Raw genomic sequence first — 144,179 nt, forward strand, 5'->3', positions numbered from 1 at the left:
AATGTGGTCCCTGGCATAGAAGATCCACAAGGAATGTCTGTTGAATGGAAGTTTGAAACTTGGAGAAATTGGTTCATGTGATTTGAAAAGACCGGGTGAGTGACGGAGAGAAGTCAAGCCCTAGAGCTGTGTGGGGAAGCCAGTGGAAACGGCTGTCAAGGCAGTTGCAGGACTTGTCATCTCAATGGCGTGTCTGCGCGCCCAGGGAAGGGGAGTTCAGCGCAAGACGTTCTGTGTGCAGAATCCGAGTGAGTGCTCAGAGACTGCTGTTGACCCTGGAGGGGTTATCTTCATCTAAATTAGAATAAAAGTCACTCCTGTGACCATAAAGGTGCAAGAGGTCTGAGGTTCGAACACAAAACTGAATCTGGTATTAAATCAAGGACACAAAACTTGCCTAATCCACATGTAATTTTTTTGTCATAAGATGTCCTCATACTTTAAAAGTGTTGGTCTGCTTTTTGGAAAGATTTTATTTATTTATTTTTAGAGGGAAGAGAAAGAGAGAGAGAAATATCGATGTGTGATTGCCTCTCACACATCCCCTACTGGCAACGTGGCCTGCAACCCAGGCATGTGCCCTAACTGGGCATCAAACCTGAGGCCCTTGGGTTCCCACGCAGGCTGGCACTCAATCCACTGAGCAACACTAGTTTACTTTTACATGGCTACACAGGGGACCCCAGTGGTTCTATCTTTATGGGGAAATAAACTCTTATTTTTAGAAAGCAACAGCAGACAGTTACCCTGACTGCAGCGACATTGGCCAGAACCCTTCTAATGAAGAATTACCCAGAAATTTCACCCAGTTATGACGTACCGTTTCTCTTGAGAAAAATACAACAATCTTCCTATTTGGATGGCTTTACTTTTTCCACACTGGTATGTTGGTATGACAGAAATTTAAATATTTCAAATTAAAACACCAGGATACATTAATTTGTCCTGCTTTGCAGTGAAAATGTTCTATAATTTTAGGTGCACCAAAATGCTTATTGGCAAATAGAAAGCAGAAGAATTCGTTCAAATAATTTTAGAACCTTCCATATTGAAGCACTTGGGAAATTATTTTGCCTTTCCTCATGTACCCATTTGTTTGTTATTAACAAATGTTGAAGCACTCAGCTGCCCACATATTTTTTGCAGCTGTCTGCTAAAAAAACCCTGAGAATGTTTCAGGGTTCAACTTAGTGTCAAGCTGTTGGAAGTTTTGGCATAAAATGCCACAATCTCTCAAGCCTTGTGTAGGGGATTTTTTTTTTTTGGTGATATTTCAATGCAAACAAGTCACTTTTTATTTTGTTTCATTTTGTTTTGCATCACAAGTACATTATATTTTACTATCCATTAAAATACGACTCTCTAAGAAGAATTGAATGGCCATGAAAATATGAATTCTTCAATTTGAATTACAACAAAAACTTTTCCTTATGAAAATATGTTTCAGTGAACTTACAAAATTTTAGATTGTAGTAAATATTCAAAATTTGTTCCAAATTAAATTAATCTGAAACCCTAAATAATCTGTCTAACAAGCTAGGCCTTGGACATAGAGCAGGAAACATGAAATAATGAAACAAGTTATTATTTTGACAGCTGCCTTTCCAAATGCCACTGATAAAGTTAATGGTTTTCCACAGAAGATTGAAAATTTGCATGTTGAAAATAAAAAATCAGCACATGAAAATTTATAACCATCTGAGATCGCTCCAGCTGGCAAAACTGACTTTAGTTTACATGACACTTTTTAAAATTTTTTTCAATTATAGTTTACATTCAACATTATTTTGTATTAGTTTCAGCATAGTGGTTAGACAATCATATACTTTCAAAGTGTTCCCCTGATATTTCCAGTACCCACCTGACATCATAAATAGTTATTATAATATTATTGATTGTATTTCCTATCCCCAGGACTGTTTTATAACTACCAATCTATACTTCTCAATCCCTGTACCTTTTTCACCCAGTCTCCCAACCCCCTCAGCAACCATCAGTCCATTCTCTGCACTGTCTGTTTCAGTTTCGTTTGTTCATTTATGTTGTTCTTTAGATTTCACATGTAAGTGAAATCACATGGTATTTGTCTTTCTCTGTCTGACTTATTTTACTTAGCATACTACCTTCTAGGTCTATCCATGTTGTTGCAAATGGTATTTCATTATTTTTTATGGCTGAGTAATAGTCCATTGCATATATGTACTACAGCTTTTTCATCTACTTGTCTATTGGTGGGTACTTGGGTTGCTGCCATAGCTTGCTATTGTAAATAATGCTGTAGTGAGCATAGAGGTACATATGGGGTATTCTTTTGAATTAGTGTTTCAGTTTCTTTAGATATATACTCAGAAGTGGAATCACTGGGTCATAAGGCAGTTTCATTTTTAATATTTTGAGAAACCTCCACACTGTGGCTGCACCAATCTACATTCCCACCAATAGTACGTGACACTTTTTTTAAGTAATAAAAAGAAATATGAAGATATGATAGAAAATCTTAAGTGTTCAGTATAATATTTAGAGCTTATTAGCTACCAAAATATATGTTTCAAATAACACTCCTTTAAGTTTTGTGGGAGCAACTTTGCCCACAAAGTCCCCCAGTCCACCACAGATGAAAGTAACACTACCAAGACATGATCTTCTTGGGGAGGAAAGGTGGCTGATCCCTCAAAGGGGAAGGGCCAAGAGCCCCCTGCTCAAGGGGCTTTTATTGGGTTCATTTGCACAAAAATACAGGTAAGGATCAAACAATAGATAGCATTCAAAGAACTACGAGGGCTTATTATCAGGGTCAGATAGCTAAGGAGCCATGAAACTTTAAGGATCAAACTTCTTCCTTGGACCCTTATCATTTAAATGAGAGAATTCTAAACAAAGCAGGTTTCACAGGACTTTTATATATTCTTTCTTATGCCTGATTTACCCCAGATACCTGGCTCTTTCCAGCACAAGGCTGTACCACCTTCCCCATCATAGGTTTTTAGGCTTAAGTGGATTAGAGCCAGGCAGCACTTCTCCCAGACAGAAATGGGGACTCAGGCAATGTCACAATAGCTGGGGGGACAAGGGTCCATTGCTTCCTCTTTGTCGCAGCCCCCCCCCCCCCCCCGAGTCCTTTCATGATGGCCTCCCAAGTGATCGTGTCTGGCCTAGGTTGTTGCCCCTCTCTGAGGGGTCATACCCACCATGGACATCGACCATGCTTTGGGGGCAGGGGAAGAAGCAGAAGCAGCGCTTGCTGCCAAAGACAAGCTTTGTCTCCTGTGGCCTGCATTCCGGAGGTCACTCACTTAGCCATGGGGGGCAGTTACAATTCCTGAAAGCAGGCAGGGCAGTTCCCAACAGAGTTTCAGTTGGTCCCAAACAGCATCTGTGACCTGTATCCCTAAATTCCACAGAAATATAAAATCCACATATTATTTGGTTTTACAATGAATATTTTGCTATTAGGCTATAGTAATGAGCCCAGCTTATTAAAACCATCCTAAACTGTCTGCTTGGAGAAAGAAATGCAATGTGTCAGCCAGTTCTTCCCTTTTCTGCCAACAACCTGGAACACTAGACCGTTAGGAATTACTGCAGTCCCTGTCTGCAGCACGGAGTAATCTGCAGGCCTCCCTAAAACAGCTACTTTAAAGTAACTGTCCAGTATGCTCATTCATAAAACACACACGTTTTGAGGGAACTGTTGCCAATTTCAACAATTAAAGATGGAAGCTATGGAAGCTATGAACCTGCTGAAGGCAAACAAGGTAGTTTTTTTCCTCTTGTTCTTGCCCTTAGCAACTAACTACAAGGGGATATTGTAAGATACCAAAAGTTAGATGCCTAAACTTGTTTGAAGTATTAATTTTTCTGTAAAGTATAATGAAGTACATTAGAATAGTGTGTATGTATATGTACAATGTAAGAATTTCAATATTAACAAGGGCTGGGAGAAATGATCGCTTGGGAGCCTTATAATTCTAACATTGTCTGGTAACTCAAATATCTTGCCATTATTTTTTCTAAAATTGTCAACTGGAAACATGGCGCAATTAGGTAAGCAAATCATTTCTCAGTAAGATGCTGGCTCCTAAACCACTTGTTTAGGAAAAAAATCCCAAATTGCCAGTTTCCTAATTTGATGACCACTGGGTTTCCATTTCACAAAGAGACAAATTGGCCCTTACGTTAGGTCAAATGGCCACATGAATGTATCCTCTCTCCCCCAGCACACACTCCCACACACACGTAACCACAGGCTATGTGTACTTCCTTTACACTGCAGGCTAGGGTTTTATTGGATGACGTTATGATAGCTTTTAACCTGCTGCTGCTGCTTAAATGAAATGGTTTCAGTTTGGTTCTCATTAGTGGCTGGTTTAAAAAATAATTAACACAGAACAAGAAGGAGAGATAGCTTTCAGTAACAATGACAAAAAAAACTATTAATGCACTCAATTCTCTCAATTAAGAGCACAGGCCTCACATATGTGGATTATACTTGTTCATCTTTGTCATTCAGTTTGACACAGGAATCTGTTCCTAAGTTTAATGTGTGCCTGAAATGGGTGAAGGAAAGAAAACAAACCATTTACTGGGTACCCACTGTGAGCCAGGCCTTGCTGGTACTTTTGTATATAGTCTCAGTTCATGAACCACCCAATAACCCTGTGCAATTGGAATTGTAACACGCCTCCACCCCCAATTTTGCCAACAGGGAAACTGAGACTCTGAAACTAAGTGCTTACTTGATAGTGGTAGTAAGTAGCCTGTCTCTGAGGGGTTTGGTTTGGTTTTGTTGTTAAGACAAACTAAACCTGATTCCTGGGCCAGTATTTGTTGGGAAAATACCAAATGGTGCCCAAATTGGTAGGTAGGCAGTGGCATTATGTAGTGTCTAGCAATTGGTCATTACTGCAATTGATAGCTATTGGCATAATTATTTACTTACTGTTTGCTTTCCTGTTTCCTTATCAATTTCATGGGGAAGATATTTGTTCATCACTATATTTCCCTAGCACTTAATAGATGTTCAGGGAATATTTGTTTACTATTGAATGTGCTCTCTTCTGCTAGCTTTCTCTGAGACACCTGCTAAGGAGGTTGACACCACAGTCGTCAGACAGAATGATCATTGATATTCCTGTATACCTCCTAGCAATTTTAATCCTGGGCCTAACCAATGGTCATTATCTTTTAATAGCTAGCTTTTAGCTAATTGCTTTCAAATCAATTTAGGAGGGTTTTCCAAGTAGAACAGTACAATAATATATTTAAGTATTATTGAAACTATATGCCAGGTATTGTAAGAGCTTTACATGTATCATCTTTTTTTCAATTTTTAAAATATATTTTATTGATTATGCTATTTCAGTTGTCCCATTCCTCCCCCCTTTCATTCCTCTCTACCATGTATTGTCTTAATTAATTCTTACAGTGGATATTTTCATTTTTCCCATTTTAAAGGTAAAGAATTCATGGTTCAGAGAGGTTAGGTTACCCTTCCTAGAAGGAAGAACTAGGAAAAATGAGAAGGCCAAAAGCAACAGAAAAACAAGCAGCTGCTCTGGGGGTGTTGGAGAGCCCAGCCCTTCCTGTCTCCCATAGCTGCTTCCAGGAGCCCATGCCCAGAGGGAAGCCCGCTCGGGTTCCTGCACTCTGTCCTGCTTGCTGTTTTGGCCACCAGAGCAACATTCCAGAACACCTCAGGCCATAGAAACTTCCCTTTGTTTCCCCTGCTCCACAACCCGGCACTGGGCCCCACACAAACATATATAAAATAGCCTGTGGAGGACTCAGCCCTATGCTACAAGGCCTATCAGGGGAGGAAGTTCCAGGTTTCCTTCCCTTCACCCCTTGGTCAACCCATATCCACGCACCTACACAAAGAAAGTTCTCTCCCCAATGCTCTTTCTCACCATGGAATAAACAGATGTCTGGAAGGCATGGACCTTGACACCCTGAGGTTCCTGTAGCTCAGCAGGGCTCCTACAACATGTAGGTCTGCTGTCAACACATCTGGTTTTTACTTGTAAAGTACAAACCATCATGTTTATTGCTGCATAGTCAATGCCCCCAAATTTAGTGGCTCATGTTTGAGCCACTAAATTATTATTGTTATTGCTCACGATTCTCTGGATTGACTGGGACTTGCTGCTGTGGCTTTTATGTTGCTCTTTGATTCCCTCATGCAGCTGTAGTCAGATGAGAGCTGGGCTAGAACATCCCAGATGGTTTCATTCATTCCTTTCCATCTTCCCTTTGCCCTTCCTACAAACTTCCTACGTATCCTTCAGGTCCCAGCAGAAGCGTCACTTCCTTCAAGAAGATAGCCATCCCTTCCTTACTCAGGAATGGGTCCTTTGCCTGATACCCTGAGGCTTCTCCTTCAGCATCCTTCCCCCACTGGTAGCACCTGGTTTGTTGTCTATATTCTCTATAGACTCCAGGGGACACCTTCATGACCACTTCATTCATCACTGTGTCCTCACTATCATACACAGCTATCTATAGTCCCATCTATAACCCATGTCCAGTAATTATTTCAAGGAGTAAGCAAATGAGTGAACACTTGGAAGCTGTCTTCTAATGTTGAGAGGTTGTCATGTCTTTTGATTCCCAAATATATTCTCTATTTTCTAGGTTTTATAAAGTAGCTCTACACATAGCAAATGGAAGAAAGAGAGAAGTACTGACTGAATTATCCCAACAGCAACACAAACAAAACATTCCATTTTCAATTATTTACAAATTTCAAATGAAATTGGCTTGTGACTATTATAAGAATTTCTGGTCATTTCCTTCAAGTAATGATTAATTCATTTGATTATAAGAATATGCAGAAAGATAAGAATCCTTACACTTGATAAAGTTGGGGTTTTTTTAAACCTCTTTTGATCCCCGTTAGCAGAGTATTGGGGAAATAAGAAAAATTGTAGTCAAGTCTATGTCTTTGTAGGCTGGGGAAATATTTCTCAATTCTTAAGAAAATAAAGTTTTCCAGCTCCTTGGCTTTGGCAGTTTCAGACTTTGCCTCCAGAAATAGAAAGGAAGTGTTTAATTTTAATTAGCGATACAAATGCTATAATCTGCTTTGGGAGATATGGCTGATAGGGAAACTTGACCTCTGAAACTATTTTGCTTTGATGATCTCAGCCAACCTATTGATTCTTTTCAAGGCTTTTATTCAGAAAAAGCTTGATACAAGAGAAGTCAGGCAGATCAACAGTTGTTCAAACCGCGTGGGAACCCAGGCTTGTGAGTGTCTCTGCTGGAGATGTGAGACCAGCAGACACAGTCTTTAAGTGTTGTTTGTATTGCTGCAGTCTTCTTTTCGGTCCTTATTGCCTCTTAAAACTAAGCTGCTTTTGATTTATTACTTTTTACTTGGACATTTTTACTGCTTATTTACTCCAGTGGGGATTTTCTTTAAACCCTGGCTAGAAAATGCAGTTTAATGCAGTTACAGTGAACTACATACTCAACTTCTCAAAAGCAGTCATTCTGCCTCTCAGTTGAGAATTCATGAAATGCAGAGCTGAGAACCAGAGGCATATGAAGAACCAGAGACATGAAGCCCCAGAACGTCTTACTACCTGACAACTGATATAGAGTTGCCTGTGTTCATCTGCATCTGTATGTGTTTTAGTTTCACAATCTTTACTATTAAGAACACTTTTCCCATGTTCTTTCTTTTCTTCTCTGGGCTTCTTTTCCCTGCCTCTCTAGGATGGATACATTTTTTTCCCTTCTATCCTTTGAGGATAGAGTATAGTCTGTGATTTCATATTTAGTTTTGTGTAATATCTATTGTTATACTTCTACATATATATACACACATATATATATGTATGTATGTATGTATGTATGTAAAGCCTGTTCAGAAGTTTTCTAGCCATGTAATATGAAAAACAAAGACATTTATTGAAGTAGGTACAAGTACAAGAAACGGTGCACAGAGAACAGTGATACCTCAGTCCCCTTCAAAGTAGGCACTCTGGGACCTCATACAGTTCTCCCAATCATAATTAGCCACCCCATTGTATTTTCCTGAATCTCATCAATAGTCTGAAATCTCTTCTCTTTCAAAGGTTATTTTAGTTTGGGGAAAAGCCAGTAGTTTCGGGGCACCAAATCTGGGCTGCAGGGGGACTGAGTCACCTGGGTCATTTGATGTTTCACCAGAAAAACTCTGCAGAAGATGTGATGGGTGAGTGGGTGCATTGTTGTGATGAAGCTGCCAGTCACCAGTTGCCCATAGCTGTGGCCTTCTGAATCATCCCAATACCTTCCACAGAGAAATGTTCAAGCTTAACACAAAATTTGATGCAGGTTTGTTGCTCTACTTGCTCAGTCATTTTGAATGCAATGGTCACCAGTACACATGTTCACTCGACAATGTCAACTTCCACCACTGACTAGTACAGGGAAGTCATCATTGTTCACACATGTGCATTCCAGTCCACTTACCTTGGCTGCCCAGTGACATCAATGTTGTGCAAAGCATTCTTGTTATATTAACAATGGTGGAACTTTTTCCAGATAGGCTTCTAACACACACACACACACACACACACACACACACACGGCATCAGATGATTATATAAATTATTGTATATTCAATTTATACTTATAGGAATTTAGGCCTTGTCTTAGTCTCTGCTATATCCCCAATAGTAGAAATAGCACTTAGTATACTGTAGGCTCTTAATGCATATTGCTGCATAAAGAAATGAGAAGAATACAAGTGAGCCCTGGCTGATGTGGCTCAGTGGATTGAGTGCTACTCTGTGAACCAAAGGGTTGCCAGTTTGATTCCCAGTCAGGGCACATGCCTGAGTTGTGAGCCAGGTCCCCAGGAGGAGGCATGGGAGAGGCAATGACACACTGATGTTTCTCTCCCTCTCTTTCTCCTTCCCTTCCCTGTTTCTAAAAATACATTAAATCTTTAAAAAACAGAATACAAGTGAAGGTTGAAATGTGGAAGCTGTCTTAACAATTTCACAGTCGTGTTGCCAAAAATGTTTGCTCTCACTGAAGTAAATGAAAACATTTTATCATTAAGTTTTGGAGATTTGTATAATGAAACAGATTGAGCTCATGGGTCCTGTTGGCCCAATGACACATTTAGTGTTGGACATTTAGCACTTTGTATAAACTCTGAGGAGTCTATATAAAAGGAATGGAAAGAGGATGAATTTCAGTTTAGAATTCACTTTGAAAGAATTTATAAGGCCCTAGGATTGGCCCTTGAGTATCCCTTTCAATTTACTCCAGTCTCATTTTTAATGCAATTAGCCAAAAACAGGAATGAGGACAGGAAGAGATTTCAGGTTTCCAGAAGCAAACCTTTGGACCATGGCCAAAGCTATCACCTCAGATGAAATGTAGGATTTACCACAAAAGAAGAGTTCCATCTCCTTTCCTCTCAAGGTGGGAACAGGGGCCATGTGTGACAAGTTTGTCCAGGATGCCAATAGCTGCCTTCAGGTCTAACTCAGGATGCAAACTGATGGTCTGAAGACCAAATCTGGCCCACAGATGTGTTTCACATGATCCAACCTATTTTTTTTCTTTTGAATTAGTTGCCAATTTAGAAAGTCTGGAGAATTCACATAAAAGCCTAGTCTTCTCCCCCAACCTCCACTTAAAAAATAAAAACGAAGATACAGCAACACTGCCCTGCAGCCGCACATTGTAGCAACACTTAGCTGGTGTTGCAGTGTGCATTCCCATGGCTGCCTCTCTGCCCTCGGATATTGAAAATAGTTTCTACTTGCCATTCCTCATGCCCCTGCATTGTTTCCTTTCTTACAGCCAGCCTGCTTCCTACATTTTTTCTTGTTGGGTGATGCATGTGAATTATGTCCTAAACTGTCCCACAAATGTCATTGTTCAGGTTCTAGCCTTCTGGCTGAGACTGACTATGCAAGTGCTCTATGACTCAACCCTCATCATTCCAAATCAATTGGTTGATTCCATCAGCTCCTCCGAAATCTCTGGATGCATGTGGTTGCTGAAGAGGTGGGGGTGGGATCAGCCAAACTGAGTGGAAGAATCAGCCATTTCTGTGACTGTAGGTATAAATAGATATTCCTAGTTGAGCATCTCATAATAATGCATGTAACTTAGGTAAACATAATAAGCCTTTGGTAAAAGAAAAAAACAAGTAGGGTTGTTGAGAGAAGAAGACAACTAATCTGAATCTGGACAGTGCCCATCTTTATTATAGCATGCATTGCATATTTATGTATACATCTAGTAATACATACACATGTAAATGTTTATAATGAGACACAAAATTATTTCTACTGTTCTATATCCACAGGAGAGGTTTTTTTAGTTAATTTTAGCTATGCAATTTTTTCACTGATTTCCTCCATTTTTTATTTTACTTAGATTGCTTTTATTATAGTAGTACCTAAATAGTATAAACATAAAATTAGTAATTAATAGCAATTGCATATAGCTTCAACACATTTTCACCCAAAATACATTAACTGTTAAATGCAAACAAAATAACACAAACAATAAAGTTCAAATGACTAACACCAGTTGGACATGAAGTTGATTTTGCCTTGCTGAACTGAGCATTAACAGAATAAGCACACCTACCACGTGATACAAGTTCTCTTAAGGAAATAATACTATACACATTCACAGTACCTTCTCTGAAATTCTTGGGGCAAGATGTACTATAGAATTTTCAATATTTCATACTTTAGAAAAAGGCAAGCACCCAACAATCAAGTGTATTAATGTTTCTATGGCATACAATATGAATTTTAGAGCAAGTGGGCTAACTGAAAGCTATAAATGAATGTGTCAGCACAGACCAGGTTCTATTACCAAGTGAGTTTTTCACAAACTTACCAAAAATTGATGAGCCATTTAACAATTTCCACAGCCTCGGGAGAATTATTTAAATTCAGTGATCTCCTCTATGAAATAATTTAACCTGATTAGAATAACTAGCCCATGACCTGAAGCCAGAAAGAAAACCAGTATGTTTAGTCATGGCCACCAAAAGTTCCAGAGAAAATACTGTACTTATACTCAGTGTGTTCCTTTATTAAGTACATAAATACCAAATAATTAAGGTTTCCCAAGCTCTAGGTTAAAACAGAAGCCGAGAGGTAAATGAAGACAATGTCTGGACTCAAGGGGCTCGCTGTTCGGTGGGGGAGACAGACCTGCAAATGAACACAGGACAATTCAATGTGATAAGTGACAACACCTGCACGTCGAAAATGTGGACTAATTCTATAAGCAGGGGGTGATTTGGGAACATTTTCTTGATCAGTGATACAGGTATCTAAGTGAGTTTCGGAGGATGAGTAGGATCATTAGGAGTGGGGTAGTATTAAAATTGCACTTTTCTTTTGGAGATTAAATAATATCATAAAAGGCACTTGAGGAGAACTCGATTCTCCTTTGATATTTATCAGCTTAATCATTTATAGTCACTTCGAAAATACTGCTCAACCCATTCTTAACCCTTCCCTGCATAAGCACAAAGTCTGAGCACAGATTGCTCTGTAGAATCTTTGTTCTCTTAGGAGGGAAGAAGGTACAGTTCTCAGGCCCCTCTTCAGTCCTACTGGCTCTCTAATACTGAAAATGCTAAGTGAGTAAGATTCCTATCTATTTATTAAGACCGTCACAGGGTTCTCTAAAACACATGGCTTCTCCTCCCTCTGCCCTCCTTCCCTCCTCAAACCAGTTCTTGTCGGTGGGGACTTGAATATCATCAGACCTGATTTTTAAGTCTCTTCTAATGCTTGAAGTTTCGCTGATTGGCCTCTCTCCAGAAGGATAAATTAATGGGAGTAATCCCTTCAGTGCATGAGCTACCATTGCTCATAACTGGCTGGCACCCACGGAGGCTCCATATCATGGTCCTGATTCCTGATGGCACCGAGACGCACTCTGTGTGGGCTCCACAGAGGGACTGATGCCAAACATTTAAATGGAGATTCAGCATTTATCAGGGAGATAGGAAACTGCACGGAGACCAGGCAGGGTAAAAAGGCCTTGGTAGCAGCACTCAACTTGTTCACTGACATTCCAAGCCATTAGCTCTCACCACCAAACTTGCGCTGCCCCTAGGGCGAAAGTGAAGCCCTGCAGGGAAATGGGACCAAGCTATGGAGTCCATTTGGTGATCATCTGATGTGACTGCACATGTCCCTTGGAACTCTACCCCTCCTCCAGTCCCAAGGGGCTCGTTAGAATAACCATGCAAATATGCAGACTGGATTCCTGACTCCCTAACGGGAGTCCAGTATACTATACCCATCTTCATACTGTTGCAAGTGCAGTGCCATGTGGGAAAGCCTTTTAGTGGACACCACACCAACATCCAGTCTGTACGACTCACCTGGAATTTCTCCTAAAATCCCATTAAGAGGGCTTCCAAAGAAAGCAAGAACTCCCCTGACATTTCTGTTCTGAATCAAAGCAGGCTCATTCCCAAATTCTGGTAAATTCATTCTGGTAGCTGATTTGCTGATTGGATGGATACTTTGCTTGGTGCTAGTGACAGAAACATGTGTGCTGATCAGCGTCCCTGACTCACAGTTTGGATTTATCACTGGGCATTGCAGTTTGACTGTTAAAATGACAGTGGCATTGTGGGTTTTCCCACGTTCACTTTAATAAGTCCAGCAATGTGATGTGTCAAGTGTCAATTCTGCTCCAACAGTATGATGCTTTAAGAGCTCAGGTGGTTATGAAAGGCAGGGGAGGGTTCTCCTTGACAATGCATTCCTGTTGGAGCTAACGGAGGGGCTGGAAGGCTGTTGTGGAATCTGGAACTTAATGTAAGTCTGCAACTTAGTACCTTAATCAGTAATCATCATTCTGCTCTCTCTACTGTTTGTGGTGTGGCTCCCCTTACCACTTTCTCACCTGTCTGTGCAAAGCACTTGCACAAAGCAGAATATGGTTTAAAATGACTGCAAACTTCATCCAGATCCTTGGAGCTTGCCCATTTGTCTTTGATCTCAAAACCAGTCAAAGAGAAAACCCATGTCTCTTTCTAATTCTAGATAGATGTAAGCTGCAGAGAGACACATCATCGCAAACAAAGCTCAAGAAAAGAAGATAACTTTTAAAAATTACTCAATCTCAAAATTTCTCCAGTTTAGGGGTGTTTTAACTCCAGAGTGGTATAAATGAGGGAAGTGAGGGTAGGGTGGGGCAAAGCCTGAAGACATTATATATGTGATGGGGAAAAATGCAAATATAGCTCAGCCTCAGTGTTGCATTGTTTCATGTTTGTCCTTAAGTAATGGTAATAGGGAACAGAATTGTTTCTCAAGGCTCTAGAGAAGTCTGGAGCAGGATGACATGGGGTAGAGGAAAGTGGGAGGAGATGTTTTTGGAGATGTAGGTGGCAGGACTAGATAACAAAGAGTTTTATGAACTTCAACTTGAAGAAGTTCAGTTGTATCCTGAAGGCAATGGGAAAATATTGAAGGGTTTTAATTAGAAGAGTGATACTATTTTTTCACACAGCTGTTATATATACATGCAATGATTATTCTTTGTTTGATATAACATTGTACCATAAGCATTTTCAACTCAAAACAAATATAGTTTTAATGATAATCCACTAAGAAAATTTACCTTAATTCCTCAACTGCTGGAAATTCATATTATTTCATCATATTCTTCTAATTATCCAGTGACTTCTGTCTACCTTTCCAGACAATGGTGCCCTTTGAGACAAGGACTGAGTCTTCTTTCCGGTTGACCTTTGTCATCTAGTGCAGAACTTGACTTAAACAGAGACTGAATGGAGCAGCTTCCCAACCACATCTTCCAAAGGTCTTGAGGATTCTTTCAAACATTTCAACATTGGGAGGCAACCTTTCCTCATTTTCTTTACAGTCTGCAGCTGCTGCAGTATCCTTAGCCCTACACACATTCAAGCAACCAGTTCTCCAGTTCAAACCAGCTCCAGAATAGTTCTGACTTCAAACCATGTTATACGTATTCAGCTCAGTACCTGATATACAGAAATGAAAAGCAACTGTCCCTCCTACTCACACACACAGTGCACAAATTGTGGAAATGAAGGTCCTGTGTGTGATTAAATTACAGGCCACAGTCTGGCCACTCGATTCAGTGTTAGCCATCTGAATGTCTAATGCACCTTCACCAGGGAAAGGCTCATCTTTCTTTCACCTCCTTGTGCCACCGTGGGCCTGAGGCAGAGAGAGTGTCACTGTGCAAAGCAAGGTCCCTCCTCCTGAAAAGCAGGAAAGCTGCCAGTGGCTTCTGTCGCTTTCTTCTTCCTTTTTGTGTTTAATTCACAGCACTTCTTCAAGCTGGGTCACCCCCAATACAACACAGAGTAACGCAGTTTTTAAGGTTCAGTCATAATCTCTCTCAAAATTCTATGAAGAGGTTTCCAGAAAAGTGGGGAAGAAGCCCACATTTGTTTCTCTTCTGAATTGAAGGAGACTCAAGCCCAGGTTCCAATAATATCTCTCCGAAAGGGAAAGGCCACACTAGGAAGGCTACAATTTATAGGAACTGAGGAGATAACTTCTAAAAAAAATAAAAACTGTTGAAGAGACAAATGATGTCCAGAGAAAGAAGGCATATCAATTAGTTTTTGCTCTGGCTGAGGAAGGTGAAGTTAATAGGGGAAGAGACTCGGAGGAGGGGAAATGAAAGACAACATGCTCCTGGCTTCGTGAGGTGCCCCCGGAGTCAACTAATTACCAGAGAGGGGATTAGGAAGTGAGTTGTGAACTTCTCTTACTTCATGGGGAAAGGGAAAAGGGGGCAGAACCACAGCATGACTCTATTGTGAGGGCTAAAATTAGCTTGGGAAAAATCACTGAGGTATTAGGCATGAAAGAAAAGCAAAGGACAAAACCTGTGCTACAGTAATAAGCAGGATGACAGGCACCTACAGACCAGCCGCTAAGCCGACTAATGGAATCGTGGTCTGGGTCCAGGACAAGCTCCGGGATTTCTTTCCTCCTTCCTCCCTTCCCCCCCTCTCCCTTCTCTCTCTCTCTCTTTCTCTCTCCTCCCCTTCCCCCCTGGCCCAGTAGATCAACATGTTACATGGCAGGTACTGTCCTAAGGCACTGGGAACATAAATTTAGACATAAAATATGACATTAATTCATCTGAAATTAGAGGGAGAAATTTTTCCCACCAAATTTATCTTAGGAAAGGAGCTGTATTTGTCTGATAAAACCATTCTTGATGAGTGGGTGGGATAGAAAGTGGTACCCTCACAGCCCTATATACGGCTGAGGACCATACATAAATGAAGCAAAGGGAGATATTGTCTCGAAGTGCCAGAGAGGAGGAAGGGAAGGATGAAGTGATGAGGATGGTGAAAAGTTGTGTTCCACAATGTGACACTTCACCAAAATCACAACATACTCAATGTAGATTTCTTGTGAGAACCAGTAAGGGGACCAAGTTCTAGCTATATATGGGGTAACACAGAACATAACAGAAAGAGCATACAAGGGGCCAGAAGAGACCAGAGATGAGCCAGAGAGAAAGATGAGGAGATGCCACAGGAACATGTCGGGAAGGCTTTGTACCATTCCAGGCTGTGTAACTGGAGCTTGGTCTGAATTTGACTGGATTTGTAAGACTCAGGATTGTCACATTCAGAACAAGGATGTCACATTTGGTTGGTCATAGGAGTACATTTGAAAGTCTGTAAACCTATTACCTGAGCACAGAGGGGAAATAATACTGCAAAGCCCAACACATCAGATAGTGGATCAATAACATAATACATGGAAAATACTTTATATTATAGATAATTGGGGCCTATGGGCCCCAAGTGTCTATGCATAAATAGGCTTCAAAGAAATCCATGAAATACCTGAATTTACTTGCAAAATACTGTGAATATATATATCCACACATATGTGTGGATATACACATCTATCCCCAAAATAGTTATCAGTAAAATAACTAGCACTTCCTGAGTGTTTACTATGAATTACTGTACTAAAAGCTTAATACACAATTATTTCATGCTCGTAACAACTGTATAAGAAACAAACCTGAAAGTCAGGGACCGTAAGCCCACCAAAGTTATACCACGAGTGAGTGGTAGAGCCAAGGCATGAACTCATGTCCAAGTCATTAGCCCGAATGCTCGACTGCCTCTCACTGATGTGCCCTCTGAATTTTGCTGAATCCTGAATTGATTTTATTACCATGGCAAATGTTGTTTTTCTCAGAGAGAAAGATTTGAGAAATGGACTTAGGTACCTAGTGGACACAGATTCTATTAATATTTTCCAAGGGCCTACACATTCCAGACACTTTTATGTATAATGAGCTGTTTCATCTTCTCCTTTCATTCCATCCAGTTCAACAGGCACAAATATTTCTGCCTGACGGTCGGCTAGCCTGATTTCATGGTGGCACAAGGCGCTTGACATGCAGGGCTCCCGGTTCATCCACACACACCCTGTCACGGGCCAGGCTGGTGGGCTGAGTTGAAGAGTCATGAAGAATGTCGGCTGAACTATTATCAAGTCAAATTGTACTTTGAATTCTGCGTAAGAAGGGGCCTTGGTGACACGGCTTTATTGCTGAAGATAGAGGTCTGTAGACTGTGCACGAAGCATCAGGAGAGGACGAAGTCAGTGGAGACTTTTGACTCTGAGTTTCCAGTTTAATTTTTCCTGGAGTATCCGTCAGACCCTTCAGGAACTCCACAGGGTCACCCTTGTGTTTCTTCAGCTTGTTGTGGAAATAGCTTAGCAGGCCACACATGCGATTCCTTGAGAAAAACAAAAGGAACAGCAGCTGAAACACTCCGTCCTCTCACAGCAGTTTGTGTCATGACTAAGGTAGATGTGGCTGTCCCCAGTATGGGGACACCCCAGAAGTCCCAGGAGACAAGGCAGGGTCGTTAACATAAAGGGAAGGCCTACCCAGACCGAAATTGGAATTCCATCATCAGACTAAGGGAGGGAGGAGACATGAGGCCTGGATTATCTCCTTAGCACCTGGATAGACAGAACTAATTACAAGGACATTTTGCTAACCGAGGCTTAGTTGGAGTAAAAACACAGTACGACAGCTCATCATTTCTAAAGCAAAGAAATAAAAGGCAAAGCAGAATTCTTATGACAGAGCCATCACAAAGGGGAATTGTTCTTTCTGCTTGAGGGGAGGGGATGATGTATTACAACTTTAAAAGTAACACCCGAAGACATTTAACAACTGGCTTAACAGCAACTTTCATGGCCATTTGTCATGTACTTACTGGCTAAGCAACAGTTGAAGGAAAAAAGGAAGCTTTTCTAAATTGTCCTGGATGAATACATAGGACTGCTCAAGAGAGATGCAGCATCAGACTTCTCGAAAAAAACCCAGCAGCTAACTCTAGGGCTGTCGTTCTCCAAGCCCAACAGCAGGAAGAGCAGCTGGGAACTTGTCAGGAGGGCAAACGCTCGGGTCTGGCCCAGACCTATGGCCACAGAAACCCTGAACATGGGCCCTGCAGTCTGTGTTCACAGGACCTCCAGGGAACCAGACATGTGCTCAAGCTTGAGAAGCTCGGCTTTAGAGAGTACTAGAAAAAGCTCTGACTCAGGCTCAGACGAGTCCAGGCTAGAGTTCCACTGTGGACACTAACTCAGGGTGAAACTTTGGGCAAGTTTCTTAAGCCCTCTGAACCAAGACTCCATTCTACTCTGTGAGGATGAGAGTGGTAACAAGTCTGTAAAAAGGAAACGAAGTATGAAGTGATTAGCACTTGGTCACTGCTCACCCAACCAATGGTAACTGGTCTGAGGTCATTCAAAGGAACAGAATTAACCTGTGTGGCCACTCAACCAGGTTTAGACAGCTGCTCCTGTGAAACTGGCACATGTTTAAGCCTTATTCTTCACTCTTTAAAAAGCTTTATTTCTCAGAGAATGAACCGCCTGCTACAGAATCACCCGGTATGTCCATTAAAACATATAGATACCTAGTACTCATTTCAGACCTACTGAATCTGCACCTTGTGGAGTGTGGTCTGCGAGTTTAAAATTTTTCCTAGCAGATGCTCCAGCAGACTAAGGTTTGAGAATCAGTGATTAAAACGAAGAGGTGAGACTCAGTTCAGCTGGGGGTCAGCCCACACAGCCGCTCCCCTGCAGCTCAGGCTGAAGGAAGTGGACGCATCTCAATGTTATTATACCAGTAAGTTTTGTGAAACCAAGAAGTGAGACATCCTGGACTTTGCCCACTTATCACCACCCTTACCTGCAGTGGCTGATGAGCTGCTGGCTGGACTTTTCTTAGCTGGCCAACCTGGAATTGAGGCAATTTTTCTGATTTACGAGGGAAAATCTTTCTGGTGGTGGCAGAAGGGAACTGTGTTAGTGGGGGGCTATGATTGTAGATGTTTGTGGTAGAAAATGCTCGAGTTTTGTTTTTCCAGGGAGAAGTGGTACCTCTTTAAGAAGTTCCAAATCTGTTAATGTGGGCACAGCTCAAAGACTTGGTACCCTCTCTCCTGTTCCTATTGAGATTGCCAGTCAGTTTGCTATCCTCCTGGAACCTCTGGTTTCAGCGGAGTGAAGGGCCATTTGACATCTTCGGGATGAGCTTTTTGTGGGGAAGGGAGAAGAGGTGGGTGGGGGGAGGGGCATGGAATTCAGGTCACTCAAGCAAGCCCAGTATGCCAAGCCACCAGTCTGGGGTTCTTTAAGTCTTGTATATTTAACACAAAAGTCAAAGCATAATACCTAGAAATGACAATAATAGCTAACATTTGTTAAGCCTCCCTATGTGCTAGGAACTTTACATTTATTATCTTATTGAAACCTCACAAAAATCATAGGATTAAGTGTATCCTATTCAGGGATGAGAGAATTAAGGCCCAGAGAGGTTAAGTGACTTCTTCAGACTCACAGGCAGCAGAGAGCAGCGCTGAGTTTTGAACCCAGGCAATATGCCCAGCTGCCACACCAGAGCTCTGAACCCTTGCTGACCTGAAGAGCATCTCCTGGACCAGCATCTTCCAGCAGCGTGAGAGAAATACAGAACCTCACAATGCCCTCTGGACTTGCTTAATCAGACTCCGCATGTTACCAGAGATTTGTGGGCACACTAAAATTTGAGAAGTGCTGCTCTAAAGCACAAGTACATTCTCCAAGTGTGCTTCGTGCCACCAGCATCAAAAACACCTGCAAGTTTCTGCTTCTGCTGATTCATTGTTCGTATACAAAAATGCCTTTTTATTTCTGGATATTGACTTTGTATCCTGCTGTTTTGCCAAATTCATTAATTAGTGGGATTGCGGACTGGTACAACCATTATGGAAAACAGTATGGAACTTTCTCAGAAAAATAAAAATCGACCTGTCTTTTGACCCAGCAATTCCACTGCTAGGATTATACCCCAAGAATCCTAAAACATCAATTTCAAAGAACCTATGCACCACAGTGTTCATAGCAGCACAATTTACAATAGCCAAGAGTTGGAAGCAACCTAGGTGTCCATCCGTAAATGAATGGATCAAAAAATTGTGGTACATATACACAATGGAATTCTATGCAGCAGAGAGAAAGAAGGAGCTACTACCCTTTGCAACAACATGGATGGAACTGGAAAGCATTATGCTGAGTGAAATAGGCCAGGCATTGAAGGACAAATACCATATGATCTCACCTTTGACAGGAAGCTAAACAATAAAACAAACAAGCAAACAGAATAAAAACAAAGACGCTGAAATAGAGAACAAGGGGGCAGCGACCAGAGGGGAGAGAGAAGGGAATTTAAGGGGAAAAATGGGGAGGGATTTTGAGGAACAAGTATGAAAGACACAGGGATGAGGACTGGGGGGGGGGGAACTGGGAGGGAGGCAGGGAGATGGGGCAGGGGGGAGGGCTGGGATGGGAGAAATAGACAAAATGTACTTGAAAAATAACTAAATAAAAATTTTTTAAAAATAAATAAAATAAAATTAATTAAAAAAAAAACACCTGCAAGTGATGGTGAATTATGTAGATTTTGGGCCTACCGGAAATACCTCTCCGAGGGGTCACATTGCTACAGGGTAAAGAATCCCCCAGGTGATACGTGTATGTAATTTTGAGAATCACTACTTTCCGTCCTCCCACCTCTGTCCCTTGCTTGAAGGTCAAAATCAAACAGGCGAATGCTCTCCCTGCAGTGATGACAAAAGAAACCCAGAGAACAGATCAGGCAGGCAAATTAAGAGCCAAGGAGACACTGTATCTCCCCTGACTATAATATGTTTTCAAATAAAGACTGTGTCATGGGCTTTTTTAAGTCTGATTTTGTTTTTTGTTTGTTAAAAAATACCTTTGTGAAAGTCCACCCCATTTCCATCGCCAACCCCAAAGCCAGTGCTCTAGTGATTTCTTTTACCCTGGACTTCTTTGCCTATTTTCCTCCTCCACAAACCTAAAAATGGGAAGTGGAGGCTTAACACATTTCAAAACAGTCTGGAGAAAAGGTACCATGTTGAGAAAGTTATCAAGTTGAAGAAGGCACCCTGTAGGTCAGGCAGCCATGGCATGTCTGACAGACCCATGTGGATGACTGTGGTATGTGTGCTGTTCAGGGTGACCCAGAAAGCAAGATTGGTGACCATGGTGGCCAAGCTAATGTTTATGTTGGCACTGTGGAGATCCCAAATGTGGGGAGGCAGCAAATCCTGAGGGGGCCTGGAGCCATGAGTTGTAATTCTTTTCCAGCACTGGCTACCCTTGTGCCTCCAGGGAAGATGCTTAATTTCTTCAAGCCATGGTTTTCCATTTGTTCAATGAGAGGGTTTTTCAGGTCCTGCAATTTCAGCAACCTAGTGGGAGCAGGCAGGTGACATAAATGAGTGGAATCAGCTGCTATTCAGGGGGAGGTACAGGCTTCAGAGGACTCGCCCCTCCCCAGTGCACACAGATGCAGGTCCTCCTCAGGCGCTGTACCAGCCAAACAAAAATGTCTACAGCTGAATTTAACCCAAGATAGATGATCTCTGTGGGGCCCACCAGCACGTGAACATAACTTTGAGAGTTTATTGGTCATTGGGGGTCAACATGTCCATTGCATGCTGGGACAGACCTAGAAGCAGGAAGAGCTAAAGAGGTTACCATGCCAAAGAGGAACTGATTTTTTTTTCCTTAAAGGTAATGACTGAAAAAGATTCTTAAAAATATGCAGGGTTATTCTGGTAAAGATCCAAAGAATCTTGTTGTTTGTTTTGTTGATGAGAAAGAGGGAGGTTAAAATTTTTATTTTTAAAAATTAAAAAAAATTTACCCTCATTCAGCAACATGCTCATTGACCTTTTTATAGAGAGGGGAAAGGAGTAAGAGAGAAAGAGAAACAGGAACAACCACGTGAAAGAAACATTGATTGATTGCTTCTTGCACGTGCCCTGACTGAGGACCAAACTAGGGAGGTTAAAATTTTAAATAAATGTATCCCTAATTTTATTTTACTTTGCAGCAAAAAGGGAAAGAGGATTTATGTTTAATGTTTATAGTTGTATAATTTATTTTACTTGATTTTGCTATGCTTATATTTGTATTTGAAAGCTATTAAATGTTCAGTTTCACTTGTTTTTAAATTTTACATTGCAAACACTCTTACCAATTACTGTTAATATCAGAATTTTTTACATTAAAATAAAACTTTCATATATACAAAAAAGATTTCAAGTATAGATATGGTAGATACTAATATAAAAGTGTGGTGGTTTGGGTAACATTTCTGGCCCTTTAAAGGCAAAAATCTATTATTCTGTATTCCCAGGCATATGGAGGATCTGCAATGAGATGTTTAATTTTTTAATTTAATACATTGGAGCTCAAAGTTCAGCTCCTGGACCAATAGCATCAGCCTCACCTGGGAGCTAGAATTCCAATTCTCAGACTCCACCCCAGGTCTACTGGATCAGAAACTCAGACTGGAGTCAGTCCTGGGTTTGAATAAACACACAGGTGATTCTGGTGCCCCTAAAGTGTGAGAGCTGCTGATTTAAGATTCATTGTTAATGGGAGCCGCTGGCTGGGCAATGGATCTGAGCAGAGTTTCAATTCGGATGTTTTTACATTATCTCCCCATGTTTATAGGTATTAAACTAGTGCACTTTTAAGTACAATGGGACCCACAACAAACAACTGGGAGTATGGTGATCTAGATGCCAACATCCAGGTGCAGCTACAGTGAATTGAAATGGCTGCTGAACAGAATCCAGGTACATTCTGCAGGTAAGTGGAGGACCATTCTGGTTATCTATTTATTCATTCTTTATTTTTAATGCCCGTTGATCATCTATATTTTGTTGGATAGTATCAGGTTGAGTGGTTCAGAAACATCCTATTTAAGCAGTGATTTGACACAGCATGGCTTACCTATATAACCCTTCATGTAATGTTATCAGTCCATCATCAGGAGAGAAAAATAGCACACTATTAAATGAGAAAGACCTGATGACTTTTTTATATAATGTGTGTGTTTCTTCTCTTTACCTTTGAGCATAGAAGGGGAGATGATTTCATCAGTGTCTTTGGTGTGTAGGAGCAATCCATCTCTGCAGTACTCTGGTTTGCTAATGCCTATTATTTGGAGATAATTGCATTTTTTTGCATGTTAATCTGCTGTTATTCTCTTGTGATCTTAAGAGTGTAGCCCATTAGTAATCATTGTTCTCATATTGTTCCTGAAAGAATTAACTACATCTCCTGTGCTTCTACATCAGTGTCCCTTTCTGGCACAAGTAGAAATGCTTAGAATTAGAGTGCAATGTGGGTGGGCCACTGCCTAGCACTGATTGATTTGTAAGGACTTAAAACCTGGTTGCTAGGCTTTCCAGGTGACATGCAGTAGTAAGGTCCTTCAAAGGAAACTGCAAACACAGAGGAAATTTTCTACCATTAATGCCAAAGTCTCTTGTATTAACATGTGGAATAAGGCTGCATTTGTTCATTACAAATGTTTATATGTCCTCTCTTTGGTCTAAAAACCATGTGAAACCAATTTTTATTCTGTATGTTTACACATGCAAATAGCTGTGATCAAATATATGTGTGTGCATAAACTGATTATTTAGAAAATTAACAAAACTGAACAATTTTTAAGTGAATTTCTGTAAATTGTTCTTGATGTTAATATTCTCAACCAAATGGTAAAAGTGTATCAGCATTCATGGGATCTTTTGAGTCACCTCTTGGATTTAGCAGACGAACCATTCTGCTAGAGGTAAGAGTTAAAATCTTTGAATTTTACTCTAAATTCATTCCTTTCCTTATTGTTCATCCAATACTTTCGATGCATCCAGATGGCAAAGGTTTACTAAGCTGGTCCCATGTGGGAGGTACTGTATTGCACATGGGACTTTTGGCAGTGACATAACTAAGCATACCTTGTTTTTGAGGCTCTTACCATCAGCTGGTGGAGCAGAGACACTTATTGGTCACTGACCTCTGTTTCATTTTCTTCCTGGCCACGCATCCTCTGATGCTGCTGGATGTGGCATGTGGCTGGGTTCTACCAGTGAGTGGTATAGAATATGTCTTTCCAGGCCTGGTCCCAAACCCACCCTGTGTACTTGCCTTCACACACACACTCTCATGCTCTTCACACTCCCTAATGAGTATATGGGGGAAGAAAGACACTAAAAAAGTTATTGAAATTGTTTTCAGTGATAAGAAGGCAAACTATTGGACATAACTTGTATGTGGGGAACCTGGGCCTCAGGGAGGTTCCCAGAAAAAGACAGAAAAATATTTCCATTTGGCTTGATCTTAACGAGTTCTTAGTTTTACTTAAAAAATGGGGAGACCCCCAAAGAGATTCAGCTGGGTACAGTGAGCACAAAGCAACTAAATTAAGGGGTAATGTGAGTATTTATAGACTCTACTTTAGAAGATCGGTTAGTGTCTGCGTTTCATTGGTGTTAACACAGAGGAAAAGGCTAGGACATGGCAGTCGGTACAAGTGTATTTTACACTGTTTGGTGCCTGCAATTGCCCTTGTGCACAGGGTGCTTGGCTCCTTTTCCTACAGGCATTGACATTTCTCGACAATAGGGTAAAATGTGTGCTTTAGTAATGAGGATCTTGGAGGACTGCTGTGTGTTTCTTAATAGAACTTGGTCATTTTGGAGATGCTTTGAGCAGAGCCATATACAGGATGGCGTGGGAGCTGTCTGATAAGGGTGGCATTTAATAAGGGAGTCCGTGGTCTGTTTAGCATTTAGAAACAATAATGATACCACCTGAAAATTGGGCTGCTTTTTACTATTACCCATGCACTAGTAATTCTAAACAATGCCAGTAATAAAATATTCTTTCTGCTAGAGCAAAGTGCACACACAGTTCACTACCTTCAGCCTCTAATCCAGTTTGATAAACTGCTAGGCTCCTTAAGTGTCTAAGGACAGTTTTCAAGAGCTTTCAGTGAAACAGGAGATGTGCCATACCAGGAAATGAAGCACAGAGTTTGTGAGCATGCATTCCCCAAGAAAGTGAACCAGAGGCTATTATTTCTGGCCTCAAAAATGGAACCAATGATTCCAGGAAGGCTTCATGCAAAGAGCTTGTTTTTAAGATTTTAAAGAGACCTGAGCAACAGGATAAAATTGAGAAGAAAATCATTCCTTGCATTGGATAAAGAGGATAGCAAACCCCAAAGACAGGTGGGCCAAGAGTGGGAGATGGCCTTAGGTAGAGTCTAGTAAATATCAGGTCAGCCATATTGGTATAGCTAGCAGGAGACTCAGATCATGAGTATCAAAATGTTGCTGTGTTTGGAAGGAAGTTATCAGGTCCTTTGACCTTTAATAACACATAGTCGAAACAGTGGTTGTAGAAATACAGGCACACCTTGAAGATATGGCAGGTTCAGTACCAGACCACCACAATAAAGTGAGTTGTAATCTTTTTGCTGGTGGAGGGTCTTGCCTTCCATTTGTAAAAACAAAACAAAAAACACACAATACCTGTGAAGCATAATAAATCAAAGCGAAATAAAACTAGGTGCACCTGTACCACCAACCAGCTATGAATACTTAGTGCCATGATTTTGGATGGGGGAAAATTGGAAATTGCTCATCATCACTCATAGGGAACACATGATGGGTGTGATGGGCATGGGTTCTGTGGTCAGTGACTGCTGCCCCCTTTACTCTGTGGTGTTTGGTTCTCCACTTTGCAGCTCTGGGAAGTAATCTGGACTGTACTGACCTGCCAATAACAGGTCCGAGCCTAGGAATGATTGTGGGGTGGGGGTGGAGTTTTAAATGCTAGACACCAAGTCTCAGACAATCAATTTGACCTCTGTCTTTACCATTTTAATATTCCACAAGTTCTTGGTTTTGACCCTCCCATTTTTCATCATTAGGCCTCATGCAAATGAAATATCATTTAAGATCAACAACTTCTCTATGCCAACCCAGGTCAGACATTTACAGAGAAACATGGGGCACTTGAAAGGGAGTATGACTGCTTGGTTCAGACACACATAAGAAAGTTTAGGGGATGAGATGGGATTGAGAAAAATGATCATACACTACCGCTTTAAATAACGAGAACTACTTTGACATCTAATGAAAGCTCACTTGCCATGGGATAAACCGTAGCCACCAAACTTCAGTAAGAACATAGGAGAAAGTAACTCTGCTTCTCATCCCTGAACACGGTTCACAAGTCCTCAGTGGGCTACGATTTTTTGCAGGCCTCAGTCATGAATAAGCCACTACATCGTTATACTGGCCAATTTCAAAATGGAAGACTTCAGTGAGGGATGGGAGCTTACTTCTTCTGTGGCCCTCCCCTGCTGCAAATACAGACTGAAGAGCTTTACAGAGTATGTACTCGCGGGAGAGAGTGAAGAGTCTACAGCTAATCTGTTGTTAGCTTCTGCACTCGACGCTCAGCACCAGAACTTCCTTGGCCAGAAGCTGAGAGAAATTTGTCCAATAAGAGTTCTGTGCAAATTCCCATCCCTCTGTGCCAACCAAACATTCCAAGGTTTGTCAACACCTTTTCTCTTGATTTTTTCCAAGTGCAGCTTCCAAAAGCAGAGGCAGAGAGAAATAGCCACCCAGGAAGGGCACTTGGAGAAGTGATGACAGACAACATTCATCAAGCGGAAGTCAGGGTGGTAAAAGTGTCCTATGTTCGAGCCGGAATTACAGTTCTATCGAGACCCCCACTGGTGGGACCAAGGATTCCAGAATCCAAGGTTGAAGCTTTTTTATACTAAGAAATGACAAAGTTCTCACCACTCAAAGTCTCTAGGCAGCCAAACTTGTAAGTGGAATTTTAAACACTTTTGACAAGTTTCCAAAACCCTTAATTTAAAAAAAAAATCCATTAAATAAAATTCTTTCAGAAGATCAGCATTTCTTTTAGTGTTGCTGAAATTTCTTTAATGTGCCTCTCGGAGCCACAATCAATGCAACTGTTAAGTCGAGGCCTTTCTCCCTGGCAGTGACCCAGGCTGGAAAGTCATCATTTAAAAAACATTCCAACTAATCAGGTCAGAGCAGGGGAATGAATAGTGTTCCTTCCAGTCCAGCCAGAGGTTTTGTTTGGCTGTGAGTTTTAATTTAAGGGGGAAAAATGGAGAGAGAAAGAAAAAAATGTCAGTACTGCTTTTCCCAATGACGCTTTAATAAACCTTGCCAATAATATGATATTTTTATTGGATTTAAATACCTGGGGTGCCTTGCAATTTACTGTAGCTCCTGTTCCTTTTATTTTCATTTCATTACTATGTACACACATATTACATTTACAATATATGTATTACAGCTACAATTTTTAAAGATAGGAAGTTGTATAAGTCTTCAGTGCTTGAGTTTTGTTTACATAAGTAGTTTTTTTTAATTTCTGAAACTCTTACTGCATTATAGAGCTGAACTCCCAGTGAATGCAGTATGGTCAAGGGTTCCGCTTTGAAAGGGGGTAGTTTGAAAAACATTGTACACTTTCTCTCAGTCAAACTAAGATCTACCTTCATCCCAGCTCTGGGTTTCTCTAGGTGGTGGCCACAGAAAGAGAAAAGAGAGCCTTTTATAATATTATAAGAGGCTAAATGAATGAAATATCATATAAACTCCACAAGCTAGAGTTTGGAGGTATATAAAGCATTTTCTCGATTACTCAGAACAGTGTGTAACTGATTAGAAACCTTCAGGTTAGAAACTGTCCAACCTTTTGGCATCTCTGCACCAGACTGGAAGAAGAAGCGTTGTCTTGGGCCACATGTTAAATACATTGCAACACATAATTTCAAAAAATATCATAATGTTGTAAATAAATTTATGATTTTGTGTTAGGCTGTATTCATACCATCCTGGGCTGCATGAGGCCCACTGGCCACAGGTTGGACACTTCTGCAAGTTAGACTTCTCTCATGCACATCAGTCAAATCACAGTATTACGTACTCTTTTGTATTTAGGAAATGCCCAGTGGAGTCACAACTAGAATTTCTTTTTCAACAGAAACACAAGGGAGGAGGAAATGTATAAGAACTGCTTATGGACCAATGACCCACTGAAAGCTGAGGCCAAAAATGAAGAAACATGAGAATTTCATGTTGATTTCTAAGACATTATTGAACCATAAAACCTTAAAATTAGTCACTTATAAAACCACTTGACTTCTAATTTTGAAATTTCTTCAAAGCCTGGAATTTGTATGTCTGAAAGATGTTTGGGCCTTGGATCTCCCTTGCTGCCCAGGATCATCAGCTCCTGTCTCAGGCCCCCTTTAGCATTCCATGGTTGCTAGGCTAGCTTGGAGCTCCTGGAAACAGCATAGGCTCTAGTTTTAGTCTCGTTGGTCTTCCATTCTCCATCACAGGTTGAGGAGCCTCACGACTGGTGATGATTTTCCTAGTGCAGCTTCCTACGGATGACAGGCAAGTCCTTGCAAACCACCACCCACTGGACATTTGTGCCTTAGGGTGGCAATTTTGCCACTTAAGCCCATTAGTGATGAGGAAGAGATTAGCTCCCATGACTCGCAGGAATGGAATTAGCTAGGTTCAAGGAGGGCAGTTGCTTAACTTTATTCTCACAGTGAGTCCAGCTCTGGAGCATGCACTGCATGTGAAATGTTGCTGACTCTCTCTCTCTGTTCACCTAGTGTTTATTGTGTTTCTAGAAGCTGTATTTTGTTGGCTTAGTCACCATTCAACACACTGGGTACTCCTGTTACACACAGTACATACCAGATAATTTTCGGGGCAATTAACTTCCTTACATGCCTAGTGTGACCATATAAGTTATTATCCAAACCAGGACACTTTTGAGAGGGAAAGGAGGTAGTATAAGTAATTATGCAAGGACAGTAGTCTAGGACTGCCCTGGGAAAAGCAAAATGTCTTGTCCACCTACTTAGGGCTTATGTCCCTGTACCTACCAGCTGTGGTCAGTGGCAGGCTGGTTTTATGGAAAACTTGTTACTAATCATATAAACTTATGGAGGAAGAAAAGAATTTGGGAAATTCACAATGAAAGGGGAAACCTGGATACCACTCCTAACATCTCCCATATCCAACCAATTATCAAGTCTTGCTGATTCTGTCTCCTGAAGATCTCTCCCTTCTGTCCCTGTTTCTCTGCCCCAACTCCCTCACCAAGGTCATAGCAACTATCATTCTTCCTGTCAACTCTTGTAATCGCCTCCTGAATGTTCTCACTACTCCAGTCTTGGCCATCCTCCAATCAATTCTCTATCAGAGGCATCAATTTCACCAGGGCTCACCTCAGCCTCCCAGTTGCCTTCAAAGGGCCAAATGTAACTTTAGGACTGTATAAAAGTAACTACTCCTTAACTAGGGACAAGGAGCTCGGTGCTGCTTCCTGGTGGAATAAAACAAGGTGGAGGGCTGGATTGTGTTTGCCACCTGTGCTCTAGCTAGTAGGCAAAGCAAAACCGGGCATTGTTCTGGGTACAGGGAATCCAAAGTGAGTGAGCAAGTCAAGGTCGTGCTTCCAAAGTCCTTACCTTCTAGCAGCCAAGAAAGACTACAAACAAGTAAACTAATAAATAATAATCTTGGTCTCTATAAGAGCCATGGAGGTGAGCAACAGAGTGAGGTGGCAGAGGGAGTGAGGGGGATGGGGAGGAGGCTCCATAAACCAAGGTGGTCATGGAAGCCTCTGTGGGATGGTGATGTGGATTCAATTTGAAGGGTGAGACAAGGGTGTTGAGAGCCGGGGAAAGAGCATGCTAGGCAATGGGAAGAAGGATGTCAGACACCAAGAAACAAGATGGCTTCAGTTTCCAACAAGCAGCATAAGACACCTGTGTGACTGGCACACGGCGATCCAGGGGTGGAGGGTAGGCAAGGGCCAGGTCACCTGATGCCTGACAGCCCAGGGAAGGAGTCTGCACTGTGTTTAGAATAAAATTCCCAAGCCATTAAGAACTGTTAAGCAGAGAGCTAATGGAATGAATTATCTTTCATATTCAAGCAGACTCTCGTTCCATCTGAGGAATAGGTTGTGGGTAAAAAGGACACAGCGGAAGCCTGGAATCCTCATGCAGATGGGAGAGGACGGGGCTACGGGAGAAAGGGGAGCACTTTGATGTTATTCTAGAACTTGGTGGCATTTGTGGCCACTGAGATATACTTTTACAATTAAGCATACATCTTTCAAATGTACTCCACTATCCTGTCGTTATTCTTTTCAATGCATAATTATTGCCATAATTTTATTTCATTTACTGTTTCTTAAAGCTTTATCCTTTTTTTAAAACGGTGTTTTCATTTGTATTTTTGTTCATGTGGTTTTGTATACATTTTTATACTAGCCAGCTCTGAGGTTAATTTTAGAAAATGAATATTGAAATTCTGGAAATGCCTAGCATATCAAGAATATGACTAGGAAATCTATTCCAGTGAGCCTAAAACCCAGCTCCTGAGACTGATTTTAAATAAGAAAATCGTGAGTATTTAAACTCACTGCTCTCTAATGTTTAACTCTGTCCACAATTGCAGGTGTAGTGGCTTTCTGGTGGCCAACATAATGAAGACTTTGTTAAATTTGGGGGTAAATAATCTAGTATTCCAAAATGAAGGAACCATACTTTTCTGCTTCTGATGAAGTGAGGTATAATTATGTCAGATGAATGGATGGATGCAATCGCTGAAGCAATATAGATGCATAAAACAGGGATAAAGATGCAGATATCTATATATCTATCCATCCATCCATGTATAGCCTCAAATATACAAATCCATGCCATGGGGAGGGTGGTCTGTTGCTTTTAGAAGCTGTTAAAAATGTAAATTGTGGCTTACCTTCTGTTCTTTATAAAGTTAACACCTCTATGTATGTTTGCTTCTTCTCTCTGAGGAGCAGTGGCAATTAATACCTGGCTGATTGAGTCCTACTTTGATTGTGTTTGAGAATCAGGCATTTGCTTCTTTGCAGGGCATCTGAGATGCTTTTCTCTAGTGTCTCAATATGTTCCTGTGTGCAAGGAAGTCACACACAACACAGATGCGTCTGTGCCCATTCTCAGCATGCTGTTGGAAGTCTGCAGGAGAAAATACCTTCTTAATTAAATTCTCCAATGCTGACATTTTTGTTGTTCAGTCTGCTGAGTGTTTTCACGTGTGTTTTTTGCAGAGTCAGAATTCTGTAGCGAAGCGCAGGATAGTAATTTTTTTTTTTGGTAGCATGAAGTTCTTTTGGTCCCTTGGGTGAGGAAGTTATTTTAATTATGTAAATAATAGGCAATTCCATTAGGAAGAGAGATTTGCTACCTCTTAGTCACTTAAAATACATTTTTAGATCAAATAATTATGACATGGGTTAAAGACTACACCATTTTTCAATGAATTTCAAATTTTTACAAGTGTTCTGACTCCTCTCCCATGTTTCTTCCTAAAGAACAGCTCTAAATTAGAGTTTTAAGGATTAAACTCTCACATACAGTAGCCCCATGATTCCGCCTGTTGGTGGGGACAATGCATGGGGCTTACCTGAAGGTGGTATCCTCAGAAAAAAATAGTCCTATGCTGGACCCACCCAGAGTGACATAATATTAAGTGTTTTCCATATTTAACAGTGATAATGTTGTGAGAACTCACAGCCGGTTTTAGTTAAGTCCAATGTTTTCTTTCTCTTTTTGGTTTGTAATTTCCCAGAGGCTTGCTACCTTTGTGCTTAGCTTAAAATGTAGCATCTTTAAGGAGAGAATGCTCTCTGCTATAGTTAAAGAAACTTGGGGTCCCTGAATCAGAAGCTCAGTGACAGACATAGCTAACAGATCACATTTTTATTAGCTATAGAAATTTTTATTTTATTAGAGAAAAAGTTATTATAAAATAAGTTATTGCGAAGTTATTTTATAAAATGAAAACAAAAAATATCTTTCATTGTCTGGGGCCTCTATTTTGCCTCATCATTTCACTTAACTCAGAAACATGGGGCAGCCCATTCTTGTCTGTGTGAGGCGTCTGTGGCTGTGCTACACACGTATGACCAACTAGGACTCCAGTGCTTCTTAGGACGTAAGATTTTCAGTGGGCAAGTGCACGAGAACTGGTAAAAACTGATCATCCTAAAAACCATCCACGTACTTAGTGACCCAGAACGCAAAGATCCTTTCCCATTCGGGGTCTCCGTATGGCTGCTTGGCTGAGGTTGGAGTGGGTAAGATGTCTGGGCTCTCAGCAGAGAGGGCTGGGCCTCTCCTTCCAAGAGATGGTTCATCACAGCATGGGGACCTCTCACTTCCGCAAGGGCAGGAGTGGAAGCTATGCAGCCTCTCAAAACCACCCTCAGAAGTCACACACTTCTGCCTCCACCACATTAATGATTGAGACACTGTGCCAGCCCAGTTTGGGCTTTACCTTTTCATGAGAGGAATTCCAGAGAATGTGGCCATTTTTAATTCACCACAATCCCCACTGTATACATTAGGATTCTGAAAATCAGTAAATTTAAGTGACTTTTCCAAGGCCACATAGTTCTGAGGTGGCAAATTCAGGCCTCCTCAGGCCTATGTTCATAGGCCTGAAAAATTCAGGAGGTTTTCATGGGTTTGAGTCACCATGCCTTAATGGGCTGTCACTACCTTGTCTGATAGTCCAGGGAGCTGTTCTGGGTGGGGCAGAGCGGGTGGGGGTGCAGAAGGAAGAAGGAAGAAACAGAGAAGCAATGATCTGCAGTGGCCCGATGCGAACATCACAGAAACTGGTCCCATTTGTTTTGAGACTATAATTCATACTCGCCTGCTTCTGTGCATTGGTTTGGGCTCCTGCTATCCCTCCTACTTGAGGACAACCTTATTCCTACAAGTAGATTCTTCAGCGGGCCTCAGACTTACTGTATTCCTGGTCTAGATGTTTCTCTCATTCTGTTACGCACTGGGCCCTCTCTCTGTTACGTGAGCACGTGGGAAACTGCCTACAGCTGAGACTGGGAGCAGGAAAGTACCTGTGCTGCGCTGGCTGTTTTCAGAGTGGGAGTCCTGTCCATGAGGTTGAACCTGCTCTTATAAAACCAAGTGCTGTTTACTTTTATTATCTTCTTGTTTGCTATTATTATTTTTATAATACTAAGTATTATTTCCCTCTTTCAATTCCCTCTTGGGTATAAAGTGGGGTTTTCTAGAAGCTACAAGTGTGATATTGCAACAGGTTGTCATGGAAGCAGATATAAGAATTTCACTCTTTTCTCTTAAGGCAGACATTAAAGACATATTTTTTTAAATATAAAGCAATGACATTTTTCCATGTCCCTTGTTTTTAGAAAATAGTTACTTTTTTTATTAAAAAGTGTTTTAGGTTGGTGTGTTAGGAAGGGTTTGTAGTAATTTATAAATTAATACACAAATATTTTAATAAAATTTTCATGAAATATCTCATGCTAAATACCATTAATAAGATGTACATAAACTAAAGTTATTTTGGGTCTTCAATAATTTGAGAGTTCTGAAAGCCATAAGTTTAGAATGAGTTTTATCATCATTTTACCAGCTGATATTCTCTGAGCCTCTACTGTTCCAAGGCCATTTCGTACACATTCTCTCGTACTCCTCCCAGCAACCCTATCAAGAAGGTGCCCCACTAATCCCCACCCCTCAGAGGCATAGCTGGTGTTCAAAATCATTGGTCACACAGCTTATACACTGTAAGACTAGAATTTGAAGCTAGTCCTACCTGGGTCCGGAGTCAAACTTAGAGAAATAACCTCCTTGCATGCAATGTAACTGTTGCTTTGCTGGACAGAGAGAAGCAGAGGTTAAAGGGACTACTATAGATGGATTATTTGGGATGGCTCAGGCAGCTAGAATAGTTCACAAGTCATAGTAACTTGTTTTTCCAAACTGCAACTTTTAGATAAAGAAGTTTTTTAACATTAAAGTGATATTATGAACCTAGTGAGGTTTTTTTTTGTTCCCCCTTATAAGAGGCACTTCTAAGATGTTACCCAAACCCTACTGAGCACCCAACAAAGATGAAACATTTGCCCAATTATCACATTCTAAACTGCAGAGATAAGTGTTCACTGCCTCGACCAAATTTTCCAATTACTCCACAGAGCAGCTTGTGGGTTTTGTTTGTTCGTCTCGTTTGTGAAATGATCACTGCTGTTTATTGAGCACTTACTCTGGGTCAGGCAACGAGGGAGAGGCTTTATGTCACTATCTCCCAGAACCCTCAAAAGAATGTCTCGTGGCTGGCAGTGGGCCTTGCAGATAAGGGGGTGAAGCTTACTAGGGTGCAGCTACTTGCCCAAGGTAATGGGCCTGGATTCAGCCAGTGAGTCCAGGGTCAAACCCAGGAGTAGGGGGCTCCCAGCCTGAGAGTCTTTCTTTTCTTTTGCAATTACAGTTCATGGTCAGTATTATTTTGCATTCGTTTCAGGTGTACAGCTCAGTGGTCAGTCACGTATTTTACAAAGTGCTCCCCCGGCACCCACCTGGCACCCACCTGGCACTGCACGTAGTTATTACAGTACTGCTGACTCTGTTCCCTGTCCAGCCTGAGACCCTTACCTGAAACACTCATCATGCCACTACAATGCAGTGTCAACTTGTCTGTGCAATGGAGTGCTCCAACAGACTTGAAGTAGCCCAGGTAAATTAATTAGGAAAGCGACACAATGTCACTTTCAGAGATTTGAAGAAAAAAGCAAGAAATGCAGCCCATTCATACAATGAGGAAACCAATACAGTTCTTTAATTTTGTCTTTAGCTTAACCGCTCACAAACACCTAGGAGCTAACAGTGTATGGAGAAAGGCAAAAAGGTTCTCAACTCTATCTGGAACTTTCCCAGGGATGTTCTGAGGGAGCCTCCAAGGCCAACTGAATTTTGATTTTAACTGTGAGGCACATCTTCCTTCTGCCAGGAGAAGCTGTCCTTCCTTCAGCTTAAAGTCTCGTGATCACACCAACAGTGCTAGAAGTGGTGGGAAAGCCGAGGCTCCACACATGTCAACAACAGATGTGCATGTCCCCTGGAAAAAGCGAGTGATAGAATTTCTCTTAGGGCTGTGCTCCAGGTGCACTGGGAGGGCGTGAGGACAAAAGCTGTCAATGATTTACATCTATGGTCGAGCTAACCAGGGGCTTCGGCAAGAGTCCCGATGGCACATTTAGGCTTTGACAACCTTCTGAGACCTCCTAAAGGCTCAGGCTGCCACCACTGTCATTAAGAAACCTCAAAGTTTGGCATGGACAGCCCAAAATTTGAATAGCATTTATAAACTCTTGGAGCAGTCATGCATAAGGAATTTAATATACTGTGAAGATGCATCTGACCAGAGCAGCTTGTTGTTGCTTAGGAACCTAATATTAGACACACAAAATGGACAACTTTTGTCATTCTAAATCCATGCACTTAATTATCTCCACCCTAAATTAGCTCCAGAAACAAAAACAAGGAAATGTGTACAAATCTGGATAATGTGGGAAGATGACCAGAAAGCAGCCAGCTGTGCATGTGAACGCCTTCCCGCCACCTTCTGCTCTCCGAAGGCAGTTCATCGATCTGAACCCTCTCTGACCAGTATTGCTGTCTGGCTCTCATTCCTGAAACAACAGGGCCTTCAGTGTCTCTCTGGCACTCTGTTATTTGAGCAATTTTATTGAATCCTATCATGCTTTGTAACTTTTATGATTCTAAAACCGCAACCTGGATCAGAATGTGTGTGCCTCTCAACTCCTCCTCTAGATTATGAGGTCAGAGCTGAGTTCTCATCTCTTGTCACCATAGTGCCCTCACCCTGAGTGCCTTGCAAGTGGTGTATGACAGGTAACAACAGTAACAGCTGTGGGGCCTTTATTGCATGTCAGGTGGTATACCAAGGGCTTGATCCGACTCCCCTAAGAGGCAGATAACTATTAATGTCCCCCTATTATCCCCATTTTTGAGACTGAGGGGCACAGTCCAAGGCTGGAGTCCCACAGCTAGCAAGCAGTGGAGCCCTGGCATTTAGCCATTGGTACCCTGCTGCTTCCAAATCCTGTCGACTGAATGAGCATCCTTGTGATTCATGTTCTCTTCCTCTCTTCCCTGCCTCTCTTTCTGACTCTCTGTCTCTTCCGTGAGCCTCAGCTGTCTGCCTTCCTTTTTCCTCTGGATTTACTGGTTTGTTTAGAAGAACACAAATAATCATATCTTTGTCTCTGAAGCCTTTGATTACTTTCAGCTTTGTAAGCTGATGTGGAATTGTTATTTTGTGCCCAGCAGTTCATCTGGTTTCTAGAATATGCCCCCTCATCTTAACAGCACCATGTCTGAGTGCATTATACCTGGGGACGTCTGTGGCCTCTGTTCCTTTTTCTTACCTTTGCTCTCCTGTACCTGAAGTCAAGATGAAGTGGCTTTGTTTGTACCCCTTCCCAGGTGGAAGGAGGCTGGAGAAAACCAAGCTTTGTTTTGGGGTGTTTTTTTTTAAGTTTTGTTTTTGTTTTGGAGCCATGGATAAAATTTTTCAAATTTTCTGTTTGTTAATTTCAAATTTACTTAAGTTCTTAAGGGCTGGCCAGGCAAATGTTTCTCGTCCCACATGACGGCTGTGGGGAGGAGCTTGGGGGAAGTCAGGTCAGGGAGTGAAGCAGCAGAGGCCAGAAACACTGGAGAGCGGGTAGTACTGCGCGCACTAGAAACTGTAGTCTGCAGTATTTCAAGGAAAGCCTGGGGCTGGGCTATTCTCCATAAACAAAGAAGAAACTTCCATCTGGATCCAAGTGCCCCATTTGGTTGCCCCATGGCGCACAGATGTGCAGACACCATGAGTATAATTCAAGGGGAAGACATCCCCTTGGAAAGAGTATGAAAAACAATCCCTATACATCACTATAGTGACAGTCATGTGATTTGGCCACAAAGCCAAGGATTAAATCTACTAAACCTCGGTTCTCTGACCCATAGGAAAGGGAGAATGTGGGAGCTCTCCCTGAGAGCTCAGTTGTGCAGATTAAATTAGAGAAGGTGTGTAAAGCACTTAGCACATAACCTGGCCCCAGCAAAAAACAAAAGGTGGGCACTGTGTCTCCCACTGACCTGACCTGTCATCAGGCATTCCCAGCACGAGAATCACTTCTGCAGTTTTGGGCACTGGCCCTCGTTTTAAAATGCCCTTCCCAAGACTGTATGTAAAATATTCCTTTAACACATTATTGCGTATTCCTTTGTCAGCATTAGATGAATGGTTAAACTCCCCAGGAGCAGAAAATATTAATAGTGACTATTATTTAATGAGCACACACTATGTTCCAGGCAAGAAGTTAAACTTGCTATGGCCAGCACCTCATTAAATCTTCTCAACAGCCCTATGAGATGCTATTGAAAAGGCTGGGCAACTTAGCAAAGGTCATTGGGCTGTATGTGGTAGGTTGAAATGTCAATGCTGGCACCCTATTACTATGCTCTTTGACCCTTGATATGTTTTAATTGGGTAGAAGAGGTCCAGAGAATGCCAAGTCAGGCTGGCCCTCTTTAGCGAGCCACAACAAAGAACACAGGGTCACTTAGCAGCGGGGGAAATGTTGAGGGTTCCAGCAACAGGATGGTAGTGGGAGGTACAGAAGACAGAGCTGGTAGAATTGTTCACAAGTTGCACTTTCTCAAACACCCTTGCCTTCTCAAACACCATAGTCCTCTGGGTCTGTGCATTTGCTGTTCTATCTGCCCGCTACCCTTTTTCAAACAGGACCATGTCTTTATTGTATACCATTGATTTCCAGCCCCAAGCCTGATTCCTGGCAAATATTAGTTGACCTATACATGTGAATGGACAAATGACCAGTGAATGAACAAGTGAATCAGGCTTTTTAGAACTTTATCTTGTGCTAGCTCTAACCAGCTTCTGTATTCGAGATCTGCAGCTTACAATTGCTCTTTTTCTCATGCCTTATAACCTCATTTAAACACCCACATTCATGTATTTCTGCTGTTCAAACGTCTGTTCCAACTTAGTCAACAGGACAAACGAAAGAAGCTTAAACAGGCTCTGATGCCACCTCCCCCCTGACCAGCACAACTTGAAAGGCAACAAGAACCAGGCCACTCCATCATGAGGCCTTCTGCCCCTCATGGCCAGCTGTCTCGGTTTCTCTGAACAGGATTCTCCACCCAATAAGAAACATGTGAGGGGTCTTGAGGGGTCAGTGGGATCAGGTGCTTGGCATCCCTTGGGAGAAGGTGTGCGCTATACACAGAAAGCCCAGCCGGGTCTGGGTTCTGTGCCCCAGCAGTGAAAGGTGACTCTCTCTGTTATCCCAAATGCATATTAGATGGCACTAGATCAGCCACTGAGATGTTTTACTTTAAAATAATTTCATGCAGAGAAACACAAAGACAACAAGTAGAGCATACTCTCCCTGTCCAGACGGCTTCTGTTACATGTTTTTTTAATCCTCACCCGAGGATGTGTTTATTGATTTGAGAGACAGAGAAAGACTCAGAGGCAGAGAGAGAAACATCAATCCATCGCCTCCTGTACGTGCCCTGACCAAGGACTGAACCTGCAAGGTCGGTTTGTGCCCTGACGAGGGGTCGAATCTGTACCCTATAGGTGCATGGGATGATGTTCTAACCAACTGAGCTACCTGGCCAGGGCCTGGCCTCTGCTATTTTTTAAAATAAAATGACTATATCAGGTCAGACATTTTTTATTTTAATTTTTGACTAACACATTTTCAGAACTATGTTCTATCATATAAGAGTATAATTTTGTTTGGAGTAATTGCAATTAGTCTGACTGATTATTGCTAATCAAAGGCAGAGTAGGGCTTGAAGGGGTGGAGCAGCAGATCACTTGTATCCACATAGCATCGATAAATGTTGTATGGACCAGTCTGGTTTTTCCCTACTTAAAACTGGCTGCTAAATGTGCTGATACTGGTCCATTTTTGCCCCCCAGAGCTATGGGTCATGTAATACCTAAATTAGTCAAGAGTGGTATATTAGTTGTACTGTGTAGCAATATTACCACAAACTTCACAACTTAAAACAATACCTAGTTACTGTCACATGGCTTCTGTGGATCAGGGATAGGACAATTAAAACAACAAAAGAGAGCAGGCCAATGCAAAGAAGGTTTGTCAAGCTGGCACTTGCTGTGTTTACAAAAGGCATTTCTGAAGGAAGAAGGAGACAAGCATGTAGCCATATCCCCCTTATTTTTCAGTGGTGGCTCTACAGGAGTTAACTTTTCTCCAGTTTTGGGTTGGGCACTTGTGAGTGCAGAGTGGCTCCCCATGGACACCCATGCCGCGGCACGAGGAGAGTGCTGAGGCTTAACTAGGTCCTCTGCGAGGCTGAAATCCAGGTGTCGACCAGAGCTGGGGGCTCATCCTCTGTTCATCTGGGGAAGGATCCACTTTCAGACTCACATGGCTGTTAGCAGAATTCAGTTCTTTGAAGACTGTCAGAATGAGGGCCCCAGGTTCCTGCTGGCTGTCAGCTGGAGGCTTCTGTCATTTCCTTGCCACATGGCTCTCTCCAGAGGCAGCTCAAAACATCAAGTGGCTCACTTCTTCAAAGCCAGCAAGAGAGAGAATCTCTTTGCAAGGCAGTCATTATAGTTATGCATGCGTATTGCAATCACTTACATTCTGTAGCCTTTGTCATACTTTATTAGTTAGAAGTCACGCGTCCTGTTCACACTCAGTGGCATGAACATAGGAGAGGAGGGTCATGAGAACCACCTTAGAGGCTATCTGCCACAGTGGCTAAGGTGATGCACAGGTATGAGATCAAAGGGGCCAATAGAAATTTAGTAACTTTATAAACAGTATTAGTGGCTCAGCTGAGCTGGTATAACATCAATTTTCTGTAAGTATCTAGAACACAAAGAAAACTGTCAAGCTTTTAAAAAAACCAAGCACAGTTATGATGCTGTATGTGGGGGTGGGGTCAGAGCGGGGAAATGACGGCCCCCTCTGCTGTTACGCACCACTGGATGAGGAGCAGAGCCTTAGGTGGTTCACCAGGGCCAGGCCACTCAGAGTCGCTGGGTTATGACGCTATATGTGGAGGCGAGGTCAGAGCAGGGAAATGGCGGCGCCCTCTGCTGCCATTGGGGGCCTGCTGGGTCCCTTCTAATCATCCACTCCCTCGCTTGTCTATCGCGCATGAATGCATGACCACAGTCAACCCGCAGCCCTGCTCCCTCGCTGTTTCCCCGAGGTTGCTCGCTGTGTTGCTCACTAGGTCCAACCCTAGGCCTGGATTCTGTGCACCTGAGTCTGTCTGACCTAGTTTTCCTGTGCAACCCTGCTCCGCCAGCTGCTGGTTTCGCCCCTCTTACCGGTCAGGCTGAAGAATTTGTTGTTATTAGACTTCTGAAAAGTTCAATTTTCTGTGTTCTGGCTGTGTTTTCTATTGCTAATATTTAGTTGTCTCTAAACTTGGTTGTGTGAGAAAGCACGGTGTCTCCACCTATGCCTCCATCTTGGCTGGAAAGAGGTATTCCAAGTCATGAAATCCAAAGACCTACAACCAAGATTGCTCTATCCAGCAAAACTTTCATTTAGAATGGAAGGACAGATAAAGTGCTTCTCAGATAAGATCAAATTCAAGTTCATCATCACCAAGCCCTTATTATAGGAAATGTTAAAGGGACTTATCTAAGAAAAAGAAGTTAAAAAAAGATGAACAGTGAAAGGACAGCAAACTCGCAGTTATTAACAACCACACCTAAAATAAAAGCAAACTAAAAGGACAGCTAGATCAGGAGCAGAACCATAGAAAGGAAGATCTCATGGAGGGTTAGCAACAGGGGAGTGGGAGAAGGAGAAGGGGGGAGAAGGTACAGAAAATAAGTAGCATAGACAGTAGATAGAAAATAGATGGGGGGCAAGAATAGTATGGGAAATATAGAATCTAAAGAAGTTGAGACACATGGTCATAAACTAAAGGGGGGGTAATGGTGGGGATGGGGGGGTAGGGTGGAGGGGAATGAAGGGGGGAATAGAACAACTATAATGGCATAATCAATTTTAAAAAGCTACTGAAAAAAATAAAATAAAATAAGGAAAAAAAACTAAAAAAACAAGCATACTATCTATTATCAAATACCCAAATCTCCTCCTTAACAAAATTGTCTCACTTTTATTGTTTTATCTGAAAAAAAATATACCTTCTCAATGCCATTACTGCTAGCATTTAGGTCCCCAAAGGGTAGAAATTAAGTTACTTTTTAATTAAGCTTCTTTATCTAAACTTGTTCCTTGACACCTTAGTGTTTGACTATTTAGCATAGCTTTGTTTAGAGCATTAACAAAATTACACAAATACACTTGTTAAATCAAACCACTGAATCATTAAAAAAACAAAAGCCATGTCCTGTCCCTGGTTTTCCCCTTGAATTAGAATTAGGAGAGCCGATGTGTAGCATACTTATTTTTAATAATGTTGTTTGTGGGAACATGTTTATTTTCCCTTTGTTATGCCTAATGTGGTGCATCTTACAGATGTTGACAATATTTCAGGATGTCTTAAAGAGACAAGGAAGACTGTGGTTTAACAACAAAGCCTCTTGCAGCACTGAGGCCTGGTGGTAACAGCTGGGCTGCTAAAGTGTAAGATTCTCGGTTGGCCTTCAAAAGGAATGTGCTCTTGGCAGGGCAGAGCTGCATGTGGCTGTGTGCACTGCAGTGTCCTTTATGGTTATTTTCCCCAAAGGCTTATTGTACTGATTGCATCATTTATTTTTATTTGTAAGAGTATTTTGGAAGCTTCAGAAGGGTTGTGGAGTCATTACCGTTTCTAGCTGTAAATGGTTATGACTGCCTGTGGAAACTGTGTTGAAGGCAAACAAAAGTAAGTAAAAGTCCCTCCTCTTCACCTTCCCTCTTTATCTGCATTTCTGAGCACTCTGACTGGAGAACCCAGCTCCATGGGGTTACACAGGACCAAGCTAGTTCTGATTTATGATATTTGGCTCCCAAGAAGGGCTACACTGGTTTTTGGATGGAAGTGAACCACTTGCATGAAAAATTAAAGCTGGCATATTTATTTTGATGGACAGGGTGGAGTTAATGACCCTACAAAACTCCTGACACATAGATTTTTCCCATCCATCAAATGAGGTAACAAGACAACTCCATATCCAATCCTGGGGAAGTCGATGCTTCTGACCTGAAAGTCTATAAAATGGGTAAACTGCCAGGGCACTGGGAAAGTAATCTATCTTAAGAAAATGAAATTGGTTTGAACTATTACTAAGTACTACAAATTAACCTCTTGGGTCCAGCCAGTTAAGCACCCAAATTATTTTTCAACATGTTTATGTTTCCATTTCTAATACCAAATAGAGCTTGAAAGAGAGAGGTCTTATTGGGGGAAAAAAGGCCACTCTTCATAATATACAAAAAACCATCTATGGTATCTCCCCTAGTACTCTGCATGTAGCTTTGCATGGGCAGCATGGTGAAGCTCTTAACTGTTTGGTTTCCATTTCTGGTTTGTGTTGTGCTGTCATTTACAGCTGATTCGATATCAATTGAGTATAACGTGATAGAGCAGTCACTGTGAGAAAAAGGAGAACCTGTTTCCTCAAAAGGCTTCCAACCTAGGCAAATTCATGACTCTGACCTTCCTGAATCCTCCAGTGGCTTCCATTGCCTATGCAGGGAGATTCACCTCCTGGCCTGAGCTCATTAGATTGATTATAAATGATCTAGCCACCAATTGCTTTACATTAGAGCCTCCCACAGTTTAGCTGGACAGGCGCTGTTATTTCCATTTGGCAGGTTCAGAAACTGAGGTCCAAAGAGAAATAACTAAGCTTGAAAACTTTTCCCTGGTAGCAGATCAGGGTTAGAGCTATTATGCCCTAAAACTTTGATCTTCTTTCACTGTCCTAACCTGTAGTTACATGGTAATATAACCAGTCAATTCAGTAAGATGAGGAGAAACCACTCCAAAATGTACATTTTATGAAACAAGGATTATACTGCAGACTTCACTGGAAAACACTAAACTTAAAAGGAGAAGAGCCAAGTGTTGCTGCTGGCTCTGTCAACAACTAACTATATGATCTTGGACAAGTCACCTTACCCCATTTTTGCATTTATAAAGTGAGGAAAGTCAACCAATAATTTCTAGGCAATATTTCCCAAATAGTCAGGGAAGAGTTGGGGCATGCTGCAGGTCTTGGGTCCGTCCCAGGAGGTTTACCACACATGTTAGCATGTTAAAGGCCCCGGGTTCCTGCACGGAGAAGCCTGTAAATGTCGCACTTTTTCACCTCACTGAACCCAGAGCGTTTATCATATCTCACAGGGCTCATGCTCCCCAGAAAATTATTTGGGAAGTGAGGTTCTACATACTCTGAAGGTGCTAAAATGTAATGGTTGACATTTTAGCTTGGGTTATAAGTATGGAACATTCCTCATGTGTTCTCTTTTAATTGTGACTTTCCACCACTCCCACCCTCAGAACTTAACACAGTGGGCAACAAATAAATGCCATTGACTGATTTATTCAGCTGTTAAGGTTAAAGTATTTTTAAATGGTGCTTATTTAATGTCTGGCAAAATTTAGCCTAACATACAACAGTTCTGGGGTGGGAAGCATTGTACTGTGTGTGGAAACTGGGTGAAAACCACCAGCTCTGCCGCGAGCCAGCCAGAGAGAGGCCAGATGGTATTTCAGTACCATTTGGCTAGGAGAGCTTCATTCAAATGTAAAAACAAAAGACAAATTCTGTCTCTGGTTAGTAGGCTTCTGATCTGCCGAGTGTGGTCTGTGGGAAGTCAAAGGCTTTGGTGCTGGGTGTCACTGAATAGTTACTCTGAGGGACAGCCATTTCCTCCTGCCCTCTCTGCAGCAGTTTACAGGATTAGTCGGCTGGGCTCCATTCTCCCAGGGAGAAAACCCTCTGCATCCCCCAGGTGCCACGTGGTGTCTACTTCAGCAGTAAATTACCAAATGCCACCCTCGTGGTTTGAAAGAGCTTTTTCACAACAAAAGTGCCAAAGAGTTTGCCAGGAATTGACTCTGTGGCCTATCTTATTTGTGTGTGCCCAAGAAAACAAAGTAACTTTAATACTGAATATAATACACAGAAATGGAGTTTTAAAAGGGATGATTGTTTTCAATAAAGTGTCTTAAAAATAGCATTGCTTCTCATCCTTTGGAAAACATGTGTGTCCAAGTAATGTAATATGATAATAAAACTTTTTGCAAATTACCTAAAAGCATAAAAAAGCATACCACCTTAAGAGCTATATAATTCTATATGACCCCATTAACAAAAAAATATTCTTTTATCTTTGTTTAAAAAAAAACAGAAAGCCCTGACTGGTGTGGCTCAGTTGGTTGGGTGTCATCCATCCTACAATGCTTAAGGCCACCAGTTCAATCCCTGGTCAAGGCGCAGGCAGGCAGGTTTGGTCCCTGGTGGCAGGTTTGGTCCCTGATTGGGGCACATATGAGAGGCAACCTACCAATGTATCTCCCTTACATCAGTGTTTCTCCCCCTCTTTTTCTCCCTCCCTTCCTCTCTCTGTAAAAACATATAAATAAAGCCTTCAATAAAACACAACAAAGATCCCGTGTAGACTGTCTAAAAAATTTTAATACTCCAGGTTCATAACCAAGAACACTGAGAAAATGTTTTTGTTTCTTCCAGCTTTTTATCAGCACAAATAAATGGTCAGAAAAGACCTTTCCTTCTGAGCACGTTGTGTGATGCCACACACAATACAGCTGCACACAGCAGAGAGCAGTGCAGAACAGTGGTTGAAAGTGGAGAAGCCACTGAGGTGGATCCCGCATGGACCACAGCACTGGCACTTAATGGCTATAAGCTTTTTAAAAATCTTTAAGCCTCAGTTTCCTTACATGTAAGTGGAAGTTTACCTTCATTACAGGTTGTTTCAAAAATAAAAGGAGATGAAGTCCATAGAACAATTACCCAATGCCCACCACATAATAAGCAAGCAATAAATGATTATTATTTGGTGGAAATCTGTTAGTTCATCTGACAGGAGAACAGAGGTAGGGTCGGCTTGGCCAAGGAGCACTGTTTACCTGTGCTACTTCTGGCCCCATTGCCCTCTTACAGGCTTCACATGTGGAAGTTCTGTGTCTGTCATTCATCCACAATGATTCCATCTAAAGGCTCTTATCCAGAAACCCCTAGAGAACTTCCCTGTGCATCATTGGCCCAAGTTAGTCACTGGCCGAGTTGCAGTACATGGACCATGGCATTGACCCCAGTCAATAATGTGAATTCTGGGTAAGTCAAGCCAACAAATATTCAGTTGAACCAAATGTCTGTCAGGTATTATGTTCATCTTTGATGTTAAGATAATGATTAAACTAGGAATTTGACAAACTTTTTCTCCAAGAGTCAGATGGGAAACATTTTAGGTTTTGCAGGCAAGAGGTAAAATCAAAAATATTATGTAGGGACTTATTACCCATTTGAAATGTGCTCACTTAAAATATGAAAGCATTCTTAGCTTGCAGGCCATACCAAAAAAAAAAAAAAAAGGGCTTGGCCCATGGGCTGAATTTGCCAGTCCCCAATATATACAGCTCTGGTTTCTATCCTCATGGAATTTCAGTTTATCAAAAATGTGACATGATGTTTTGGCATTTTCTTTTTCCTCTCATCCTCTTGCCATTTGAATCAAGCTGAGGCTATTGATGAAACTATTTGACCAGAGTCACCTCCTTATTTACCAAATCTAAGAAATCATTGGTCAGGGGAATGTACCAAAGACTGGTGTTAATGATGTTCTTGTTTAAGGCCATAGCAGGAAAACACATGCACCAGGTCAAAGATTCTTAAAACTCAGTATTGAGAGAAAATATTAACCAGAAAACCGCCCCACCAAATATCGTCTTTTTTAAAAGATCATCATAAACTCATGGAAAAGGGGCTAAACAATATTCCACATATAACCAAGTACTCACATCTACATGTAAGCCAGCTCTTGTGGGTACAAAGCGACAGCCATTTAGTCACAAAGGCCACACGTCCACACACTGTGGAATGATATTCCACAGCTGGGACCACAGTGTGAACTTCTCCCAGGCTCTCACATTTGCCTTGAGACAAAGCAAAGAACCAGAACATGGGAAGCAGTGTGCTACTACTTCTCAGGGCCCACTTTAGAGATGTGCACACTGAGGTACAAAGGACTTGGAAGTTCGCTCCCAGCTCAGGGCTCAGCCACATCTCCTTGCCAATAATTCTGTGACTTACCCTCCAGATAAAGAGATTAAACCATGCACTAATTAACTTCACCCACCTTGTTTTATATACTTGTGCAGCTTTCTTCCACCTGCACTGTTTTTGATGTTTTGGTGCTTATTGTTGGCTTTTTGTATTTGAAGAATGTCATTTGGGGATTGAAATCTATGGAAGAATCATTTTGCTACCATCCCTCAAACCAAAGGGGGAGGTGATGGATGGACAGGGCTGCTGCTGCCAATCAGATAGATTCAGCTTGCTCCTGTTTGAGGTAATTCATAATCACTAAACCATCTTATTTTTCTTTTAATATTTTCTGTCCCAGGCACAGTATTCAAAGTACATGAACCTCTCCAGTTAATTCTAAGCTGACTCATAAATTATATCCCAGAGTGCTCCACATGTTAAAGATAGGAAAAAAATTGGACCCATAATCTTGAGCCCATAATCTGCTTGGTCTGTTACCTCCTTTTTCCTGGTAATCAACGGCCAGGAGGATCCCTGAGTTCCCAGTTGCATGTGATCATCCCAGTGGGGCAGACAGCATTTGTTCACTGGTCTGTTTGTATGCTGTGTACACCGGACTCTATATGCTCTATGAAAGGGCTGCCAAAAGCAAAATAAAATAGATGATATCTCCATCATTAGTTAACTTCCAGTGATTGGAGAAAGTTTTTAAAAATCCAAAATAACCTAAACATCCCAAACCCCCGATGTCTCCTCATAAGTTCTGTTTTCTAATATTCTATAGCACTTAATCATTGGGGTTTTAAGATATGGACTAGTTTGTAATTTTTAAAATTGAATCTCGAGTCAGTGAGTCTTGGTGTCCTCCTAGAATATGCATTTTCTCAGGGTGGAGAACTTCGTTTTCTGTGACTCTTGTGTTTGCTAGTATTATGCTAAGTAAAGGATGGTCATGTTCACTCATTGTATACAAGGGTAAATATTAAGAAGGTAGGGTAATGCTTAAGGGCTGTGAGTCAAATTTCTGGGCTCATTTTGTCATCTGTACAATGGGGAAAATAATCATGCCTACTCTTGTTCTAAGGGCCACACGTACAAATGCATGTACCATATGGGATGTGCTGGCCCAAGCCAAGCAAAGAGTAACTGCTCAGTATATGTTTGCTTTTGCTTTCATTTCTATTGCTCTTCCTCACCCCATTCCCCCCAAAATACACCTAAAAGTTAAGTAAAATAATCTGAGGTTAAGAGAATTTGGCATAAACAACACAGGAAAATCTAGTATTCTAGAAACAAGCCTAAAGCCAGGCAGTGTTTTCTCATTTTCCAAAAATCCAATAGGGGATGGTCCAGTGTGGCCTTGAGAATAAAAATTATGGATAATGTTCATTTTTCAAAGGAACTCAGCATATGGTTCCTGAAACAGTTCATTTTCTGGGCACAAAGTCTTATCCACAGGCCCCTGTTCAGGGACAGGGGACAGCCTGAGCCAGCACTGGTGCAGATCACTGCACTACCCTTCTCCGTGGATGGTCCCAAGGCAGGGGTGGGGCGGCTGCCCCGTGTGTGCTCCCGGTTCTGGGGCTAGAAACAGGCACACGAAAGCATGTCACTCACTGGCCTCGGGTTCAGACTTCTAACTGGTAGCAGAGTGTTTGCTACTGCTTCCTTTGTACCCTTTCCTTAAGCTGCCAAAGTGGTTTTGGACGTTTTCCCAATATATTCTGCAAGATTTGGCCAGACAAGAAATATAAACTACTGGTAGCCCAACTGAGTGCACCTCTCCAATTACTACAGGCCTTAAACATGGTTTTTGAGCACATTAGAATTCTTCTGGTTGTAAGAAATGGAAAACTAAACACAAAACCAGCTTAAGCAAAAGGGTGAGCATGTTGGCTTATGTAAGTGAAAAGTCCATGCTTTAGAGGGTTACAGGGGCTTAAATAATGTCCCTAGGCCTGTTTTTCTTCTCTCCTCTCTGCTTCCACAGAATCTCACCCTCTCAGGTGTGTCCTGGTGCCCCCTGGAAGCTGCAGGCTACCTACTTCCAGGATAAAGTGAGAGAATCAGAATCCTCAGCTTGACCACCGTTGGCCTGAACTGTCAGTGCCCCTCCCTCAACCAATCAGCAGGGAGTGGAAGGGAAGTCTCTGGGCTGGGTGTACATCTCCAGTGAACAGCTTGTCATGGGGCACACTCTAGTGAAGTGCTTGAATTGAGAGTAGAGAAAGAGAGCCTCTAAAAAAAATGGTGACCCTTTCTAAAAGAACACTTACTATCCGAAATACATGGTAAGGGAAACTACTGGGGCAGGGGAGCAAAGTCAGGAATGTCTCCCACTGGTGACGTCCGTCCTGGTAAGGAATGCCACTGGCTGCCAGACCTTGTGGTTCTGGATAGCACAGAGGCGTGTGCACGTTGGCCGTGTCCTCCCACCCTTCGGTCATTTGCTTCCTTCACACCCGTTTCCCAGCATTCCTGCCAGGGCACAGCTGTGCACAGGCTAAAATTAGAGTTTTGTGATGTGCAGAGCTTTGGAGGATGGGAGGGAGGACATTAGTGGCCAGTGTAGAGTAGGATTCTGATCTTAGTGCTTTCAAAGGTGTTTTCTGTAACTTGAGAAGAAAACTTCTAGGAAAGTTTGGCCGTTTAGGAGTGATGAAGGCAGGAAGAAGTCCAATGTATCACACCCTGAACTATCCCATGAAAATACAGATGTAATAGCTCTCAAAGTTTCCACAATTCAATGTTCTGTCCAAAACACACAAACAAGATGCCACCAATCCATGATGCAGAAAACAGGTGCAGGGTTGTTTTCACAGCCACAGTGGCTGATGGCTTTGACCCCTGCCCCTGCAAAAATGGCACATGCTTTTGGGTCGCACCTTCTCTGCAAAATGTGTTCTGGACCTTTGGATTGTTGCCTTTGTTGTTTTCATAGGCGCAACAGTCCTAGTAATATTGTTGACACGTACGGAGTTTATATCATGCTAAGTACTTTACATGAGTGACATCATTTAAGTCTTCACTATCATTCTTTGAACTGGGTATTATCTACATTTTACAGAGAGGAACCGGAGGCACAGGGAGGCTGAGTAACTTGCCCAAGGTGACAGGACATTAAGTGATAGCGTTCCACTCCTGTGCACAGCCCCCCTGTTATCTGGCAGTGCTGCCCTGACTGTAGTGCATGAAATAGTGACAAGTGTTACAATAACAACACGAGAAGCGTCATTTCCTTTCACTTTCACAGTCACTGTGGCGCGTGCACCCTCACAGTGACCCCACTTTACAACTGAGGAAGCTGAGGCTGGCATTCACTCAGTAACTCACTCAGAGTCACACAGTTTTAATCCAGAATTGGGCACTCAAACTGACATTTTCGACTGTGAGCCTCCCTGTGCCCACTCCAGTCTCACTGTGTTACAGGCACCTGTTCAGATGCCCATTTTCCCCACTGGACTATGAGATCCATGAGGGCAAGGGCACTGCCTTCATCACCTGGCTTGTAACAGGTACTTAATAAGGTCCCATTTGCTTGTTTTCTCAGTGCCAAAAGTAGGGCTTGACATGTAAAAGGTGTTCTCATCACAACACAAGGGAATGAATGAAAGAACAAAGGAGAGTGTGACTGATGACTACTGAGGTCAAAAAGAAAAACCTTTCTCCATAGCCTGAAAATCTGATAGTAATCTCTTTGGGGGAGTGATCTCTCTGAGCCTATAGCTTGTGCTTGGTGAAGGTCAATTCCATCAGAGTGCCTTAGTCTCAAAGTTGAAATGATTCAGCTGTGGCCTGTCCTCCACAAATATCACAGGACTCCAGTCACTTCCCTGTTGCTATAATAGCTCCTATTACAAACAAATTAAAAAAAAAATGAAGACTCAGGTATTATATAAATTCATGTAATACAGCAAGACTCAGTCCTCAAGAGAGTTCTTTCTGTCTAGTCTTTGCTGGGTTTTGGCTCCCCTCACCTTTAACATTTCTTTCTACAAGAACTTCACAGATGTCACAGAAAATGCCATGCACACAGCAACTAATTTAGCCTCCTGAGAACCAGACTTCAATCTCCTCCACGGCCAGGTACTGGGCACCCTGAATATATGGAGAAAAGACCAAAGAAACAAATGTACCTTTTCCCAGGAGGGGAGTTCCTTCCCAAACAAACAAAAAAATAAACCCTGAAGCAGATGATTAAAGGAGGCTGTGGTTTCCAGCCAGCTGGAGAGGTAGCGAATGCAAATAACTCAAGATATGTTTGGGAAGGACCTGTTAGGGAACCCTAGGTGAGCCCCATATGGCATCAAGTCCCTACTTGCAAAACTCAATTGAATCAAGTCCATGTTCAAACAATTGTGGTTTCTTCGAGCTCAGGAGACAGCTATCCAAAAAAAGTGACTCACCAGAGAAGCTAAATGTATTGTAGATATTGCCTTGAGAGCATGTCATCCACATGTGGGAATGAATTATTCAACCTCTTGTGGAAGCAACAGATGACATTTTCATTAAATCAAAAAACTATGCAGTAGACCATATTCCACCACCAATAATCCACATCCCAACGGGAGGATTTGCACAGTTTGTTTCTTGGGTGAGTTCCACCTTTCACATTTATTCTCTGAGTATCTTGGGACAGACACAGGATTGTTTTACAAAGATCCCATTTTGTGGCACTGACCTTGGGTACCCAGCTCTCAGTCCTTCCTACCTCCCTTGCTGGCAGAAGCTTGACTTTAGGCATTCATTCACCATGTAGGTGTGCAACTCCAAGGTGGTAAGTGTTAGCCTAAGCCAATCATGGTAAGTCCATTCTTCTCATAAGACATCCATGCAACACAAGCTAATCTCAGCCAATGAGGTACAAGCTGATAGCAACTATGAGCCATAAAGAATGTTCCTTCCTTTGTAAAAGGGCATGAGGACAGAAACAGGCAACTTGTTCTGTTCCTAAATATCTTACATCTTGTCTGCATTTTTCCCTGAAACCATCGCAGCCCTCTTGCTACCATGCGGGTGAGCCCTCCCATGTCCCTTGGGCAACAGAAGGATGGCAAGCTGATGATAACGTCATGCCACTGAAACAATCGGACTTGCTTACAGACCTCTTGCAGACTGAGATAACCTCTTGCTGTGATGAAGCAGTCTTTAGCTAGGTTGATGTACTTGGTCACCTGATCCAGGCAAGCCTGACTCTTGTTTCACAGCAAATTTTTATTTTCTTAAAAATTCCTGCATTAGCAATCATGTCTTGTGTTTTGAGAAAGTGAGGGCAACATGGTAGACAGCTTTCCAATAACCCAAAATCCATTAAATACAACATGAAGAATACACAGTCTAAAGCAAGAGTTTATAAATTTTTTCTTTAAATTGCCACATAGCCCTTTAAAGACTTTCACCTTCATGGGCCCTATAGTCTGTTGCACTGCACAACTCTGCCACTGTCGTACAAAAGCATCCATAGGTGATACATAAGTGGACAAGCATGGCTGTGTTTCAATAAAGCTTTGTTTACAAAAACAGACAGAGGACCAGATTTAGCTGGCAGGGTTTAATTTGTTAGCCTAGGGGTGTCCAACCAGCTGCCCATGGGCCACATACAGCCCCAAATGGCTGTGAAGGTGGCCCAACATAAAATCATAAATTTACTTAAAACATTATGAGATTTTTTTGTTTTCATTAGTGTTTGTGTATTTAATGTGTGGCCCAAGACAACTCTCCTTCCAGTCCAGGGATGCCAAAAGGTCGGACACCCCTGGCAGAGTTTCCAGAGGATTCATCCCTCCCCTGCGAGAGCCCCTGATGGCTTTCGTCTGAGACCACGGCCTGCCTGCCTTCCTGACTCGATCTCACACCACGTCAGCAAGTCTGGTCTTAGGGTTAACCTGCCAAGCTTTCTTTCCCTCCCTTTCCTCAGGGACCTCACATTTCACATTTCATGTCTTTTTCCAGAATGATTTTCCCCTCGCTCTTGTTGTGCTATTTTTTTTCCTCATCATTCAGGAGGAAACACAAACATTTTTTTTTCCAAGAGGCCATTCTTCGGTGCTTAGTCTAAGTGTCCCACTTTCCCCCACTCACTTCCCTGTCCGTTAGTGGCTTCACTTTTTTCCTTTGGATTTACCAGTGTTTGTCTCCACTTCCCACAGTCAACCCCCGCCCCCAGGCAAGACCCCGGACTATGTTTGTCGCCATTCAATTCCCCGAGTCTAGAAGTAAAGTAGATAGTAGATATTTACTGATGTTGGAATAAATGAAACTATTGTGGGCTGTGGTCGGCTAAGGGAAATGTTTTAAAGATTTTCATATGTTTTTTTAATACAGAAATTTTTTTTTCTAATCTTATAATATACTACTTTCTACAAGATGGCTCATGCATGACTCCCTTTGGAGTTCAGTTTTAGCTATTAGTGGCAAAATATGTGTTCCCTGAACATGTAACTAGACGACTAATAGAAATGTTAATAATTATTGGCCACATGACACTTTGAATGTGTCAAGAACTGAAGGAAAAGGTGTGTGGGGGAAGGCGGGGGAGTAACTTTCTTATTTGTCCTGCCTACCACATAATTTCCTGGAAGCACTAAAACTGCCTGCTCATCACTGGGAGCTGTGCGCATTAGGCGCTTCCTTTCCATGAAGAGTCGAAGCAGGTAGCTCCAGCCCAGACCCAGGTCAAGGCCTGGACCCACATTCTGTCCAAAGTTGGAGCTATGTTTGGGGAGCCAGGAAATAGCTGCTTTACTGAATCATACAAATTTTAAAAAGAGGCATTTCCAGTCTTGTGGAAAAGACCCTTTGGCTTTATAAAACCTTCAGTGTGATTTTCAATCAGGAGTCCAACCATATGAAAGGACCACTTCACTTTGCTTAGCCATGAATGACTTCAGAAAGCCCAAAATATGCTTATAGATAAAATTCAACACCATTGGGAGGGGGAGGGAGGAGCATGGGTGGGAAGTTAAATTGTTTGGGGCTGTTGCCTAGTGTGAATTAATACCCGGCTTCCCAAAGTTTTGGGTCATTTTCTCCACCCCGCTCTGTGTGTGAGTCATTCCCACCCTCGGTGATCACCTGTTGGCTGGGGCCATTAGCTGGCCTCTCTCAAACCAGGAAATCTGGTTAAGATACAATCTCTGGCACTTGACTGATTTTTTTTTAAGTATGCTCATTAATATATGTGACTATCCCATGAAAATCCCTCCCAAATACTTTTTAAAAAATCACCAAGATATATAAAGGTGAACAAAAATGTCCTTAAAAAAAGAGAAGAGTTACACAAGAGGAAATGAGAACGACAGATCTCCCACTAATGCTTTTCCTTTCTATTGATCTAAAACTTATTCTCCCACCTGAAGATCACTCCCAAATGTTCCCAACGTCTGCGCTCTCAGGTGCCTATAGAAGCACGAAACACTTTCCTCACCTCAGGAGCAGACGCTGAGTCAACATACATGTGAACTTTGGCCACTTCCACTGGTCCCAGCCAAGTCTCCTCTGTTTATGTGGCAAACATCTTGAGCCACAGTGAAAAAGGCTGATGGTTTTGGTCCAGGCCCTGGTTCCAACCGAGAGAGCAAATCAAAGTTTGTACAGATGCCATAATGAGTGTCCAGGGTGAGGTGGGAATTGCATGCCATTGGGGGCAGCCACTACTACTCATTCCTGCCAAATATGACCAGATAAGGGTGTAGGCTCAGAGTTGCCAAATCTTCTGATTAAAAAAGAAAGAAATCCAGAAACATGGATAACTATTCCAATTTCTAAATGTTGGAAGAGTTTAAAAAAAAAAAAAGAATGGCCCAAGCCAAGTGTGTTTACAGGCCAGACTGAGCCTGTGAGCTGCCCATCTGAGGCCACTCTGCAGCAGCCTCCTAAGCCCACACAGGCTGCCAGGAAGCTGCCGTGTCCTCGGAGGGCATCGGCGCCGCCTCGGGCTTGGAGCAGGGTTCATGGCACGTGAAGATGCAAATTCAGAACTACAGATTGTTAACGGTTCAGATCATCAGCCCTTCTCCAACACGGTACATACGCCTGATTTTTAATCAATGAAGAATTGTTTTTACTTCTCTTTTGAAGTAGTGGTGCTTCTTTGTCTAAATTTAGACTTCAGCTCACATCCCTTGCAACTTTTTTGCCCTTAAGCTCTAGCCAAATATGAGCTTCAGACGAATGCATGCTTTGTTGTTCCGATTGCATCCCTGGTTTCCAGAACCAGAGGCAAAAGGTAAAACAAAAAATGAAAACACAAAAATCTCTTTTGATGGCATACACTTTCATGGAGTTAGAAGTTCATGTTTTCTTTAATTAAATTTCCTTTAAAGAGCTGTGGTTTAGGTTAAAGACAGGTGAGTTTTGTGAAACTAAGGACCTATTTAAAATATTGCTGCATGTACCATCAAACCATAAGTGCCCCCAAGACTCTCTTCATCAGTAGGCCCCTGCCTCCACCTCATGCCCCTCCAGCAGTGCCTTGTGTCCCTGTCGGCTTTGTGCTGAGAACGCAATGGCTGCCCTGGAAGGGCTCCCGGAGGAAGGTCCCCATCGGTGTAGAGGGGGCCTGAAAGCAGCAGTGAGCAGTCCTGTCCTGTCCGCCCGACCTCGCTACCCCTTGTCCAGCATCCAGGGAGTTTCCTCTGTCGTGCCTTCAGGTTTAGGGCACCTTCAGATACACCCGGTGACCCCTCTTTCATGTGCAATGAATGATTTCAAGCTGGCTAAGCGTGATCTAATGTTGCTGTTGCTTTGGACGCTGTATCCCCCCTCTAGATATATTTTGAGTTCTTAATATTTTCTCATTATTAAAAACATGGAAAACTAGGTGGTGGCAAATGGATTCCCAGGTTTTAATCTATACCCAGAGGTAACCACTGTAGATATTTTGGTTTACTTCCTTAGCAGTTAAACACATTTTTTTCCTTGATTCTCTGACATCATCACCTGTTGTAAAACACACCGTGGATTTAATTTGTATTCCCAGAACTTAATGAAGCTGGTTCCTTCTTGTCATGACCATCTTAACTCCAATGTCACCACCTCATATACTTCTTGATGACCTTTTCTAAAGTAATCTTATACCCCTCCAATCTGTTTTATTCCTAGGAATTCATACTATCTGAAATTACCTCGTGCGTACCTCTACTTGTCTATGTCAATGTATTAACAACCTCACTAGAACACAAGCCCAAGAGAGCAGGAAACTTCTGTCTCATTCACTGCCATGCCTTCGGAGCCTAGAACAGTGCCTCTACTCTCTTCCAGAATCCTGCTACAATGACAGCATGCAGATTTTTTTAAGCTATTAATTTGCAAAAATAGAAGGGGAGAGAAGAGCAGTAGAGTAGAGGTGGTAAGGGTTGGTGCTACAAAATGTAAACTTAATGCCATTGGATTCCTATACGAGCCCCACAGAGTCCTGGTAAACCCATCTTCCCTTGGTCTGCACCCTGACTCTGATTTAATGCCTTTTTATTTGGATGGTGCCAATCTTGGCTTTGGTGTAAGAATCATGACTTAAATATATCTTTCTGCCAATAAAAAAGATTAAAGTATTAATTCCTTTCAGGCCATATTTTCAAAGATAACTGTTAACCTTAGCAAACTTCTAATCTTGTTTCTATACTTTTTAAAGCATAATTATTATTGTACTAATCTACACAGATTCTGAGTTTGCTGACAAACTAATAAAATGCACTTCATGCTTTTGCCCGTTTGATCCACCGAGTAGTGTAGTTAATAGAAAAGTCAAGTCAGTGATGTTAAAAGAAATGGAGAGGCCAAATGGAAAACTAGTAGAGAGAGGTTCCTATTAATTTATGTGTTTAAGAGTTCTTATCCTTCATGCCTTATGACAAATGACATTTATGTGATTGAAAACAGGTTGGTTCCTAGTAGCCCATCTCTTTCCATTATATATATTTTTGTCTGAATGTATTACTTCTCAAGTTGTGAGGCAAAAGTTAGTGGCTGTGGAAATTATTATAATGTCATTAAAGATTGTGGCTTTGGAGGGAAATAACCAGCAGAGATAGAACCTAAGCCACAACGTTCCAGTGTTGCTAAAAATCTCATTAGGAAGAAATGAAAGGGGGCAGGCTAAGGCTGTGGGAACTGCCCCCAACATGGATGGAGCTGGAAAGCATTGTGCTGAGTGAAACAGGCCAGGTGTTGAAAGACAAATACCATATGATCTCACCTTTAACAGGAAGCTAAACACCAAAACAAACAAGCAAGCAGAAAAAAAACAAAGACACTGAAATAGAGAACAAGGGGACAGTGACCAGAGGGGAGAGGAGAGGGGATTTAAGGGGAAAAAGGGGGAGGGATTTGGAGGAACAAATAGAAAGGACACAGGGACGAGAACTAAGGGGAGTGGAAATGGGAGGGAGGCGGGGAGCAAGGGGCGGGGGAGGCTGGGATGGGAGTAATAGACAAAAAACTGTGCTTGAAAAATAACTAAATAAAATTTAAATAAAAAACATGAGCGCTTTCCTCTCTTCCGTGCACATCTCTGAAACAGCAGCCTGGGGCACCCACAGCAAGACACACTACCCCGTAGTCTTTGAAGTGAGTCAGGGCAGATGTTGGGAAACCAGTTAATAACCAGATGAATTTCTAAAAAACAAATCCTATCAAATTAACTTATTTTTTAATAAGTTTGAGTCTGGTAATTTTGGATAGAATAGGCATCTTTAAATAGTTGAGATATTTGTAAGTGAAGACAAAAAAATTAGCTGATCTACTTTATGAGAATGGCTCAGGTTTGAAGCAATTCTTGCATGCCTTTTCAATAGCAGGGCTCCCTGGAGTGCCCCGCCTTTCCGCATTTGTAATGAATAGTGGTATGTCCTCTCCTTCTGGGAATGATGGAACAAGACCTTATTGGATGACATCCCTGTGGAAAACGCCTCGAAATCTTGACATGCTACCAAAAGCTGGAAATCCTGGAGCGTGAACAGAAGACACATGCTAATGGAGAGAACACACTTGGGGGAGGGCAGGAGGGGAGCTGCATAAAGTCCCCACACTCATGGCTCAGCCTAGGTGCCTTGGGTACAGTGTGCTCAGGCAATGGTGGTGCTTGTGAGACAAGCACAGTCTTTCTGAGCAGGGTGACCAAGACCTGCTAGGAAAAGGGGGGGAGGGTCACCAAAAGGAAAGGTTTAGAGAGACCTATCCAGTTCTGCCTGTCCATATCTGACTGACTCTCAAACTATGCATCCTGCTACAGACTCAAAGCAACTGAGCTGAAGACAGAGGAAATGGACTGAGACTGCAGCTGTTACCCAAGAAACAGTTTGGAGTTAAGTCCCTAAGATCATGTCCAGCTACAATGAAACCACACTTGCTGAGGGAAAAAAGAATAGCATCCAGAACCCTCTACTGCTTAACATTTACAATGTTCAGGATACAATCCAAAGGTACTAACATACAAGCAATCAAAAAAATGGGGCATGTTCCCAAGGGAAAGAGAAATCCATTGACCGTGACCCCAGAGTGAACCAGATGTTGGGACTAAATGACAAGGATCGAGTGTCTCTGGTTTGATTCCTAGTCAGGGCACATGCCTAGGTTGCAGGCCAGACCCCCAGTAGGGGGTGTGCGAGGGGCAACCACACATTGATGTGTCTATCCCTCTCTTTCTCCTTCCTTTCCCCTCTCTCTAAAAATAAATTTTTAAAAACTTTTTTAAAGAAAATATATGCTGCATTGAACACTGAATCATGACATTTCCACATAAGAAGAAACCAAAGAGGCACCAGCAGTCCTGAACTAACTGGAAAGTATACAGGAAGCTCTTCTAATAAAGGAAGCTCTCCAGAATGAAGGGAAGACGAAAACACAAACCCTCAGGAAAGAATGCAAAGCATTGCAAATGGTAAATACAAAAGGTTACTTTAAAACTTGCCTCTCCCATGGAATTTATTTGCAAGCCTTACAATGGTTTAAAGCAAAAATCATAACATTGTCCAGTGATGTTCATAATGTATGTAAATGTAATAAAAATTATCATGTTAGCATAAAGGAAGGAAGAAGAAATATGGATCAGGAAGGAGATAAGACTTCCAACATGTATGTGAAATGGTAAAGTATTAACTGCACATAGCCAGTAAATAGTTAAGGATGTAAACTGCAATCCCTGGGGCAGCTACACACACAAAAAAAATAATGCAAAGAAATATAGCTAAAAAGCCAATAGATCCAAGATACTCAGCTTAGGAAAATATGAGAACTCTATGCTATTCTTTTTTTTTATGTGATTCTTGAGTGATGTCCTCTAGTTGTTCCTTCATTCAGGCTTTAGTAATAATAATTATTATTACTATTGATAATAAGCCTCACTAGTCATTCAGGAAACAACTAGAGAACATCACCCTCCTCTCATCTTTAGTATTTTTACATCAGGAAGCATTATGTCATGTACTGTGGCCTTTCCCACACCTCACAGTAAAGGCAAGTGAAGAACCCTATTCTACAAAGGAGAAAACCAACTATGCAGAGAAAATAAACTGAATATTCCTGAAGAAACATCAGGTCAAAAAACGTCACTCCAAACCCAGTCTGTGGACCTCAGATGTGGCATGGAATGAAACAGCCTCTTCTATTGAGGCTCTATGCATTCATGAGGCCTGAGGTCAGGAAAGGAAGAGATGAGGTAGGTGGAAGGACATCAGGAATAGTGCATACCTAGAGGTCACATGTTTTTAGAATACTCTAAACACCTAATGCTAGTTGATGATGCTAAATTTTTTATTTTCTCAAAACAAAATTCACAACTTTTAAAGAAAGAACTACTCTCTAGTCAGGACCTGTCTCAGGAAGGAGATACAACCACCTACATCAGGACTCCTATCCCAGAGGGCCTTTTCTGCTCATATATTCAATACCATCCAGTACCCATCACTTAGGGAGAGGGGACTTTGAACAACATCAAAAGAATCTTACTATAAAGAATCTTGTATTCATGGCAAAGAACAAATTTCTTTTTGTTGCTGTTGTTATTTTAAGCTCAGTCACATAGAGGATATGGGGGATGTTCTCTATGGCATTGTTCTGCATGGCATTTTAGCCCTTAACGACTGAGCACTAATTTGTGTGACAGTTTTTATGACTCACTGCAATTTGATTGGGCAGGGTGGGAGATTGTTGCAGAGGGGAGAAGTTACTGTTTTCAATAGATTAAACTTCAAATATTTTCATACTTTGCTGTAACTTGTAAGATAATCAGGTCACCAAAGTAGAATTAGTTAGTGCTGATTAAGAAAGGAAAGCACATGGGAACGATAAGGGCTTGAAGTTTTCCATTCACCATCTACGGAAGAGCTGTGTGTAGCCTAATGGAGCACAGGACTAGCTGACGAGGCCACTTGTAAGGCTCGAGTCAAGAGGTCATCAAAGAGTTCCTGAGGCGGACAGGGATGGTGGTGATTGATGCTCTTTGTGTGCTCCCTTCTGTACGCTGAGCCTTCTGCTGAGGCCTTCACATTTGTGATCTCACTTAACCCTCACATCAGCTCAGTCAGGGAGATGGAATTGTGCCCATGTTACAAAGGAATAAATTGAGCATTTCTAACTTGGACAGCTGATGACTGGGAGAGCCAAAATGTGATCCCAGACCTTTGTAACTCGAAAGCCCATTCTCCTCCTCCAAGCCAATTTGCTCCCCTTCTCTTTTCTAATGTACACTCCTTATTGGCCACCCAATATCCAAGATGATTTTGGGAACCTCAGCATTACATTATAATCCTGTTTTAGTGATGTCGTAAGAAAGGTTCACAAACCTTTATAAATTTCAGTGACAGGAAACATCATTTGATACACTGGGTATCAAGATTGTAAAGGCCAAATGTGTGGAATACATCCATCTCAATGCAGGTTGCGCTCCAAGAGAGGGCAGTCTATGCTTCTGGATGGTCAGGTCCCTCAGCGTTCAAACCCCAGGACAGCTGGCAAACTGGTGCTGCCAAGAAGCTTCTCAAATATTGGAATGAAAATGAGCAGGGTATAGAAAGGATTCTTTGATAGGCAGTTGACTAACTTAAAGTACAATTAAGTAGAACACCTTTTCCAAACATTCTATCATATAACTTACATTGCAAATCTTTGCCTTGCTGTTCTCATCTAGTAGAGCAAGAACTCTTTTATCAGTGTGAATGGAAAATATTTCTGTCTAAATTGCTGACAGATGTTGCTTTATATCAATGTTTTTTGTCTCCATAAAACCCCAAATCCTCTTTTATAAAATAATAATAATAATAGCTTTTTACCAATCTGTATAGAAATTCACGGGCTACATAACTCATAAAATTTAAAAACAAATACAATGTCCTATATAGTATAAAAGAAATAGAAGTCACTTAGAGTAACATTTCATTGGTAAAAATCCCAGGCATGACAACACTAGAAGACATTTTTAAAAGACACAGTGTCCGAACATGAACGTGGCTATTGCTAATACTGACAGTATCACCGGGAAGGCAGCAGCCACAAAACGGTGTGCACGTCGACTCAACCCCACCTGGGGCATTGCTGTCAGTGATGTGATTTTTTTTTTTTGGTCCCTGCCCCCAAATGATGAAGACTTCTTGGTAAAGTTCCAAGAAATCAGAATTCAACCTCCTTTGTTTTTCACAGTAGTTGCATTCCTTGGAATATTCTAGACTACATTAAAACTGCGTACAAACATTTCATGACTGTCTGAAAGAGTTGGTCTGAGGCTCCAGGGTGTCTGCTGAGACAATTCTTTGCCCAGAGTATAAGACTCTGATCTAGGCCTCCCTGGACCCTGCTCAGTAGATGCCAATCACACTGCCTTGATCATGGGGACTAGCAAAAGGCCTTGACATGTTTCCACAACACCTGTGAGGAGGTGATTGATATCCACCTCCTTTGAAAGTGACAGCCCACTGAGTTCCTGAAAAGCTATGTGTAAATTTAATTTTCAGACCTGAATCTAAATTTTCATGTGGTAAGTTTTTGCAAAATGAGGTGCATTCTTTAAAAACACAAACTTTTTGTGTGTGTGTAGTATGAACAAAGATGTTCCTAATTCCCTATAAGTAATGTTCTTGGTTCACCCTCGGTTGTGACGTAAGGCACTATTCACTGATGCAACTCAAGTGAGGATGCAAAGTTAACTGATGTGTGCACTGAAGCTAATAAACAAAGAGCAGGTGGCCCGCAAAGATGATTAAGATGCACTGGCAAAGGCACAGGCATCTGAATATTCAGCTGACTCAAGGATGAGGCAAAAAGCCCTTGGCTCTCTCACAGATTGATGGAGTCAATTCAGGAAAAAGGTGAGCCCAGGGAAAGGTGATGTCAATAGTTGCTAGGAGCCTAAAAGTTTGTGAAGGAAACAAAGGATGAGAGGGTAGCTGTGACTGGATACATGTAAATAGAAGGTTAAGGATGGTCATGATGTTATAGTCAGCCCAGGTAAAGGGGACTGAGGGTCTGAGAGCTGCCTGGCAGACATCGCTTCTTGAAGGACATGCTCTTGCATCAGGATCTTCAGCTGCAGAGGGCTACTGTGGGTGGGACAGAACAATATTTTATTCCCTCTCTAGGAGAGGTTCATGAGCTTCCTTCTCTCTGTTCCCATGACACCGTCTGCTACCTGCACGTCTCCGGAAGGCCGGCTCACTTCAACTGTGTGAGACAGACATCTGTTCACCATATCCCAGGGGCCACAGTCATGTCAGCTTTTCCTTGCCTTTGGGGGAAGGCACGATGGGTGTGCCTCCACACAGAAATCGGGGCAGGCCAGTAGAGACCACCTTCCAAGTTCCCCAGGAGTGCCCTTCCCTCAGGCTCACCATGCACAGCCCAGTCTTGCCATAGTTTGCATGCCTGCCTAGATACCCATCTTCAAGAAGGCTTCAAAACTCAGGCCCAGATGCTGGGCCAATCCATCTGCACGTCACCGGGCAACATGCCTGGTGTCATTTGAGCAAGCTGTTTGGCAGCCAAGTTTTTTTTTTAAATGATGATTGCCCAGGCTTTCAAACCCCCTTATGAAACTTTTTATCTTTTACTCAGAGCTTTTTTTTTTTTAATCTTCTCTTTTAGTTGGGTGGACAGAGATGTTGAGGAGAAATATTAGAAAATGGGTCTGAGGGGCCAGATGATGCAGTGAATCATGGGAACCAAACACGTTTCGGGGAGCTGTAGTTATCCCATTGCCCTGTTCTGAAACTCTTAATGACAGACAGTCACTGGCTCTTTCGGAAGCCAACCCTGGCGTGGATGGAAAGAGAGCAGGGCTAATTGCCAGGGCATCTTGGAGATTTGTTAGAAGAGCTGTAGGGAAGAGAGGCCCACCCAGGCCCTACCTTAGGGCCACCTCCAACATAGTGACAGAACAAGAAGGCCCCTCACTGGATCCTGCCATGCATTCAGAACCCTACACAGACGCAGCCTGTCTGTTATTAGAAACAGTTACCAGCCAACAGCAGTGTTATGCCTGCTGCTTCAGGGCTGATCATAACTTCAGATATGAGCCATTCATACCAAGGGGAATATACAGAGAATCATATTTACCCTAAGATGCAACAAGGACCTCAAAACTGACTTTGAGAGAAACAGCTCTATATTTTCATGAACATATTCTTAAGTTTATTCAGCTGTAAGTGCATTCTTCTCTCCTATCTACTTATCTGGAGAAAACTGTAGGTAATGTTAGAGCAAGGTATCTACATCTCACATGGGCACACACATTGGACTTGGTGGGAAAGTAGATGCAGGATTCCTGGGGCACTTAGCCTCCTGAGAGCCAGGAAGTTACCTAGCTCCACAGCCAGGGCCTGGCATCTGATGTGGTGCCTGGCACAGAGCAGGCATGAATAAATCTGGGAGGCATAAAATGACTGAGTAGATGAGCTACACCTCTCTCCTGGCCCCTCCGCCTCCTTCTCTCCCTTTCTCTCTCACCCCACTTCCCTCCACTCCCATTTCTCAAAAAAAAACCAGGGTCCAAGTCAACATTATGTCCACTCATGAAACAGAAATAGTCAATGTTATGTGACAAAGAGAGAGAAGCGGTGTCCACATTGGTTAAGAGTATGGACTTGAGAGCTGGGAAGAGCTGAATTTAAGTGTGATCCTCCACCACTTGTCAGTTGGGTTACCTTGAACAAGTTATTTAATATCACTTAGCCTTTCTCCTAATCTATTAAGCAGGAATAATAATAGTACCTATCTCATACGTTTCTTATAAGGATTAGAGATAATGTATGTAAAGTGCTGAGTACCATGCTTGGGACTTTAGTATCCGATAAATGCTAGCTGCTCTGATTATTTTTTTCTCATGCTCATTAACACTGTGTGGTAATCAGCCCAGCTAAGTGACCACAGTTAGGCCTGGGCCTATCTGAGGAAAATTGCTAGCTTATGTATCTCTGGAGCAACTGGAATTATTCTTTGCACTGATTTGACTGGTTTGATTAGCTTGGTTGCTATGGTTACATTACTGGTTGGGCTTCAGCTTCTTCGCTGTAAACAGAGATGGCTGCTCTGTCTACACAAAAATAATCACATGTGGAAAGGACTGGAAAGGGCCCTAAGGAGTAAGGATGAGTTTGGGGTTTATGCTATCGTCTAGATGCCTAACATTTTAGGATTTGGTTAGGGGAGTAGGAAAGGATATAAAAGCTGGGATTACTGTGTAACATACATCCAAAGGTATTTATTCCAACTGCACTGACTCACACATCAATGAGTTGAAGGAGTCATGATTCATAGCCATTATGCCAACTCTTCCAGCTGTGTGTAGATCAGAAAACATGTCTTCTTTGGAAAACCAGATAAGTCACATGGCCTCAGTTTTTATTCCAGTGATGCTGTATGGCATTTTTTAATTTATGTTTAAACAGTTAAAAACAAAAATTTCAAGGCATATTTTCCACCAGCATAAAGTCATTTTACTCATGTGGCTCAGTTGGTTGGGTGTCACCCCGCAAAGCAAAAAGTCGCTGGTTTGATTCCTGCTCAGGGCATATGGCTGGCTTGTGAAGCCCAGTCCCCAGCTGGTGCAAGAGGCAACCAGTCAATGTTTTCCTCACACATCCATCTCCCTCTCTCTCTCTCTCTCTCTCTTTCTCTCTCTCTGTATCTCTCTCCCTTCTTCCCTTCTTTCTAAAAATAAATAAAATCATAAAAGAGTAAAGCAAAAAACTTATAAGAATGATGACAATGAAGGAAAAGAAAATAGTGGATACAATCATCTTCATAATTATGTAAATATTGTTTCGCATACCTTGCTAAGCACTCCCATATATTATCTCACTTAATCTCAGCATGTAAAGGACACACCATTGCCTCCATTTTACAGAGGAAGAAATTAAGGCTTACACAGGTTAAGTGTAAGTCTTGTTCAAGTCACACAGTTGTGAATTGCAGAATACTGCCCTTTTTTACTGTGTGCTTTTCTTTTGTTCCCTCAAGGATGGCTTAGTGGAACTGACCACCTAGGCTCCTGCCCTGGGTATTGACCGAGCACCAGGTGGAGCAACGTTTACAGCACTGGGTGACTCAGCCTGCCAATAATCTCCTCTTGAATTGGCAAAAACTCAAGAATGAGCTTGTGCTATTAAAACTTAGTCTATGGAATCCCATACATTTGCCTCCGTAGCAGGAGACCTAAGTCACTGTAGTGACAGAAGATTCTACCCCTCTTACTTACCATCAGTCCCTTAATTCCTGCAATGATCTGTTGGGTAGCCTTTCATTGGTTAGCCTACTGTTCCATTTTCTTCATCATCATTTATGGAACATGTCCCATCAGTAAAACCCGTTCACACCAGGTATGAGGGGTAAAAAAAGTGAAAAAATCATCCCTCCTTCTCTAGGGCAACTGATTTAGTAATACTGACATAAATAACTAACTAGGTAGGTAGGTAGACAGACAGACAGATGAGATAGTAAACAAGAATAAAGGCCAGAATACTGTGCTAGGGATGTGAGCAGGAACAAAAGGGGGGACTAATTCCAGCTTAAGGCTTGGGATCTGCAAAGCCCTCTTAGAAGTGATAGAATTTGACCTGGGCTTTGAATCTGGGAGAAGGATGCTGCTACCAGGCAGGGAAAGACTGTCTTAACTATAAAACCTAGATATGGCCATCTTGTCCCTTGCTTTCATGAAGCCCAAGAATCATCTGAGTCTCTTTCTCCATATACCAACCCAATTACCACCACCAATTCAGCAGAACTGATTGACACACGGAATGAGTCCTCTTTATTATCCCTGACTTACCCCTTTAGTGACTCCAAAGGCAGGAATGTTAAGCCAAGTAGCAGGGGAAGGGCTGTACCCCAAAAGAGCCAAGCAGATGTCCGTTTGTATTTAGAGAGGGGCTTTCAATAAAAATACAAAAAAAAATAAAGCACATAAATAAGTACCTACTTATAGACATGTCCTTGGAACCTCTTATCATATTTTCTACCATTCTCTTGTCTATACCTCTCTCAGTGCTTTATTTAACAGAGACATTTGTGTCTCACCTGTGTTGCATAGGTCTCTTGGCTAGGTACCATACAAAGAAGTATAAGCTATGACTTCTGTCTTCAAAGGGCTGTCACCTAATGGGAGTACCCACTACCTCATCTACTACAAACTAAACTGACTTGAGAAAAAGACCCATCTGAAAAGATGACTCTTTGGTCTCAAGCTCCCATAGCTTTTCCCCATCTGTGTGATGCTACATTCGAATTAGATTTTTGAGAGATATTCACAATTTCCCTTTGTATTGGTCAGCATTATATGTTACTATTCCCAGTTGATCATCTTATCTGGATAATGAGCCTATAAAAGTAGGAAGAAAACATAAGACCAAAATTCCCAGATATTAATGTTGGAGCCAAATGGAATAAATGACTTTTATCTAGAACCTCGACCATGTAAAAAAATACAGAATCTGTATTTTCAACTAATTTAAATAAAAGATCAAATTGAAACAGAAGCCAATTACCAAATGAGTGGTTTTGATACAAAGAAAATGTAACCTAGTTCATTATTGTAATGGCAAATGTCAGTGGAATAGGAAATCAACCAGTCTTTTTATATTAGAAAGAATGGGATCTTGGTTTCTAAGAAGGGTCTGCTCATATTAGCCTTGACTATATTCTATGTAATGGATCAGGGCCTATAAAGTCTCATTTGCACATCACTGATATACGTTTCTAAAGCCACATTAAATAATAATAAATGTTGTGGTATTGTTAATGTGGTGAGAATGATTTAACAGTCATTACTAAAAGAGATCAAATTACCATCCTACGATTTTTAAACTGAACCCATTTGGTTTTGGAAATATTTGATACAGAATGTGAAATCACAGAGAACTATATCCAAAATTAAATAGCAAATTTGTAAGTAAATGATATACATCAAAGAGGGAAATAGTTCTTCTTTGCACCCAAATCTAGACTTGCCAGATAAACTGCCTGACTGGTCCAGGCATGGATCAAGAAGTCTGATGCTAGCATCATCACACTGGGTTACAATTAAGACTCTTAACATATAAAATACATATTTTAAATTATCTTCATTAAATATTTTCAAAACTGTGAATACAGGTTTGCATTCTCTCATTGTGATTGTAAGGTTTTACGGTACCCTAAATTAAGTGTAATAGCAAAAGTAGAGAAAACAAAGTCACAACACAGGGGAAAAGAGCACTCAGCAGAGAGACGGACGTGAGTGGAGGAACCATTCATGCACGCATCCCTATCTTTTCTGATAAAATGGAATCTGCCACCACAGCATTCCAGTCCCTTTTCTAACCTAGAAACATCCTCAGAGGTGAGCTTCAGGCATTTCAGAGCATGCCACGAGGACAGTAGTCTGACAATAGTGTCCTTTTCTGTTCTCACCAAAATGTCGCAAGCAGAGCTACCTTCCCAGCAGGGGGTATTGGGGTACAGAGGTGCACTGTAGGTAGAAAAAAGGCTGTGTGTGTGTGTGTGTGTGTGTGTGTGTGTGATAGCTCTTGAGTCATGTGTTACGGTCCTTTCTCTTCACTTGTTCCCAGCCTGGAAGGTTTTATTAGCATTCCAGTGTTCACTTTCTGTGAACATGCCCAAGCATATGTTGCAGTAGGCATTATTTTTAAAATTGAAAAAAAATCCATTGCACTAATAATTAGTTTAAGTTGATACAACAGCTTCACTTATATGCTTAAAAACACCTAGTCTACCTATGAATAAAACAATTCTTTAAGGAAAACATCACACTTAAAACTCCAGCCTCAGATTGCCACTTGATTAGTCTAAAAATACAAGGTTGGCACCAAGCCTGGAAGGTTGGCAAGTGCAGCTTTGATCAACCAAGACAGACAGGGGATTGCAAAGCTGAGGGCCCCTGCGAAGCATGCTGTCTCCAGTTGCCCATGGTCTAAATTGGGGATCCATTAGCAGAGACCCACAGTGGATTTCAGCTGTTACAATCTGTGTATGCAGAGAGAGCTTAACTTTAGTTGGGATGGTGACTTAGTACCTGAGGCTTTCAACAGGTTGGGATTTTAGATAGAATTCAAGTTGATAGAGGAGAGACAGAAAACTTGTTTTGGTTGGAGTGGATGGGTAGAGTGTGTGTGTGAGTAATACAGATATAACTATAGTTTTTGTGCTCTTTCTTTCATCCTAAAAGTAAGGAACTAGTTTCTCATAGATCACTGGATCATATATACAGAAATGGGAAAAAGAATGTTTACATTCAAATGACACATAATTGGTAATTCAATTAACACACAATTTGTAAATAATAATATAAGAATAAACTGTGTTTTGCATACTCACAACTATAAACCATAGAAATGGAAAGGTCCATATCCCTTACCTACTTGTAATCAAGTGAGCCTGATTTTTACCAGCTAGATAATCATGGATGGTGAATGACAATAATACCATTTATTTGAGATGCCTTGTCTTCGCAGCTGTCTGTCTCCTACACATTACTGTCCATGCCATTATTTGGGTAATAAGAGTAGAGTCTACTGTGATTTGTGCCTGTCTTTTAAAAAAATATTTCACTTATTTATTTTTAGAGAGAGGGGAAGGGAAGGAGAAAGAGAGGGAGAGAAACATCAAGGTGTGGTTGCCTCTCGTGCATCCCCCACTGGAAACCTGGCCTGCAACCCAAGCATGTGCCCTGACTGGGAATCAAACCAGCAAACCTGTGCTTCACAGGCGCATGCTCAATCCACTGAGCTACACCAGCCAGGGCAAAGATTTGTACCTGTCTTGATCCTATGTTTTTGTCTTGTTTGTCCAGAAATCTCTCTTCATGGGAGTTGATTTGTCACATCCACAAAAAAAGCACGAGATTAAATAGAATAATGTTTGTAAAAGCACAAAAATGATAATGGCTTTATCTGCATAATTTGGTATATTAATCTAAGAGTACAAAAATTTGTTTCACTGTTTAAGTCTTATAAATTCAAATCAGTACTAGAAGTTTCTAGCATCAAGTAACTTCAGATTTTGTATATTCTGATGACCACAGTTAAATTTAAGTCATTTCAAGGGGAAGGAAATATCCTTTTTTTCTCTTCTTCCACTGACTTGTTTAATCATTTATTTTTCTGGATTAAATTTGAGGTAATTAAAAAAAAGGGCCCCTAGATTCTGTTGACCATTTTTTCATAACCCTAATTATCACAGAGAGGACCTTCTTATACATCATGGAACTTGGACCCTTGAAATTGTATCATTATCCATAAATTAGTATGAAAATATCCTCCCTGCTTTCTTTTCACAAGTAATGTGAGATTCAGCCTTTTATGAGTCACGAAAAATCTTTAAAATATGCAGAGCATTATATAAATGTAAGGTGATGTTATGTATTGCTAATCTGTTTTCTTAATCCCTTTAAGGTATTCAGGACTTTTACTAAATAAATTTTTATGTCATATTTTCTCAATGTTTTTATTTCAGTAAAAAAAAGCACCAGATTAACTATAACTGAGTCAATTAAAACTTAATTTTGTTTGTTTAGTAGAATTTATCCACAGCAGTGCCTGCTCTCTTTCTTCTTTATAGCCTTTGGACTTAACACAATAAAGGACAGAAATAATAAGAAGAGGCCATAGTCAAATTTTCTGCTCAGGGGGTGAAGGGGTTTGTCAGAAGGAAACAAATCTCCAAAAATCTCCAGTGCTGTGCTTCAGTTTTGCCTAGAAACAGCTGGGAAAATGTGCAACCCTATTCTCTAAGGACAAACGTTGATTTTCCGAGCTTCTGGCCTCTCCAGCAATGGAGGAGGCCACAAAAGGGAGATGAAACTGGAGAGTCATCAGGCCCAGCTGCTCTGTTGTAATCAGTAGGACTGGGTTTTTTCCATGTTGTTGATGGAGCCATAAAGTGATCATCTTTACCATGTGTTCTAAGAGGAATTGGTCTGAACACAAAATGAGGAACTGGAGTTTAAACTCTGCAGAGCCATTTCCAAGAACACCTCCTTCTTAATGATGTCTTGCTTCATCAAGTTCACAGAGTCAACTTCAAAAGTGGCTCGCGCAAACAAATGGGAGGCTGCTATTACAAAGCCTGTTAAGAACCTGAGATGTCAAAGTGAAGTAGCTTTATAAAAGACACTTGTTTTTGCTTAGCTTCTAAAACATCTAGGAGAGGAAGGAAACATTACAATTTAAAGCAAGAAACTTGACTGCCTCCTTCTTGCATGCTAAGGGAATGGTAGACTCTATCTCATGAGAGACAGCAGCTTTTAATCTGGGAAAACACCTTGCTATGGCTCGAAGTTCCTGTCCCCTTTCTCAGGGGTCATGTTTCCAAAAAAGGAACAAAAAAGGGAGCTGTATCATTGCACCTAACGTAACAAGAGTGAAATTTGTGGGGAAGGCCCTAGAAAAGGCAGGGGGATCGGAAGAAAGTCCAGGAAAATAACTGGAGATATGGGCCAGGGAAAAGAAATGAGCAGAGAGGAGCTGACAGGGGCAGGTGGTAGAAGAGAACCACTGGCTGCGTGTATTCCTCTGCCCCTCCATTATTCCCAGCAGTTTAGGAGCAATAGGGGGAACTCAGGGACAGGTTTAGGTAAAGAAAGAGTGAACCTATGACCCCCTTGGCCTGCACCCTTGACCCCAATAAGAGCAGAAACTCAAGACCTGAGTTCCCTCTCCCTCTACCAACAACCTTGCTGTGTGACGCGGGCATGCCATGTACCCTCCAGGGCTTCCTCTAAGGAATGTGTGTTGCTGTTGCTGAGGAGACATCAACATGGGAAAAATTCGGAAAACGGAGGCCTGGATCTCACAGGTGGTATCGCTAACCAGAGGAGAGGAAGAGTGCAGTTGGACCGGCCCGGCAGGTGCAGAGAGACTGGGACGTGAAACCCAGCCAGCCCCACTGCCGGCCCTCTTCATGTGGGAACAGACAGGGTAGAAGCTGAGATTTGGTTGAAGTGCTTTTAAAAATTTTTCTCAAGTGTCACCTCAGCAAGCAACAGATGAAGGAGCAGCTACTTGACATCAGATCACTAGCAGTGTGCCCAGCACACTACTGGAAGCACACAGATATTTATCTGCAATGGCCAAAAAGTTAGAAAGTGAAAACTTGGAAGAAAGCAGTCGAGTGTCAAAACCTCTCCACAATACCATATAATGAACAGGCAGGGCAGCCTCGAAGGGGGGCGTTAATATCTGACTCCCCGACCATCTTCTTGTAAGAGGGGGTGTGCATTGGTGCTTGTGCTCAGCACCAAAACAAGTCAGAGATGTCTTTTTTTAATCTCTAAACAATTTTTCAATCGACATGTTTCTGTGAAAAGTTTCTTTTTTTCAGTGTTTCTTTTGAGTTTGACATTTGATCATCTCTTTCATGCCTCATAAAAGTTCAAACTGATTTTCACACATCTTCTCACCCCCTTTAAAAATGTATAATTTAAAACATTTAAGGGTCTCAGTTATCTTAATCACAATTACCCTAAACAAAACTTTTCTTTTCCCTTAAGAATTATGAGGGAAAAAAACAACACATGGAACCACAAAGCACTATGAAGGATCAAGAACCTTACCAGACCAAGCAGCCCTCCCTGGGGAGTCTGGGCTTCACCTTCTCAGGCAGGAGCAGGGGACAGAGCGCCCCCTAGAGGACACAGCACAGGCAAAGGCATAGAGGGCTGAAAGTACCCGAGGAGCTTAGAGAAAAGCCAAATTGTAAGAACATCCCAAGAAATGTTTTTCTTTACTATTAAACTATGGGGAACTAAAAAAAGGAATTTGGGCAAGAAAAAGATATAATCAGATTTGTGTCTTAAAAAGAGAGCTCTGGTGCCTGCCTTCCAAAATTTTGTTTATTCAATAAATGTTCCCTGAGCTCTTCTGTGCCAGGACTGTGCTAGGTGCTGGGGACAGAGTGATGAATTAATAACTCATTTTTGCTCTTTTGGCACTTACAGCTTTCTTAGGTGTAATTAGTCATGAAAAACTATAATTTAACCATGAGTATTATTAGAAAATGCTATACAAGAAAGTCAAGAGGTGCTTTTGTTGGAGAATGACAAGGGAGACCTAATTTTGTGTGGAGGTTGGGATAACTGAAGCCACCCAACTGAAACCTGACAGGTGAGTAGCCCTTGACTAAGCGAAGAGGGGTATAATGGCTATGTCAAGTTTGAGGGAGCTAGAGGCTTAACAATCAATTAGGAAGCTGTTCTAATGGTCCAGGTAGGTTCCTGGCTCCTCATCTACAAAACTTCAGGACTTGGTCTGTGTTGATCTCCAAAACCACCTATAGCTCTGAAGTTCTATAGAAGTAAACATTGACTATATTTGACGTTGTTCTAGGTGCTGATTAGGAAGAAAATAAAAGATATGTAAGATAAGGATCTCCAACAGAGTGACTGTCCAACAAACTGGACATTTGCTGCATGTTCAGAGTTTAGCTCCGGGTGTGTACTGTTTTGCAGAGCCTTCACAGAGTTCTGTAGCACAATTACTTTTCACTGAAATGCCAGGCCATCTACCACTCCCCAGAAGCCAACTTCTTTTTCTCAAGTTTTTTTCTTTTGAATTGCCTCATATTTGGGGCTCTCTTGTTACAAAGGATGGATGATTGGTTGATTGATTGGCTGACAGATGATTTGAAACTTACAATGTCTAATACAGTGTTAAACACTTGGTAGGACTATACTTCTCATCTTTACAATGGAGATAAAGGTGTTATTGACCATGTGAAGAACTGCCACACAATTGGTGACTACCATTGAGTTACAGAAAACACACTCAAAAACATTTGGATGGATAAGTGAATGTACAAGAGACCTTTACCTCAAAGTGTTCAGCAGAGAAGCAGAATCAAATATCTGCCACAAACCCCCTAGGGCTCTGGTCACATCCGTGTGACTGTGGTGCCATTCCTCAGTGCTCTTACCACTGTGTTGGACAGAACACAGGCTGTGTTCCCACCTCTTCTCTGCCCACTCAACCTGATTCTGGTTCTGCTCACTCATTTCTTTCCCTACTCTTGATAAACTCATTTCTTTCCCTACTCTTGATAAACTCCAAAGAACTTCCCTCCCTGATTTTCGGGGCTTTCATATTCAGAATGGGAGAAAGGTGAAAACATGTTCAGGCTAGCATTTAAAATTGGGTGTTTTTTTCTTGTTTATGGGCCTACCTTTCAATAATTTTTATACTTTGGCATTTATAGGATCACATCATAACTTTATTTTCACTGTGCATACCATGTTAAATAAATTTTGTTTATTTGTTGATTTACTTACTTTAGCACCCCCAGGATAGTTTGTCTATCTATTTTTTCTATCTTCTTTTTGGAAGAGCAAAGTGCCAAAGCAGCTGCAGTGGGTGAAGGAAGAGGATGGGGAAAGGAGGAAATTCAAGTAATGTTTCTTTAATGCACGAATCCTCTTTACAGTGTCCAAGGAAAGCATGTACAGGAGATGAGCTGTTGTGAAGTTCTGTCTTGGCTGCTGGGCCATTTGAATAACTAGGACACAGCTTTGAAAAGGGCTCAACTAGGGACTGCCCCCTGGCTCAAGTAAGGACAGATTCTATTTGCATGAATGAAGACACTGAAGCTGAGACAGATGCAGATTTCACTAGTGGGTAGAAATTATAAGAAGGCAATATTGAAGCTGATGACATTTAACTTTTTTTCTAACTGGTAGAAATAACTCATGAAAGAGTAGATACCCTATCAAAGTGTTAACATTGACAAAATGGATCTCATCTTGGGTGGGTGATCGAGCTAAATAACATCAAAGGTTCTCTCTTTCACCAAAATGCCTCTAAGTTAGAAAGCCGCTAAATACACACTCCATGGAAAAATATACAACCTCTATGTAAACCCAGAACAGAGGCCTTTCCCCTGTCCCACATCTTCAAAGCCCAGACTAACTTGGCTATTTTTCAAGTAGTTTCTCAATAGTGCTGATGGAAAGAATGTACTTTTCAAGGTTGCAATTTTTTCCCTACATACCGAAAATACTCTTCTAACTTGTTAGCCTACAGCTACCACCAAACCCGGTGTCAGGTTTATTTTAACTTAAAAAGAATGACAAAGGTTTGTGCCAGTCAAATACAATGTAAATACACTTAGTAATGGGCAGTTTAAAGTGTTTGGAAAAGCCTTCTTTCATATTTCAGAGAGGCAGAAAATATGACCGTGACTTCCAGCCCACTGGTCTCCAGCACTTTGGACCATGACAGACAAAGGCTAAAATGCAAGATTAGATCAAGAACAGCACAATCTGATGCTAATAACTGACCACTTACCATGTACCTTGCACTGTCTTGTGTCACTCACAGCCTGACCCTATAGTGAATAAACAGGAGAGAGGGAGAAGGAAAGAGGGAGAGAGAGGGAAACATTTCCCAGTGAGTATACAGTGGTGCAAGTAATCAAACCTCTGTTTTCAGCCACTGTGCTACTCCTAAGGACAAGGATACCAAAAGAATAATATGTCACCAAGAAGTAAGGAGATCCATGCGAGCCAGCTGGAATAAACTTTGGATGGGTTCACGGGTGCACTCACCCATTTTACAGTATACTCAGGCTGCCAACTGGCAGAGTGAGTACTAGCGGGTAAAGAATGAAAGCAGCTGCTGCTGCTCACGAACGGGACTGGCCTCCCCCAGAGGTGAGTTTGGCCAGGAGGCATGGACAGTGCTGGACTCTTCGGGCCCTTCCATCTGGAACAGAGCTGAGACAGTGGCTCTGGGGAAATGTGGCCCAGCTGGCATGCACTGCAGAGATATCCCCAGCTGTTTGTTTTTCTGTCATTTGGCCCTGCTGACAGGTCTGTTGTTTATACCAGTAGCATAAACAATAGATCAAATTTCTACTTAAACTATAATCATCATGCATTAAAGCAACAAATATTGTGCGTATTCTAAGAATGCATTTACTCATTTATTGAAAGCCATGATTAAAATAAATTTTAATTTTATCTTCTAAGGCCCCTCTAGACAATTTATCTAATTGCAATCCTCAAAGACAGTGCTTCTGTCATTGGAGTCTATATGCCATCTGTTAGAGGCATCTAGGATGCTTCTTAAAAGTGCAGATTCTGGGCCCCTGTGCCAACTCTACCACACTGATTAGGTTGGGAGAGCCTCTGTTAACCTCAAAATCTCAGTGATATGACAAAACCAAGGTTAAATTCCTCCTCACACAAAGTGTGCCACAGGTTTGGTGGTTCTTCACAGTACTTCTTTCCAAGTAGTGACCCAGTAGCCAGTCTGCTGATTGTTTTTCTGGTCTGTTATCTCAACAAGGGAGCATGGAGAATGCACACCACTCTACTGCACTTTGGTCTGGTAGCCCGCTGCCATGACCCCAATAACCCACTCTCCTGCAAGGTGCTAGGAGACATAAGGAAACACAAGGACATAGAATGGGCAGTAAATATCTCTGACACTTTCCATCCTTTGCCCCTTTTCCCTACACAGAGAATGTACTCAGTCCTTCCTACAAAGATAGTTCCAAGTCCTATCCCATAGACGGACTGAGCTCAAAATCTAGGATTTCTAGGTGCTGACCAGTAGTCACTGCCTGGTCCACGTTCGGCTCCTCTTGGACTAGAGAACTATGAATCTGCCACTCACTACAGATACTCCCAACATAAAATGATGGGACAGGGACATGTTAGTAGCAGCTTGTACACCCATTTGAAAAAGGGAAGAATAGAAGACACACCATAGTCACTGGTTTGTGGCAACTCTATAATTTCACCGGACAGTGGCTATGGTGGCCCCCTACCCTTGCATGGAGGAGGTTCCTCCATTAGACTTTCATTCTGTTTTCTGGAAGGAGAGGGAAAGTATGTTATTCTCTGCAGCACCCGGCTCACCCCTCTTGGATGTTCTTAATAGTACTTGATTTTTCTTTAACACATCTAAAAAAGATATTGTGGCATATGCCCTCTACAGATGTTTTTAGTTTCTTGAGTTTTAGACAAACGCTTTCTCAAAGATTCAGTAGAATTCCAATATATTTGCTCACAGTCAGTCCCATGTGCCAGGAACCCCATCCATACATCTCGTTGGAAACACGGCTTTCAAAACTTCCTTCTTTCTCTATCGGTTTCCTCCCACTGAGTAGCCACACACCACATCTGATCCTGGCCTTGAGTCATTTGGATCCTCTGGATTTGTGGACATTTGTTATCCACGGCCTTCTTATATCCTATTTCTCACAGTTTGCAAGCCAATTGCAGTGGGGTTTCCAATCTTTCAAGGCACCACATTGCTGGGATATGCTGCCTTTCATTTCTGCCAGTTCTTTCTAGAGCATCTCTCTCTCTCTCTTTTTGTTCTCTTTTTATAGCATTTTTCTGATTGCAGCTAGTAGTGGCCAATACACATTACTGATGTTATGTTTTCTAGAATCTTCCCTTCATACTGCAAGCTCAGTCCTCACATGGTCTCCCCAGTTATCCCCAGTAAGAGTTTTGACAAACATTTTCCCACCAAATAACACAAACTCCATATCCCTAATCTCCATGATCAGTCCCTGCCTGCCTACCACCTGACTGCTGAGGTAATGCTGTGCACTTTAGGGTCTTGTTGCCACAGCACGTACTCATGGTGTCCAAGTCTGCACTTGCCATAAGCTAGTTTATGCTGTAGAAGCAAGTCCACCTCCAAGTATCTGTTGCTCAATATATGAAAGTTTCTCACTCCAAGTTTACCATAGGTCAAGTGACTCTCTATGACATCTCCCCTCTAAACAATGATTTGCAGATCCACACTGTCTCCATCTTGTACAAATGGAACACATTGTATGCAGTGTCACCTAGCAAAGGCAAAAGGGAACATAGGGGGTCACAGACCAGTTCCAAAATGGTTTGTCAAAGTAGTGACACATGTCACTTCTGCTCCCTGCCATTGGCCTCACCAGACAACACTGACCCCTTCAGTGAACTGTAAATAGTAAGTATCTCTGACATACCTACTTAGTCAGACTCTGAGGAGAGGGTTAAAAAATGCATTTTAGCACATACCTGGTGTTTGAGAACATTTGCTCTAAGGTAAGAGGTGGTATTCCTATGTAATAGACCTAAAGCTTAAGGCGTTGCAATTTCCCCAAGGCCACACAGACTTAAAGGTAGAGCTGCATGTGGCTCCTAGTTCAGATCACCTTCCAACCACTGAAGTATAAGAACCCCATAATGGTGCAAGTCACAGTCTCTAGGCAAGGTCACAGAACGGGGAACCGTGCATGTTCTCCTTCTTTTCCGGGGGCCCTAAGAGTTGAAAGAAACACTGTAGGAAAAACAATTTGAAGCAGTGTGTTAACAAAGTCAAACAAACCAAAAGGACAGAAGCAGAGGAGGGAAAACAATTTTCTCAGAGAACAGCAGATAACTTTGGTCAAGTATAATCTGTTAATGGTTTACCCCCATAAGCTTAAAACAAGCAAAACCCCTTGATTTGATCCCTCCGGTCCTCAGCTGGACCAAATGACAAGGTCAGAAAGATGTGTGATGTGCCCGGGTACCCACTCAGTAAACATGATGAATCCGATAGTACTTTGCACCTCTGCAGAGCTGCTTCCCCTGTGAGTTTGTTCTCAAACAAACCCGGATCCCTCTACCTGTGATAAATGTCTGCTGGGAGTAAAAATATAACTCTGTCAAGGTGAAGGAGTAAGTTCCAGATCTGAGGAAATTCTCTTTGGAATTTGCAGATTTTTATCTTTTGATCATACCCAACAAGGGAAAAATAAATGTGGGGTGAGGAAGAGGGAGATTCTTCCTTGCTAAGAAGACATATAACTAGAGCTAATTATATTAACCTAAAAAACGTGAAAATTAATAAGAAATTAGAAGAATTTTAACTCTGGAAATAGCCTCCCTTCTGTGCCATCAAAGCCCTATACCCTTTGGAAGAATAAGCTGGGGTCAGGAGCTGACCCGCCAAAATGAAATTCTAGAAATAGAGAATGTTTCAGGCATCTTGAGTCCAGCTAAGTATCTTGCACTATTTTCCCAAAGTTGTGGGTTCAGTAAAATATGGTTAGATTTTGCCTCAAGCCTTTACTTTGGGAAAAGCACATGTATTTTTAAACAAACTCAGTTAGGATGTTTCTTATTTTCTTGCCTTTTAAACTGGTTCCTTGTCATTAAACTGTTACTTTGCAGGAGTCATTTGTTTGGGAGGCAATCTGATTCTTGTGGAAAATCATGAAAGCCTTTGTTGTTGGGATACGAAGCAAAATGTTGCCTGTTCTTGATTGTATACATTCACAGTGACCTGGCAAATTACATAAATGATCTGAATTGGCATTATCACCTGGGCACGGGGCCCTTACTCAGGAGGGCCTCATACTCACTTTAATGCTGTCACTACCTTTAAATTCCCAACAATTTTATCTCTGAAGGTAAAGTCCAGTGGAGCAGTGGAGCAGTGGAGCGTTAGTCTGAGCAAAGGAGAAATACCAGTGCTAGCTGGCCCATCCACAGATAGCATCCCCAGAGCCCCATGAGCACAGGAGCCCAGTGAACCCACAGGTATGGGAGTTCACTACAATTCAAAGCACGGGTGAGGCAAATGCATCATGCCCACAACCAAATAAACTGAGGAAGGAGAAGGAGAAGGAGAAAAAGGGGACATTGATGGCCCAGTGAGGTCTCCCTTTTTGTTTGAAGCCAGGACAAAGGCAATGGTAGCATACTAAGAAAGACGGACCACCAACGACCCCTGTGGTATCCTTTCTTCCTTGAGAATTAGCCAACTGCTTACACTCCAAGAAGGGAAGGAAGAGATAGGGCCACCCACAGTTTCTTATCCTCTCTGCATTTCCTTACTCTTTGGTAATTCACAAGCAGAGAAAGTTGATAGAATGCATGCGTATCAAGAAGAGAAATAAATACAACTCAGTTTCGTGAAGCAATTCTACTCTTCTGATAAGAATGAAATATGTACACGTATGAGTTACAAAAGACAAGAAATGTATCATTAAGGTGATTCCATAGATGAGTGAAATGCTCTTTAAGACTTCTGTAACTTACAGATGGATGGTAAAATTTATGCCAAAAACTTACCTTATATTTTCTTTACTTAGAACATTAAATAGAAAATTAAAAGCGCCGTGACTAACTGAGAGGGACCACAGAAGAATGGCAACAGTTTTGTCTTTTAGCACCTTACTTAATAGTACTTTTTTCTGCCCTTTGAATAAGGGGACTTTTGTTTTCATTTTTCTCTGAGTCCTATAAATTAGGTCACCTTTCCTGGGAAATTATTAGAAATGCAAGTGCTCAGGCCTAGGGCCAGGCCAACAGAATGAGCAACTGGCTGGGAGGGGATTGGGAGAGGACAGCGACATGTGCTTTAGTAAGTCCTCCAGGTGCTTCTGAACCACAGTCAAGTTTGAGAAACACTGGTCTGCATCCTATAAACTAGAAAACGCCATGCTTACATTTATCCAGAAGTTACAGGTCTGACTGCTGTATTTCGTCCACTCTAAGAGGCAGTAGGAAGCACCTCCACCTTCACCACCGGCCTCTAAATGTCCACCACACAGCAGCTGTGAGCCTGTGCTGTGGAGGCAGGCGCACCTGTGTTCACACTGAGGCAGCCATGCAACTCTGGGCAGGGGTCTCGGCTTCTCTGCTCCTCAGTGTTCTCAGTTGCAAAACAGGCCCATTAATGCCTGCCTTGTAGTGTGTTTAGAGGAATTAAATAAATAAATACATGTGAGTTATTTAGCACTGGTGCATGATAGGCACTCAGGAAAAGAGATTGCAACTAAATTATTATTAATAATTATTATTATTATCCATATTTCCTATTGCTGGTGCAACTGGCCTCTTCCTAGACAAGACTCTCAGGCCTCCCTCTTGCTTCACTCTCTCTGGGTGGCCCCCTCTGCTTCGGGCTGAGGTGTAATCCACAAAAGAAATACGTTATAGAAACTTCCTTTTTACTAGTAGAGGGAGGGAATGAGAAGCAGACTAGACTCTTTCTCACTTTTGATTAGGTATTTTCTTGCCTAAAATGGTTCTGCCTCCTTAAATAATTTTGCCTCATAGTTCTAAAGCATACAAGGAAGCACCTGTCCCCCTTGACTGAACATTGTGTAGGGAAAGAGATTTTGTAATAGCCAAGAGCCTGGACTTTGGAACTGGGCCCACCTGTGTCCTGATTATGCCACTTGCAGATGGTCTGTTTCTCCAAATGCAAAAAAAGTACCAGTTTTGTAATACATTAGAGAAGAGTAAATGAAAGAATGTAAAGTGCACAGCCTTATGTCTGGCTATGGGGCAGGGGTGTCAAACTTATTTTCACCAAGGGCCACATCAGCCTTGTTGTTGCCTTCAAAGGGCTGAATGTAATTTTAGGACTGTATAAATGTAACTACTCCTTAACTAGGGGCAAGGAGCTCAGTGCTGCTGTCGGGTAGTAACAAGGTACTGAGCTGCATAAAACCAGGTGGAGGGCTGCACAAGGGCCACAGACCTTGTGTTTGCCACCTGTGCTATAGGGCCTCCCAATATGTGTGCAAGTGCAGTGCCCAATCAGGAACCAGAGTTTAGAGCAGCACCTTGTCATCATGTGTATTGGTAAATAACTTCCCTGCTCCCCCCACTTCCCCACAGTACAGTTGCCATAGTAATAACAATTTCTCCTGTCCACCTCTATCCAAAGAACTAGCCAGAGCTCTTTGTAAAGTATGGAAGCTTCAAAGAACACGAGGAAGCTTCATTATTGGTATGGCTGTCTTTCGAGCAGAGATGGTGAGACCCTGAGAAGGGGTACAGTGAACTCATGCTTCTGCTCTTCATGTGAATTCCCAGAGATGCTGAAGGAACCAAGTCCTATTTATTGCAACAGGAGGAAATGTGTGTATTAGCACCAACCTAAAAAGTGATCTATAAAAAGGCTGGTGTTGAGCGTTAAATATTCTCCTGCTCTTGCAGACATCTTTAGAAGGAGGAAGTGCTCACAGCACTTTTGCTCACGGCAGATGTGCAGCGAGCATCATTAGAACACGCACATTGGAATCCAGGACTGCCTGGGGTTTTCTCAGGGATGAGTGTGACTCGGATCTGTGCCAAGCATGGCTCTCACATGCTCTGTGGAAATAATCACCTGCCTTCTGCTGTACTTACATCTAGATTCCACCGTGGGTCTTGTGTTCTTTAAGGATCAAGTTCGCCTTAAGTTTTAAGCTTTGGAGAAGTTGCTCTCAAGCATTAATGTCCATGTAAATCACCCAGAAATCTTAACTATGTGGATTATCATTCAGGAGGTCTGCTTGGGGCTGGAGATTCTGCATTCCTAACAAACTTCCAGGTGATGCCGCCCGCTGATTCACAGACCACACACAGTCTGTGTGCAGTAAGGGTTTACAACTGAGGCCCCACTGGGTGTTCACGGAGCCCACAGGTGAGGGCTCCGTGTTTCAGGAAGAGCACTGAGCAAGATGAAATCTGGGAATGGGTACATGGCTGGGCAGTCTCTGTGAGCAGTTGGGGATGAGGGCACTCAGTCTCCCGGTTCTGCCGGGGACGCAGGGACGCCTGGCAGCCGTTTTCTTCCTGAGCCTGGTAGAGAGGAGTTTTGCAGAAAGTTTTCAGAAAACCTTCCTTGTTTTGGCAGCAGCCACTGTATCATCTGAACTCGTCACTAAATCTTCCCCAGGAGGGGCAAAAACTTAAATAAATAAAAATAAACAAGGGCTTCCATATGAAAACAATGAAAGAACATTTGCCACGAAGCCTCCAGGTAAACTGCCTGAAGCCTCTCTTCTGCTACTCAGCCTGCCCTACTGGACATGGTTCAGAGAGAGTTTTCTGCCTCATTCAGATGTTCAGGCCAAGGATTCATTGTTAGACTGCAGGCTCCTTTGCTTCTGTTTCTCAGCTTTGGCACTGAGTTTGGCTCAGAGGACATATCCAGCATATGCCATTAATAGATTAGTTAATCCATCTCCTGGCGACGGTCCTCTCTGCTTAGCGAAACTAATAGAAGTTGCATTAGAGTCCTTCCCCTAAACCAAGGAATACAGTGGGTGGCAACCGGGAGTAAATGTAACTAGTTTATTTCACAGACGCTGCTAGATGCTCTCGTCGGTGCCTGGAGAATGGTGACCAGGATGACACTACAGCTGTGAGCTCCATCCAGCGGGAGGCAGGCAGACCTAGATTTAAATCACATTCGCACAAACTGCTACCCAACATCTCTGTGCCTGTCTCCTCATCTGCAAAATGGAAATGATAGTAGTACTCACCTCATAGAATTGTTGATGATTAAATAAGATCATGCCTAGCAAGTGCTGAGTACAGTGCTCAGCTTATGGTAACAATACACATCAGGCATGTGACCATGACATCAGCGTCCTGCCCACAGAGCTGATGCCAGCAAACCTTTCGTAAAGGGCTGTACAGTAAATAGCATGTGCTTTGCAGGCTTCACCTGGTCTCTGTCCCAGTAGCTCTACTTTGCCATTGTAGCATGAGAGTGACCATGGACGATACCTAACTGAATCTCACATCATCTTAACATGCCATGAAATAGTATTCTCCTTTTGGTTTTTCCTAACCATTTGAAAATGTGGACTCCATTCTTATTTCACAGACTGTACGGAAGCAGGCAGTGGACCAGACGTGGCTCACAGGCTGTAGTTTGCTGACCCCTAGTCAAGACAGGAAATAGACAAATACACAAACTATTTCAAAACAATGTGTTTGTACAATCTGCTGTGAAGGGAGGGATTTATTCTGCCTGGCAGCAAGAAGAGGAGGATGAAGAATGGCTGCTCCAGGCCGGAGAAGACATTTGAACTGGGCTTTTAAGTGTGAGTAGGAGTTTACCGGATGGGACAGAAAAGAGAAGGAAACAACTAGAAAAAAGGAGGAGCAAAGAGGAAATAGCATTCCAAGGGAACTGACTTCTATACAGTCAAAGTCACATGGAAAGTAAAGAGACAGGACTCCACTGGTTTAGCTGTTTGTTTTTTCTCACTAATTTGATTATTTTCTGAGGCCAGTGTTTGATTTGGGATGATATTACAAAGACCCCCAGAGAGACCTTGCATTTCCGTCCAGTTATCGCATTGTTCCCTGTTCTGAGCAACCCTAGCAGGCTCCTGAAAGTTCTCCCTGAGATACCCTAAAGAAACAGCTGTTGATGGAGGACAGAGCCTTTCCTTTTGGACAGCTTTGTCAGTCAAGTCCAAGAAAATGTGAACATCTTGAAATAATAAGATGACTGCTCTTTATTAAGTTAATCAGTTGCCTCTCCATTCAGTTTATTGAAAACACATTTTTCTTGAGGTATAATTGACATAGAACATTTTATTAGTTTTAGGTGCACAGCACAATGGTTCAATATTTGTCTCTATTGTGAAATGGTCACCCCAGTGAGTCCAGTTAACAGCCTTCACCACACACAGTTACAGAGGTTTTTTTCTTGTGATGAGAGAGAGCATTTAAGATGTACTCTCAGCGACTTTGAAATATGCAATACAGTATTATTAACTATAGTTTAAAATGCATCTTAAATAGATGTTCTTAATTACGGTTCTGTGATATTCATGGCAGTCTCACTATGAAAAGTGGCCAAGTCTTTTGTCTACAAAATTATATTCCTAACATTTTCAAAATCATACAGAATGGATTGGCTTAAAGAAAATGGAGATTATTCGCAAATGTGTTGAGATCCTGCTGCCTGGAATCCATTTTTTGTTTGTTTTAAGTATTTTTAACATAGGGAAATTAGAATTTGTCCAATGATGCCATATTGAACAGCTTTAAAAAGTATAAGAGTAGTTAAAAAATTCTACTTTAGAAGCATTTTGATTTTTCAACACTTCTAGCATCTGAAGTTCATAAGACTACAGAAAATAAATTATTTGTATTTTTATTTCCTTTATTCAAATATTCAGTACCTACTAGGCACCAGGCACTTTGCAGAACAGTGTTCACAGAACCCGGGGCACATTCTCTGCCCTCACAGTGACACTGGGAACCCTGTGGCCCATGTGGGAGACAGGAGTTGTACAAGAGGGGAGGTAATCTACCAAAGTCACTAGGACATCATTATAGGGACTTCATATGTCCAGCCATAGGTACCTCTATATTCTCTATTCCACCCAAATGAATAATGGCAATTTATACTGGTAATAAAATAGCCAACAATCATTGAGTGCCTACTATATGCCAGACACTGTGTCAGCTGCTTCACTACACTACAGTACTGAATCCTCACAAGACCTCTGGAGGTGAGTATACCCAAGATCACAGCTACTGAGCACTAAAACATTCACCAGACCTGGTGGACCTTATTCCAAAGCCCATAGGGTTCCCACCACTCTATATTAGTGATATTTTCTCTGGTATGTGCATCAGAGATCGAATCATTTTCTCTATAGGAGCCCGCAAATCAGCTCTCAAGTTTTGAGGCTTAAGAACATGTCTGGTTGATTTTACCCATGGGAAGTCATTAGCAAGTAGCTGACTATTTATCTCTAGGTGCACCAATCCCCTAAAAAAACAGGCAGTGACAAGGTGTGCACAAATGCACGCACACATACAACCACATAACAACTCCAAGGGAAGGGAGGAAGCAGGGAGGGCTCCAGGAGGGCTGCTTCAGTGCTTGCCCTCCGGTGTTGCTTCTGAGACAATTCCAGAGCAGTTAGGTTTCCAAAAAAACCCAAGAAATCCTTACCTTATCATGCCTGAAAGTGGCAGGATGCAGCTCACTCCTAACAGCTAACTGGTTTCCTTAGACTAAATAGCCATCCAAGACAAGTAGAGGTTTGCAGGGTGTTGGAGAGCAATACTCCAAGGCAAGAGAAAGGCCACTGGGAAAGGAGGAGGCCGACAAGCTGAAACTGCAGAGTGGGAAAGTAGAAGGAAGCTGAGTAGGCAAGTAGGTTATCTGTGCTTTCAGCTGCGTGGATGCCCAATAGAGTTCCCACACAGAGAACACTTTCATGACCCAGCTATCTGGGAACCAGACCAAGTGTTGGCTCTCGTTCATTCTCCAGATCAAGCCAGAATTAGAACCAAGAGGCAAGGGTGTGATCTGAGAGCTGGTTTTCTCAGTGGAACATGTCCCACCTCATGCCTTTCACTCAGGGATTTTTTGGCTGTCCCTGTAAGCCAGTCAAGAGTCACCCTTACCCATGGCAGACACAACAGTGGATTTCTGTGATTAAATTTGTTTGCTGGTAAGTCAGCTGAGTATCCATAAAAAATAAAAGAAGATTCATTCCTTTTATTATCTCTGAGAAGTTTTATTACCAAGAATCTGAACGAGCAATACTAAGTGTAAATAATGATTGAACCCAAAGCAGGTCCGTTCATCACAGCAACATATCTGATCCCAGGGCCTGGCCAGGAAGACAAATAATTCAGAGAGAAAGGGAGGCTGTGAGGCTCTGAGATCTTAAGAACCTACACTTTATAAAACAAGCATGTTTGCTTTCTTCATCTGAATTAATACTTAGAGGAAATTGATGAATGATGTAATTTTGTTTTTGAGGATATTTGAAGAGAAGTAAATGAATATTTATCACAAGATCCAAATACATCTGCAAGGCTACTTCCCTAAACCTGACTTACCATCATCTCCACCCAGACTTTGGTAATGACCCTCTGTCTCCCCACTGCCCTGCCTTCCCCCTGCAAAATGCCGCCCCTGGTTCTTTTCCTGGCTGGCTCAGTCTCACCTGTCAGGGTTCCAATTAATGCCACTTCCTCAGAGAGACCTTTGCTAACAACCACGCCCACTACTTTCTGTTTATCTCATTTCGCTTATTTCCCAATTGCTTTTACACCAGCCTTCTGAGTCTGGCCACTTCGCTCGCGGACCCTGTCTGCCGCACTTAACCTCTGTCTGCAGCACCTAGCTGCTGGTAAGATAATGATATCATCACGATGATAATGATAGATAAGTGAATGATACAGGGGTCAAGCATGAGGCTTAATGATTTGCACACATTTTCTCATTCAATCTTATAAAAATTCTCTGATGAAGGAACCACTAGCCTCGCTTAATGAATGAGGAAATGACGGGCTAGATAAGGTCTCAGCCTGTAGGGAGAAAGTGGGGATTTCCTCTAAGGTCTGTCTGACTCCAGAGCTGCTTTTGTTTCTGCCAAATTAGATTGCCTTTCAAATACAAAATCTTTCTCATAAAACAGAAGGTTTTTGAACTTTTTAAATATCTCAAGACTTTGGACCCCAGCCTTCAGAACCTCATGATCTTAGAGCAAAATGTGTATAATGATGTCTTTATACACAGACACACAGACGCAGGCATACATTGCTTGTTAAGTGGATTCAACATCTTTAACCATGCTCCCCACACACATGCCAGCCCCAAACTGCCAGGTGGGGCCTTCGTGCTAGTTAATAAATCTGCAGTGTGCAGCCAGATAACAGCTGTGATTGACACTCCACTTCAAACTGCTCGTGAATCGGCCTCTTGTGCGTAAATCCGGGCTGTGGCCTATGCACGAGGACGGTTTACACAGGACTGTTTTTGTCTAGGACTGTTTTTGATACTTAACCTTCAGGAAGCCCATGCATGGTATGAGCACCCCCAGTATAAACAGAGTAATACCTAGACAAAGACATGTGTGTTTGTGTATGCATGTATGTATATATACACATGTATGTGCTCACAAATATGTATACGCACTACATCTTAAGCATAGCTTAAACTATATTGCACTGGAAATTTAATATAATCAAAATTTATTACCAAAAAATATAATTAGCTCATTTATTCACTGAGTTCCCTTTATGTTTGTTTTCTGATCTAGTTATTTGAACTAACTCTTTTTTAACTTTCATACCTAATGTTAATAGTGTGTTGGCCAAAGTATGACTGAGGTCTAGTCCATGTACTACGATCTACTTTCATTTTATAACAGAGACCCAGAGCCATGACTGCTTCATTTATCTGAAGCCACATTGCATGATATTAAACAAAGCGTAGCTTCAAGTGGAGCACCCACGCCACCCCCAGCACACAAGGCGACCTAGGCGGTGTGCTCCATGAGGTGGCCAGACAAGGGGAGGGCCCACTCTGCTCCATCCGCGTGGGACCAGTCTCAAATGCAAGGGCTAAAATTTCATTGTAGCATTTACTTATGTGGTTACCTTGTATTTATGCAATTGACATTAGTTTTTCACTTATGACTGTGAAATTTAGTTTCCTTCTTGGGTCAATATACTTAAAGGAAAATACGTCGATTTGAAAACATAACATAAGTAATTGTACAAGGGGTATACAGGATGGCAAAATTATGCAAGTCACACTCAAAGAACTGGTGGAAAAAACTGGTGAAGGCCACAGAGGTCTGGGAGTCAGAGTTCATCACTTAATATCTGAGCAAACTTGAGTAGGTTACTTAACCTCACTTAAAAATAGCAGCAGTAACCTCAGAGCTTTTGTCTGTTCAAATGGAAAATATGTCAAGTGGAACATAGCAGTTGTATGCAACTGCTTTTATTACTACTATCACTGATGAAATGGTGCCTGTGAAGAAGCACCTAACACAGAACCTAGTGTATACTCAGTGACTATGAATTAGCTCTCCCTCATCGAGGCCGCTTCCTTCCCAACAGACCTACAAAAACAGATGTGTGACTGGTATGGCAGGCAGGATTCTAAACAGACAGACAGCCCGCACGCTGCTCTCACAGCGATGCCTAGGAGAAGCAGACACCACGAAAGAACAGGTTCTGTGGAGAGAAAGTGGCTTTCTGTGATGCGTAAGCCACTCTCTTCCTATTTCTACTTGAGAAAAACGTGTTACATCTGTCAGCTTGGGGTTGTAAGCTTAGAGGATAAAACTGTATCTTAAAAGAATTTCTTACATCCCTTTGTAGAAAGAATTATATATCAGTAAATTCAACCACAAATCCCTCACAAACTGAACAAGCATCTCAGGAAGAAAAATAAAACGGCAACCCCATGGGACAGAAAGAAGACATGGGTGTCACGTTGTCCAGGCGAGTGGGAAAATGGTTATGTTTACCCAAGCCCAACTCTAGACCCCCTGTGAAGACCACAGGGGTATAAAGGAAATAAGAAATTTTCTGACTTAAAGGAAAATGGGTGAGTCAAGAAAATGGGAACTTAGCAAGACAAAGACCATTCCTTAGAGAAAACACAGTGAGAAACCAAGAGAAAGTACTAGGAGTGGGTGACGCTTGGCCAAATATAGACACAGTAGCAAATCTTCCCCAGAAACTGTATACTTTTAAAATGGTATATTGTGGAACTTTTCAAGCACACACAGAAAGGGGAGAATAAGTTAATAATCTTCACACATCCACCACCCACCTGTAACAATGATTAACTTGTTTCTGCCAATCTTGTTTTATCTAGCCTCATATGATGAGAGAGAAGGGCTTGGGGAGAGGGGCTGGAGTTTGTAAGGTAAATCTTAGGCATGGTGTCAACCCTGATAACTAAAATACTTCAGTGTATAATTTTAAGGAAGGAATAGTTTGCATAGTTACTGTGTTATCACTTTTACAAAATTCACAGACTCCTTAATACCATCTAATACCTAATTTCCCCAAATTGTTCCAAAAATGATTCTGTAAAAGGTTGGTCTAATTTAGGATTAAAACATGGTCCACAAAAATGCATTTGTTTGTTTTGTCTCCTAAGTCTCCTCTGTGATAGTCCTACAGATTGTTACTGATTCCAGACCTGTTTACTTCAATATGGTATCATTGAATGTGTTCCTCTGTCATCCATGTTTCTGACAAACGATCCTTAGATCTAGAGGCTTGGTTAGATTCCAGTTCTTGTTTTAGGCAAGTAACGCTTTCTAGACAGTGTTGTACACGTTTTGTTGGACCAGGCACATGATGTCTGTCTGTCCCACTTTTAAGGGCTGATTGATGGGTTTATGTGTTTCAGCCTGATTATTCATTTTTAAACTTCTCTTACTAACTTTTCACATAATTTTAGTGTTGCTTAATTCATTATTTTATTAAGGTTGCAAAATGCTGACTATCTCTATCATTCCTTATTAGCTGGAATTCTTCTATGAAGAACTATCCCTCATCGACCATTTGGCTATGCGGAAATACAGTCTATACAAAAAGAGCAAGATAAATCCTTGAGTCTTTTCCTTATCAGTTTTCAGAGTAATAAATTAGCGCCCTAGAAACAGGTTGTTTTGTTTAATACCACTATGTATTTGATGGATTTAAATCCATCGTAATCATTCTTCTTTTTGGTATGCAAACTATCCCATGTTCGTGCAGTGGGAACATCTTTAGCTGGCTGTGTCTTTTGACATTATCCCTCTTAGTCCGTGAGCTGTTTTGCTTCCTGACCCAACAAGATTTCCAGGCTTATCTCATTCATTTCCTGCTCCAGACCTAGAACCAGCCTGTTCTAAGAACTCTGGTTCCTTTTAGAGAGACATTAGCATTTAGAAACCACAACCTGCGTAATAGGATTCCTGCTTTTCAACAGCAAAGCTAGGACAAAAGAAAATATTTCAGAGTAAAAACATCATGAGTTTCAACTAGTATTCTGAATGACATTTCGGATAAAGGTTTGTTTGCTCTTTTGATTTTTATACTTATATGTATTTTCTTTTATGTTGGAAATCTAGGTTCTTACCATTAACATAATTACTAATTTTATTTTACAGTATACCTATAATAATTTCCAAATAAGATTATAATAATCGTACTGACAGCAAGACTCCTAAATACAAAAATTTTGTCTTGTTTTGTTTTGTTTTGTTTTAGAGAAAGGTATCATTAGTAACATGCATGGATTAATTTTAAAAGCTACCCAGACTCTGAGTTTGCCATGTCACATTTATATGAAGCATATTAGTCTCAAGATTTGGGTACCTGGTGTACTGGGTTAGCAGATTTTACCAGGGTACATGAAGTTAGAATTTAATGGCCAATCTAATTTACCCTAACCGATTAGGACTCACTCTACTGCACTCCAGCCCCACCTGGTTACATACACTGCAACATACACTTCACAAAGGTAGTGAAGTGTTTTATTCACCAGGTCTTTTATTCACCAATATATTGTGGAGCACCTGGCACAGTCCTTGTAGAACGTATGCTTGTGTACATGAGTCAATCATTCTACATGCTTTAGGGGAAGTCACAGAAAGAAAAAGTTTCTCTCCAAATCTAAAACAGTCACAAGTGACTATAGTGACCACCTATTTCTTCGTATGCTCTACTATTCTTTTCCAGACAAAGGTCAGCGAAGGTGTTATTTATGAACTAAGTGCTAAAGAGGCTTAATTCAATCTCTTGATTCCTCGAATGAGAAACCGAGCTCGCCAGAGACTCAGTAGTTTACCCCAGATCACTCAGCTCACTCCCAGCAGAGCTAGAATTGGGACCCAGAGCACTTCTTTCCTGGCCCGGGATGCTTTCCTAAAGTCATAAAACTAAGATTCTAGGTCATGGTGGCCTGCCTTCTCACCCTCCCTAGCATCCTCTCTAGACTCGCACTGATAAACAAAGCAGATGAAAGTTAAACAGTTTAATACTAATAGGCAAAAACTACAAGTGTGTTCCTTAAGGCCTGGGTTAATACAAAGTTGTCCACTTTCGCCTCTCTTATTCAACATAGCACTGGAAGTCCTAGTCACAGCAATCAGACAAGAAGAAGAAATAAAAGGCATCCAAAACTGGAAGGGAAAAAGTAAAACTGTCATTATTTGTAGATGACACGATACTGTATATAGAGAACCCTAAAGATTTCACACACACAGACACACACACACAAACCTCTAGGACTGATAAATGAATTCAGTAAAGTAGCAGAATACAACATAAATATCCAGAAATCAGTCACATTTTTATGCACCAATAATGAACTATCAGAAAGAAAAACTAAGAAAACAACCCTATTCACAATTGCTTCAAAAGAATAAAATATGTAGAAATAAATTTAACCAAGGTTATAAAAGACCTGTACTCAGAAAAATATAAGACACTGAAGAAAGAAACTGAAGAAGATACAAATAAGTGGAAGCACATACTGTGTTCATGGAGAGGAAGAATTAACATCATTAAAATGTCTATACTATCTGAAGCAATTCCTACCAAAATATCAATGGTATATTTCATAAAACTAGAACAAATATTCCAAAAATTTATATGTAAACCACAAAAGACCCTGAATAATCACAGCAATCTTAAGAAAGAACAAAGTTGGAGGGATCATGCTGCCAGACATCAAACTATACTACAAGGCCACAGTAATCAAAACAACATGGTACGGGCATAAAAACAGACACATAGATCAATGGAACAGAACAGAGAGCCCAGAAATAAACCCATGTCTCTGTGGTCAATTAATATTTGACAAGGGAGGTGAAAACATACAATGGTGTAAAGACAGTCTGGACAATATATGGTGCAGGGGAAATGGGACAGACACATGCCCAAAAAATGAAACTAGGCCACCTTTTTATACCACAGATAAGAATAAACTCAAAATGGATGAAAGACTTAAATGTTAGACTCGAAACCATAAATATCCTAGAAGAAAACATAAGCAGTAAAATCTTTGACAATTCTCATAACAATATTTTTTTCTGATTTATCTTCTTGGGCAAGGGGAACAAAAGAAAAAATAAACAAGTGGGACTACATCAAACCAAAAAGTTTCTGTACAGCAAGGGAAACCATCAACAAAACGAGAAGACAAACCACTGAATGGGAGAACATATTTACCAACAATATATCTGATAAAGGGTTAATATCCAAAATGTATAAAGAACATATAAAACTCAATACCAAGAAGATAAACAATCCAATTAAATACCGAGCAAAGGACCTAAATACACACTTTCCAAAAAGAATATACAAATGGCCAATAGGCATGTGAAAAGATGCTCAATGTCACTAATCATCTAAACCACTAAAACCACAAATGATATATCACCTCACACCTGTCAGAATGGCTATCATCAATAAATCAACAAAGAAGTATTGGCGAAGATATGGGAACAGGGAACCCTCATGCACTGTTGGTGGGAATACAGACTGGTACAGCCACTGTGGGAAACAGTATGGAGTTGCCTCAAAAAATTAAAAGTGGAACTGCCCTATGACTCAGTGGTTCCACTTCTGGGAATAGATCTAAAGAAATCTGAAACACTAGTATATGCCCCCTGATGTTCACTGCAGCATTATTTACAATACCCAAGGTTTGGAAGCAGCCCAAGTGTCCATCAATAGATGGGGGTGAGACAGGGATAAAAACCGGTGGATCATTGACACAGTGGAATACTATTTGGCTGTAAAAAAAAAAATCTTACCCTTTATGACAGCCTGGATGAACTTGGAGAGCATTATGCTAACTGAAATGAGGCAATCAGAGAAAGACAAACACCAAATGATATGCAGGATCTAATGAACAAAAATAAACTAGTGAACAAGAGAGAAACAGAGGCGTGGATACATGGAACAGACTGATGGCTATCAGAGGGGAGGAGGATTTGGGGGCTGGGTGGAAAAGGTGGAACGGTTAAGCAAAAACAACAGCAACAGTGAAAAACACTCTGCCTTGTAGACACAGACAACAGAATGGTGATGACCAGAGGGAAAAGGAGTGGCAGGAGGTAGGAGAGGGCATAAGGGGATGGATGGGGATGGAAGGAGACTTGATTCTGCCTGATGAACACATGATACAATATACAGATGATGAATCATAGAATTATACACCTGAAACTATTTAATTGTACTAACCAATGTCACCCCCATAAATTCCATAAAAAAGTTTTTTAAAAAATGTTAAACAGTTTTGTTTAATCTCTTTTAGAAGTTTCAGATACATCTCTCTCATTACACCTAGGTTATGAAAAATTTAACCTAAACTGTCATCGTCTTGTTCTAGCTGAAGATCTAACAAGTTGTCACACACACCGTTTTGTCCATTTCTAACTTCAGTTTGCATTAGAATGCAAATTCAATATTGTAGAAACAGTAATAAGTGATTAGTATGTCTAGCCCAGAAGAAATTCAATCAATTAAAAAACTATTTGACCAACATCTACATGTTTCATATTTGATTAAGTCCCTAATTTTATACTTTAGGTAAAAATTGAAGTTTGCTTATTAATCTTTATTCTTGATTATCCATTGTCATCTGACTCTACAGCATAATAGAGGACTGGCTGTTCTCCCTCTTCATTCATTAGTCCAAGCTGAAATATCTGATCATTATTAGGAGGCCTTGTAGGCATAATGGCTCTGTGGTAGTTCAATGCCCAGAAAAAGCTCAAAAGCCCCCTTAAATCATAAGATTTTTAGCAAGGTGGTGACTGCATTTTGGCACTGTACTTATAATTTTTAAATTGTTTTCCTAGGACTTTACAGAAAAAAAAAACACAAAATTTTAACTCACTTTTAAACCAAGATTACAGAACAATTATATGCTAATTAGGTGTACTATCATTTGAATGATAATGAAAATGGCCCTGTGTTAAAAAAAAAAAAAGAAAGGAAAAACAGGACTATTTTTAAAAAATCAAATCCTATCTGTAATATGTCACATTCAGATGCTTATTTTTATTTCAGTGCCCTATAAAGTCTGAAACATTACAACCATTTCTAGGTAATCTATTGTAATGGAAATGTTATCACCTTCAGGTTATCATTCCAGCACTGCCTTTATTACTTTAAATACTTACTGTTTTTAAAATTGTAGACATTGTATTTTTAAACAAAACATACACATGTATAATAGGTTTGTCAGTTATATTGCTTGGAGAATAATCATTTACTTTGGGGAATAAAACTATATTTCAAAATGTATCCAGTTGTAGGTTCTTGAAGTGAATGTTTTTGTAAAGAAATTACTTCAGACTTTAAAACTCACTTATCACTTAAATACATTTCACAAAGACTGGAGTTTTTGTTCAAATAAGTGAGGATTTACATGGTAAATTTAGTATTTTGAGCAAGTTAGCCTTTATCCAAAACAATACTGCCACACATGTAACCCTTGTTTAGAAGTACAATGCAGCAAAGTAGGAAACTCTCTTCTGTTTATGAGAAATCCAATAGGTATGTGTGGCAAGAAATATTTAAAACCAAATAACACACATGCAAAGATATGAAATTTAAGTTAAAAGGCTTCTTTTTATAACTCCCCTGTCTCCGCCGGCCCCATTTGTCAGAGATTACCGTCGTCGACATTGTCTCATATGCTCTCAAGGAAATGGGCTGCACCGGCGCAACTGTGTACCTGGTACCTTAACTTGTAACCACTAGGATAACACCAGCTTATTTTTGCTTTTTGAACTTAGTATACCTTGGACATCTTCCTATGTTAATACATCTAAAGTGGTGGGTATATATATTAAGATTTCTATTGATGAATATTTAAGTGCTTTGGCTGGAATGTTGCAGTGAAGTTTATGTATTAGATGCAGATATAGATTATTCTTTACATAAGAGAACTGAGTATATGGATAGAATAAATTTCTAGCAACATAACTGCTGGGTCAAGGAATATATACATAAAAAATGTGACATGTTCTCAAGCTGGACCTTGAAGAGTATTTAGCCCTACCAGCAGGTTATAAGAAAGTCTGTTTCTCCACACTCTTGACCGCAGTCTATCTAACTATAGTTACATCTTTGCCAATCTGAGAGTGAGAAATAATAGCTCATTCTTTTAATTGCCTTTCCTTTGAGTAAATTAAATATCTTTTCATATTTATAATCCATTTTTTATTTTATAAACTGAAAGTTCGTATTTTTCTCCATTTCCATTTTTTCCCCATTGGACTTTATCTTTATGATTTATGAGTTCATTTAATAAGAAGAAAATTAGCTACCATTTATTATGTGTATTGAAAATATTTTCCCTAGTTTTTTCTAGTTGCTGCTATACAAAAGTTTTAAATTTTTACAGATTTAATTTATCCCTATCTGTCTTTGGAGTTCAATAGCTTAATTACAAAGGATTTCACCATTTTAGAAATTTCCTTTTTTGTTGTTGTTTTCTTTTAATACTTTATCAGTTTTATTTTTTAAAACATATATTTGAATCTTTGAGCTATCTAATAGAAGTGATATGGCCTTGTTTTTTCCCATAATGTTAGTCTGTTATTTTAGAACCATTTATTTGAAACTGTGTTCTCCTCTTTGGTTTGAAAAGTCTTCTTTTATCACATACTAAACACCCGTATGAGTCCAGTCAAATATAAGCTTATTTCTAGACTCTGTCATTTATTGTTTTTTCTCTCTATGCCAGAATAAAACTGTTTAATTGCTCTAGCTTTAAATTTTAATTTCTGTATGAGGTAGTCCAGTCATTAGAACTCTTATTTTTTAGGATTTTCAGAGTTAGCCCTTTAAATTTAATTTTTATTTTATTTACTTTATTTTTTTCATATGGATTTTCAAACCAGCTGGTCAAGTTCCAAAGAAGAAAGTGAAGGCGAGATCGAGAGGGTGAAGTGAAGGGAGGGGGCCAGGAAGGGGGAGTGGGAGGGCAAAGATGGAGGGCGAACGTTACTGTGGTTAGGTCACTTTTCATTGGTCAGCTGGGGGGGGGGGGTTAATATCTCCACGATACTAAATACCCAAGCTGTATTTAATAGCAATAATAGTAAACAGTAAATCCTATTTACTCAGGTTTTCTTTTCAGAAGTAGAGTTTCAAGGTTTTCTTTGTATATCTTATACATGTATATATACAATATATATCATATGTGTTTTGGTAAGCTTATTTCAGATATTTCGTATTTGTATCACTTTTATAAAAAGGATATATCTGTTCTGAAATTATAGCACTATAAAATTATTTTTCTTACGGCAAGCCGCAATGACCAGTAACAGTTTTTATTGGACACTGAAGTCTAGCAAATGGATTTTTGGTGTCAGGACAAAAAGAGTCAAATGGCTTTTCTCCTTTGACCTATGACTACGGTTAATGATATAATACATCCACCACTATTAAACCATCCTTGCATTCCTTAAGTCTATCCCTTTCTATCCGCACACATCACACTGCACGTGTCCGCCTGCTTCTGTCTGCAGTGCTCTGGTTGTGAGCCACCCCATGTTTCAAAAGAGCAAGAGCCGCATCTGTTTTATTCACAGCTTCCCATCTAGCGCATAATACTTGGCCCTGTTTCTGAAACAGAGAAAATTCTCAATAAAAATTTGTGAAAATAAGGGTGGTTCCATGAGTCATTTGATTTGGTTCTCTCTTAATGCTCCCAGCCTGTTCTAGAAAGAGAATCCATAACCCAGAGTAGCAGAAATGTCCATGAGTCCATCATGCGAGGATGGATCACATCCTTTGAAAAATTCTTTGTGTGTTCACATGACCTTCCTGATGATTCATAACCCTTTTGGGTCCTTTCTCCCCTGTTTTGACTAGACGTGCTTTTCTCCTTGAGCAATTTCCAGCCATCAGCAAAGACATCTCTGACATGAGCAAAACCAATTTTCAGAACAGGCTGTTCTGAGGTCCTGCTAGGTTGTCTGTCCAGACCCACGTGAAGCAGAGAGGACAGCTGGAGCCCAACCTGGCAGATGCCTGTGTGGTCCAGGGGTCAGAGTTTAATGACATCACTAAATTACCTGGCCAGGGAATCTGGCAGCAGCTCAGAAGCCCCACCGCTGTAATTCCTGTAGGTGCCTTCCTCTTACCCTCATGGTTAGGTTCCAGCAACAGCAATTGGAATCTGTCCATGAATATCTCAATTAACATCTCTGACGAATGCAATGGCCTGGATGTGCAGCCCAGTTCCCTAACTCAAGTCACATGTAAAAACCAGGAGGGTAGAAAAAAGATATCACCAAAGGTCACTCTGTGGCAAAACAGCTGTGAGGACTGAGGCTATGGGTGAGCAGTGACTAATTATGACCAATCAACCCATCCACAATAATTCACATACTCCTTACTATTTCTTTTTTTTAAAATATCCATTATATTTGTCCATTAGGATAAGAGGAATATTTATCCCCACTGTATTCCTATAATACTATAATATTATGATTTATTTAAATGTATATATTTGATCATCCAGATGACTGAAATCTATTCTTCAGATATATTTGGTCTTCAGCTACAGCTGCCTCCCTCAGTGTCTTGTATACTCTTGTGTTTGTTTTCCCAGCCTTCTGTCTAAGGTCACAAAAGAGCTCAAAATCTTCCAGTGCTTCTGCACCTCTCCTTCCCCCTTTCCTAGTGTCCCATGTTTCTATCTCATTAGCCTCTTTTGATGTTCCTTGTGGCCAGTTACCTCTGCTCTCTGATTTCAGTCAATACTCATGGGGTCTTGTACTGAGACATGTAATACTTTAATTACATAGACTGTCCAGTTGAAAATTCTACTTCCAGTTAAATCTAGTCTGTTATTTCTGATTTAATAAATATGAACATATTTAAGGGAATCTTATGAAAACACTAGCTTATTGACTTTCACACCAACTCTCTTACAGCTAGTAAAAGGGCAATTAATACTGCTGACTAAATGAACAGGTTGGGGGTCCAATGCAATGTTAACTTCTTTCCTAAGTAGAGGACAACGTAAATTCTAGGGCAGGTACCTTCGTGCTGTAGAGTCCTCCACAGCATTGCTATGTTGATGTCTGCCTTGGGACTCTAACTGTCTGTAAATAAAGTGAAATGCATTACTGAGCTAGATAGGGGGTAATTACAGCTACACATGATGGTTGCCAGGAACATTATGATAAACTGGTGAATTCAGAGTCAGAGTTATTCAGTCTTTAAAACTACACTTTTGAAAGAGAATTATCTATGTACTTTGGGTCACAGTAGCTGAAAGGTTCCTAAAGTTTCGCTGCACCTTGTGGGGCAGACTTGGCTTGGGACTGCGGAGCCTGCTTCCCCAACCTCTTCTATTGCAGCAAAAACCACAACCAGCAGATGATCCCCACTGATTCGCTCCTCCTTCAAAGATGAAGCCTCGCCATGCAGTGCCAGCTTTCACTTTTTCCACATTACATAATGCTCTTTGTTACCCAGCATTTCCATGTGGCCATCTCATAAGTGGAACCAGGAGTGTGGTTTGCTTAATGCTTCACGTTGGTATTGATGGGCTATGGAATAGCAGATCCCTTATTGCCTAGCAACTAAGCAAAGTTCCTCAGGCCACCGACCTCAGTATGGGTACCACTTGCACAAAAAAGGCTCCATCATTGAATGAATTATTGTTGTGCTGTTTCTGATGCTCCCCAGTGACATTTAGGGCCTTTAGCCCACCCTGATGAGGCTTCAGATTGAATGTAATTATTGTGCTGCTTTTCCCCCCAGAGTCTGAGTTCAATCATAAAGCAAGTACCATAAACTAATGCAAATGTTCTTATATACTAACTATTGTCACTGGATCTGAGACCAGACAGCTTGGTCTAGAGTCACTGATGGAGAATGAGAGACCATTTGTTTATCATCCTAAATAGAGGCATTAAAATTTACTTGGTACAGTGTTTAGGGTTTTTTTTTTTCTTTGCTATCACTTTTCTTTTATAATTTTCATTAAAGTTAAGTTTGCACAACAACAAGAACAATCAAATTGCGCACTTTGTGCTGAGCATTTAACATATATTATACTTTCAGTCATCACAACACCACTTTGAGGGAGATATTGACTTCCAGCTAAGATGAAGGTGTACGTAGACACACTGTGCCTCCTCGCACAACCAAAATAAGGGCAACAATTTACAACCAAAATAACAACCAGAGCTGACAAGAAAATTGAACTGTATGGAAGTTCGACAACCAAGGAGTTAAAATAGAGACATTCATCCAGACCGGTAGGAGGGGCGGAGTCACTTGGCTGGGAGGAGAGGGGTTGCAGCAAAAAAAGCAGTGGCTTGTAGACCCTGGGCACTCAAGGCAGCAGCTGATGGACCCCGGGCATGCAAGATGGTAGCGGGCAGACTCTGGGCATAGAGATGGAGGCTGGCAGACCAAGCAAGGAGGCAATTGTGAAGCAGGGCGTGGTACACAAGGCATCTGGCTGACCAGGCAGCAGTCCCACATTTGCATACAAACAAGGCGAAACTGGGGAGAAAGACAGAACTCCAACCCAGGGTCCCAGCACGGGGAAAGCAAGCCCCATATCACCAATCGAAAACACTTGTGGGGGGTGAGGTGTTGGAAGAGACTCCCAGCCTCACAGGAGAGTTCACTGGAGAGACCCACAGGGTCCTAGAATGTACACAAGCCCATCCACCTGGGAATCAGCACCAGAAGGGCCCAGCATGCTTGAGGAAAGCAGGGGAAGTGACTGAAAGCCGGAAGAGAAGAGGTGTCAAGAGGGATCACCATTGTTCCCTCTCGACCCCTCCCACATATAGTGTCATAATACAGTGACATGGTTGCCCCGCCCTGATGAACACTTAAGGCTCCGCCCCTTACTACTTAACACCTGAGTCAAGACAAAAAACATGGCCCAAACAAAAGAAAAGACCAAATTTCCAGAAATAATACAACTTAGTAATGAAGAGATACCCAACCTATCAGACTCACAGTTCAAAACACTGGTGATCGGGATGCTCACAGAATTGGTTCACTTTGGTCACAAATTACATGAAAAAATGAAGGCTATGCTAAGTGAAATGAAGAAAAAGTGTACAGGGAACCAATAGTGATGAGAAGGAAACTGGGACTCAAATCAATGGAGTGGACCAAGAGGAAAAAAGAAACAACCAAAAGCAAAAGAATGAAGAAACAAGAATTCAAACAATGAAGAGAGGCTTAGGAACCTCCAGGACATCTTTAAACGTTCCAACATCTGAATTATAGGGGTACCAGAAGGGGAACAGGAAGAGCAACGAGCAGAAAAGTTATTTGAACAAATAATAAAGGAGAACTTCCCAAATCTGGCAAAGGAAGTAGACTTCCAGGAAATCCAGGAAGCTCAGAGAGTCCCCAAGAAGGTGGACCCAAGGAGGAACACACCAAAACACATCATAATTACATTAGCCAAGATTAAAATGAGGGAGAGAATCTTAAAAGCAGCAAGAAATAGGGAGATGGGACTTATCTAATAAAAAGAAGATCAAAAACATGTATAGTAAAATGACAGCAAACTCACAATTAACAACCACACCTAAAACAAAAACAAAAACAAACAGCAAACAACTAGAACAGGAACAGAACCACAGAAATGGAGATCACATGAAAGGTTAGCAATAGGGGAGTGGGAGGAGGAAAGAGGGGAAAAAGGTGCAGAGAATAAGTGGCATAGATGGCAGGCAGAAAACAGGTAGGGGGAGGGCAAGAATAGTATGGAAAATGTAGAAGCTAAAGAACTTATGACACGTGGACATGAACTAAAGGAGAGGAATGTGGGCAGGACAGGGTGTGCAAGATGGAGGGGAATGAAGGGGGGGAAATGGGACAACTGTAATAGCATAATCAATACAATATATTAAAACAAACAAACACCACTGTGAGAAAGATATTTGTATTAGCCCTTTTTTCAGATGGGAGAGCTGAAATTTAGTGAGATTTTGCTATTGAGACAAAACCACAAATGCAGTTAGGAAATAAGAACAGAGCTGTGGCTCAAAGGCAGATTTACTTGATTCTAAAGTGTATCGGGCCTGGTCAGGTAGCTCAGTTGGTTAGCATGTCACCTGATATGACAAAGTTGTGGGTTTGATCCTGGGTCAGGGCACATACAAAAATGAACCAATGAGTGCATAAATAAGGGGAACAAATTGGTGTTTCCCTCGCTCTCTTCCCCTCTCTCTCCCCCTCCCCTCTTTCTCTCTCAAAAAAAAATCAATAAATAAAACTTTTAAAAATAAGTAAACATTAGCATGTCAGAAACTAAAGAGCCAATGGCGAAAATTATATTTCTAAAAACTCAAAACTCAAATCCTGTTTCCCAAATCAAAATAATTAGCATTACCAGTGTTCAGAGTTCTCAACTAGCAATGACAGTTTCCAATGACAAGCTTGGGAGCATACCAGGTCCCTGAGGAAACTAGAAGCAGGTGAGAGAATTCTGTGAGCATATTGTTCAAGACTAAGTCAGAACTAACTAATGGAAATTCAAATTCATTTAATAATAGTTATCAGTTATATTACTATGTATCATCAGAACCAGCCTCCTCTGTGTCCTGTTATCCACAAAGCAACTGTGAATTAGCTGGGATTTTACTTGGAGGAAGCTGAGACTCAGCAACTCTTCCTAAGTTACAGTTAATAAGCAGTAAAATGGCTATTTAAGCCCGGGGTTGTCAAACTCCAAGGATGAGAAAATAAAAATTACTGGCAAAACTCATGGGTGTTGTTCAAAGAGGGAACATTCTCACTACTTGAGTTACCTGTGTAGCTACAGGATGTTGCTAATCACCATGACAACTGCACTAACAACAATACCCATGGGGGTTAACATTTGCCCAGCACTCTACTGCCTGGATATCTGACCCACAGCTGAGACTTCGCACATATCATCTCACTGGAACGACACAGGCGCCCCGGGCTGCAGGGCCCCATTTTATAGCTGAAGGAAACAAAATTGTCCAGGCCACAGGGTAGCAAGCATGGAGTCAGGGTCAGCATCCAGATCAGTCAAGCCCAAACCCAGCTTTCAACCTTGACCCTCACAAGGGGGTCCGCTAGGTCTCTCTGAGAAAGTATGAGAATGTTTTTGGCTCTTTCTACTATTTAAAAGCCACTCGTCTCTCAAGAATACTTTTGCTTGTTGAATCCACCTCAGCACTGAACACGAGATTAGAAGAAAAAGTGCACCTCTGTGAATAAGAAACAGGCAGAGAGAGGCAGCCCACACTTGGGTGCATTAACACAAAGAGGGGCAAGTTCACGCTGGGCAGTCCCGTAACTTTCCCTGAAGCACAGATGAGTGAGACTGAGCCAGCGAGCATGAAGGAGAAATACACTGTCTGCCCAACCCATCTGCAAACCACAAGTTAGCAGGCCCTTCCCCACCCAGCTTATTACTGTCGAATACAATATCCAAGCTGCATAGCAACACCAAGTGAACATACTTGCCAATCTTGCAAACCATTACAGCTGAAAGTGGAATGAAAATTGTCCTGGGAACACTGGCTCTGTAACTGCAAAATCATCTGTGCTTGACTCATGGAAGGAGGTTCGCAGGTTCCAGAGCTACATGACCAAGATTTATGTTCCAATCTTTCTGTCTCCGCTGACTGGAGGTGAGAGAGTTGAGCAACAAAAGGTGACATTATTTTCCAGGGGCCACAAAATGACCTGTGTTACTTTGTTGGCTTGGGCTAGGATGGCCAGATAACCAAGCTTATTAAAATTGTTTGATACAAAACCAATAATGGTTTCTAAATGAGACCTAAGGAACTCCCTTATTAGTTAAGTGTACAAAGTTCACTGCGTGAATGTGGTAACATCTGTTTTGTTGCTCAATGATATTTTATGCTTCTTTAAGACCAGTGGTTTCAAATGCATTCCTCAGTGCCTAAGAGCTCCCAGGAGATGCTAAAAGGGTCTCTTTGGGGTCAGGAGTGCAGGAATGGGGCTCCAGGCGGGCCCCTACTACACCCAAAGTAGCAAGCACCTCCTTTTCTAAAACCCATTTTATGACATGGGGTTCTGTGGGGTACCCATTGTTTCACTACCTTTCTTCGGGTATCAGAGCCCTGATTTTCTTCCAGAATCTACCACCCCCTGCCTGTGCGCATGGATCCCTCTGCCAGATGCAGAAGTGGGTGTAGACTCAGACTTGACCAACCAGAGTCTCCAACCCATTTCATCTCAAAGGCGGGCCAGTGAGCACTGGGCTTGCTGAGGTTCCACTCTAGGCCCATCCCATTCCAGCTGCCTGGTGCAGCTGGAGCCTGTTTCCCTATCTGCGAACTAGGGGTGATGCTGCTTAGGGGGTTCCTGGCAAGTAGTACACATTTTACAAAATATGAGCTATTATTTATGAACCTGTGAGGACAAGTCATTGCACAATTTTTTTTAGATTCTTAATTTACCATTTAACAATTACCCAAAATGCCCTTTATAATGACCTCTCTCAAAGAAAAATCACAGCACCTCCACATCCTTCTCATTCCTGTTTTGTACTCTGCGTGCATCAGGGACCTAGAGAAAGTCTGCTAAGCATTCAGTGCTCACAGTACCTCCCTGCCTGACATGGTGGTTCTGCATCTTTTCACTCGTCTCCACCCTCAGGATGACATGTTTCACTTGTTCTGTCTTCTCGAGAGTATAACCACAGTTAAAAGCAATGCCCACTTCCCTGGCTGCGATACCCGTTTTCAGTATTATCTCAGACCCAATTCAGTTTACCACAGTTTTGCCTTCTGCCCACTTTCCAAGGCCCTTCCCTCATCCTTAGTATGTCCTTGGCTAAGAGAGCAGAAGTAAATAGAAGCCCTTTGAAGACAAGGGCTCCTCCTGTCTTATAAAAGTTGAAACTCTCTGGGGACATGGTGCTAGAGGTATCCTGAGGGAGAAAGAGGGTACAGACAGAGGAATGACCTTGAACACGAGGCAAGAGAAGGGAGACATACTGAGTCTGGGAAGGGGAAAAGTCAGAGGGCTATGAAGGACCAGCCTTCGGTGCCACCCACAGAGGTGGCAGGACTTGGAGAGGAGGGCTGCCTGGTACAGCTGAGGAGGTCAGCCCTGAGCAAGGGTTCCCAACCTGGGCAAAGCTCCCATATCATGGGTGGGACACAAAAGCAGAGAAACCACAAGACTTTCATAGAACTTAAGGCCCAGACAACGGTGATGTCAAGAGCAATAAGGATGAATTGGTGACTGGGCATGGCTTTAGCCTCCCATGTTACCCAAGAAAGGTAGGGTCTCGCTAGTGACTGAGGTTAGCTCTCCCGCCACACTGGCTAGTCGGGAGGACACTGAGAGTCAGACTCAAGTCAGAATAAAGCACAGTGAATGGACGAGGCCCGCACATAGCTTGCACACTGAGGCAGGCCCTGAGATCCAGGCCCACTCGTCAGCACCCATAGCTCGCCGTGAGGCGCCAGCGTATGTGCACATTCCTACGAAGGGCCGTGTTGGAGGAGGCACCGACCTGGAATGTGGACACCCAGTGCCTCTCTCAGGTCACACTTCCTCATCAGACGCCCCAGGATTTACTCTCAATATGGCTAAGAAAATCTACTTCCTAACCCCGGAAAGTCATCCAACATCGTCCATCTGGAATTTTCTGAAGCCAAATCCACTAATCAATGTCAAAACCAGAATGAGAGGATACTTTCTGAAGAAACACCCTCCCATCCTCTCATGACATAGGAGAGCTTTGGCTAGCTTTGTTTTCTTTGTGAAGGAAAAAAAAAATCAAGGCCAGTCATGATGCTTAGTCTCAAATACCCCCATTTCCCTGTGCCTTTATGGTTCCCAAGTTGTCCCATCAAACTGACATACAACCCTATTAAGATGCCACAATCAGTATTTTTTTGTCTAATCAGCATACAAGTCAGGACACTCCCCACCCCAGAGGATATGGTTTGAGCAGTGAAAGAAAGAAGAGAAGAAAAGAGAGGCTCAGGAAGAACACACAGGCCGGCAGTGGGGAATCACGAGCCTTATTCATCAGGCATCTCTCAGGCTGGCGACCCTTCGGGTTGCTGACACTGCAGGCGGGCCGGCGGGCAGGCCCTGTGAAGTACTGTTGAAGGACAGGTATGACCAGACTGAAGGACAGTGCATTAGCCCCCAGTGGAGGAACTGACACCTGTTAACCTCAGGGGCCCCTCACAGGGGCCAGGGGGAAGGTGGCCCCAGGATGACTCAACTCAGCAGATACTGCCCAAGGACAGTTATGGAATGCAAATATTTATAAATCCCGTGGTTGTTTAATGTTCTGTAGAGCACGAAACACACACATGGTATCCTCAAAACAAGATACAGGAGTCCTGCTTCTGAACTTCCATGACCTAAAAAGATAATGGGAAAGAAATGGACAGGCAGGATCTTTTCCCCCCATTTTGTGCTTATGAATTTCTGTCGAACGTGCATCATTTCCTGGTGCTGGGTGTCTCCCTACCAGGCAGGGGCTCTGAGGGGTTATCTGTGACCCAGCGACTGCCTCCATGGCTCTCCTTGGGAAGGACCAGGGGGAAGGAGGCAAAAAAAATTAGAAATCTCCACGCATTCTCTGCATGACTCTCTAAGGATGTGCTTCTGTGCCTTTGCATCTCCAGAAGAGTCCCTAGCCCTCTGACTGATGATGTGACCTGCGTGACAAAGGGCACCTGGTAAGGTTAGAATAGAGGTGAGGTGGCCATGCTCTGTGAGAAAGGCAGCTGTCTCCTTGAGGTCCCTGGCTTTCCCCTGAGTGTTGCCATGATTTTTCTAAAGAAAATACAGAACAGTACAAGTCTGAATAACTAAGGGTTTACCAAAGGGGCAAATAAGATCCTCATATGTGGCTAAAAACTAAGAGCCAGCTGGCACTCTGGCATTATTGGGAAATTTCTTTTCTGGTCAAAGTGAAGTGGGGAATGAATTGAAAGATTACCTGGAGTAAGTGGGGAATGAATTGAAAGGTCACCTGGAATCTTGAGTAGGAAGCTTGAATGCACACCAGAGCGTTACCTGTTATGTAGGTGAGCAGGGAGGAGACAAAACTAAAGTGGTAGGAAAGAGCTAGCCAGAGCACCTGGCCACACAAACAGAAAAGATGACAAACTTGTGGCTAGAGAAGTGGTGGCACCTTCCAAAAGTTACAAAAAAGAAAATATTAAATGCTGAAACCAAAAGAAATCCATTCAGGAGCTCAGTGACAAGGTTCAGAATGGGTGACTGTCATCTGCTGTAATTGTAATAATTGCTATGGCAATTATGCCTCCACATCCTGCCCACCCCACCTCCTGTAAGTGTCCAACAGCAATCCTCTCTTTCTAGCCTAGTCTCTAACTTGGTGATCCTGTTGATGTACTGTGTCAGATCCGGTACCCATTATGAACCACACACAATCATAAACTGTGAGAGGCTGGGATAATTGCAAATCAGGGTGCACGTGACTGAATCATACTGCTTTATAAAAAAAAAAAAAGGCAGGACTGGCAGCCAAGCAGTTAGCTGGCATGATGGGATGGAAGTACAAGGTTTGACTAAGGCAGTAGCCCTGGCCTATCACCTGGGAAATTGTTAGACATGCAAATTATCAAATCCCACTACCCTAGCCCTCAATGAATCAGAATCTTGTGGGGTGGAGCCCAGGATTCTGTGCGTTTCCAAACCCCAAATGTGATTCTGATGCAGCTGAGAGTTTGAAAGCCAATGCACAGAGTTGAAGCTGATTATTTAAGGAACACAGCACAACTTCATATCTCAGAATGTGTGGCCTCTAAGTTTCCCATAAGCACTTGCTCCCCAGTGCTTCATTCTTTACGTAGATTAATTCTCCCCTTTTGAAAGTGTCTTAAAAGACTGGGTAAGACCAGAGTTGATCTTGTTTGTATGTTCATTTATTTCCCTTTTTTGGATGGCTCTTTACAAAAACCAAATCACACAGCTTGATTACCAGACTCATCTCTAAATGTCTTTTGTCAGATTTTCAAACTCAAAATCAACCTCAGAGGGCAAAGGTTCCTCCTGTGCTGAGGGCGTTCCGAAGAATGTGCTTCAGGTGCTTATCTCAAACGTGTTTATCTGAGTTGGAGCTTCTTGTTCCTTGGTCTTTTCTTGGTATTTTTTAAATACAGCACCTTCCTGGAACAGCCTGAGTACGTGCCTCTTCCAGGTAGGATGAGGCCCAACTACTAAATAGCAAAGGATGACCTACTATATTCCAGGAGGCACCAAACTGTGGGTCAGAGGCCAACTATGCTGAGGAATGGGTGTGTGAAGTACCCAGGCTGCTCAACACACACAGTTTGGACTCTGAGGACAGCTCTGACAGGACTGGGCCCCAAAACAGCTGCCAGGTTCTGACCGAGACATAGCAACACAGTGGGAGCAAAATACCACTGAGAGTTTGTGGGGCTGTTTGGAGAGCAAGACATCACACAGGCTAATACAGCAAAACTCCACTCCATTTATTATGGCTCTCAACACCCAGTTTTCCTACTTGGGAACATCACAGTGTTTCCCAGGGAAATGCAGCCTGTGCCAGATGAACATATCAGACATACTGAGAGACTCTTATGACACAAAGCACCTTCATTCCCCAGGGATCAGGCAGTTTCTGGCTTTAAATGTAATTCAGGAAAAGGTGTTTTCACAAAGCCCCCATTAAGCAGTCAAAATTCCCATACTGTTAAACTTCCTCATGTGGCCGCCCCTCCCATTTTTGTGACAGCCACGTCAGGAGGGGCAGGAGGGGCCTCTGATATTGACCAGAGGCCTTAACTAATTTCATCCATGGTCCAAAATGGACACATTTGCCAAAATTTCAAGTATTGAAAATCTTATTTGCCCCTGTTCCTATTTCTTTTGGGGGGAGTATTAGAAGTAAGTATTTTTAATCAATTTCTTAGGGAAGTAGACTTTATTTTTTAAAAAAAGAAGGAACCAAAAAGTGATTGTTTAACCCCTAGATGAACCTCAGTCAGGACTAGTAAAGAGAACAAATTCAAATGTGATTCTCCTCTTTGATTGATTAGATAGACACTGTATTGGTCAGAAATGCATTCAGCTCAATTAACAGCAAACTCATTGACAGCTATTTAAACACAGGATAAAGCTACACCAATGGAGGACTGCTGTTTGGCACTCATGGATGGAGGAGGACTAGCCTGAAACTTGATTCACTTTTTCTGGGACTCTGAGCCAGTTCTCCTGCAGAAGAAAGCATCCACCACCCTGTGAATCACTCCACAAAGCCAGTGGGCTCCTAACACTAACTCGGGCCCGGTGCAAGTGATCAGTGCCATTCTCCGTCCTCCTCACAGACCTCTTCACAAGCCCTCATTTCCCTGCACACTCTACTCTCTAGAAAGCGTGCTGATAACCAGACTCCCAGTGCTCTCCAGAGCACTGCCACCCTATGAAATCAAAACAGAGAGGAGAAAAGACAAGCCTCCGTGTATCAAGTTTCTCTGAGACCCCCGTCCAATTCTCTGTATGGAAGAATTTTTAGAAAAAATTCAGTGTTTATTTTTACGATTACACTAAAGATCTCTGGAAATACCATAGATAACCACAACACTAATAACTATTTAATTTGTTACATTTGCACATGCAGATGGAAAGAAACCAGTCTTGGCATAAAGACAACTATAAACAAACATAAATTATAAATCAAGTAGAATTTGAAAATTAAGTAGAAAAGATTCAAAATCCACCTAACATTTTCCCATTCCCATGTGGTATTGGGCTATCAAATTTTTTTACTTTTTATTTCTACTAATTTGAAGTCCCTCTTCAGTTAATGAGCTTTTCTTTTTTCATTCAATTAAAAAAAAATCAGTTAGGGGTCAGGCACTGGGAATGCAAATACAGCCCTGCCGCTGGTCAAATCATGGCTTAATCCCATGGCTTATGCAAAGTTTGGGTGTAAAATAATTTTACTGGGCTGGTGAATAGATTAATTGGGTTTTTTTATTTTTTAAATTTAAATCACTTTTTTATTTTTCACTTGCAGATGACATGCAGTATTGTTAGTTACAGGTATACAGCCCAGTGAGTAGCCATTATATAATTAACGTGATCTTCCTACTAAATCTTGTACCCAGCTCAAGTTATTGGAGTATTATTGACTATATTCACTATGCTGTACTTTACATCCCCATGACTATTCTGGAACAACCAATTTGTACTTGTTAATTTCTTCACCCATTTCACCCACCCGTTCATCCCCCCCCACAATCTGGCAACCATAAAATGTTCTCTGTACTACGAGTCTGTTTTTGTTCTCCTTTATTTTGTCTTCTTAGATACAATTGTTGATAGATAGGTTTTTATTACCATTTTATTGCTCACATTTTTTATCTTTTTGTATAATACTTATTGCATTTTTTCATTACCATTTAGTCCTCTTATACACCCCTCCCCCCCCCCCGGCAGTCACCTCGCTGTTGTCCATGTCCATGAGTCATTTTTCCTTTTTGCTCAATCCCTCCACCCTTTAACATCCCCCAACCTCACTATCTGTCATCTGTTCTCCATCTATGAGTCTGTCTCTGTTTCTGGTTTATTTTTTCTTCTTAAAGAAGACCCTTTAACATTTTGTGCAATACTAGTTTGGTGGTGATGAACTTCCTTTAGTTTTTTTCTTGTCTGAGGAGCACTTTATATGTCCTTCCATTCTAAATATATGCTTTGCTGGGTAAAGTAATTTAGTTGTAGGTCCTTGCTTTTCATCACTTCAAATATTTCTTGCCATTCCCCTTCTAGCCTGCAATGTTTCTGTTAAGAAATCAGCTGACAGTTTTATGAGAGCTCCCTTATAGATAACTAACTGCTTATCTCTTGCTGATTTTATGATTCTCTCTTTGTCTTTAACTTTTGCATTTTAATTATGATGTATCTTGGTTAGGGCCACTTTGGGTCCACCTTGTATAGGACTCTTTGTGCTGCCTGGACTTGTATGTCTATTTTCTATACCAAGTTAGAGAAGTTTTCTGTCATTTTTTCAAATAAGTTTTCTATTCCTTGCTCTCTCTCTTCTCCTTCTGGCACTACCATGATGCTAACATTGGTGTGCTTGACATTATCCCAGGGGCTCCTTACATTATCCTTACTCATTGGATTTTTTTTTTTTTTTTGCTTTTCTGATTGGGTATTTTTGGATTCCTTATATTACAAAACTCTGATTTGATTCTTAGCTTCATTTACTCTGTTGGTTCCCTGTAAATTCTTCATTTTGGTTATTGTATTCATTATTTCTGACTGGTTTTTTTTTATGGTTTCCATGTTCTTTTTTTATGCTGTTGAAGTTCTCCCTAAGTTTATTGAGCATCCTTATAACCAGTGTTTTGAATTCTGCATTTACTTGATTGCTTGTCTCCACTTTGTTTAGTTCTATTTCTGGCCTTTTGTTTTGCTCTTTCATTTGAGACACGGTTCTTTGTCTCCTCATTGTGGCAGCCTCCCTGTGTTGTTCTCCTGTACTAAGTAGATCTTGGTAGAGTGGGCTTATGTAGTAGGTATTCTGTGAGGTCCAGCAGTATAGTCTCCCTGATCACTCAAGCTGGGCACTACAGGTAGACCCTGTCCCTGTGTAGACTGTGTACACCCACCCACATGTTATAGTTGAGCCTTGATTGCTTTAGCATGTCAATGGGAGGAATTTACCCCCAGGCTGATCAACTGCAAGGAGAGGCTGCAACCACCCTCTGTAGTAAATCCTACAGAGCAGGATATACTTTAGCTGGTCTCCGATGCCCACTGAGTCCACCCCTTTACTGTGTCACTTGTAGAGGTTGGTAAGTGGTATTTTGACATGATCTGAAACTGTCCACCTGTGTGCTGACTCTGGGCCCTCCCAGCATAGCTAAAAGCAATCTGCATATGGCTGTTACCTTTGCTGAATTTGGAGGTACCCAGGCAAGGCAAGCTACAAACCAAAGCTAGCTGCTGCTGGTGCTGGACCTGAAGCCACTTAGTGTGTGTGGGGAAAGCTGAGGCCACATGCTGCTTGTTTGAAAGATTTTAGGAAAGTCTGAAGCATGAGCCAAAAGAGGCCATTGGTATGGAAAAGCCATTGGAAATGAGGGCAGAAGCAATGGAAAAAACTCCTCACCAGTTTGGAAATTCACCTGTCCTTCCTACTGAGGCAGGATTTACACATACTTCTTATCTGGGGAGGGAAGCAGACAGAAAACAAATGAACTGCAATGCCAGCAAAAGTAAATGGGGTGGTATGAGAAGTCCTGTAGATGACTAAGTTCACACTTTGATGCCATGTCCTATCAGCTGGATGAAATGGAGCAATTTCTTAACCTCCTCAGTTAATTGGAATAATACCTATTTCATCAGGCCGTTGCAAGTATTAAATAAAGGAATTTGTGTAATATGTTTAACACAGTGCCTCTGGGCACACAATAAATGGTAGACATGATGGTGATAAACAAAAGGATCATAGAGATGTATATTAAATACAATGGGAAACCCTATCGGGGTATAGGTAATTCTGCTTAAGAAGGAGTTCAATAAAAAAGAGACCTTGGAGGTAAACCTTGAAGGGTAGAAGGAAGCCAAGATGGAAACTGAGAAGTTGACATTTCAGAGAAAAAAAAAAGTCATAAACTAAAACTATAAGGTAGATTTAAAACTTAAGAGTTTATAGAAGAAATAAATGAGAAACTAGCTTGAATCAGAAGCTCAGCTATGGGTAACAGAGAAGACTCTGAACAGGATCTTGGAGATATTCCCAAGTGTAGGTTTCAGAATGATGACATAAAATGTGTTAAAGCCATTCATGTATACAGTGTATGCCATTAACAGATTGCACTTCATGAGACAGGGCTATTACTAAAGGCTCACTCTCTTCTTTAATGAGTCCTGTAAGTGTTTTTACAATCATGTTTATCAGCTACTTTGGTTGTTGAAAATTCCTCTTGCCATTTTAAAAAAATCAAAGTGTGCATTTTTAGGATCAAGTTAGAATTTCAAAGAAAGACCATGATTTCTCTCTTTACTCAGAGGCTATATTGTTCATCTGGGCCAAGGAAGGACAGTCCTTCCAAGCTCTTCCAGAAAACGTTTTTGGTGATTAAGTTCAAAAAGAGCATTCTCCCAAAAGCTTGCCTTTTTGCATCAATGTCTGTCTCTGTCTCCCCCTGACTCCCAACTCTGGCCCTTCCTACTACTGTCTTTGTCAGCTCAAGTTCTTTCATCATTGACACTCTCACAAGTGTCAAAATACCAGCAATTTGGTATTTTGATTATGTTTGTTTTTAAGCCTCACATAGCCTATAAATCACCCAATACTTTCTATGTCATTGCTACTAAACCAACACTTGTGAAAAACAGTTTGCAATTTTATCTTCCTCTCCCATTATTCATCTAGCCCTTCCATCCACATTTTTCTTACATATAAACTCAGTACTAAAAATACACATGAGTTGAAAGTGCTGCCAAAACACTTTGTAAAAGAGCAATCCAACTTGTCCAAGACCAAAAGAAGTGTGGGGGTCCTAAAATAAATCCCTTTGAAATGATGGAGTCAATTTGTCTGGGACCTGACTTCATTAAGACACTGTAAGTACATAACCGCAGGACATAAAATCATGGGGTCAATCTGGCACACACTCGGCGTGCACTTCATGTCACACTGTAGGACTTCACATCTTTCCCCACATGCCACAAGTCCAGCCAGAGTTCTCGTGCATGGCATCAGCACACTGTAGCCCATTTTCTTTTTTAAATTTCTTCATAGCTCTAACGTGTATGTAAAAGCATCCTGTTATTTGTTTGCTTACTGTTTGCTTAATTGTCTATGTTTTCCCTCTGGATTTTATCTCTGTGAAGGAAGAAGGGATTTTACTGTTGCCCACTGCATCCCTACCACTAAATCAGTGCCATACACAAGATAAGTGCTCAAGTTTGTTGAATTGATTTTTGAAGCCAAAGTCCAACAAAGCCAAACTAATGCCTAACTTCTTTTTTTTCTTTGCTTGTATTTCTCCTAAGAGTAAAATAATACTGATGGTTATAATTTATGAGTGCCTGCTACAAGGCTTGTACTGTGCAAGCACCTGAATACGGATACTGCATCATCCTGTGTAATCCTCACAGCTACCCTGCGTGATCTATATTTTATTGCCTTTGCAAATGAAGCCATCGGAGTTCAGAGAGGTTAAGTAACTCACCCAAGGCCATAGATCTGGGAAGCAGAAGGCTGCAGGCTTGAACCCAGGACTGCCTTACCACAGCTTCTCAGTTTATCACACTGTTGCTATTCCTTACCATCAAGTACTACAGGTCTTAAAATGATCAGGTCTTAACCCATTTGGGATTGATTTGAGATTGATGCTAAAGAAGGGAATCATCAGTTTTAGTGGTGTGCTGCTCTTTTTTCTCAGAAATTGGTTATAGGGCTGGTTGGTTACAGGGATTCCCTATAATTCTGGTTATAGGGACAATTACTCATCCTCCTGCTTCTTATTCCTTCTGGCTACTTCAGTCTTCCATATCCCTTTGGAAGAGCAAAATAAAACATGTCCCTTTCCCAAAACTCGTCCATCTTTTGCAGTTCCATTTCTAAGCAAATCTGGAGGGACACAAGCCTCACAGTAAAGTCCTAGCACCAGATGTGTCCAGAAGTTCTCCCTGCTCCTGAAGGATTTTACATGCCACCTGAAGTGTTTGAGAAGCTGTGAATGGAGAATGGCAAATTCTCCATTCACACAAGGCAGACTGCTCCTTTACTTACTTGCTTTAAAAAAGTTGGAGGGTCCCTTTAGTTCATGCACACATTTTATATGTGTCTTATCCCATTAGATCACCATTGTGTTAGTCTTGCCTTTATTGGATGGTGTAAATTTTGGGAGACTAAAAATCACTGAGTTCCCCCACATTGATATTTTACTCCTCTGCAGTACAAACACCAAACAATCATTCTAGACCCAGTAAAATGTAACTTCCATACGGTATTTCCTGATTTTCAAAACAGAATTTATCTCTGTAAAACTTTACACAAACTCTACAATTTCAATTACCACACCAAATAATTATCTTTGTACCTATTGTTTATACATCCTAGATTTTCATTAAATGCCCTGTGATCAGCAATCACATATTAATCTCTATCTGGCTGACCATGTGGCATTCAGTAGATCCTCAATAAGTGCCGAATGAATTCTGTATACACACAGGTTGTTCACCCTCTTTTTGAAACACTATATATATATATATATAATATTTTATCCTCACTCAAGAACATTTTCTCATTGCTTTTTTAGAGACTGAGGAAGGGGGAAGAGAAAGAAAGACGAACAATACTGTGAGTGTGAGAGAGAAACATTGATTGGTTGCCTCTCATAGGCTACCTGACCAGGAACGGACCCAAACCCAATCTTTCAGTATACAGGACAATGCTCCAACTGAGGCACACTGGCCAGGGCCTCTTGAAACACTTTAAATGATAGCTCACTATCTCAAGATCAGCCCCTTACATTGTTGTGCAGATATAATTATTATGTCAAATATCTTTTTCATTTTTTTGAAGTCTGGTTTGTTTGGGGTTTGTTTTTTTTTAACTTAATACATTCTAATCAAATAGTACCAGCAGTAAATAAACACTTTGAAAAACAGGCAAGTTTTTCCCTAGATATCTGGAAGAAAATTAAGTCAAAGTTTTTAGAATTTGAGACAACTGCTGATGTTCAGTTAGACATTCAAGGACAACTTGGAAATTTTTAAGCCATTTCCAAAAAAATCTATGGCAACAGGTTGGGACACAGCTACTTCAAAGGGTAAAATGTCTATATTTACATGGTGTTATTTAACAGGACCTGGGTTGCACTGGTATAGCATGACATTCTTATCTTTAGTCTTAAAGGAAAAGACAATCTTTTTCGTTTGCACCAGTTTGAAATATTTCTGAAGTAAGTTGCCCTTAAAATGGATTACTATGGCACTCATTCACATGAGAGAGTTCATACATGTAGTAAATAGATAAATACGGGATTTAATGGTCACTTTTTTGATTGATTTGGTTAATTGCATAAAATGAAGATAAATACTCACAAGCACATCTGATCATCAAAACTCCTAGGGACATCAGAATACAAAATATAATGTGGCCGAATAGGCTCGGAGCACCAGGCACGTAACACTGAAGTAAAGCCTACATCAGTTTCCTTCCCCTTCTTCAGTACTCCTCCATGGAGTCCTTTACTGCTGGAGCTTGGACCTTCAACCAAACGCAAAACTAAAAAAAAATAAAGAACCTTCAAAAGGTTGGGCATTCCGATGAAAATGTCACTTCAGCCCTTTAGCCTTCCTTGAGACGTTTAACCTTTAACTTCAAAGGCTCAGCTGTTCATAGTTTTAGGAAGAAAAGCCTTAGGTGAAATACCTTGGGCACCTTATCTGGTCACCTCCGTCACACATTTGCGTTAGACTGACTCAGGTGTTCTTGGAACGCCGCGTGGTTACCCGGGGCAGGTTTTGGCTCTTTCACATAGCTGCCGTTGGAGGTAGTCTACGTGAGGCACGGTTAGAAAAAAAGAAACACTTATATGTGGAATTTGTATTCTTCCAAGTAACCCTTTAGTCTCGTCGGCAGAGGCAGCGCCCAGACGGCACGGGTGCGCCTGTTGATGGTGAGCCTGCAGAGGTGCTGCAGAGGCGGCGCGGCCGTGTACAGCGGTTTGGTCAGGTACAGGTGGAGGCCGCCGCTCGGGTGGGCTGCGCGGTTGGCCCACTTCTCCCTGCACATACGAACGTAGTAGTCGATCAGTTGGACCACACTGTCAAACTGATGAAGCTGGGACTTGACACACAAGATAGAGTCCAGCCTGAATTTCCCATTCTGATACTCGATCCGCAGATTAGTTGGTCCAGCTAATGTTTTCACAGATATAGTTAGTAGGAAGTCCGAATGCGAACTATCTCTGATCAAGAAAGTTCCTTCGGGTGCCTCTTTTAATTTCTCCTTGGCTTCACTAACAGTCATACTTCCCCAGTACCAACCTGTCTGGTTGAGCTCCTCCCAGGCCTTCGCCAAACACACGGCCTGCGGGGACAGCTCCCGCGAGGACAGCTCCTGCGCGGACATCGCGCTGCCCTGCGGGTTCCGCGTCCGTTCCGCGGCATTCTCGGGGGGCTCCAGGCTCCGTAGAGTCACAGGCAAAGGGTCACCGCGGCAAACACGGGTTGCCGCCTAGTTGGCGGTGAGAGAGCGGCACGCGTCCGTCCTGGAAGTCGGTGGGACCACCGAGCGCGTCCGAGCGGAGTCTCCAAAATGGTGGTGGAGAGGACGGGGGTCCGGAGCGTCCGGCTCTCCTCCTCGGGTCCCGGTGCACGCGTGGCGAAGGCCCCCGCGGACTCCGTCGCCCACAGTTTGCCCGGTTTCACACCTGAGTGCTGCTTGGGTCTCCCGGGGCCGGAGCCACCTGCCCGCTCAGGAGTCCGCAGCCGACTGCGCGGAGGTGCGCGAGTTTCCGAGTTGCCGAGTTGCCGCATCCCGGGCCGGAGGCGGTCCCGGGCCCACTCCCGCCCCCCGCGCCGGGCAGGGGTCCGGGCGCCGCCTGGCGCCGCGCTGGCCACTCCCTCTCACTCCTTTCCGTGTTGCGCTGAGCTCAGTGTCCCTGGCGCGCCACCTTTGAGCCTCGTTTGACCTTCCGCAAGCACTCAGAGGAAGTGGGCTCCTCTTTAAGCATTTTAAGACAGCTAACAAGACCCTCCTCTTGACGGAACACCTTCCTATCTCTGCCGAGGGCTTTCGAGGGACAGCTTCGAAACTCCAGCCATCCTGGTTCCTCTTCCCGGGACAATCTCGAATGACCAGGGTCCCTCCGGGAGGGGGCACCGTGCCCCGCCGCAGACATGGTGGCGAGGCTCAGTACTACGGGGTTCTCCTGAACTGGACACTGTATTGTTGTGAATAGTCTTAATAACATTATATTTTCAGTATTCTACCCATTTTCTCTCAGGTCTCTTTCTCTTTGTAAAGAAGATTTCTAGTTGATTCTGCTACAATTAATTTTATAATATTAAAAGCAAAACTTGATGTTGACCATTGTTTAAAGATATCTTGTTTATTTGGGATTTTAAGATGCTTAGGTCTAGAAGGCTGAACTCTTGAGTACAAACGTGCATTCTGTAGTTAACTGATACCCTCTTTACTTAATAAGCCTATAAATGACTGGGTTTTAAATAGTCACAGTCTGAATACATTTCTAGATATGTGCTGGCCTCATTAATTCATTACTCTAGGCGAGCGCCCCTCGGTAGCAAAACAACAATCCCGACATCTGCAGCAGATAGGCTTCCGTGCACTGAACACCAGGCTCTGGGCTAAGCAGTCTCCATTCTTGTCATCTAGGGCAGACTTTGCCGGATGATAAACAACCCCAAATTCATGATGGTTTAAAACAGCATTTTTCTTTATCTCACTACACATAGAATGTGGGAAAGAAGGGGTAGGATTTTGCTCAACCCGGTCACTGGAGAGGCAGGTGAATGGAAGGAAGTGCTTTCTCAACATCTAATTACTCAGCTTCATGACAGAGAAAAGGAAGCATGACAAATCCCAGACTGGTTTTTAAAGTTCCTCCCCAAAAGTAACATGTGCCATTGCTCACATTTCATTGAGCAAAACCAGATACATAACCATATCCAACTTCATTTTTAAAATTTTTGTCTATATCTCTTAGTATAGTGTCTGACCCAGTATAGAGTCACCACCACTGGAGTAGGTGTTAAATGAATGAATGAATTGAATGAATTGAATCTTTAGTTAGGATGCCTCTTGCCTAAGAAACCCAAACTCAAAGTGGCTTAAGACATGAGAAAACTGAGTACTTCCAAAGTGGGCAGCTCCAGAGATGAGTGATTCTGAGAGTTGGGGAAGTCATTAAGGGTCTAGATCCTTTCAACTCTGTGCTCTGCCAACCCCCTGGTCTGGTAGGCCTTGGTCTGGTAGGCCTGCAGTCTCATCTCCTATTCTCTGTGGTCATGAGGTGGTCACAGCAGTTCCGTTGTCATACACAAAAACAAAAGCATCCAGAAGAAGAAACCAACTCTTCTGTGGGACCCTCTCTAAGAGAAAGAAAAACTTTGCCAGAGCTAGCCCAGCACACTTCCTCTATTGTCTCTGTGGCCAGAATTGTGTCACATCCTCATGCCTAAACCGGTCATTGGCAAGTGGCATTAGGCTCTGTGATTGACTTAGTTCAGTTAAATCCATCTCCAGGTTAGGGGTGTGGTCACTATCCTCTGAAGTCCAAGCTCTGAGGACCCCTGAATACTCTGCTCTCTGCTTATTACAATGTTAACAAACCTTCTCTGTTTAGTTTTGTTAGGGAGAAGGAAGGGATAGACATTGGGTAGAACACACCAGAGTCCCCAGATTTCTTCCCATTAACTGTACTTCACCTTCATAGCTTTGATCCCTCAAACTTGTTGGACCTATGATGATATTCTAAGCTTTTTCTTCCTTTGTTTCATCCCCACCCCACTGGCTTCAATTAAGTCAGAAGTTGGTTGTGATTGGCTTAGTTGACTTTGGAAGGACCAGGTTCATTTCATACAGACTAACTTGTATTAGCTGTATAAAGTAAACCAATGAACATAGACAAGGCATAAGTCAAATATAATTTCTTCCCAGAATCATTGTAGACTACTAGTCTACCAGCATACCCATCACCTTAGTTACCAGCTGGGCAGGGAGAAATTAGTGATGTGATGAAGAGCATTAGAAACCAAGACTGGCATGGATTATCCACGGCATTGATCTAGAACTCTTGGCCATGCCTCATCATGCTGAGATGAGATTAGAAGTTGACCAGACTGTGTTCTGGCTTATCAGTGTCTCTCCCTAGAACCTGCTCCTGTTTCATCACCCATTTCTCATCCTGCTTACCTGTCTGACTCCTAATTATGTTTTGGGATATCATTTAAATATGGGTGATTCCTGTGGCCACAGTAAGGACCCTGCTGTATTCTCTCAGACTGGCAGAAAATGAGCTAACGTAGTGCTATCACACCATAAGGCTCATCTTGTTGTCAGTCTCTACTCTTTAGAACATAAATAAGCTGATGAAACCCAGAAACCACATTTATTTTATCCCCATTACGCCCCCAATGACCCCAGGAGGGGGTCACTGATCATTTAATTTTTTCACTCAATGATAAAATAACTGAATAGCCTCTGTCAACATTACAGTGCCAAGTTCTCTCGTCTCATCCGCCAGACTTACTGCTTTTAACTGGACACCATAGAGTGTAACTTTTCATTGTCTTACCATGACCCGTAGGCTGGGATGGAGACAAGAGGCCCATCTGATGCCTGCAGGGAGACAGTTCCTCACCACGGTTTATACCCCAAGGTTGGAAGCTGCAGTGACTTAAACTCATACAACTCCTTTATCAGTTTCGAGTTCATTTCTGTGGTAAGCTTCTGTTTATGGCAAATAATATCTACTCCACATTTTCAGTAGTAATTTACTTTCGGGTTCCCTTTTTATGAAAATCTTTTAATTAAATTTTGTAATAACCAAAAAACTGGAAACCATCCAAATGTCTATCAACGGGTGAATGGATAAACAATTAATGGTATATCCATAAACTGAAATATTATATAAAAGATAATTTAACAAAAAACAGTAAAAGGGAACACACTATTGATATATACAACGGCATGGGTGAATTTCAAAGTCATTATTCCCTGTCTGATAAGGCAGGAAAGAAGTACATATATTTACATTAAATTCTTAAAATTGTAAATTAATACATAGTGACAGAAAGCAAATCAATGGTTGCCTGAGCATGAGTGTGAAAGGAGATACGGACTCCGAAAGGGGCATAACAAAACTTTAAAGATGGATATGCTCTTTATTCATTAATTCAAGTGGTATATTTTAAATATGTGCAGGTTGTTGTACATTAATATTTCCTCAAAGTTGTTAGGAAAAAAAACCCAGATTGTTAGGATGGTGGGGGCCATTGGCTCGAAGCTTAAATTTAATTATAAATACAATGGAGAAGCTACTAACAGGTTCTAAACAAAGGATCAGCATGATTAGATTAAATATTTAGAGTAACAGAAGCACTTAGAGAATGTTTCTTTAAAATCTTCTTTGAAACAGCCTCATAAATCTCAAAATTTTTCCCCAAATAAGGCAGGTACACAACACAAATACTTGCCTGTACTAATCGCTAATACTTAGTATTGGTCAGAGTCTTTTTCCTCCTAAATGGATAGGAAGGTCAAAGCTGGACTGGGGAGACCACAGTGATTTTAATGCACATTGAGTAAGCAATGAGCAGAGAAGGTTGGCCCATACATATATCTCTCTTCCCACTGTTGATTGAGGAGGAAATCACTAGGGCTAGGCCACTAGGTACTTCCTGTATAAAGTTCACAATGTAGCATCTGTTCTTTCCAACAGTTCTTTAAAAAGAGTTGAGGTACCCAGGAGACTTGAGGAAGCAAACATATGTTCTAGTCCTTCGTATAGGATGAGGAAGGAGCCAGGAAATTTTAGACCAGGAAGTTTGACTTTGATAGCAAGTGAGGATACAAAAAGGCAGATGAGGAGTGATGACCAGCCCCTTCCGTTTGGGCTTGCCATCAGCATTCGAGAGAGCATAGCCTGTCTGGGACCCTCAACAGCAATTTTCTTAGGAAATAAAGCACAAAAAGAAGTGATCCAACATCAAAGATCATTGATAACTGGGATTTAAAAACTCCTGAAACCTGTTTAGTCCTTGAATTGAACCGTTAATGACTAAGGATTAAGAAGAAAGGGGAGACTGACTCTCCATCAACTGTGCCTTGTTTCTAAGGCACTTGAAAGCACTTGAAGAAGCACTTTTGAAATATCTCAAAGTCATTAAGTTGTCAATGATAGAACCCTCCCCTTAACAGCTGACAGCCAGGATACTGTTCTGGTTGAGGGAGGAATTTTGTACATTTTTTTTTATCGCTCCCTTCATCTGGGCACTGTGTAAACAACCTGACCAAACCAAATAGGTCGTCAGTGCCAGGAAGGGCCTCTTACCTCCTGCTCTGACAGGAAGTCACCACTGTTGGTTTAGCTAATAGAGTTCCTTAAAAGTTCCTTTGACACACAGTGCTGAAAGTTGGGCTTCGTTCTCCCTGTCTTTTTTTTTTTTAATTATTGTTCAAGTACAGTTTTCTGTCTTTTACTCCCATCCCAGCCCACCCTGCCCCCAGTGCTCCCCACCTCCCTCCCATTTCTACCCCCTTAGTTTTTGTCCATGTACCCTTTATACTTGTTCCTGTGAATCCTCCCCCTTTTCCCCTGAAATTCCCTCCCCTCTCCCCCCTGGTCCCTGTCAGCCTGTTCTGTATTTCATGTCTTTGGTTATATTTTGCTTGCTTGTTTGTTTTGTTGTTTAGGTTCCTGTTAAAGGTGAGATCATATGGTATTTGTCTTTCACCACCTGGCTTATTTCACTCAGCATAATGCTTTCTAGTTCCATCCATGCTGTTGCAAAGGGTAGTAGCTCCTTCTTTCTTTCTGCTGCGTAGAATTCCATGGTGTAAATGTACCACAGTTTTTGGATCCATTCATTAACTGATGGGCACCTAGGTTGCTTCCAACACTTGGCTATTGTAAATTGTGCTGCTATGAACATTGGGGTGCATAGGTTCTTTTGGAATGGTGTTTCAGGGTTCTTGGGATATACTCCTAGCAGTGAAAATATTCATTTTTAGTTTTCTTAGAAAATTCCATACTGTTTTCCATAATGGTTGTAGCAGTCTGCAATTCCAGCCATAGTGAACTAGGGTCCCCTTTTCCCCACAACCTCTCCAACATTTGTTGTTTGTTGCTTTGCTTATGATGGCCATTCTGAACTGGACAGCTACGTCCAAAAAAATAAAACTTGAGCACCAACTTACACCATACACCAAACACCAAAATAAATTCAAGGTGGATAAAAGACTTAAATATAAGCCATGACACCATTAAAATCCTAGAGGAGAACATTGGCAGGAAAATCTCAGATATTTCACACAGCAGCATTTTTACCAATATGTCTCCTAGAGCAAGGGACATAAAGGAAAGAATAAACAAATGGGATCTCATCAAAATAAATAGCTTATGCACAGCTAAAGAAAACAGTATTAAAATAAAAAGAGAACCAACTGTATGGGAAAATATATTTGCCAATGATACCTCAGACAAGGGTTTAATCTCCAAAATACACAAAGAACTTACACGACTCTACTCTAAGAAGACAAGCAACCCAATTAAAAAGTGGGCAAAGGACTTGGACAGACACTTCTCCAAGGAGGACACACAGAGGATCCAGAGACACATGAAAAGATGCCCCCCCCCGCCACCATCTTTTAAGGAGTGAGATTCACATTTAAAATGGTCGAATTCAAGTACAATTATGAAATGCCTACTGTGTGCTGAATCAGAAGCACTCAGGAGGGTGAGCTGTGTGGCTAGAGGGGTAAGGGTGTCCATGGCACCGACAGTATTTGCTGGTGGGGGACAGTTGACTAACTGCAGGATTCATGACGTCACATCTACATCCGTGTCTGAATGACAAAAGCAAAAGAAGTACCTTTATATGGAGTCTCATTTTAGGTTAAATACAAATATAGTTGAGAGAGTAGACTTTTTCAAGGACCTACTTCAAAAAAAGAAAGAAAGAAAAATTAAAACATAGTTGCCTCTGAAATTTTCAGACCTTGGAATGGCAATTGATGGTAGTGCTGTCTCTCTAAGTTTACAAATTCCTAAAACTAAAGGGAGGTGTCCAAGCTGTTCTTTGGTCAGTGCCCCAAAGATATTTTATTCCTGGGACAACAAAGACACAGACTCGATGTGAAAAAGAAGTCAAAGACTTCCCTTAAGCTGGCTACTCAAAGTTCCTCCTTGCTCCTCCTCTCTCCCTCACCGAAGGATTTAGGTGCAATGGAAGTTAATTAAAATAGTTTTTTTCTAGTTTCTGTATAAATAGAGTCAGATGAGGAGAAACTAACTTGTGGGATTCTGGGTCATTCTCCAGTGGGAAACCATAAAAACATGAGTTCTGCAATGGCAGGGACCTTCATGACATTCCCTACTGTATCCCCAGTGTCTAGCACCTAATAGATGCTTAATACACATTTTTTAATGAATTTAAGAAAATATATGTTCCTGCCTGTATGAAAACAAACAGAAAAATGAATTTCTGGAGGTATATGTAAGAAATACATGCACCCCCATGCTCATAGCCAACTGCTAGAAACAGCCTAAGTGCCCATCAGTAAATGAGTGGATCAAAAAACTGGTACATTTACACAATGGAATGCTATGCAGCAGAAAGAAAGAAGGGGCTCCTCCTTTTCACAACAGCATTGGTGGAACTGGAGAATATTCTCACACTGGGGTGGGATAGGTGGAAGAGGGTGAAGAAGGAAAGATTGGGATTACTGTAATAGAATAACAATAAAAAATGAATTAAAAAAGCAACAGTAGTTAGCTCTGGGAAGGGATAAAAGGGAAGGATTTTATTTTATTTCTGTTTTTCATGCTTAAATTTTTTTCATAACCCTATCATTTTTCCAATTCACTCCTTTCTGTGAATTTTTAATATTTTGTTACATTTTTACTGTGAAGTATAACACAACTAGAGAAGACATTTAAAACATAAATGAACAGTTTCATGTGTATTGTAAAATAAAGACATGTGTATCCAACACCCAGGTACAGAAACAGAGAGAGCACTTCAGAGTCACCCACCTCCTCACCCTGCTACCTTCCTAACTCAATCCTTTCTCTCTCCCGTAGAAAATCACTGTCTTGAGTTTCATAGAATTCATTTCCTCGATTTTCTTCATAATTTTACTGCCTAGGCATGTATTCCAAAATACTGTAGTTTTGGTATTTTTTAATAGAATGGTATTGTGAAGTTACAGTTCACACATTGTGCTGATTGATTATTTTAAATGAATAATTTAATGGTACCATTTAATAGATGTTCCTCACTTCAGTGTAGTCAAATTTTGTCTTCTATTGAAAGAATTTATGTAGAATTAAAAATGATTTTTTTGAAATGCTTTTTTGAAAACATATAATCTTTATTATATTTTTATCATGATTTAAACCCTTTATGCCCCTCTCCCCCAGCAATCACTACACTCTTGTCCGTGTCCATGGGTCCTTTTTCCTTTTTTAGGGGGTGAGGATACTCAATCCCTTCACCTCTAACCTCCCCCTCTAACCTCCCCCTGCTACTAGCTATCATCTGTTTACCCTTTTTTTTTTTAATTTTATTTTCTTTATTTATTTTTCAAGAGAGGGGAAGGGAAGGAGAAAGAGAGGGAGAGAAACATCAATGTGTGGTTGCCTCTCATGTGTCCCCTGCCGGAAACTGGCCTGCAACCCAGGCATGTGCCCTAACTGGGAACTGAACCGCGATACTCTGGTTCGCAGGCCCGCGCTCAATCCACTGAGCTACGCCAGCCAGGGCTGAATTACCTTTTTAATTAGGGTTAAAGATTAGTTTAAAATACATCACTCTTGGGTTCACTTAAAGAAATAGTTTTACAGCTATGGTACATTTACGCAATGGAATAGTACTCAGTCGTAAAAAAAAAAGAAGAAGAAAATTTTGCCCTTTGCAGCAGTATGGATGGACCTGGAGAACATTATGCTAATTGAAACAAGCCGGTTCGAGAAAGACAAACACCACATGATTTCACTCATATGTGGAATCTAATGAACAAACTGAACTAACAAGCAAAACAGGGACAGACTCAGAGATAGAGAGCAGATGACAGCTTATGGGGAAGTGGAGGGGGTTGGGCCAGTGGAGGGATCAAGCAAAAAAGAAAAAAGAGAAAGACTCGTGGACACAGACAACAGTGTGGTGATGGGGGGCGGGTGGAGGTGGAAGAGAGTATGGGGGGAGAAATGGCAATGGAAAAAGTACAGTAAAAATGATAAACTAAATGGAAAAAAAGGAAGAAATGGTTTTAGGAGAAGCAGGAAGAAAAGCCTTTCCCCTCAGGCTTGAGCAGCAGCCTCGCAGTGTGTCCCCAAGGGGCTGAGTTCAGACCTAGGTGCGGCCTGTGAGTGAGACCCACAGGGTGTTTGTGTCAACACTGAGGGTTCTTTTTTTCATGTAGAGTGAGGAATCTTTATTAAAAATAAGACATAGTAGGTATCCAAATATCTTGAGTATTCTCTACTTTTTCATTTTATCCACATACGCTTTTGCATAATTCAGTATTGTAGAGAATGGCTACAAATACACATTTCCTATTCTTTTTTAATGAAATATATTGGGGTGACATTGGTTAATGAAATTGTATAGATTTCCAGTGTACAGTTCTATGATACATCACCTGTTTAAGGGAGTCAAATGGACGGTGACAGAAGAAGGTTTGACTCTGGGTGGTGGGCACACAGAGCCACATACAGATGATGACGATGCCTGTGGTTCTTCATCCCAGATGAAACACTGAGGAGAGTTACTCTGAGGGATATTTTGGTGGTGTACAGATAGGTCTGTTGAAGAGGCAAAATAAAAAGACCCAAAGCATTTAGCACAACATATAAGAAACCTGGAGGCAGATTGCCTGAGTTTGAGCCTTGGACCTTCACTTACTAGCTGTGCAATTAAACTTGATCAGTTCATTTTGCTAGGCCTCAATTTCTCACCTGTAAGAGAGAAATGAGAACAGCACTTGGTTCCTAAGCTGTGAAGATGGAATGCAAGTCAGTACTGGATGGCCCCTAAGATAACGTCTAGCACCATAATGTGCACGCAGTGGGCGCCTGCCTGTATTTATTGATGCAGAGGAGCACAGGAAAAACTAAAGTTAAAAGCATGCTGTCTATTGGTGTAAATACAGATGCATCAGTTGTATGGGTTCTTTCATATGAATACAAAAGTCTAATAATACCCTTTGTCTTTCCTTTTGTGCAGTTGAATTGTTCTCAATTTGACATAGGCACAATTTCGTTTTTCTACTGGTAGCTATAAGGACAGCCCCAAAGTTGAAAAATAAAAGATCTGAGGGTGAAATGAGAGTCTTTGCATTTAAGTGATCATTGAAATGTCTTCTCATTTTACCTCCAGGCACATTTAAGAGGAAATTCAGGAAAGCAAAAATCCAAACGTGGAAAAAGTAGCAGCACTCACACTGTACAGGAAACTTGGGCTGTGTTTTGTGAACATGCTGATTTGTTCTCTAAAAGATGCCATAACATCAATTTCAAAAGAATCTGCGGGGTTTACTCTGACTGTGGGTGGCTGAGTTGATTTCAGAGCATAAAACTTCCATTTCTGTGATCTGCCCACTTAGCGTAAGTAATCTGAAGTCCTAGCCCGATATCCATGATGGTCTCCCGAAGGCTGTAACCAAAGACCAGGCAGGCAGGTCTGTCTGCACCTCACGCTGAAGCAAGCCGGCCTTCTGCTCAATCCTTTCTCTGTATCTCATCCATTTAAATATACTTTCTCTGTCTGCCATTTGCCCCTAGAGGCAACATGTTCCTGACAGGTCTTCAACTCATCCTAACCCTCACTTCCCGGTGAAAAGCAGCTATGCAATTCAAAGTAAAATAAAGATTATGGGTCAGATCAATCCAAGTGACTAGAAAATCAAACTCGCCGCAGAAATCTTCACTGAGTATCAATTTTGGCTTCTACTTTGGCTGTTTGCATTGCATGCCAATCAGAAACACATTTCTGTTGTGTAGTCTTAGAGGGAATTTTTTTAAATTTTGCCCTTTTCCTCTATACCTCTCATCACTAATTTTTTTATGTAACAACATTTAACTGTCCTTTATTCCTTCCAAATAGAGACATATTTGTACTATTATGATACACGACATATAGAATAATTAAAATTATCTGGCAGATTATACCCCCATCTTGTCTTTATCTGGTTGTCTGTCCCTTGCTCCCTGACACTGCCCCCTCTCCCTGGCCTGCTCAGTGATGACATATAGCCACAGATCCCCCAACCACACAATTTCAACTTACCCTTTGACATTTGGTTCCTGCTGCCCCACCCCCACCACTGTGACCAAGAACCTGTGTGTCCACTGACTAGCCACCCCTGAGACCCAGGGAAAGGAAGGCTGTCCAGGTGGGGAGCTGCCCTACTAAGCACAGAGGGACACCATCTGCACCCACCTGGAGAAAGTGACCTGTCCCAAAGTTAGTCTTGGTTTCTCAGTGAAACTGTTAGACCTCCCCATAAAATCAGAGACCCTTGGACTTCTGGCCTTGAAAGGATTTAAGAGGTAACATCAACTACCAGTTGAGCACTGTTTGTGAACCAGGCACTTTCTGAACACTTCATGTGGATTAATTTGTTCAGTCCTTGCCACAGCCCTACAAGGTAGGTATTATTATTAACCTCATTTACAGGGTAGGAAACTGAGGCTCTGAGGCACTGAGTAACCTGTCCAAAGTCACACAATAGTAAGCTGAAGCGCTTGGAGACTAAGTAACAAGCTCACTGGAAGAAAATAATGCCCCTACTGTAGAGTCTCTTCTGATATGATCCACTCACGTTCTCCACATGGATCCCTAGTAACACTGGCAACTGTGTGCTTCCACTGTTCTCTACATACATTTCTTGCCTATCATCTGCATCGCTTTCCTGCTTTTACGTGTTTATACCGGATCTCTCCCTACATCATGTCTTCCTAATCTGTATCACATCCCCGACACTTATTCCCCCTGCAAATTGTTCTCTTTTCTTACATTCGTGCTGATCAACTGATAGCAACTTCTAGGAATGTCGTGAGAAGGATGCTTCTGAGGGAGCCTCTGCAGTCACCGGGGATCGAGGGGCAGGACTGAGGAGCCACAGCTGCCGTGGGAGAGAGACTATCAGTCAGTGCCTCCCCCGCTCATTCTCCATCCCTGGTTGCAGGGCTCCTGCCATGTCCAGAATGGTCACACTGACTGTTACATTTGATATGTTGTGACAGAATATTCTGAGTTTGCCCCTGTGCCCAAGTATGTTTCACCCATGAACCACAGTGTTTTGAGAACTACTGCTGTACTGTGATTCAGCCATATTCCCTAAGACTAAAATCACTTCTGCACATTTCCCAGTGATTTTCCCATTCCTACAAATCCTTTTGATTTTGATACCTGGGAATATCAGTCCCTGGAAATGCCAGTGAATGGTAGCAAATCAGAAAAACACCAGAACTATGGATAGAGATTTGGGAGTCTCTGTGCATGGGTGGGTTGAGACGCCAGGGTAAGAGATCAGCACAGAGAAGAGAGGCAGATCTGTGGGTGTAGTGTCCTGCAGACAGGTCCAGCAAGAGTCTGGGAGGGCCCTGCCTGGGAAGGCAATGGGGTGAGAGAGTTTAAGGTGAATGTTCGCCAGTCCAGGTGCTACAGAGAGTGAGCTGGGCCCCCGGAACAGGAAGATCAGCAAGACTCGGCCCCACAGCCCACTTAGGAAGAAGTAGTGGGATCATTGTCTGTAGGGACCTGAAAAGTAACAATGAAGCCAACTAAAACCTCATTGCCAGGGATATAATACTTTTCTATCAAGAAAGTCTCTTATTGGTCTAAGTTCTCATCAATTGCTGCAGTTTCTGTTGAGTTTTCATAACATAATATTTATATTAGATTTTTATTTCCTATCTTTCAGTGAACACTGGAGTATACACAGAAGGTAATTTAGACAATTCCCAATATGTAATTGCTAGCTACATTTATTTCTAATGTAAGTTTAGGAATTATGGACTGAAATTATCCAAATGTGTTTCAAGCTCAGTGTGTCTCCAAACATGTGTTCCTGAGTTAACCTGAAGATATAAAATTAAAAATGACAATACATCTTGAGTTATTTCAACTCTGCCATTCTCTCTAAACACATGGAGTCTTTACTGTGTTTAAAACCCTTTGACTGCAGAGCCATTCGAAGGCTGCTAGACCTGATCCCAAATAAACAGACATGCACATTATTGCAATTTCTGCAGTTTATTGTCAGGTGGGGTTCTTATGCATGTCTGCCAAATTTCCATTTCAGACGTTTCCTCTATACCTATTATTTTGTGTGAAAGAAACTTTTCCAAGTTAAAAAAATTTTAACTGTGTTCTTTAATTAACCTTAATAGAATAATAGGTTGACAGACCTGGTTATCCATTGAATATATGAAGACCTGGTTATCCATTCAATATATCCATTGAATATACTCATATACCATGAGTATATGAAGAGAGCTATTTTTATAAAATCACTGGGAAATGCGCAGAAGTCCATGAAACAAGTTGTAATACTGTCATTCCTTTCTCTAGCAGACCAATTGGTAGGTACACATTTTTCAATGTGTGTTCACAAAAAGGAATACAGTCATGTAATTGGAACACAATCCATTTTCCTTCTTTGCACTGTAACACTACTTTTTAACAGGCAAAAGTACATAGATATTCATATACTATATATACTTATATATATGAGACACAAGAAAAGGATATTTTTGTACTCTACATTTCTTTACTAACCACTATTACTCATTTCACTTAATTACTGAAAACAATGCTGTCCTGTTGCTGAGGGAGGTTTTCAGAGATGGTCTCCTTGGGATGTCAGACATGCCAGGTATGCGAGGGAACCTGCAGGCAGGTAAGGTTACGAGACAGGCACAGGTGATATGAATCAAGTGTACGCACGCAACAGTGAGAACACTAGTTTCCAGTTCTGCATGGGGGGAGGGTTGGGTGGGCAACTTCTGGAAAATTCTTATCTGGCTGTGGAAGTGTGGGTGAGGGCTGGGGCTAGACTTCCTGTACAATGGTGGGGTTTGAATGGCAGCATGGCCCTGTGGTAAGGAATGCACTTGCCCCCACTCACCAACTGTGAGCCTTGGGCAAGTCTCAGTAATGTCTCTGTGCCCCACATATAAAATGAAAAACAAGGTTCATAGTGATTGAAGTACCTGCCTTATTTGACCATTGTAAGAAGTAAATGAGAATAGGGCCTAGAACAACTGTGAGAAAACCTTGGAGTGATTGCAGTGATGTCATCTGGAAGAAGGTAAAGGAACAAGTAGGTAGCTGGGCTTCAGATCACAGGGGATTCAGCCACGCTTCCTGGAAATTTGGCCCTGAGTGGATAAAGAAGCTACTAAGGAGGGAGATGGGAGAAAGAGAATAGACACTGCGGATCCCACCCCAAGCTCCAGGCTGTTCTGGGGTGGTCTCCCCCATGCCCCATCCATCTCTATCAATCTCACCACATTGTTTTATTTTCTATATAGGGCTTGGTGCTTTCTGCCATTGCCTTGTTCATTTATTCATTTACTGTCTTCCCCACCATCATCCCCTTTCACCCCAGGATGTAAATTCCCTGAGAAGAGCATCTTGACTGTCTTGTCTGCCTCCATATCTACAAAATCTAGTATAGTCTCTGACTTCTGTTCAATCAATATTTGTTAATTAATTATTGAATTAAGGCCATATATTCTCAACCCCACCTAAAGTGATGATTTGAGCCCCTTTGTCAGCAGAGAGCAAAAACTCCAGGAGTGGGGGAAATTCTTGATAAACCAGAGAGCAAGAATCATTAGGAGCCTAACATCAAAAGCATGGGTGGAGTGATGAACATAGAAAGGACAAAAAATGTTTCTTGCCTTGGATATTGGATTTCACCTAGAGTTGATGCACATCCCTCTAACTTTCACTCCCAGACAGCTGAGCTCTGATATCATGTGATTGGCCACATGTTGTAATTAATCATCTCTATAAAATAACTCAGAGCCTTATACCCAGCAAGTAGCCATCCAGCCGGCCTCGTTATGGCCCTCACAGCCTTCCCTTTATGTGTTGCTGTGCTTCCTGAAATAAGCAGACCTCATCTTACCCTCACTGCAACTCTAAAAAGTGCAGAAGTGGTCTGTGTACACCCTATTTAGAAAGCTCCATACACATGTAGAAAGAAGCCTTTTGTCTGAGACAGACAGCTCATCTACATGTACTCAGCCAATGAGTACTTGAAGCTCTAGAAAGTGTTTACTAGAAAGGAAAGTCTCCACCAGGGAGGAAGAAGCTACAGCTAGGGAAAGATTAGCAGAAAGGAGAGAATTTCCCTGGCTTCTAAGCTTTAACACTAATATACACCATGAAGTATAGCATCGTACCTAAAATGAAGGCTGTTCAGTTTGCTCTGTATCGGAATGTATGCACATAGGAATAACACCTTTCTTATAACATGTGTCTTTAATATACAGAGTTGAGCAAAAGCAGGTTTGTAGTTGTAAATACACAAAACACATGTTATTCTTGTATTATTATTTATTAATTATTGTATTGTTTTTCATATGAACCTACTTTTGCCCCACCCTGTAGTGATTTATCTTTGGAAAGAAGTCTCACTGAAACACTTGGCAAAGTGAAAATTCAGTCTTTTATGACCATCGATAAAGAAATGCAAAAAATTATGGGATCCATAGCAAATTGCATGATAAGCAGTAAAGTCAAAGTTAAAAAGGTAATGAAGAGAAATTTGTCCATGGCAATTGGTAAGGAATACAGGAGTCCTGACTTTTCTAAAATGTGCTTTAGGCCTTTTCGCTTTTACAAAAGACCTACATTAGCACCTATTTTCATTAACATTACAGAGGCAGCACTCACCCTGCGCAGAGAGAGTGGCCCCACCAACCTCCTTCTTTGGAATCACGCTCCACATTGCAGCATCCAGCCTCTGCAGCTTTGACCTGTGTCTGTGAGCACCTGTTCTCCATCGTGATTGATTTTTTTGTGTCCGTTAGTGAGATGTGTCCTAAGGTAACTGCTTCTTTACTTTACCCCATTTTGGCTTGTGAAAGTTTTATAAGAACAGTCTACTTTCAGACAGCAGGGGGAACCTTTATAAATTAAATTGGTCCTTTGGTGTAATTATTATTAATAGTGAAACAAATAAATTTTTTATTTAATTCAATTATTTATTCATTCATATTTAAATAGTTGTTTTTCATATCATAAGAGAATTTTAGCATTTATTTTTGACCATATGGATATTGTTATTGCTTTCTAGAGTTACATTTTTATTGTATTTTATGGATTATGCTATTATAGTTGTCCCATTTTCCCCCTCTATTCCTCTTCTTGCACACCCCCTCCCCCCTGCCTTACTCCCAACACTTAGTTCATGTCAATGGGTCATACATGTGAGTTCTTTGGCTTCTACATTTTCTATACTATTCTTAACCTCCCCTTGTCTATATTCTACCTACTGAAACAAATAATTTGATAAACAAAAATAGCATGGGTGTTTTCTTAGAAATGGTAGAAGAAGAGGACATCTGACTGAGATTAAAAAAAGATTTTCCAAAGACATCTCACCCCTATTAGGAGTGTTATTGAGTCAGAGCTAATTCAGAGACTCCACACTGTATTCACCTTTTTTGCAGTGTAATGTTATATTTTTTTAATATATTTTTTTACCTGCATGACCACATATATGAAATGCAGCAACAGAAAATTTCTACTTTCTGTGTTTTTTATTTCTAGTAAGTACTTGTTAAATTAATTAGTTTGGGGGGAGGGGATCAAACCATTTCATTGAGGGCTGTTGGGAGAGGGTCAAAGGCTGGGAAGCCGAGATCCAAAGTCCTCAGCCCAGCCGGGATCTCCCCAACTTCACAGCCACCGAAGTTCATTAATATGTGAACTAATGCTGTGGATCTTCAGTCCCACACAAAGCAGGGGGAGAGTCCAGGAACAGTAGAAAGCTCCATGATCCTGGAAAGCAAGATTTACTGGGAACCCTCATTCCCAATGTTTGCGCTCATTCATCCCACCAACATTTATAAGCTCCTCTCCTGTTAGGCATTTTTTCAGGCACTGAAGATTGAGGGGCAAACATGATGAAGATTCTTGCCCTCCTGGATAAGTTCATTTAGATGGAGAAGGCACATGGAGAAAAGCGGAGGACAGAGCTCTGGGGCACAGCATTTAGAATCTGACAGGTTGTTCAAAACAAGGCAGAGAGGCTGCAGACTAACCTTGGATGAGAGAATCCCTTCATAAGGGGGGCGGTGGTTGGCATCACAAAAGCTTTCAAGATCATGGCTTCAAGGAGGGCATGGTCGACCTAGGAAATTGCTATGTCGTGAGAGGCCTCGTGCAATGGAGACAAAGAACTAGCTAGCCACTGGATTTGGAAAGATTTCAGTCAGCTAGGATATGGAAAAGAGCAAATTCATTGGAATAGATGGGACAAAAGCCAGCTAAATGATGAGGAGAGAACTGGGAAGTGGGAATTTAGAACATGAAGCTAGTCTGGGAGCTAAACGAGTCCACTTCAGAAGCCACCAGCCACAAGAACATGGAAAACTAGAAACCCAGGACCCCTCTGCTTGGTTCAGTGCCCGCTTAATGTAGCCGTACAGAAATTGCAGCCTGGTGTGTTAGATTTCAAATTTTTCAAGAAAATCTAGAAGACCATATATTTTTTTAATCTTCCAAATGTACACATTGATTCAATTTATTTTAAACATTTATTGTGACATTCAAATAAATCACACCTGTAAGCCAGATGCTTCGATAAAGGAAAGCCCCTGGTCTGGTGAGTGGAACTACAAGAGGTGGAGGTGCCCGTCTGTTCTCTCGGAATGAGATGCATCTCACATATTCACTGTTCTGTACTCTTTTCTAAAATGGAAACAATTTTAACCACTTAATTTTTATTGAAGTGATACCAAACAACTAGTTTTACCTTTTCTCAATTGAATTGATTGCTTTTGATTTATTCAATTTCCTCTTTATTAAACCAACAATAAACAAGTACAAAAGAGACCTTTAAAAGTAGTAACATTTAACTTTGTTTCCTTTTTTTGATGAAAACACTCAAAATCTACCCACTTGGCAAATTTCAAGTATTAATTACAGTACTGTAATAATACTCCAATATTGTTAGTAAGGATACAGTGTTGTTAACCATGGTCACATGGTTGAACACCAGCACTCCAGAACTTACTCGTCTTCATGGTTGAACTTGCTCACCTTGACCAACATCCTCCCATTTCCCCCTTTTCCCGGTCCCTGGCAACCATCATTTTACTTTCTGTTTCTATGAATTTGACTATTTTAGATTTCACATATGAAAGAGATCATATAGTACTTGTCCTGGGCCCACAGCAGGTCTGCCTCAGACTGGTGTGTGCGTTCTTGACTTCATACAGGAAAGATTTTACAATGCAAGTCCAAGCAATTTTGAGAGTATGTTTATCAAAGCTGGGGACAGTGAAGCCCTTCCTTGGAAGGGCTTAAGATAGAAAAGCCACAGGAGAGAGCCTAGGTAGGGCTGCTTTGGCTTTTTAGAAAAGTTATAGGAAAGAAGTAGGCCACGCTGGGCTGCATGAACTCACTGAGAAGTAAAAGTGACAGAAAGGAGCCAAAGTGGACCTACTGTCGGTTCACAGGAAAGTGAAGGAAAAGGTGGCCATGGAGACAGGTTCAAGGGCTAAGCCCCAGATAAGCTGCCATTGCCCACTGCTCCCCTGATGGCAAGTCTTTTGGGGCCACTAAGAATTTAGGAGAAGGAACAGAGATGATACCTGCCTAAGGGAAACAGGCACGAGCCTGCTGTGTCCTTTGTCTTGAGGTTTTTATCTTTCTTTAGCCATCAGAACCTTAGGGGAAGTCTCAGGGAAGAGTTCTAACAGAATCTTCATTAGCTTCACAGGTGTGTCCTTCAATATGTTGATCCATCAAAATGTGCATATAGAGGGGTTAGTGTTATTGTCTGATTAGTTTAATTTTTAATGCACATCATTGAAAAGGGACAGGGACCATGGCCTGTCTGCCCCTGAATGGTCTGGAACATGTAACCCTGTGCTTCTAAGTGTCCTTTGTTAGGGAAGGTAAAACCTTATGATTCATTAGCTGGCTGGCAGTAAATTCCTCAAACTGTTGGGCCTTGTTTAATCATTTGTCTCAGTTTCCCTTATTCCACTTAGGAAAGCTAGCCAAGGAATTGCCCTAGCTCCTACTATCTTGCCTCAATTCTACTTAGCATAACACCCTCCAGTTTCATCCATCCATGTTGTCACAAATGGCAGAATTTCCTTCTTCTTTTATGCTAATATTCCATTGAGTATGTATATATGTTTGTTTCTGTGTGTATGTGTCTTGCATTTTCTTTATCCATTCATCTGTAAATGAATATTGAGGTTGTTGCCATATTTTGCTACTGTGAATATACTGTGACTGTTTCACAGGGTACATATAAGGTCATCAGGTTACATACCTTAAATATATACAATTTTTATTCACAATGATACATTAATAAAGCTGGATACACAGAATGTTAAGATTGAAACTGGAAAAGACACAGGAGTTCTTCTCGCTGCCTGTCACTACAAAACCCAATAAGCAATGACAGTGATTGAATCTTTGTGGGTGCTTTATTCAGATGGCTGGCGATCTGAGAAGATGGTAAGTTCATACCCTAACAGACCATCTTAAATTCCATTTTAAAATGGTCCTTTTTGTAAGAAGGACAAAGTGTAAGTAAGGGGTTTGGAATTCAGGAAAAAGTTCATTGGATTTAAAAAAGGACTTCAGCATTCTTGTCCTGGGTGTGGTGCTTTTAAGCTGTGCCCCAGGCGGTGGTCTTTAGCTGTGTCCTGGGCAGTGGTCATTTGACCCTGTAGTAAAATGGCTCAGATATATCATCTTGAATTGCTTGTAGTCCTCCTGGGGAACAAAGGTGGGCCTGCTTTTGGTCTCCTGGAGTCAGGGTGGGTCATACCTTCAGTTCCTAGACAAAAGCTTTTACATGCATTGATTACTAAGTTTGTTACCTATACTTAAACTGAAATTTTCCAAATCTTAAGTCCCCTATCAATACTACCTGTAGCATGCATGCATACATACTCTATGTGGGCATGGGGACAAAAGAAACTGTGTACCTGCCAGGCATTCCAACAACTGAAGGTGCTCTGTTGCTGTGGAGTGTGCCCAGCTCCATTGAGCTAACGAAGTATAGTACGAGATTAAAACAAAAAGCAAGAACATTTACGAAAGCAGGAAGTAAAACATCAGATACCTAAAATATAACTCTAACAAAGATGGGCAGAACCTCTACATCAAAAAACCTATAAAACATTATTAGGAGAAAGTAAAGATGATGTTAAATAAATGGAAAGATATATTCAGGTTCAGGGATTAGAAGATTCAATATATAAATAGTATCAATTTTCTCCCAATTGATCTATTAATTCAATAGCTGGCCAAGGCTTAGGTTTTTCTCATGGAAATTGACAAAGGAATTCTAAAATTTGAATAGAAATGCAAAAGGATAAGAAAGCCAAGGTAACATTGAAGAGAACAAAGTTGGATATCAAGATTCATTGTAAAACTACAATAATTAAAACAATGTGGTATTGGCACTAGAATGGACAAATTAAATAATGAAACAGAATAGAGAATTTGGGAATAGATACAAACATATATAATCACTTGAATTATGAAAAAAGATGGCCTTTGTATAGTGCTGGGACAATTAGATTGAATTTTGACCCCACCATATACAAAAATCAGATATATTTTAGATGTAAGTGTGAAAGGCAAAACAATAAAGTATCTGTAAGATAACACTGGAGAATATCTTCATAACCCCGAGGTAGTCAAAGATTTTTAAATAAGGCTAAAAAAGCATTGAAGTTCCATAAAAGTTTGATTAACCGGATCACATTAAAATAAGGAGTCCTACGTAGCAAAAACTACCCTTAAGAGAGTAAAAAGGCAAGCCATGGAGTGGGAGAATATATTTGTAATACCTACATCTGAACAAAAGACTTATATCCAAAATACATGTGGAACTCCTTCAAGAGAAAAAGGACTAATAACCTAATTAAAAGAAAAATGGGCAAAAGATTTAAAGGGCACTTCACACAACAACAAAAACATATGAATAGATGATTGACATTATTAGTCATCAGACAAATACTAATCAGACCAATGCTAATTAAAGCCACAATGTGATATCACTACAGATCCACCAGAATGGCTATTATTTAAAAGACAGATTCAAGTTGTTGGCAAGCATTGAGTAGTAACTGAAACTCACGTACTGTTAAGAAGAACATAAATTGCCCTGACCATTGTGACTCAGTTGGTTGGACGTCATCCCACAAAGCAAAAGGTCACCAGTTAAATTCCTGGTCAGAGCACATTCCTGGGTGGCAGGTTCATTCCCCATCAAGGCACGTACACGCTGTCCTTCTCACATCAATCCTTCTCTCCCTCTCTTCCCCTCTCTACAAAAACTAAATAAAAATAAAGCCAAAAAAAGGAAAAGTAATATAAATTGATTTAACCATATGGAAAACTTTGGCAGTTTCTGCTCTTGTCTGACATATGCACGGGGGAATTTACCTAACAGTTTCATTTCTGGTTCTGTTCCCAACAGAAATGTATGGGTGTGTGCCAAAAGACATCGTCGAGAATATTAATATCAATATTATTTTTAAGAGCCCAAAATCTAAATATCCATCAGCAGTAGAATGAATAAATTGTGATCTCTCCATATAAAGTAATGTGATTTAGGAAAAGAATGAACAGATTTAAGAGCAAAAGAAGGCAGATCCAATGCAAATGAGTACATACTGCACAGTTCCATTTACCTGAAGTCCCAAGTCTGGCAAACCTAATCTGTGGTGATTGAGGTCAGGATGGTGTTATCCTCTTTGGGCATAGTGACTGGGAGGGAGCATAGGAGTTTTCTGGGGTGCTGGCAATCTGCTACTTCTTGATCTTGGTACAGCGTTCACATCATGAAAATGTGTCATGCTGTGCACTTTTGACCTGTGCACTTTCCTGTATATATGTTTACATTCAACAAACAGGGGTTGTTTTTTTTTTAGAGATACTTATTAAATGACAGACATGATAAAGATAGAAAGGACATAGCAATAAAGAAGAGGAGCATGGGCCTTTACCTCATGGGACTTAGTCCAAAGAGGAATTATAAGAGCTAGCTGTTTTTTCCTTTGTGTATAAACAACAGACCTTGAAGTTCAAAGATAGATGTACATAATACCCAAGTTTAGTGACTATTCCTTCATTTGGGTTTTTGTATTGGGGGATGAATGGATGGATCTAAATATACAACTTCTATGTAGAAAACCTTTAGTCGTTTATTTTATTTCCAATGCATATTAAAAATATATTTGGACAACAACCTTTAACTCAGTCCCTGGTATGTCAGTTAATTGAAGACTGAGAAGAAGAAATATCTTCTAATGATAGAAAGTATTCATTTCTCATAATTTCAACACTGCCTAATCTGTGATGGTTGAGTTGCATCAGTCACCAAGTACTCCAACTGGCATTAATTCATTAGGTATTAGCACAAGTAAGCTACTAAATATATCTAAAGGAAGCACAGTTGACCCTCAAACAATGGGGGTAGGGGCACTAGCCCCACCCCCAAAGTCAAAAGCCCAACTATAGATAGTAAAATTTAACTATAGTGCTCCCTCAGTATCCACAGGGGATTGGTCCCAGGACCCATGCAGATACCAAAATCCCCAATGCTCAAGTCCCTTATATAAAGTGGTATAGAACAATGTACTGTCGGCCCTCTGCCTCCACAGTCTCCCATCCAAGAGTCAAAAATATTGCTTTCCATACATAGTTGATTAAATCTACACAGGTGAAACTTTGAGGATATGGAGGGCCAATTGTATACTTACTGAAAAAAAACTTACATAAGTGGACCCACACAGTTCAAGTCCAAGTTGTTCAAGGGTCAACTGTACGTTATAGCCTTCAAATTGTTCTCTTTTGTAACCAGTATTACTTTACTACAAGTTCATCAATGTGAACTTTCATAGCAGAATAAATCAGTGGCATGACCCAAAAAAGTGAATTAGTGACTTGGAAATTAAAAACAGCATCACCTACAACCTAATGAGCCAGTGCCTCGAATTTGCCAAAGGCATCTAATACATATTCTTGTTTGGGATGCTTTTTGGAGTGTCTGCCCATGATAACTTTCATTATTCTCAACCTGAACGGGCCCTCAGTAGTCTTTCACTGCTACAGGACCCCATCTTACTGGCTACTCTTGACGGACAAGGGCTGGAAATTGGGCACAAGCTGAGCTCATCAGAGACTCATGGGTAATTTGAAGTTAAAATCAAGGAAAAGAGAGTTAGGCTCTCCACTCAACTGCTCTTGTAATATTTGAGTTTGAGAGCCATAGGCCACCAGGTTTTGTTATGAGAACTGGCATCAGCAAAAGCAAGGACTGCAGAGAATAAAAGTGATAAAAATGTGAAGAGAAGCAGAGTCAAGAGATGGAGAGAGGCTATGACCTGAGTTCCCAATGGCTTTACATTTCCAGGTGTATCTCAGGCCCTTCTGTGCTTCCTGCCCTAGGGTTCCATACAACAAGCGTCTCTTTTGAAAACATCTTCCTTCATATGTAGCTTGAGCTGGTTTTTGTAACTTGAAACCAGATGGCCTGCCCAGGCTGGTGTGGCTCAGTGGATTGAGCACAGGCCTACAAAGCAAGGGGTCACTGGTTTGATTACCTATCAGGCCACATGCCTGGGATGAGGGCCAGGTCCCCACTAGGGGATGCCTGAGAGGCAACCACACTTTGATGTTTCTCTCCCTTTCTTTCTTCCTCCCTTCCCCTCTAAAAATAAATAAATAAAATCTTTACAAAAATAAGAAACCAGATATTCTAAGTAATATAAGTTTTCATTTCATTGTCTAATCTAGTTTTAACTAATTTTGATTTACATGTAGTAAAAATTGGTCTATGATCATGACATAAGCATATGAAATGAAAAGTAAAAATCTTTCTCTTTCCTTCATCCCTAAACTAGCTACCCTTAACAGTACCTTATATATCTCCCAAGAAAATTTTTATAAATGTACAGATATATTTCTTATTTTATATAAATAGAATTATTTTATAAATGTCCTGCGTCTTGTTCTTTTGTATAGTAGTAATATACCAACTATATATGTCCCAATGTCAGAAAATATAGTTCTACCTTATTATTTATAAAAGTTGTATGATATTCCATTATATGGAGATATGATAAAATATTTAATACATCCTCTAGGATGTTGGTTGTTTTTAGTTCCTTAGTATTACAATCAGTGCTGCTATGTCCTGCCCATGTATCTTTGAGTACTTTTGTGAGTCTATTTGAAGTATAAATCTGTGAATTGTATTTGCTGGGGCCCATCATTTAGGCCTGTTTAAGGTCAATGAATAGTGTTCAGTCTCCCTACGTCCACCACCATCACCACCACTGATGATTCTAACTTTGAAGAAAGGAGCATTAAAACCTCCTGTAAGTGGGGCCAGGAAGGGTATGGCATAGTGAGTCAGATGAAATTCGGAACACTGAAGTGTGAAAGAGAACACAGTTTTGTGAGACAGAAGCCAAAAGTTGTTCAGGTCTTCCTAATCTGATATAACCAAGGTTATCTATCTCATTCTTACTGGGCCATATTGAGTCACTACCATGGAGATTTACATTCACCCACATCCTGCCTGGTAGAGTGAGACATAACAACTAACACCCAGTCCTTCTGTTGTTGAGTTCACAAACTCCAGGGATACTGGAGATGGGAATTTTATTGTCTTTCTGAACAAAATGGGAAAATATAAGGATTCTTCCACCTCTAAATATTTCTGTGGCACTCAGTGGTTTACAAAGCATATTTCAGTCCTTATAGGACTCTGGGGTAGCTGTAACTGTAAGACCCATTTTACAGATGATGAAACTAAAAATTGAAAGTATTAGATAACTTTCCCAGTAAGTTTCAGAGTCTGGGTTCAAACCAAGGGCTTCTAGTTGAAAACAGGCTGCTTTTATGTAGTGCCACTTAACTGGAATAACTGATTTTGACCCCCAAATAACCCATTTATTTGCACTTAGTACAAACTGTTAAATGATAATTTGCTTTCCAATCATGGAAACATAGCTTCTGTGATGGTTTGAATTTTCAAGTTTCCTCTCTCAAGTTATTGGATCAAAATCTACCATATGTTTGAAAAAAAATGAACTTCACTTAGCTAAGAGTTTATTAAGCATCAGCTCTCAGGAAATGGATGAGTAAATTCTTCTGATAATTAGTCCCAAAGTCCTAAATTAGCAAAGCTTTCTGAGAAATTTTGACATGTTAGGAAACCTTTAGAACTATAGAACTGGCTTTCTGCAACCACTTACCACTCCCCTTCCACCTCCTCCCACACCCCCCAACACACAAAAACTACCGAAGGTCATTCTTAAATTTCTTTGTGGTTTGAGTTCTGTTTTCAAATCAGTGGCAGTAAATGTTGGCACACAGGGGCATGCCTCTCCATGTGTCCAGTTACCGTGGGTCTCCATTGGGAAACACAGTTCCCTCCAGTGATGAGGCCATTGCCTTGCAATCACGTATGTTAAAAATAGATGTGTACAAGCAAGAGGAACAGCCATGGGAAGTGGGTTATGACATTTCCCTTGGTCATGTGTGCATCTGTTACCCACCAACTGATTTCTAGAATGTGATTACAGATAGCTTACAGTAATAAGTTTTATACCAAATGCCTCGTTAATAAAAATCGGTGACTCTTCAGAGGTACAAATGCAAAGTATGGAGAAGAACTGAAATAACAATCGGGATGATTCAGACCCTAAAATAAAATAAATTAGCATAGATTATAGGCTTAAATATTCAAGGTATTTGTCTCCCTCCCCTCTACTCTTCTTATGCTACACACTTCCCACCAATGCTCTCATGGAGTTAAGTGCCTTCATATGCTGGTGATGCCACAGCTACATCTCCAGGCCTAGACTTCTCTCCATTGAACTCTAAACTTGTGTAGCCATCTACGCTTGACATCTCCAAATGATTGTCTAAAAGGTGCCTCGAACTTTACATAAACAAAACAGAACATTGAAGGATATTTTTTTCTCAAGAATCTATTTCCTGTTTTTAACCTAAAAGACTAAATGGTCCCATTTTTTACCCAGTTGCCCAAACCCACCCTGAGGAATAAGCACCAATCGCACTTTTGCTCTCATATTCGGTTTATCAATGTACATATTTTCATACCCACAGCTGCTCCTCCAATCCAAGCTTCTGTTTAGCACCTTTCCTAAAATATTCCCCAGGTTCCTGACAACACACTCTCCCCCACTAAAACCTTCTGTCTTCCCCTCACAGTAAAGTGTGAATGCCTTAATCAAGACCTGTAATGCTCTTTGGGATCCAGCTCCTAACCCCCCTGTCTGATTTAGCTCATTCAGCAGGAAGCTCAGCAGGCTCCAGGGGACTTAATTCTCTCCCTCAAACACCTCAGCCTTGTCCCTTGGGGCGTTTGCTTCTTCTTCCTGGAATGCTCTCCACCCAGATCTTCAGAGAGTTGGTTCCTTTTGTTATTCAAGTCTCAATTCCACCACCACCTCCACAGGCATTCCCCAGGCACCCAAATCTCTATTATTCCTTCCAACCCTTAGTCACTATCACATATGTCACCTCACCATGTTTTATTTTCAACCTGGTTCCCAGCACTACATGAAATTGTATTTTCTGCTTTTTAATTCCTGGTCTCCTCCATTAGAAGGTGAATTCTTTGAGGACTGGGGATGTTGCCTAACTCATTACTGAATTCCCAAAGCCTGACCCACCTTGAATGACAGGACTGTTCCCCCAGGCAAAATGAGGCCTCCTGACTCCAGATGAGAAGTTGTTTGTTCCTCCTGTGCCTCACCAAGGAATTTCTTCTGGAGAGAGACATGAACATTCCAGCCAGTGCTATCTGATAAATCAAGGCAGTTTTTTCACAAACTTAATCCAGTTTGCTGCTACGTGTTCCCAGAAACATAAAGGGCCAGAAAGCTCATGACGGATTCTTATTTTTATCTACTCTGCAAATATTTATTGAGAGCCTTCTATCTGGAGAAACTAGAACAAGGGTTAAGAACTAGGTGGCGAATGAGACGGAAACAGTCCTGCTCTTGTGGAACCATGTCTCGTGGAGGACCCAGGATTAACAATTATCTACACAAATAAATGTTTAATTATTTTGTGAGGCAAGGGAGGGGGAAGGCACAGGATGCTAAGACCGGAAGACCTAGGTACCGTGGAGATTCAGAGAGAGGCTCCCAAGGAATAGCCATGCTGGGTAGCATTCAGGCAAATTGATACCAAGAACCACCCTCACTAGGCCAATCCTCAGTCCTGCCTCATTTCCCTTCTCCTTCCCTTGACTATCATTCCCTTTGCTAGAAATGAGGGCACTTTTCCTACACAAGCAGCACAAGGCGTGGTGACCCCACTGTATCTGAAAATTGGCTATAGGACCTATCTGAGCAGCAAGGGGAAAAGCAACTGACCCACTTGAGCCGACTTCTCTGTGATCTGCTCACTCATATCCTTCTGCATATTCACTAAAAATCAGCCAAGAGCTGCCCAGTCAGGAATACACCACCATGACCACCAGTACCACTACTCTATCATGGTCCTCACTGGCTAATATTCACTTAGAGCAGCACGTGTACCATTTAGCATCCTAAGCATTTACTTTCCTGATCTCCTTCCATCTTAACCACTGTTGTGGTTGCTGCAACCATTATGCTGAAGTATAGGGAATTCAAGTGACTTGCCCAAGGCCACACGAGAAAGTGACAAACCCGGACCGGAACTTAAACCCAGGTCTGTCAGCCCACTCGCGGTCATCACTCTTATACTCCTTCTTGGTGCTGGAAATCAACAGGTGGAGCCTTCTCCAGAGTAGTCTGACTTGCTCAAGAAGTTGTATTAGAAACGTCTAGCATCCTGTGCTCCCTGAGATAATTTGAGATAGAAGGAGAAACTTCCCTTATATTCAATGCTTTGTGCTACTTGATTTTACCGGATGTGAACTCTCCAAGGTAATCACTTTTCTAGTCACATTTTGTACTTTCAAGGCATGGTTTACTTTGAAGATAAAGACTCATTCATTCTCAGAAACTTTATTTGAGTCAGAAACCATTATGACCACTTTGCTGATAAGGCAACTGAGACAGAGGACCAACAAACTAATGTGGCCCAAACCTCATTAGTTGTATCCCAAGCAGATGACAAACGGCAGATCCTGTCTCCTGTGGCTTAGGCTGGTCACTCACCATCTCTGAGCTTCAGCTTCCTCATCTGCAGCATAAGGGACCTAGGCAAGGGATTCTCTGGGAACCACCCTTTCCCCCAAATTCACATGCCCCAGTGTTGGTGTAGTGGCCACCAGTTAACTCTGCCTGCCCAGCAGCCATGCTCCTTTCTTTTGGTGGCAGCTTGTCAATGATCCTGTGAGGCACTGCCCTTCCTTGGGAGCCCAATTGCAGCTTCCCATCATCAGGGGAAGGCAGGGCACGTGGACTGGTAGCACCGCTGCATGCAGAGGGGGCAGCGTGATTTCCCAAATAAAAACGAAGGTGCTGTTAAGCAAAAGCCACTATGGCCATCACTAGGCACTACTCAGTGTGCTTGAGAACTTAAGCTTTCTCCACACCTGGACACAAGAAGCCCTAGGCCTGGTTCAGTCACTGAGAACCCTTGACACAGGAGGACAGGAAAGACATTGGAGGGAACAAACGACAAACATGGAGCTGAGCAGCTTGATCAAGGTGAGGTTCTTGAGTTTTGTTTTTAAAGCGTGAAGCAATAAACTCTAATTTAAGGCCACTTTGGTGAGAGGACACAAATGGGACACCAAGCCAAGAAGGAACTGGTGAGATAACGGAAGAAAATAGTGGTCGTGCTCCAGACCCGAAACAGCAGTGCTGACCAGAGGCCTGATTCAGGCCTCTGACATGTGCTGTTCAGCTGGTAAAATGGGTCTTTCTGATTGAACTCATTGCCAACATTTAAAAATCAGAGTATCTCGTATAAAAAAGTTTTACATGGGAGTATTAGGCTAAAAATTGAGGAGTAGCCTGTCTCCTCCGGACTCCTGTATAAATTCTCTGCCCTTGGTGTCTATCAAAGTCTACTCTTCATTGACATTAACTGTTAGGCACCAGAGACACCTGTGTTTTGCAAGCTCTCTCTAGATAACTCTACAGCAGAAGCTGCAGCTGCCAGGAGCCAGTGAAGATATTTCCCTGAGCTCTCATGCCCACCCCAGACACTGAGCTGCTCCTAACAATGCTGTTAGTACCTGTGCCATTTATCTTGTCATTCTCTGTCAGCCCTCACTTTGAGGAAGAGAACCTAAATCAATACCCAGACTAGTTGAAGAAAATGAGATCCATCATAGGTGGGGCTTACATATCACTTAGGCTTCCTCTGCCAGATCCAGGAGTTAAATAGGAACAGCTTGAAGGACAGTATATCAGTAAGGATGGGACAGAATGAAATTAAGAACTGCACCCTGTTGAATATCTGCTGGGCAGAGGACCCAGCCAGCTTCTAGAAACTGCCAAGGCCTAGATTGGGCAAGGCAGAAGAAAGGGTCCTGGTTAAAACTCCAAGCCCCATAAAGGAACTGGAGAATAACACAGGCAAAATAACATGGAAATGTATGCACAGGCATACATTTGAGAGACTACATACTTCTTTATTCAATTAAATAAGTAA

At 41.5% G+C, this 144,179-nt stretch overlaps 1 protein-coding gene across 3 annotated transcripts; it reads right to left on the minus strand.

Annotated features, from left to right (window-relative positions):
- Positions 1-10,292: 10,292 nt before the first annotated feature.
- On the minus strand, positions 10,293-115,058 carry LOC119055814 (suppressor of cytokine signaling 2-like). Of its 3 annotated transcripts, none has more exons than XR_008391846.1 (3): positions 83,770-83,928; positions 13,618-16,768; positions 10,293-11,180 (listed from the first exon to the last, which is right to left on the minus strand). XR_008391846.1 is itself a non-coding variant. In XM_037154090.2 (3 exons), the coding sequence occupies exon 1, from the start codon at positions 114,706-114,708 to the stop codon at positions 114,166-114,168; it is 543 nt and encodes a 180-aa protein (XP_037009985.1). In that variant the 5' UTR covers positions 114,709-115,058; the 3' UTR covers positions 10,293-11,180; positions 13,618-16,768; positions 113,676-114,165. The 3 variants fall into 3 exon arrangements, 2 of the variants coding, with proteins under 2 accessions (XP_037009985.1, XP_053522418.1); XM_037154090.2 differs by lacking the exon at positions 83,770-83,928 and adding an exon at positions 113,676-115,058; XM_053666443.1 differs by lacking the exons at positions 10,293-11,180; positions 13,618-16,768; positions 83,770-83,928 and adding exons at positions 53,090-53,171; positions 113,676-115,058.
- Positions 115,059-144,179: the final 29,121 nt, after the last annotated feature.

The sequence above is a fragment of the Artibeus jamaicensis genome, unplaced genomic scaffold, assembly GCF_021234435.1.
Source record: "Artibeus jamaicensis isolate MK-2021 breed Jamaican fruit bat unplaced genomic scaffold, CSHL_Jam_final contig_456, whole genome shotgun sequence".
Lineage (NCBI taxonomy): Eukaryota > Metazoa > Chordata > Mammalia > Chiroptera > Phyllostomidae > Artibeus > Artibeus jamaicensis.

Coding starts and splice junctions, on each gene's coding strand:
- LOC119055814 (XM_037154090.2), bottom strand. CDS start 114,708: ATGTCCGCGCAGGAGCTGTCCTCGCGGGAGCTGTCCCCGCAGGCCGTG.